Below are 138,179 nucleotides of genomic sequence, written 5' to 3' on the forward strand. Positions count from 1 at the left end.
GGAATCCCAAGCAGATAGTGCAGAGCCCTATACAGAGCTCAATCTCATGAACCATGAGACCATGACCTGAGCCGAGATCGAGTCGATGCTCAACTGACCGAGCCATCCAGGCGCTAGACTTTCTATTTTTCTTAGTCATTTTGTATGATATTTTGGAATTACTCTTTTGTTATATCAGATGCACATGTTTTTCTGTCCTTTTGATTCACTTTTGTTTTATACAAATTAAAATGTTTATGCTTAGTAGTCAGATTGGTCACGGTTTCTTTGTTAACTATTTGCTTCAGATAGTTATTGCTACCATGCTGAACTAACAAGTAATCCTGGAGTTTTACTGCTATTTGTTTTTCCATCTGTCAGCAACATGCACCTGGGAACTAAAGAACATACAGACACCCATGTTAGTAGTACCTACTACCCAGGATGCTGAGGATACCAGTTGGGCTCTCTCTAGGACAGGAAGTTGGAGATGTAAGTCAACCCTGGGGGACTGCATATCCAATCAGATATTTCTGATACCAGTTGGCTAGCTCTGCAGAAACAACAAACTTTGAGCTAGAGGTGGCATGACTGGGATGCCTGCCTAGGACTATCCTTTCCCATCTGTAAATGTCCCTGTTTCTGCTTGTGGCTTTGGGGCATCATTTGTTTTTCTTCTTCGCTCTTTTAGGGGTGAACTTGTGGTGTGTTTTAAGCAGTTTCTTCTGAACCCAGGTAGGTAGTTGGTGCCCTGTGTCTCCTGGAGACCCCTCTAGACCTCATGGTCCCCACTCATCCAGGCCTAGCCCCATCCTGGTGGTTGGGGTCAAGTTGGAAAAGCTTTTCTCTAGTCTTACAGAAAACTATTTTTATTTAATTTGACTAGGTAAAAATTTTTAAACTTCTGATTATTGAAGAAAATCAGAAGATTAAGTGAAAAAGGGAGGGAAGTGTAATTTATGTGATGGACAAAAGTCTAATGTTTCTAACATACGAAGTTTTTGAAAATCAATAGAAATGTGGAAAAAATCAGAAGACTCAAAATGGAGAGATGTAAACAGTAAAGTTCATTTCAACTTCACTGATAATTCTTAAAAATGAAAATAAGTTGACTTTCTGTTATATGATTTGTGCATATCAGATTAGTAAAGAGTCAGAAAACATTGGCAATACCAGTCCTCTCTATTCCTTGAACGTGCCAAACTTGTTCCCTGCACTGCTTTTGCTTTCAGTCCTTTGCCTGGAGTGCTCTTCTTTCTCATCATTTAGTTCTTGGCTTAAAGATTACATCCTCAGGTGTTCCTGGTACTAGCCAAAGTAGCATTCTCCTGCACCCTGCCCAGCCCTGTCCCTCTACCCTGCAGTAATCTTGGTTACTTGTTTTTTGAACATCTTTTCGCCAGAATGTGAGCTCCCTGAGGGCAAGGACCTTATCAGTTGTGGTCAGTGGTATATTCAGCTCTTCTCTTGACCTGCTACAGATCTTTGGGCAAAACTCTTCTTTCTGAATCTCCATTTCCTCATTGTAAAATGAAGATCATACTAACCACGAAAGGTTCAGATGAGAGAGGTGTCTGAAAACATTTATCCCAGTATCTGACCTACTGAGCAGGTCAATGCATAATTGGTGTGTTTACTTTTTAAGAAGCCAGATCCCAGTGGCAGGTTCTCATTAAACTTAGGACCACCTAAACCCTAGCTCTTGTTTACCTTGGGTACTGTAAGGCCATGTCTCCCCTCCTATACTTAAAAAGGTTGATTTTTGTAAAACGTAGTTGTAGAAGTGATTTTTATTTGCTCATTAAGTATTTATTGAGTCTTTATGGTGCTGAATGTGGGATTATAAAGTCTAGGTCCCTGTTCCTGGGGTGCTTTGGGTTTAGCACACAGATAGTTACATCCCATTGTGGTAAGTGCTGTGAAGGTGGGGTGCCAAGGGTGCCCAGAAGAGGGGCAGGAGGCTCATGAGTTGAGTCCAGAGAGCTGGGAGTTAGTTACATCAAGCAGTGAGTCAGGGAGAAAAGGTTGCTTCCTTCAGAGAGAGCAGCACAGGCCAGGGCCCAGACAGGCCGTGCTTGCCCCCTGCAGTCTTTTCTCCACATAGCAACCGGAGCCATTCTTTTGAAACAGATCTTGTCATTCCTCATGTCAGAGCCTGCTAGTGGCTCCCCATGTCATCCTCATTAAAAACCATTCATTGCTGTGGTCTACCAAGCCCACTGAAATCTAATCTGACCATGGCTACCTCTCTGATCTCTCTCATCTGGTCACCTGCCGCTCACTGCACTTCAGCCACACTGGTTCCTTTGAGCCCTGGAACATGCTATCTCAGGGCTCTTGTATTTGCTCTTCACATTGCCTGGAACACTCTCCCTAGAAATCCACATTAGCTCCCTCATTTTCTTCAGATCTCAACTATCACCTTAGTGAGGACTTTGCTGACACTTATTTAAAATTGCCATCAGTCCTTGCATTCCAGATGCCCCTTCCCTACTATATCTGACATTTATACTTCACTTATTTCTTTGTTTAATGTCTGCTCTTCCCTCCATGTCAGCTTCATGAAGGCTTGGGTTTTTTGTTAGATTTTGTTCACTACAGCATCCCCAGACCTAAAACAATGTCATATAGAAGGTACCCATATACCTGAGGTGGGGCTGAAGTATAACAGTCATGAAATAATTCATCTTTTTCATTTCAGCCCCACTTTGTAGTCTCCAGGGGATATTTCAGACCTCTATTCTGACATCTTTGATTTTAAATTTCTTTCCGTTCTCTAGGTTGATTGAAGATTGGCTGGGCTGTCAATGTTGAGTATGTCAGAGCCCTGTGGTCTCCATGTTAGAGATCTCTTTCTTGGATGCACGGAGAAGGGTTAAAAACTGTTTTTAAGTAGAAACAACATATTAGAAGAAAAAGAGTCTGTTTTGAAAAAAAAAAAAGAAGAAAGAAAGAAAACCTTATCTATAATTTCCTGCTCTCAATGTGGCTCTTATTTTTTTCAAAGTCCTAACTCTCTGATTTTTTTTAATGTTTTTGTTTATTTTTGAGAGAAAGAGAACAAGCTAGGGAGGGGCAGAGAGAGAGAGGGAGACACAGAATCCAAAGCAGGCTCCAGGCTCTGAGCTGTCAGCACAGAGCCCAACGTGGGGCTTGAACTCACGAATGGTGAGATGACAACTTGAGCCGAAGTCAGACGTTTAACCAACTGAGCCACCCAGGCGCCCCCTAACTCTCTTATTTTCATATGGTTGCCATCATCAAGCACTTCATTTTTGCATTTTAGCTGCTTTCACTTAATGTTATGTCATACTTTTGTGGTGGTATAAATATTCTGATCACCATTGTTATTTTTGTGTGTTAAATTCGTATGAATGGACATTCCATTGTTTATTTGGCTTTTTTTCCTAATGATTGGGCATTTCTGGCTCTTTCTACTTTTTGCTACTGCAAGGTGTCACTGCAGTATTGTTGTATTCTTCCTTTAAGTTATTTCCTTAGGATGAATTTCAGGAAAGTTACCAGGTCAGGTTGAGTACTGTGTAATATTTACCACTATCACACTTTACCCCTCCTCTCCAGAATAGCACTTAATAGGAGCTCAGTGAAAGTCTGTTGAATGAATTATGACCTCATACATGCATGACCCATTACATTGTACTCAAATCCACAGAGCTAGCCCTGTCCTTTTACCCAGGCTCCAGATTTATGAGGCTTCAGGCTATTTGCCATTTTGTAGGAAGAACTTGTTTGCCCTTCTCTCCAGCATTTGAGTATTCTTATATCATTGGGGAGTGGGTGGTAGTGACTGGATTGTCAGTCTTATGCCTACTAGAAAAACAATACTTCATTGTGCTATGTCCATCTACTGTTTAGAAGCTCCTCTCTTCAGGCCAACCCATTAGCCCTTGGGGGTGGGGAACCACTTTTTTTAGGCGGATGGAGCCTCTGTTTTCAACATAGTCCCAACTCAGCCTTTGAGTAGCTTCTGACTGGATTCTGGACCTGTCTGGAAGGAGCCTCCTAAAAACAAGCACACTTGAAGGCCAGTTTCCATCCACAGAAACAGGCGCAGTTCAGTTAAGCAGCTGTTTATTGAGCACCTAACTCTGCAGAGCATTGTAGAAACTCTAAGTAAACCAGTACCTAATGCATTTCTAGTCAAGAGCTTGGGGAGTCAGAAATGGGCAGACTCCCCTGAGTTGAGGATCAGTAAAAGCTTCATGGATGAGGTGATGTCTTAAATGGCCTAGAAGAATTCGTTGGATTTCTTTGTTAGGGTAAAAAAGATGTAGAGATAGGTATGGGAATGGAGATGGAGAGTTGAAAGAAGGGTAAAAGAGATAGGAGTGATCATATAGAAGGCCTGGCATGGCAGGGTGAAGACCCAAATGCCATGTGCTAGTTTCTGGAGAATCAGGATTAATGAGCCCCTTCCCCAGGCTGTGTGCCATGTGTTACACTCTCAGATGCTAGCTTATTAAGTCACTGAATTTATCCTCATGGTGTTAGAGCAAATACTTGGTGCCCTGGAAGAGACAAGCGACATGCGCTCAGGGAATCAGAAAAGACTGTTTATTTCGCACCGGTGCCAGCCCAGCAGAGTCACCTCCAAAGCCTGAGCCCTGAACTTTGGCATCGGCCTTCTTTTATGGTTGGGATGGTAGGAGGTTGAGAGACAAAAGAAAAAGGGGAGGGGGCACTTATCAGTGGTGCTCTGCAGGCAGTTGGTGGAGGCAGAAGGCAAGTAAGATCATGGAAGCCAAAAGCATGCAAAGGGAGTATCCAGCCACAGACATCTGACTGGCCCTTTGTATCTTGTTTTTACTAGCTTTTCTTCTCAATGGAGTCACTTTTCTTCTTTAGAATGTTTTCAGTTGTGCTGTTTGGGCCACAAGTGACAACTTAGTCCTCTTCCTGTTAAGACACCACTGTTTGGGTTTTTTTTCAAATCATCAGAGTCCTTTCCTAAGGTGTACCAAATATGTGAGTCATGGATGTCTCTATACTCCAAGAATGGTATTTATATTCTGCTCCCAAACAGCTAAGCAGGGAGGGAAAATAGTGCCTGGTAGGCAAAGGGCCTGGAGTAGCCCCGCCCCATGCTGGGGTTTAAGTGCTGGAAATGGCCTAGGGACCACTCCGAACAAGCCTGAGGGCTTTGAGGAGGTGCCTAGTGCCTGGGTGTTGTTTGTTATTGGAAGACAAATATATGATTCATTTGCCAGGAGTGTGAGGGAATTAATCCAGTCTTACTGGCCCTTCTTAACTTTGGTCTTGTTCTCTCTGGCAGGCAGAGGTGGAAGAGACACTGAAGCGACTTCAGAGCCAGAAGGGAGTACAGGGAATCATCGTGGTGAACACAGAAGGTACCCCCTCCCTTTGGCTATGACCTGCACGCAGGCAGACCCCCAGAAAACAGCCCAAATAACAGCCTGACACTGTTTACTAAGCCCCTTCATATATGGGATCTAATTTTTACCCTTTTTAAAACATTTCCAGTGTCCCAGCACTATAGTTGGAATTCCAAAGTTTAAAAAAGTAAAAATTCACTTAGTCCCACTGCCCTAACAGATCATACTTTTTAATGTGCCATGCCTTTTTTTAGCCCTTGTACAGGTATGTCTTCTCTTACTCTTTTGCATGTTTATTCATGAGGTTGTTTTTTGGCTTTTTTCCTTCATGATTTACATGACCAAATTTTTTAACTACCAGTTCAATGTTTATCAGATATCCCCCATTTATATTGTTTCTACTTTTTAAAAAAGTTTTTTATTTATTTTGTGTGTGAGAGAGAAAAAAAACACAAGTTGAGGAGGGGCAGAGAGGGAGAGAGAGAATCCCAAGCAGTCTCTGCACCATCAGCACAGAGATAGATGTGGGGCTCGAACCCACAAAAACTGTGAGATCATGACCTGAGCCGAAATCAAGAGTCGGATGCTCAACCAACTGAGCCATTTAAGTGCCAGGCACCCCACTACTTTTTTTTTTTTTTTTTTTTTTAAGTAAACTCTACCCATAGTGTGGGGCTCAAACTCATGACCCAGAGATCAAGGGTCACATGCTCTACCGACTGAGCCAGCCAGGCACCCCTGTTTCTGCTTTTTTGCTAGATAATACTCTGGCCTATAGCTTTTCCCTCCTCTTCTATAGCATTTTTTTTTAAACATCCCAAAGAGTACAGTTACTAATTTTCCCAAGCTACGATGGACTAACATTTATCACACACTTGTTTTATCAGGCCACAGGCTGGTGCTTTATAAACATATTGTTTCATTTGTTCCGTAAGGCAGCCCTGTTGTCTCCATTTTGTAGTGGAGAACATGGAGTCTAGACATTTAATTGATTTGCCTGCCATTACAGAGCCAAGGTTTCATTCCAAGTCTGTCTGAATGTACTTGCATTCTCACACACTGTACTGTGAAGGATCAGAGTAGCTGCTGGTCTGTGGCCCAGGCCATGCCCAGGGTCAGCCCAGCTGGGCTCCCCCGATCAGCGTTTAGTCAACTCTGATTTGTTTGGGACTTCTTGAGAGCCCTGCGTGGATACGTTATCATTCTAGGCCTTGTTTTTACAAAGGGGAGAATTCTCAATAATGCCTACGTAATAGAGCAAAATGAAAGTCATCAAGAATGAAAAAGTGAAAGTGGCATGTCCTCAGTTAGAATATTGTTTTCCAGGGGTGTCTGGGTGGCTCAGTTGGTTAGGTGTCCAACTTCGGCTCAGGTCATGGTCTCGTGATTTGTGGGTTCGAGCCCTACATGAGGCTCTGTGCTGACAGTTCAGAGCCTGGAGCCTGCTTTGGATATTCTCTCTCTCTCTCTCTCTCTCTCTCTCTCTCTCTCTCAAAAATTAATAAACACTAAAAATTAAAAAAAGAAAATAAAAGAATATTGTTTTCCAGGGTACCTGGGTGGCTCAGTCGGTTGAGCATCTGACTCTTGATTTCGGCTCAGGTCATGATCCCAGGGTTGTCGTATCGAGCCCCGCCTCATGCTCCATGCTGCTCGTGGAGCCTGCTTTGGGGTTCTCTCTCTCCCTCTGCCCCTCTCCCCCACTCACACTCAGGCTTCTGTGTTCTTTTTCTCTAAAATAAAAGTTAAAAAAAAAAAAAAAAGAATGTTGTTTTCCAAGTTGTCAGACCCTGGCCAGCCTAGAACTAGGCATTACATGCTCTCCAGCTTTGTCAGATTCTAATTACACCCTGCAATCGAAGCAGGCAGCATGGTGGGAGCCCTCAGGACATTGTGGAAGCAGGTGCAGGTCCCAGTTCAAGTTTGCCACTGATCAGCTGGAGGACCTGGCACTTCCTCTTCCCCTCTTCAGACCTCAACTGCCATAAGTGGAATGGTTGATCCAGGTAGTTTCTTCTGGGTGTTTCTTACTCTAAGACCTAAAAGACCATTTGTGTATCACCCAGAGAGAGACTTTCTTCTTTCTTGGACTGGACATTTTTTTTAAGTTTACTTATTTTTGCGAAAGAGAGCGAGAGCGAGCATGCACGCTCAGTGGCAGGGCAGAGGGAGGAGACAGAGGATCCAAAGCAGGCTCCATGCTGACAGCAGAGATCCCAATTCAGGGCTCAAACTCACGAACCATGAGATCATGACCTGAGCCAAAGGCAGACACTTAACTGACTGAGCCTCCCAGGTGCCCCTTGGACTGGACATTTTTGACCCCAAATGGGTAGGGAACAGCTCCCGGGGTTGTTCCCCAAATGGGGAGGGAACAGGCCTCCATCAGTATTTGCAAACCACAACCTTCATTCTTACCTTAAAATGGTCTCAAAACTTGAGCTTTTTCATTGGGAAAATAGAGCCTCAACTGCTTACCTTTTGGATACTAATGAGCACTTCTTTTTCATAAACGAATGTGGCAGTATTGCCTAGTGAGTAAGAATATAGAACATAGAACCAGACTGCCTAGGTTTGAATCCTGACTCTACTTATCAGATGTGTGATCTTGGGCTAGTCATTTAACCTTTCTGTTCCAGTTTCCTCATCTGTAAAATGTGGATAATTATACTACCTTCCAGGGAAGCTTTTAGAACAGTACCTGATGTATAGTAAATGCCATATAAATGTTAAAATTATCATGTGTATGTATTTATTTATTTTTAATTTGTGTCCCATTCACAGAGCTCCCACTTTAGTCCTCATTTACATTTCACACAGTGCCCCTGCCAGGCAGGGGTATTGCCCATTTTTCATATGAGAAACCCAGAGCTGATGACCTGCCCAAGGTCAGCCAACTGTGAATGGAGATGGTCAGAACTCACTGCTCTATAGAGCCTTTAAGCTTTCTGGAAGCTTCCATTAAGGATGATTAGTTAGGGGGGTGTCTGGGTAGCTCAGTCAGTTGAGCATCTGACTTCAGCTCAGGTCATGATCTCGCTGATCCCAAGTTCGAGCCCCGCGTTGGGCTCTGTGCTGACAGCTCAGAGCCTGGAGCCTGTTTCGGATTTTGTCTCTCTCTCTCTCTCTCAAAAATAAACAGTTAAAAAAAAAAAAAAAAAAAAGGATGATTAGTTAGGGATTCCTATTATCCCCTGTAGGGTTTTCCTACCCCCATAATTCAACTCAGGGGCCTCTTGCAGGATGCCTTCCTGATCACTCCAGTCCAGACTGATTGCTTTTGGCCCTGAACTCATGACACACCCTTATCCTAGTCACTTGCCAAACACCTGCCACTACCTTTTGACTTCTCTGAGTTGGCCATATTTAACTGTTTCACAATAAAAGTGTGAATTTAAGCAAAATTGCCAAGAACTTAAGGAATATTTCATTCCCTTTGTACCTGGTCAGACCACCTGCCATCTTCTGCTGCTACCCACACGGGGCAACATAAAAGACTCAAATGTGTAAGCTTCATGAGGTTAGAAATTTGTCTCTTGTGTTCACTACTGTATCCCCAGCACCTAGAACAATGTTGACATGTAGTTGGTGCTTAATAAATAGTAGTCCCCCCACACACCTTGTCTGTGGTTGGGGGGGGGGGTACATTCCAAAACCCCCAGTGGATGCCTGAAACCAGGATAGTACCCAACCCTATGTACACTGTGGTTTTTTCCTACATGTACACACTTGTGATAAAGTTAAATTAGTAAATTAGGCACAGTAAGAGGTTAACAATAACTAATAGTAAACAACTATAACACTATACTGTAATAAAAGTTAGGTGAATATGGTCTCTCTCAAAATATCGTATTATACTGTATTCACCCTTCTTGGGATGATGTCAGATGATAAAATTGCCTACGTGATGAAGTGAAGTCAGGTGAATGACATACAGGCATTGTGACGTAGTGGTAGGCCACTGTTGACCTGATCAGGAGAATCATCTGCTTTCAGGCCAGAGTTGATGCAGGTAACCAAAACCATGGAAAGTGATACCGCAGATAAGGTGAGGGGCTACTGCCTCTGTTAAATATTGTTAATGTTCTTTATTGTTGATTGATGAGGCTGGGTTTGGTGGGAATATCTGGTTATACAACTTTGGTCTTGACAGATCTGAGCCCCAGGTTAGAAATCCTGCTCCCTTGAGAGCCAAAGCATTAGAGACTGTTAAAAACTGAGAACAAACTGAGGGTTGATGGGGGGTGGGAGGGAGGGCAGGGTGGGAGGGAGGACAGGGTGGGTGATGGGTATTGAGGAGGGCACCTTTTGGGATGAGCACTGGGTGTTGTATGGAAACCAATTTGACAGTAAATTTCATATATTAAAAAATAAAAAAAAAAAAAAAAAAAAGAAATCCTGCTCCCTTGTGACCAGCTACTTCTGCAGAGTGCACAGTCCCAATTTGTAAAGGAAGAAGCTTGAAGCAGGCGACCTAATCATTAGGCTATCTTTGAGATGTCTGCAGTTCTGACACTGTCTGAATCTGGACTTAATCTCTTATCCTTATTTGAAATTCTCCCCAGTTTTGGTCCCTGTTCTGCCCCCTCACCACCTCTAATGTTTTCTTTTGTTTTTAAAGTGAGCCATCAAGTAGTTAGTTTCTTGTCTCCTTCATACACCTCTCACTTAGTAGAAATGTGATAAAAATCATGACTAGAAATGTGATAAAAATCATGACGGTATTTGAATTGCTGAAAGAAGCCCTTGAGAGCACTCATTTGTCACCAGCAATAAATGCTTAATGGAGTCTCTTTAAGGACAATGGTGAGTGTAGCAGACCTGGTCCTGACCCCCAGGAAGCTTATAGTCATAATGATCACTTCCATAATGGTGAGGTGTCAAACTCCAAAGAAAACTGCTCCAAAGGAAAATCATGTGGGATGGTAAAATGGGGGCATTGACCACATCTGGGGCTGGGTAGATACACCAGAAAATGGAAACCTGAGGAATCAGTGGGAATCACAAAAGAATGAGGAAGGAAGGAAAGTTCCAGGCAGAGAAACCTGAAAGAAGGTGGCCTTGTGGTATATAAGAAGAGAAGGATAAGAGGTTTGATCATGCAGACTTTGCCAGGCCTTGATACAGGCCCTTCAAGTACCCTGGGTGGGGATGGGATTTATTGTGTGGTGATGTTGATAACAAATCAGCATTTATTACATTCATACTCTCTTTCCTAAATATTCTTAAATGAATTAGCCATATTTAATCCTCACAGCACAAGTATCATTTTACAAATGAAGAAATAGAGGTTTAGGTTAAGTCACATGTCTGAGGCCACATAGCTATGAAGAGACAGAGCCCAGGGTATTTGTCCAGGTCAGAGTTTCTACTCAGTCATCACCGTAGCTGCTCATAGGCCATCCTCGGGAAAGTCTGCTATGAAGTGAGGTCTCCAGGTGCCCTGGGGCACATTGTTGTCATCCAGGATCCAGTAGCAGCTCTAGTGATCTAGTCCTCTTGTCCCTTAGCATACGTGCTGCTGAAGCAAGCACCCTCTCATCCCTTAAAGGCAAGTGATCACTATGGTCTGTCTTCATGATTTCACTTCGCTCAAAGCAGTCTCTCTGACTCAGCTGCCTCTCTTGCCACTATGTCCTCTTCTGCCCAATCTCGTGTTCCTGCTCCCTAAGAAGAAAAGATTGGGCCAGTTTCTTGCCACCTGTGAGAAGGCCTGAGGGTGATTGCCTTTGGCCAGTCTTTAAGCTGGTCACTTGTGGGCCAGATCAGCAGGGTTGTCAGCCCCCAAATCTAGCCACTTACATGTGAGGAGCCACTTGTGCCATATTCCCCACAAGTGCCTGTCAGCTGTGGGCACATAAGGCCTCTTCATTGGAACCTGCTAATATGTCACGGTGATTCACAGATACCTGATGATTTAGTTGTGTCCTGAGGTGGCTCAGGCTGAGCCCGATTCTTCACCTCCATGACAATAGGCACTGTCTAGTAAGAGAGGTCCATTTAATAGTTCATTGCAAGGAAACAATCCTTAAAACAGAAAAGGCTTCGTACACAATGGTGTTCGCTGCTTAGTAATTAAGTAAAAAAATCCAGCCTGCGTACCAACAATAGAGGAATGATTAACTCTGTGGAAGGTCCATTTGTGGGCTCTTTGAAAGCAATAGCAATGCTGTTTTACAAGTGTATATGCAGACAGAGAAACAGGCTTAAATTTGAGGGGCACAATCATGTGTATAGACAATGTGTTTACAACTGGGCCCAAAGCCTCCATTGGTGGGAACTGGATCAAAACACTAGAGATGGTAATGTCTTGGCACAAGCTGACCTTTTTCTTCTTCCTACTTTTCAATATTTACCAATTTGTAAGAGCTGCCCTCCTTGTTCAGGTTCTAAATGTTCTGAATGATAGTCTCTCCTTTTATTGCTAGAAGCCAGTCAAGACAGTGCCAAGAAAAGAGGAACCCAGCAGCAGAGCCCACAGGCCTACATTTGAATCCTAGCCCCACTGCTTATCTGCTGTGTGACCGCTCAAAGCTTCTGTTGCTTCATTGGCGAGTGAAGATGGTGATACCACCCCCAGAGTAGTTCTGGGGACTGGCACTGCCATAGTTAAAGTGCTCAGCACTGTGCCTGTCAAGCCCTCAGTAAATAGTGGCATTGATTGTTAACTGTCAGTCCAGTACTCTTGAATTAAGGGTGCAGTGTTGGGAGCTGGGCAGAAAAGGGCTTCAACATCCTGTTCAGTCTCTGCTCTCCCTCAGGCATTCCCATCAAGAGCACCATGGACAATCCCACCACCACACAGTATGCCAACCTCATGCACAACTTCATCTTGAAGGCCCGGAGCACCGTTCGTGAAATCGACCCCCAGAATGACCTCACCTTTCTTCGAATTCGCTCCAAGAAAAATGAAATTATGGTTGCACCAGGTGAGAGGTCTTCCGTATTCCCACTTGGGAGCAGACTGTCACAGCATATTCTGTGCCGCTTATCAGGAAGGCTTGGCACATTGGTGTCTCCACAGGTGCCATGGAAAGGACTGAAGAGTTGAAGGTTCAGAGGTAATATGCCTCACTGCCTGGCCAGTCTCTAGTTGGCATCCCCAACAAATACTTATTCACTGTGACTCTAGACCAGACCCTGTACTAGATTCTAGGACACAGAGGGGAATCGTGATCTCATGAAACATAGAGGAAGGTATGATTAGGTCTTCCCAGAAGAGGGAACATTCGAGCTAAATCTAGAAGGCACAAGAAAGAGTGTAAGCAAGTTGGAGGGGTGGGAAAGCTGTGTTTGAAGGAAAAAGAATTTAGTGATTTAAAATTCAAAGCATAAGGTAAAAATACGTACAGTCATTTTATCCTTGAAAAAAAGTTAAATTGCCCACTTCTAAAGTATAGTCCTAGGATGCCAGGGTAGCTCAGTAGGTTAAGCATCGACTTTGGCTCAGGTCATGATCTCACGGTTCATGAGTTCAAGCCCTGCATCGTGCTCCCTGCTGTCAGCACAGAGCCTGCTTTGGATCCTCTGTCTCCCTCTCTTTCTGCCCCTCCCCCTCTCTTGCTCACTCTTTCTCAAAAATAAACATTAAATAAAGTCAGTCCATCCGTCAGTCCTGTCTCTCTGGGCCCCGTATGGTCAGCTTTTCCTCCAGCATTGGAACAGATTGCTGCTTTTGTTTCTCATGCAGTGCTTGGTCTGCATTTAGGAGCTGTGCGTACAAACAGTACCTGTGCCTTGAGGATCATTTGCACATGATGAGATGCTCCTCCTGGGAGAAGCCCACAAGGCCTGGGACCGCAGGAGGGAATATCAGGGCCACCTGTCCTGGCCTACATCACCTCACTCACATTTACAGACTGGGGTGGTAGACAGATTGATTTTCCAGAACTATTTTTATATTGTTTCTTCTCTCCCTCCCTCTGTCTTTTTTGGGTGAGCCACATAGTTGTGAGTGTGCAGGAGTTAGGTGTGCACGTGATGATGCTTGTATAGCTCATCTAGGTCATCAGTATATGTGTAGGAAGAAAGAGAGGTAGGACATTTGGTCAAGAGGTGTCAAACACCAAACTCAGCTGTGTGGACTTGACCCTGTGAGAGTTCTAAAGGCAAGAAGGTGGTATGATTGTGACTGGGTTCTAGATGAAAGAGGAAAATAGGGAGGCTAGGGATGCTGAAGGTCCTTGGGCTTGGCTTGGCAACACAGGTGGCAGGGAGGCTGGCTGCAGAATTCTGGAGTAACTTGATGTGGGGTCAGCCACCCAAGTAGTAGAGCAATGTTGGTTCTGTTCCCAAGCCTGTTCTGGCCCAGTTCTGCTACTTGAAAGGATACAAAGGAGAGAACCATTGACCGAATCACAGGGGCCCACAGTCTCCCTGGGACACTCCCTAGAGGGGTGGGGACAGAGCTGGTTGATAACAGAGAACATAAGATCACTTCAGTGGCATTTATTCCAAAAACATGCCATACACTGTGTATCAGTTTAATCAGTGTCTAATGCATCACTTGCCAACCTATTATGATGCTCTGGTTCTGTGAGGAAAACCAGATTGCAGCAGACAGAAGCTATTTCCCCTTGAGTGTGACTTTACATCAACCAAAGTCTGAACCCCGATTTCCACATCTGTAAAGCATCAAGTAGAGTATTATACTGCTCTCGTCCCCTGAGACACCCCATTGATTGAGGGGTCGGCTTTGGGTGAGGCAGAAAGGCTCAGAAATATTTGAACTCAGATCCGTCCCAAGATTTCATGTTGTATGGCTACACAAACCTCCACATCCCTAAAAGTTAGGCTAGGAATGGTCTCTGTTGACCCTGTGTGTCAGAGGAGACTTTGTGCCCACATGAGGGCACACGTTGTGAGGCAAAGACAAATGATGTGGTTTCCAAATTCGATTCTCCATGGACAATTTCTCTTGACTTAAAGCTTCTGAGAATGTCTCCTCTGGACCCACAGAGTCATCTGGAAGCTCCTGACTGTCTATTCTCAGCTTGGCTGCAAAGGCATCTTCAACTTGCCCTTAAGGACCCAAAGGCATTCAGAGTTAACGGGTGTAGTTGCTACTTGAGTCCAGGGTTGGCAACTCGCACGTTGCTAGAGGTTCTTCTTGGGGTTCACAGGCCCAGAAGCCTCTCAGCCCTGTCAGTAGAGGTGAGGATGGAGTGGCTGGACCCTTCCTAAGCGACACACAGAGGCCTGCAGGGAGGATGCGCACACCCTCTCACTCTCACTTGCTCGCTCACTCTGTCTGACACTCACACTCTGACAGTGCCTCACATTCCTTTATCCTGGAGAGGTGTGTGACTTCTTGAGGTTGCCTTAAACACAGTGAAAGTTCCTTCTGAACACCCTCACCACCTCTCCAGCCGTCCTGCTGCTACCAGTGCTCCATCTTGCCTTTTCATTTAGCCAACCAGCCTGCTTATCTGTATTTTAAGTCTGTCTCCCCGCCTACACAGTTCCAAGAGGACAGAGATTTGTAAGCACATAGTATCCATTTAACACATATTTGATTAATAAATATATGAATGACTCCCTAGATCTCCCTCCATTGTTGACATCCCACTGTGGGAGTAAGAGGTGGGGTCACCAGTGGGGGATGAGGGTCAGGAATGTCTGTGGGACATGGTATTTAGGATGAAAACCAATGATTTGATACCTTGACACACCCACTTTGATATGGCAAAAATACGTGGGGGGGAGGGCAGGGCAGGAGCCTCTAAAGCATTAGGGCCAGATTGCCTTAGGATTTCCGCAGAGCACGAGCCCCACAGGGACAGCCCCCAGCCTAGAACAGGCCTAGTTGCCGCATGTTTGAGGTGGGTCCTTCTGAGACTGTAATTAGCACCCCACCCCACACCTTGGGAACAACTTAGAGGAGCACTGCCCAGGAAGGAAGTCCACTATCCCCTTCTTCCACCTCATCTTTCTCATTGATCAGTCTGAGAAGCTGCCTCCCAGACCACAAATAGCAAAGATAGTTGCAGACCGTCTGGCCCTCCATATGTGTACCAAATTTCATCCCATCCTGGCCAAGAATAGCCCATGTGAAAAGACTAAAAAAACAGACTTTGGTTTTCATTTATTAACCTCACTAATATAAAGCCAAGTTAATGCAGCATAATCAAGCTTTAACACTCTGCTTCCCACAAAGCTCTTATAGTGATAGTATTGAATTTAGAGTTTGATTATTTGGAAAAAAGACTCTAGTATTGCTAATTGTGTCTCTTTCTCTTGGTGACTTGTTAATTATTTCTGTTTATATTTTAAGTGATTTAACTTATACAGATTACTTAGACATGAAATTATTAATCTTGTAAAATCTGTTTCCTCCTATCTGCAACAGTCTGTTGTCATGGGAAGAAGCAAACTTTAGGCTTGAATCAGCACACACAAAGCAAACAAGGCCAAGGTCCTGCCATTTCTCCCTTGTTCAGCAGAGGGCAGATCAGAAGCGTTCAGTGTTATCTGGGTCAAACCCAGCTAGCTACCTAGCTACCCAGCTCTGCATTTTTGCCTTGGCTTGGGCAAGTCATTTCACTCTCTGAGCCTCAATGAAATGGAAAACACTAGTATCTGTCTCACAGAGTGATTTACTGAGGTACCATATGAGAAGGGGTTGGCCCGGGGCTAGGCACATGGAAGCCTTAGTAAATGTTTGTGGTTTGGTTAAGTGGGCAATGTTGAAACACCCTGCTTCTCCAATTTTTGTTTCTATGATACGAAGAGCAGTCAGGCTCACCCCTGAGAGCTTGGACTAGCTGTGATTTCATGTGGACATTCTTCCTTGCCGGGCTGGATCCCCAGAACTAGAATTGAGATACCTTTGGCTCCATTTGACCTGGTGCCCTTGAAATCTTCCTCATCCAGAAGACTCTTGAAGGCCAGCAGCTGAGCTTGTGACAGAACTGACATTAACCCAAAACCAGTAGGGTTGAGTTTGGAATTCCATTTTTGACACTAACTAGCTGGGTATTCTTAAACCAGTGGTTGTCCCAGAACTTGCGGCATCAGCATCACCTGGGAACTTGTTAAAAATGCAAATTATTTTAACCATCCTGTAATTAAAATTAAAAACCTAATTAAAATTAAAAACCTAATTAAAAATGCAAATTCTTGGGCTCCACTCCAGATCTACTGAATCCAAAGGGCTAGGGATGGGGCCCAGCCCTGCCAGTGATTCAGATGCCCTTTCTTTTGAGAACCACTGCCATAAGCAATTCATTTAAAGTCTTTGAACCTGAGTTTTCCTACCCAGAAAACAGAGGTGATAATCCTACCTCCCTGTCAGTACTGTGAAGATTAGAAAAGAGAATACACTGCAAGGCCCTGCTGCCAGGTAGGAGGAGGGGCTTGCTCTCCAGCAGCCACACCTACCGGAGCCCTACCCCCACCCTCAGGGAAACTTGCAAGTTCATCTTCTGTTTTCCCAGCAGTTGGAAGTAGCCTGAGCATTGATGCTTTTTATTGTTCCCCTCCCCTTTTATGGTTGGTGATTGGATGATTTCCTTTCTAGTGTGTTTTCTCCCATTTTACATTTAGTGACTTATTTTTTCATTTTTCTCTTTTGCAGATAAAGACTATTTCCTGATTGTGATTCAGAATCCAACTGAATAAGCCACTCTCTTGGCTCCGTGCATCATTCCTTAATTTAATAGCCCCCAAGAATAATAATGTTAAGCATGTCAACCAACTGGCAGGTGGAAATCACCTTCGAGCCTACTTAGACCAGTCCAGTGACCAAAGTCATCAAAGTCGTCCCTCTGCTGGCCAGTCACCCTTGAGTTCTTGGGTGGGCCTTCTTTCCTCATCTCCAGATTTTGGAGCAAGAGCTTTGAGCAGTCCACACCCTGCTTCCTTCTGACCTTCAGCTCACTTTGTCACCCTTGGAAAAGGCTGTTTTTCTTTAACTAAAAATAACTGAAATGCTTACCCTGCTGTGTGTCTTTAAACACTGGGTTGAAAAGGCCTCTCTGCCTCTCTCTTCCTGTGTAATCACGTGGTCTAATTGCTGAGCCCCAGTGCTGCCTCTAGCCTCGATGGCAGATTGTGCCCATGGTTCAGAGAAACCTGCTCCTTACTGCACCTGTGGCCACACATGCTGAACTGAGTCTTGTTTATAACTGGTACCCTGGTTTCTGGGCCTCTTGTCCCTAGCCATCCCTCTCAACATTTCCCACTGCCACCAATGTTTTAAAAGATTATTTTTTTCTACTATACTGGGGATAGGAAAGGAGTGATATTTGTTGAGTACCCAGAATGCACCAGGTATGTTACATACCTTGGCTTATATCATCCTCACAAAACGCTACAGACAGTGTGAAAGCCATATTAAAGATGAGGAAATTGGGGTCTAGAGAATGACTTGCCTTAGGTCTCACAACTGTGACAGAGTCTCAGACTCCAGAAACTGTTTTTTCTGCACCTTCTTCCCAGAAATCCCCACTGGTCCTGTTTACCTGAGTGACCACATCCTGGGTAGATGTGTGCCTTCCCTCAGACTCGTGTGTGGGTCCCAGAACATGCCTGCTACTCTGTGAGGCTCTGGGCCCCATCATCCAGTAGCACTCTGGGATTTTTCCCCCCAGAAACCACATGTATTTATTTTTTATTAGGTTTTTTTTTTTTTTTTGTCTTTTTTGTTACCTTGGAAACAAGAGGGAAAAGATTGATAACTGTGTAGTATAAACTTTGAAATCCCCCTTCATTGTCCTTCATTCACCAAAAGTAACCTTTGTCTACAGTGGGTTCTTCCATCTAGCAAAAATATCTCTCTGAATTTTCCAGTGAAGTTTCCTTAATGGTGTCAGGGGAGTAAAAGAGGTACCCTTGGGAGCCCAGGGGTGTAGTTCATAAGGGTTCAGCAAAATTTCTTCAGACACTCCCTTTTTAGTGAAAGATAACAGGGATTTTCCACTCCATAATATATCCATATTTGTCTTAATACGGCAGTAATCCTTTCAGATAGTTTTCCCCAAATCTCCAAGGAAAACTGATTTTCTAGGAAACCACCGCATGTTTGCCCTGTCCCTGTGGACTCAGGAAGAACACCTGAGGAGAGGGTGATTATAGGACCAGAGCAAAATGACCTTGGATCAGTGTTGATTGATTTAAAGAAAGTGAGGTATAGTCACTGGTATCTTCTCTTTGTTCTCAGGCTTTTTTAGGCTGGAACTTAAGTCTAAGTTTCCTGTGTCCTGGCTTGAGTTTCTCCAAAAAGGATAATGGGGAAGACGGTCTGGTCAACTTAGATTATCCAGTGGCACAGTCTGATTTCTAGAAGAGGGAAGGGGCCCTGTCCCTAGGGAAGGAGGTGGTCTGGCTCCAGAGCAGGTCTTGAAGACCTCCTCCTCCTTTCTTCCCTTAGTCCTTCTCACACACCCTCTTGTTTGCCTTAAAGGATCCCCCAAGATCCTAAGGAAGGTTTAGGCTCAGTCTGGCTTTAGGGAAAACAAGATGACTCATGAACATAAAGATACTCTGCCTCTGAGTCCCCTCGGCAATGGGGACTTTCTTTACACATGGGAAGCCTGCATTGGATGCACTCCAGTTTGTGATAACAATGTGTAGAACTCCCTGAACTCATCTTAGGATGTAAAAACTCTGATTTTTAATTAAAAATTTAAATGATGGTGGGGGCGCCTGGGTGGCTCAGTCGGTTAAGCATCTGACTCGGTTTCAGCTCAGGTCACGATCTCATGGTTCATGGTTTTGAGCCCCTCGTCAGGCTCTGCACTGATGGTATGGAGCCTACTTGGGATTCTCTCTCCCTCTCTCCCTCCCCCTCCCCCTCCCCCACCCATGCTAAATAAATAAACAAACTTAAGAAAAAAATTTTTTTTAATGATGGTAGAACATATGTAAATAGCCTGGAATTTCTGTACTTAAAGTAGCAAGTGTATGGGAATATAATACCTACTAAGGTTGGAAGCTGACAACTACCCTGGGTGTGGAGGGAAGAACATCACTTCTGGGTTTCAGAAGTACATTGGCCAGTATAATATATGGATGTGCCCACTGCTAGCATTATGATTTTCAAAGATACAGAGAAGTTGAAATAATTATATACCTCCATTTAATTCTACAATTAACATTCTGCTACATTTCTATTATAACTACCCATTCCTTTATTCATCCTATTTTTTGATGCATTTCAAAGGACAGCGGCAGACAGTACACACTCCTAAACACTTCAGCATGTGTGCCAGTAACCAGTTTACCTTTTCTGGAGGGGGGGTAAGATTTACTTACAGTAAACGGCATATGACAAGGGCTTACACCAGCCAGCTGAGCCCCCTATTCGAGATCACCTCACCCTGAATGCTGTCCTGCTTCCCAGCCAGTCTCCACCCCTACTCCCCAGAGGCAACCCCTGTTCAGACTCCTTCAGGTATGATCTTCACGCTCCAAGGTGCAGCTCCATCCATCATTCAACCATCCACCTCAGCACTTGGCACTGTGCCTGGAAATTCTGATGTTCCTCTGTGAGCCGGTATTGCCTTTCTCCAAAAATGTGTTTTTAAAGCACTGCAGGAATTACAGGCTTTCTCCTGTTAACGTATGTTGGACTCAAACCAACTACTTTTGTACATTTTTTCACTGAGAATCCCAAACCATCTTTCCACACCAAATTCAGTTTCCGGTGAATTACCAGGGGGTGAAAAGAGAAATGCAGATCTCATAAATTCAATCATTACGGCAGGTAGAAATCATGAAGTTGCCAAACATGTCAAATCAGTAGAGCCACAATCCAGTGTCCATGAACTTAAACTGGTCAATCATATTCAACTGAGAAGGAAAGTAACACCAAACACAAAGTGCTAGTTTGTTCAACCGTTGTGTTAAACAAGCTCAGTTGGATCAAAAGGCAACTTTATTATGGTCTCCCACTGTCTTTACATTGATTCTCTGGGGCTTGTGCTTCCCTTGCCCCTGGATGGGATGTCAGGCAAGTCTCGAGGCTTCTCCTCATTCCCAGGGCCTTGAAGGCCCACTGGAGATGATGTGCCCAGTCTGGTGTGACGACAAAATTTTGAACCGAATATGGAGATGGAGACTGCCCCTCACCTACCAGGTGCTTGACCCTGTTTCCCCACTTGATGCTGTCCCCTCTTTGGCCCCATGTTGCCATAAGGAGAGTGAGATGGAAAGTGTGTACTTTACCAGGACTGTTGTGAACGAGTTCTGGCTCTCTAAGCCTGGCGTGTGTTTAAAGCTGAAATTTGTCCTTCTGGCTCATCTGTCGTTAGTTTTCAAGACCTGTCTTGTCCTACCTGCCACTCCCTTACTTTGGACGATGCGCTCTCCCTGGCTGGCCCCTCATAACTGTGCTTTTGGCCTCTGGTTCTCAGGATCCCCTCTACACACTTTCCATCTGTCGACTCAAGATGAAGCAGAAGCTTCCACCTCTTTTACAGGCAGAAGTCTGGACTCACTTTGGGGCCCCTTGTTTTGCAGTCCTGCACTGGTCCTGCTCCTCTCCTCAGCATAGGCCACTATTGCCTTGGGGCTTCAGCAGAAACAGATGAAAATTATTAGACTTTAACTTCCTAGTTCACAAGAAATATGTTATTAAAAACTTGTCTAAAAGGCAAGAAGAAATAGGAATTTCATGATTTTTTAAAACCTCTGGATTTCAAATACTTTTTTTGTCCTACAAGACTTGTTTGGTTTTCATGTATTATTAGGTTTTCAAATATATTTAGAGAAAACATTATAGACAAAGTAGCATATTGCCTGGAATTTGTTCTTATTTTACAATCTTCCTTTACAAAGCAGTACTTTGTTCATTCATTCAGCAGTTATTTAGTGGTGCCTACTATGCGCCAGGCCCGTCTAGACGTAAAGGAATAGTAACAGCTTATTTCTAGTGGAGATGAGACAACAGTTAAAAAAAATAAAACAAAATTGTGTTTGGGATCCATCTTTGGATCAATTAAAGTGTAATCCCTGAACATCATTAGTTTGTAAAAGCTTCCCAGGTTTTTTGACATGCACCTAGAGTGGAAAAACACCGACCTATACAGCCTTACACATACATACCAGGGTTGTGAGTTCAAGAGGCTATAACAATATCCAGAGACAAGGAAAAACTCTTGAAAGATTAAAAATATGAGGGGAATAATTTCAACAGAAGAGTTGCAAGATAAAGTTGAGGAAATCTCCCTAAAAGTGGAAAAAAGGAAGAGAAAATGGAAAAGTTAAGAAAATTAAGGGATTGGTCTGGGATATTCAACATCTGATTAACAGTTCCAGAAAGAGAAAACAGAGGGTTGAAAATACCAGCAAGAGACTGTAAGAAAAGTTTCCAAGACTAAGGACCTAAGTTTCCAGATCAAAAGATCTGAATGTCCAGAGTAATTAATTTTATTTTTTTTTAATTTTTTTAATTTATTTTTTATTTTTTCATAGTGCTTTTATTTTTTAAATTTTTTTTAACGTTTAATTATTTTTGAGACAGAGAGAGACAGAGCATGAACGGGGGAGGATCAGAGAGAGGGAGACACAGAATCGGAAGCAGGCTTCAGGCTCTGAGCCATCAGCCCAGAGCCCGACGCGGGGCTCGAACTCACGGACCGAACTCACGGACAGTGAGATCGTGACCCGAGCTGAAGTCGGACGCTTAACCGACTGAGCCACCCAGGCGCCCCCAGAGTAATTAATTTTAAAAAGACCCACGCCAGGCCCCATCATCATGAGATCTCAGAACATTTTGGACAGACACAATCCAGAGAGAGAAGAAACCATGTACGAAGGATTAGAAATTACAACAGCATTGGACCCATAGCATCACTAGAAACAAAGAGAGTGCAGCAATGCCTTTAAAATTCTGCTTAAAAAAATTGTTTACAACCTAAAGTCCTATTCCAGCCAAACTATTAGTTAAGTGTGAGAGTAAGGTAAATATTTTCTGACATATAAGGTCACATATTTTTCCACCACGCACCCTTCCTCAGGAAGCTATGGAAGAATATACATCAAAACAAGGGCATGGAGCAAAGAAAGTAAGATATGGGGTTCGGGCAACTTGAGACTCCAACACAAGAAAGACAAAAGGGATATCTCAGGATAATGGTGAAGGGCCTGGGGCAGTAAACCTAGAGAGAAGTCCTAAACAGGAGAAGGATGTTTCCAAAAAGAAAAGAACTGCTAGAGTATTATATGTATTTGAATGGATTCAGAGAGATTTTTAGTTGTGCAAAAAAATTTAGGGATAATTTAATATTAGGGCACGAAAAACAAAATGAAAACTTAAGCCCAAACCCCAGAAAATAAAAAAATTGTACAATAAAAAGCAAATCTAGGACATATCGTGTGGCTCAGCTATGCATAGTTTTGTAGGCAAAATACAATACACCCTAAATGGTGCTATAGCTGCTGGACGTTGGGAAGGGTGAGGGAGGCAAGAGTCAAATCCCCTTCTGTGGTAAGAACTACAGAAATAACAGGACAACTATAGTGTTTAGAAACATGAAGGCAGGGGCACCCAGGTGGCTCAGTCGGCTGAACATCCAACTTTGGCTCAGATCATGATTTCATGGTTCATGAGTTCATGTGGTCCAGGATGGAATGGTGGCTCCACAAAGTCATCAGGGACCCAGGCTCTTGAAACTTTCTGCCCCACCATTCCCAGGGTGTAGCCCTTGTCCTTATGATCCAAGATTAGCTACTAGAGCCCCAGCTGTCACAAGTTTCAGGCACCTGATGGAGGGCGGGGCTGCAGAAGGATGTCCTCTTTCCCTTTAAGGAGATTTCCCACAAGTCCCATTGAGCACTTTCCACTTTTTTTCCCCCCTCAGAGCAGCCTGTGCCTTTATAACAGCTAAGCAGGCTACTTGAGGGGGATGAACTCGCCCAGGTGGCGACTGAGCATCTCAGACTTGATTTCCACCCGGTTGAAGGTCTTGCTGTTTTCGACACCCACCGTGTCCTGTAGGATGATCTTGTCCCATAACACTTATGTTTTACTGACAAAAGTGTAGTCGTCTTGCCACTTTTAGCTGGAGTGGAAGCTGGGAAATCAAGCTGGGTGCAGGGCTGCCCTAAGAGACATTCAGGGTTCTGTTCCACGGGGGGAGAGCACAATTGTTGCTGAAGGTAACAACAGTCTCCACCACAGAAGGCAAGAGAAGAAAGAATTTCAAGGAGAAAGTGGTCATAGCAGGTGGGCTGTGAAGGAAGAAGTTGGGTGGGAGATGGAGGGGGGTGCGAGTTATCAGAACGTGACTGTTTGCTGGTGAGAGACGAGGGGCCTCCTGGAGGAGCAAACAAGGGGAAGGGTGGCCCGGGGCACAGAGTGAAGGGCTGGCTGAGGCTAGAGCAGGGCCCGCTGGTCCACTGCACCTGAGGGAAGGCGGGGTGAGGGCCCAGAGGACGACGAGGGAAGGCGAGCCGGAGCTGCCCGGAGAGGAGGACTGGAGCTTGCCAGGTAAGTGACTCGGGATGGGTGGGCAGGGCCCAGCTGAGCTGTGTTGCAATCAGCAATTTTGCATCATATTTGCAGCCAGGGGCGCAGCTGCGTAACAAGCTGTCAGCTGGCTTTAACCAGGACTGGGATGTTCCCAGGTTAATTCAGCAGAATGAGGGAGTTCTGCACTTTGGGAAGAATTGTGGTGGGCTGTGGAATGTGTGCTGGGCAAGAGGAAGTGGAGACAGGTAGGGACTGGCAACCGAAGAGGGCGAAGCAGAAACCTTGTCTTGTTAGAAGGGTGGTGGTGAAGCGTGGTCTAGGCTGAGACCTGGGAAGTGGGAGGCAAAGCTGGCCTGGTGGAGTGACAGAGGGAGGGTTGGGAGAGGACAGATGGGTCTGAGAGCGACTTGGGGTGGACCTGAGAGGACTCAGACAGTGACTGGATCGGTAGCAAAGGGGAGAGCCCAGCTGAAGCCTGGGTCAGGCTGGAGTGATGGGACGTGAGGGGAGAAGCTGGAGCTGCAGGTATTAGGGAAGATGGGGCTTCACTTGCACGTGTTGAGTTTGAGAAGCCTAAACATTGAGGCAAACTGTTCAGGAGGCAGGACTCAGACCTGAGGCTGATGTTGAAGGCACTGATGGATGTGAACGGGCCGAGCAGGCTGAGGAGAGCTGGGGCCCATGGCAGGATGAGATCTCTTAGGCACAGCCAGAGGCTGGAAAGGCCAAGGGGAGGCAACCTCGCCAGGTGACTGGCCAGCTCTGAGGGCCAGGGTCTAGGAGGGCAGGGACCGTGAGGACATAGGAGGGAGGGTAAGAGGGTAGCAACCTGGGCCTTGTCATTCAGGGAGGCGGGTGGTTAGGGGTGAGCATGCCCCTGGTTAGAGGGAAAGGAGGGAACAGAGGGAGTGAGGCCCCATATGGGCAGTGGGTTTGATGGTCATGGCCTATACTTCCCAGTGAAGCCAGAGAGACTTTGAAGAGCGAGGGTGGGGTGCCCCAGCCAGAGGCTAGGGGACCCCTGGGAAGATTTCAGTCCTTCCAGTCTTTGGGAAAATTCCAATTGGAGTCTATAAACAGGAACAACCAATCCTTACTCAGAGATAATGACCCTGACTCAGACTGCATTCCTCCTGGGTCCTCCCAAAGTGAGGCCCATTTTACAAGTGAGCTCATTGCCTTAAATAAGATGGGTGCTGAATGAAGTTCCAGGCCCTGTTCCCCCAGAACTCCATGCCCTCCTGGTCATTCACTGATGCTGATCCTTGACCTCAGAGGTAGGTTCTGTTACTGGCTCCAGGGGGAAAGAATTTGTTCAAAGGTATCCAGTAAGTAGTAAAGCTACTTTAAAATTTTTTATAATATTTATTTATTTTTGAGAGAGAGACAGACTGCGAGCAGGGGAGGGGCAGAGAGAGAGGAAGACACAGAATCCGAAGCAGCTCCAGGCTCTGAGCTGTCAGCACAGAGCCCGATGCGGGGCTCGAACTTGGGATCGGCGGGATCATGACCTGAGCCGAAGTCGGACATTTAACCAACCGAGCCACCCAGGCACCCCATTAGTAAAGCTACTTTGGACCCAACATCTGTCTGCCACTGTGTAAGGGAGCAGACAGAGGCTCCGAGAAGGAACCTGCCGTGGTCACACAGCAATTGGTGGCCATTCAGGCAGGGTTGCTCCACTTTGGTGTGATGGGCCAGTCAAGGCCAGTTCTCTGCCTTTTCTGAGGCCTATGAGTCCTAGTCAGAAGAGGGGAGACAGACCCTCAGATGGGCAGTCCACACGTTCCAGAGAAATGACACTGTGAAGGTCCAGAGGACAGGTCCTCATCCAGCAAATATTTACTGAGCACCTGCCATGTGCCACACTCTATCTAGGTGCTGGGATAGAGAAATAAAATAATTTTTATAACAATTATATATCATATTAAATTTAAACCCACAATTAGATCCCACTGCATACCCACCAGAGTGGCTAAAATTAAAATTTGGCATCACCAAATACTGGCAAGGATACAGAGCTACAGGAGCTCCCACACACAGATGTGTGTACAGCGTTGACAGGAATCTAAAATGGAACCACTACTTTAGAAAAAGATCCAGGGTGTCTGGGTGGCTCAGTCAGTTAAGCACGCGACCTAATTTCAGCTCCGGTCACGATCTCACAGTTTGTGAGTTCAAGCCCCACATCAGGCTCCTCACACTGACAGTGCGGAGCCTGCTTGGGATTCTTGCTCTCTGCCTCTCTCTTTGCCCCTCCTGCACACACACTCTCTCTCAAAATAACTAAACTTAAAGGAGAAAAAAACTCAGTAATTTCTTCTAAAACCAAACACACATCTACTCTATAAGCCAGCAATTCCACTCCTAGGTATTTGTCCAAGTGAAATAAAATGAGTGTGTCCACACAAAGACTGTTACAGGAATATTCATGGCATCTTTATTTACAATCGCCAAAACCTGGACCACCCAGGTGTCCATCAGTAGAAGAATGGATAACCAAACTGTGGTTCACCCATCCAATGGAAGCTCTCTACAATATAAAGAAATGGTCTACTGATATCTGCAAGAACGTGAACTTCAAAATGCTTATACTGAAGTAAAGAAGCCAGAAACAAAAGCATGTACTGTGTGTGGTTCTATTTATAGGACGTTCTAGATGAGCTCATATTAATCTATGGTGAAAATCTCAGAATGGTGGTTGCCTCTGGAGGTGAGGGTGGATATGGACTGAGAAGGGGCAAGAGGGAACTTTCTAAAGAGGTGATGGTAGTGTTCTGTATCTTGGTAGGAGTTTGGATTACACAGGTGTGTGTACTTGTGAAAATTCATCAGACACACGCTTAACATCTATGCTTAGTTATATGTAAATTTTATCCCTGTAAAAAAATTAAAAACAAATATTGATATGGATATAAAGGGTTTGAGGATAAAGTGAATTGATGTCTGCAACTTACTGTTTTTTTTTCCTCTTTTTATTGAGACATAATTGACATATAACATGTTAGTTTTGGGTGTACAACATAATGATTCAATATTTGTATATATTGTGAAATGATCGCCGCAATAAGTCTGATTAAAAACCATCAGCATACATAGTTACAAAATTTTTTTTCTTTTAAGATCTACTCTTTAGCAACATTTAAATATATACTACAACATTACTAATCATAGTCACCATGCTGTACATTACATCCCCTTGACTTATTTATAACTGAAACTTTGTGATTTTTAACCCCTTTCACTCATTTTGCCCCACCCCACTCTCTAGCCTATGGCAACCATCAATCTGTTCTCTGTATCTCTGAGCTTGTTTGTTTTTTAGATTCCACATATCAGTGAGATCATGGCCCATCCATGTTGTCACAAATGGCAAGATTCCATTCTTTATGGACTAATAATATTCCATATCGTGTGTGTGTGCATGCACATGTGTGTGTGTGTGTGACATTTTCTTTATCCATTCATTTACCAGTGGTCACTTAGATTGTTTCCATATCTTGGCTATTGTAAATAATGCTGCAATAAACATAGGGGTACATATATCTTTTCTAGAGATTTCGTTTCCTTCAAATAAATATTCAGAGGTGGAATTGCTAGATTTCTATCTTTAATTTTTGGAGGAACCTCCATACTGTTTTCCACAGCAGCAGAACAAATTCACATTACCACTGTTAGTGGGTTCCCTTTTCTCCACATCCTTGTCAATACTTGTTATTTCTTGTCATGCTGGTGATAGATAGCCAGGTGTGAGGTGATATCTCATTGTGGTTTTGATTTATATTTCCCTGATGATTAGTAATGTTGAGCATCTTTTCATTTGTCTGTTGGCCATCTGTACATCTTCTATCTTCTATGGAAAAATGTCTGTTCAGGTCTTCTAATGATTTTTTAATCAGATTGGTTGGGTTTTTTTGTTTGTTTGTTTTGTTTGCTATTGAGTTGTAGGAGTTCTTTATATACTTTGGATATTAACCCCTTATCAAATATATGACTTGCAAATATTTTAATTCATTGTCTTTTCATCGTGCCGGTGGTTTCCTTTGTTGTGCAGAAGCTTTTTAGTTCAATGTGGTCCCACTTGTTTGTTTTTACTGTTGTTGTCTTTGCTTTTGGTATCAAATCCCCAAATCATCACCAACACCAATGTCAAGGAGCTTACCACATATGCTTTCCTATAGGAGTTTTATGGTTTCGGGTCTTGCATTCAGTCTTCAATCCATTTTGAATTAGTTTTCATTATGGTATAAGTCATGGTCCAGTTTCCCCAAAATCATTTACTGAAGAGACTGTCCTTTCTGCCACTGTGTATTCTTGGCTTCTTGATTATAAATTAATTGATCATATATGCATGGGTTTATTTCTGGGATCTCTATTCTCCACTGATTTTTTTTTAAGTTTATTTATTCTGAGAGAGCAAGCACGTGCATGGGAGGGCAGAGAGAGAGAGTGGGAGAGAGAATCTCAAGTAGGCTCCACACTGGCAGTGTGGAGCCCAATGCAGGGCTTGAACCCACTGAGCCACCCAGGCACCCATGATCTTTGTGTTTTTATGCTAATGCCATACTATTTTGATTACTATAACTTTGTGATATAGTTTGCCTCCAGCTTTGTTCTTTCTCAAGGCTGCTTTGGCTTTTCCAGATAATTTGTGGTGCCATACAAATTTTAGGATCATTTGTTCTATTTCTGTGAAAAATGCCATTGGAATTTTAATAGGGATTGCATTGAATCTGTAGATTGCTTTGGGTATAGAGACATTTTAACAATATTAATTCTTCCAGTTCATGAGTACAGAATATCCATTTATTCGTGTCTTCAATTTCTTTCATCAATGTCTTACGGTTTTAGTATACAAGACTTTCCCCTCCTTTGTTAAATGTATTCCTAGGTATCTTATTCATTTTGATGCAATTTTTTTTTTTTTTTTTTTTTTTTTTTTTTTTTTTTTTTTTTTTTTTAGAGAGTAGGGCAGGGGCAGAGGGAGAGAGAGAATCTCAAGCAGGCTCCATGATATCAGGGCACAGCCTAATTTGGGGCTCGATCCCATGACCTTGATCATGACCTGAGCTGAAATCAAGAGTCAGATTCAACCAACTAAGCCACACAGGTGCCCCTTATTTTTTATTTTTATTTATTTTTTTAGAGAGTGCAGGGGAGTGATGCAATTTTAAATGGTATTTTAATTGCTTTTTTAAAATAATTTTTTAAGCTCATTTATTTATTTTTGAGAGAGAGAGAGAGTGAGTGGGGGAGCAGCAGAGAGAGAATCCCCATTGTCAGCACAGAGCCCAATGTGGGGCTCAAGCCCACAAAACTGTGAGATCATGACCTGAGCTGAAACCGAGTGAGACACTTAACCAACTGAGCCACCCAGGCGTCCCTTAATTTCTCTTTCTGATAGTTCATTATTAGCATATAGAAACACAACAGATTTGGGGCACCTGGGTGCCTCAGTCAGTTTAGTGTGCCACTATCTTGATCTCAATTCAGGTCTTAATCTCAGCTCAGGTCTTCATCTCAAGGTCATGAATTCAAGCCCTGTGTTGGGCCCCACACTGGGCATGGAGCCTACTTAAAAAAAACAAAACAAAACAAAAAAAAACAGGGTGCTCAGGTGGCTCAGTCAGTTAAGCATCAGACCCTTGACTTTGGCTCACATCATGATCTCAAGGTTCGTGAGATTGAGCCCTGCATCAGAATCTGCGCTGAGTGTGGAGCCTGCTTGGGATTCTCCCTCTCTCTGTCCCTCCCCTGCTTGCTCGCTCACTCTCAAAAATAAATTAATTGAAAAAAAAAAACCCAGACTTTTGTATATTGATTTTGTATCTTGCAACTTTACCGAATTTATGAGTTCTAACAGTTTTTTGGTGGAGTCTTTAGGGTTTCTATAATATCCTGTCATCTGCAAACAGCGACAGTTTTACTTCTTCCTTTCCAATTAAATTTTTTTTTTAACGTTTATTTATTATTGAGAGACAGAGAGAAACAGAGATGAGCATGGGAGGGGCAGAGAGAGGAGGAGACACAGAATCTGAAGGAGGCTCCAGGCTCTGAGCTGTTAGCACAGAGCCCAACGCGGGGCTCGAACTCACAAACCCAGCGAGATCCTGACCTGAGCGGAAGTCAGACGCTTAACCGACTGAGCCACCTTCATCTTCCTTTCCAATTTAGATGCCTTTTATTTCTTGCCTAATTGCTCTGGCTAGAATTTCCAAGATGGTGTTGAATAAAAATGGCAAGAGGGGGCATCTTTGTCTTGTTCCTGATCTTAAAGGAAAAGCTTTCAACTTTTTATTATTGAGTATGTTAGCTGTCGGCTTGTCATACATGTGGCCTTTATTATGTTGGGATAGGTTTCCTCTATACCCACTTTGTTGAGAGTTTTTATCACAAATGGATATTGGAGGGGCAACTGGGTGGCTCATTTGGTTGAGCATCTCTGACTTCTCCTCACGTCATGATCTTGTGGTTTGTGAGTTCAAGCCCCACATGGGGGCTTACTGCTGTCAGCCTGTCAGCGCAAAGCCTACTTCAGATCCTCTGTTCCCCTCTCTCTGCCCAAGCCCTGCTTGCACTCTCCCAAAATAAACATTTTTTTAAGTTAATAAAAATAAATGCATATTGGATTGCAATTGAAATGTATAAAAAAGATTGGGTGGGTGGATGTACAGATGATAAAGCAAATAGGGCAAGCATTAAGTATAGAATGTAACTGGTGTGTATATTGGTGATTGCTGAACAATCATTTCAAGTGTTCTGTATGCCTGAAGATTTTTGTAATGCTTAGAAAAATTATATAGTATATTAGAAGGGGCTAACTATTCTGTCAAAAAAATAAGGCATTGGAGGGAGGATAGGGAGTAACCGGGGTGGGGACTGCAACATTAAATAAGATCATTCAGGAAAGCCTCCCTGAGGAGACCTGAGAGCCACACAGAGATCTTGAGGAAGAACGCTCCAGGCAAAGGGGAGAGTAAGTACTGAAAGGCCCTGGGGCACAAGTGTGTCTGATTCTGGAAGAGTGAGAAGATCAGTGTAGCTGAAGCCTAGGGGGCAAGGAGTAGATGAGGCCAGGAGAGAGAGTAGGAGAGAGTAAGAAGCAAGATCTCACAAGCCTCTTGGGCCACTGTTCAGCCTTTGACTTTTGCTCTGAACGTGTGGGGTACAGAATCAGCTGACCCGACTTCCGTGCACAGGAAAGCTGCTGTCAGCGTAGTGGGACCCAAATGAGGCGGGCAAAGCCAAAGCGAGGAGACCAGATGGGAGATGCTGACAGTAGTCAGGCAAGAGATGATGGCAGCTCTGGCCCGAGGGCAGTGGTGGAAGTGGTAAGAATTGGTTAGATTGTCGAGGTATTTTGAAATGTGAACCAGCAGGGTTTGGGCATGGACTGGATATGTGGGTGGTGAAGGAAAGAAAGGGGTCCAAGATGACACGGATGGAGACAGGGAAGATTACAACTGGTGCACATTTTAGGGAAAGAGCATGGGTTGATTTGGGGGAAGGTAAATTTCAAATGTCTGCTAGGCTTTCAAGTAGAGACACGGAGTAGACCGGGCCTTGGATTCTGTGGAGATGAGGGAAAGGAGGAACAGTGGGAGAGAAACCAGAGCTGGAGGTGGAGTGTCAGTCCTGCTGACTGGTCAGGTAAGAGCAAGAGTGAGCACAGACCTTGGGATTTGGGGGATGGGCCCTCCCCCACCATAGCCTCAGCCTAGGGCTTAGTGGAGCAAGGAGAGGTGTAACAACTTCCCCCAAGGCCTTGGCCGACCTAGTTCTTTCAGCTGCACTTAATGGCTCTGATTATACTCTGCTGCAACTTTGTGAGATTTGTCCATTTTGACACAGCTCTAGATCAAGAGTCAGCAAATTAAAGCCTCAGGCCAAATCTGTTTTAGCAAATAAAGTTTTATTGGGATACAACCATGCCCTTTCGGGGTAAGGGCTGCTTCCACAAGCCAACAGCAACAAAGGAGTAGTTGCAGAGAGCCATATGGCCTGGAAAGCCAAACCTATTTACTGTCTGGCCTTTTAAAGGGAAAGTTTGCTGAGCCCTTCTCTCACCATGTGTTGCTATGTTATAGGAATACCCAACATCTTCAGTAGGACATATAGGTGGTCCCAATTTTTTGCTGTTAGGAAAATGCTCCAATGAACATACTTAACTGTGTTCCCTTGAGCTCACATGGGACACAGCAAGTGGGATTCCTGGTTTGTAGGATATGGGCATCTTCAGTTTGGGTAGATTCTGCCAAATCACTCTTCAGTATGGCTGAAAGGCTTTACACTCCCTTCAGCAGTGTAGAGAGTTCCCATTTCCCATTTCCCATTTCCCATCTTCCTCTAAAACATGGTATGCTGTGTTGTCAGACTTCATGTTAGTTAGCAGTCTTCTATTGTTTGTGGATTCCTCTGCATCTTCTTGCTGTGAGTGGTAGTTATGCTCCTGCTGCTTCTTGGCCTGGTGTTCTGGCTGGGACCTCAATACAATGTTGCATTATATTCAGTGAATTCATTTCACTGAAATGGATATACCATAGAATTCACCATACCATAGAGTATGGTGTTTTACCATTAAGTACGATGTTTGTTGCAGGTTTGTTTTCGTTTGTTTGGTTGGTCTTGGGGTGGCAGGGAGAACTCCCCTCAAAAACCCTCTGGATCAATTTTTTGAGGTATATTGCTACTCACTTTGTCTATTTCTTTTTGAAATAGTTTTGGCAAATTTCTTTTTCTAGAAAATTGTCCATCTTATCTAAGTTTTAAATTTACTGGCATAAAGTTTATAACATTCTTATTTTTATCATTTCTGCTAGAAATGATAGCAGGTCTATTTGGCACATTAATGTTTATTCTGTGTGTCTTTTCAAAGATCCAGCTTTGCTTTGTGGTCTATCTTAGTATTTTTGTTTTCTATTTCATCAATTTCTGCTCTTCTTTCCACTTTCTTTGGGTTGACCCTGTTACTTTTTTATAATTCTTTAATACTCTGCTTGTAGATTTTCTGTACTTCTTACCTACTATAATTAATAAGGCTATAAATCTTCTATAGGCTGCTTTAGTTGTATTCCCCCAACCCTGAGTTTTTAAGTGTATTCTCATTTTTTTGATCTAAATAGTTTTCATTTCAATAGGATTTCATCTTTGAGTAAAATGTTTTTTAGATGTTTATGTGTCCAAACATTTAGAATTTATTTGGGTCTGGTCTGTGGTCACAGAATATGGTCTTTATGAAACTATTCGATACCTGTTGAGATTCAAGTTGGGGCCATTTTTTATGTCATTTTTTGGTAAATGTTTCTTGTGTGCTTGAAAGTAGCAATACTGGGTTCAGGGTTCCATCAGGGTTATTAATATCTTTCTATATCTTTTTTTGGCTGTTGGGTCTATCAGTTACTGAAAGAAGTCTTAAATCTCTCACTATGATGGAAGATCTGGCCATTTCTCCTTGTATCCTATCACTTTTGTTTTATACATTCAGCCTTTTAGACCTCTAACTTGTATGTTTTATAAGAATTGTTGTCTTCCTACAAGTTGTACTTTTCATCATTTATTGGTCATCCTCTGGATCTCTAATGATGTTTTTTACCTTAAGGCCTTTTCTGTCTGATTTTGCTATAGCTATACCTTCTGGTTAGCTTTTCTCTAGTATACCTTTTCCCATCATTTTACTTTTGGTGCCCTTAAGTTTTAAATGTCCTCTTGTAAACAGCATATAGAGCTGCATTTATTTTTCTTGGCCAGTCTGATCATGTTTTATTTATTTATTTTTAATTTTTTTAATGTTCTTTATTTTTTTAATGTTTTTATTTATTTTTGAGACAGAGACAGAGCATGAGCAGGGGAGGGGCAGAGAGAGAGGGAGACACAGAATCCAAAGCAGGCTCCAGGCTCTGAGCTGTCAGCACAGAGCCTGATGCAGGGCTTGAACTCACGGACTGTGAGATCATGACCTGAGCTGAAGCCGGACACTTAACCAACTGAGCCACCCAGGCGCCCCAATGTTATTTATTTTTGAGACAGAGAGCATGAGCCAGGAGACAGGCAGAGAGAGGGGAAGACACGGAATCTGAAGCGGGCTCCAGGCTCTGAGCTGTCAGCACAGAGCCCGAGGTGGGGCTCGTGTATGAGTATGAGATCATGACCTGAGCTGAAGTCAGACGCTCAACCGACTGAGCCACCCAGGTGCCCCTGATCATGTTTTTAATAAGTGAATGTAAAACATTTTTACTCATGTTTTACATTTACTCTGGTTTTGCATCATTTATATACCATTCTTTTTACTTTTTTTCCTCCTTTTCTCTATTGGCAGTTACACTTGCTATTCTTTTAGTGATCCCTTGTAAGTGTCTGAAATACACACTTCCTGAATTCACAATGCTTTGTAAATTATCAGTATCTTTATCCTGTGCCCCTCAAATATATCAAGCCTCTTAGAACACTTGAACTCATTACTCTCTCCAGTCTTCCGGTTGTGTCCTGTGCTCCTTTTGTAACTCCCCAGATTAATCATCACTGTTCATGTTCCACTGTTTATTTACCTACATGTTTACCAGCTTAGTTGCTCACCATTTTTCTTCTTCTCTTTAGAGTTCTGCAAACTCATTACAAAGTGCCACGATGCTACTTTTATTTATCCTGCTCTGGATTTTATGTAAGGATCCTGGTCTTTAATCAAGTCTGGAAGCTCTTCAAGAACTGCCTCTCCCACTTCTTTTCTCTCCTTTTGGAATTCTGACTGGACCTGTGGGTCTTCTCACTTCCCTATTCCTATCACCTCCCCTTTTAGAAGGTCTATCACCTTGTTTCTCTGGTTGCTTCCTTTCAATCCTCCAGTTGCGTGACTTATCTTCTGCTGTGTCCCATCTACTTTCTTGCCTGATCCTTTCAGACTTGAATTTCAAATAGCTTTTTCAATTCTAGAAATTCCTTTGAAAACCTGTGTTCCTTTTTAGCATCTTGTTTTCAAGTTGTAATCCCCCCGACCCTAGCTTTCTTTCTCTAACCACGAGCTCCATGGAGGCGAGGTTTTTGGGTTTACTGCCATCGTCACCTCCAGCGCCTCACACCATCGCTTGAAGGGAACGGCCTCCCAGTGTGCTGTGGGATGACTTAGCACCAGGGGGAACGGAAAATGCTGAGCCCCGGACTGGCCCGCGCGCTCTCCCGCTGTCAGAGCTGCGAGTCAGCTCTCTCAACTCCCGGCAGGCTTGCCAGTCTCTCAGCCCCTGCCTCGGGGAGATGGGCCGGCAGCTCATGACGTCACAGGACTGTGACGCGACCTGGGAGCCCCGCCCCACCCCTCCGCGGTGCTGGCTTGGAGTCCAGCTCTCTGCGCCATGACGTCACAGGCCCAGGCGGGCGGGTTTTGCGTCGGCCCAATGGGAGCAGGGCGCCGGCCTCCCCTTTAAGGAATGTTGTGACCTGACGTCACCCGGGCGAGTTACCTCCCCGAGCCACCGCCGCCAGGCTCAGCTCGAGAACCGGAGCCCTTGAGCGCGAGGCGCGGAGCCCCCGAATCTCAGTCAGAGCCCCCAAGCCGCGCGTCCCGGAGCCCCGGCCTGCGCGCCCCGCCGGGCCCGCGCGATGCCCTCAGACCGGCCTTTCAAGCAGCGGCGGACCTTCGGTGAGGCCCGGCGGGCAGTCTGCGGGTGTGGAGCGGGGACACGGGGTGGGGGGGGGAGGTGGGAACCACGACTGACCCTGACTGCCGCAGGCGACGTCAGCCCCGTGACGTCAGACTCAGGCTGGACCCCCCGGGCCGGGAGGCAGGTTCTGGCCTGGGCCGGGGCCTCGCCTCCCAGTCCAGCCGGTGCCAGGCCCTGGGGCCTGACGGCCCCGGGGGCGGGAGCCTGGGGGGCGGGGCCGGCGACGGGCGGGGCAAGCGGGACCTCTTGGCCTTACTGCCTGTCTCCTGTCCGCAGCCGACCGCTGTAAGGAGGTGCAGCAGATCCGCGACCAGCACCCCAGCAAGATCCCGGTGAGTCCCACCGCCCCCTCCCATCCTTGTGGCTCCAGGCCCCGCCCATCTCACGCATCCCCTGCCCCACCCCTAGGTGATCATCGAGCGCTACAAGGGTGAGAAGCAGCTGCCAGTCCTGGACAAGACCAAGTTCCTGGTGCCAGACCATGTCAACATGAGCGAGTTGGTCAAGATCATCCGGTGCGTGGGCAGCAGCAGTCGGAAGGGGCTTGGGGCCTTCTGGGGGAGGGTGGGACTTGGGCCTGGGCTTTGGATCCCAGTCCTAGGTAGGTTGGGAAAGGTCAGGGCTGGGGTCTGTGTTAGGTCAGAGGTGAGTGCCTCCAGAAAGGGCTGGGATGGGGGTGGTCTCAGAATCATTGGGGATGGGGCGGGGGGTGTGGTCAGGGCACCACCCACCCAGGAGCCTGGCCCCTCACAGTTGACATGCCCTTCTGCCACCCCAGGCGCCGCCTGCAGCTGAACCCTACGCAGGCCTTCTTCCTGCTGGTGAACCAGCACAGCATGGTGAGCGTGTCTACACCCATCGCCGACATCTACGAGCAGGAGAAGGATGACGATGGCTTCCTCTACATGGTCTACGCCTCCCAGGAAACCTTCGGCTTCTGAAGCAGCAGTAGGGGGGGGGAAGGGTTGGCCTGGGAATGGGGGGGGGGGGCCCTGTCAGGCTCTACCCAGGGAGCTCCTGGCTCCTGAACTTAACGGTCTCTGCCCTGGGTGGGCTGGGCAGGGATGCCGCCTCCTAACCAGGGCGCACCAACCACACCTCCTCTGCCCTTGGGTGGGTCCTGGGCCAGTCATTGTTAGGGTTACCCCTCTGGGTGCTGGCTGGGATGCGGGAGGATAGGGAAGAGCTCCCAGCACCCCTGCTCCGTGTGGTTTGTCTTTTTCTTTTTTTAGGCCCCTGCCCATCTGCCCCTCCCTCACCTGAGGCGCTGCCCCCCTGCCTGGACCTGCCCACCCCTGAAAGACTGGCCCCTGGCTCACCTGGTCTTGACAAGGTGTACGGATCTGTGGTCATTGTCCCTCTGCAGAATAAAGATTGCTCAGGCCTGCCTGGCCCTTTGCCTCCAGCTGCTTGGGGAATGGGGGGGGGGGGGTGGGAGCTGCTGGCGGGTGGGGTGGGAGTAGGCTGCCCTACAGCAGTCTCAGCTGGCCAGGGCACAAACTTGTGTGTTGTGGACTTGGGGCTCATTCTAGAAACCCACACCAGTATGTAGTATACCTGTAGTATACCACGGTGGTGTTAGGGGCCAAGCCCACCCCTTCCAGGAGTGCAGTGTGGGCCCAGGATCGATTTCTTTGTAACAAAAAACCATTTATTAAGTAGTCACAACCTAACAAACCCTGCTCACCTGCTTCTTCCCCTTTCGAGCCTCGGAGGGGGCTCCCCGGTGTGCAGAACCACAAAGTGGGGGTCCAAGTTTCCCCATTGGCCTTGCTGCCAGCCATGGCTCCTCTCTGGTGCCAGAGATTTGTAACCCTGGACTCGAACCTCATCTGCCGGAGGCCTCCTCTGCTGGCAACTCTGGCTAGGGGGCTTGGCCCAGCTTCTGGCCCTTCCACCCCCTGAAGTCCATGCAGCCCTGTGCCCAGCCAGGCCTACTTGAGCACAAGCATGGCCTCCGTGCCGTCCTTGGCAGTCAAGTAGAGACCATGTGTGAGGTAGTACTCCCGCCGCAGGAAGGCATAGAAGTAATCGGAGATGAGCAGGATCTGGGGGGAGAGAGAAGGTGTGAGAAGCTCTGAGGAACCTACCCCTGAACCTTGGGTCTCTGAGAGGGTAGGCGGGTGTTGGGGTGACCCTGCCCAGGGACTCCTACCTCAGGGCCTAAACTGACCCCACAAGGTCTTGCATTGCCCCTCTCCACCCCTGTGCCCCTGTATTGCCCCTCTCCACCCCTGTGCCCCTGTATTGCCCCTCTCCACCCCTGTGCCCCTGTATTGCCCCTCTCCACCCCTGTGGGGTTCACGCCACCTTCCCAGGCCCTGGCCTCTGCACTCCAGAATGTACCTCTGCAGCCAGTGGCCCTTCCAACCTCACCTCTTGGGTGCCCACAGGCTCCTCCATGGTACAGCTGAGCCCCCGGTCAAAGCTGCTGCTCCCATGGTGAACCCATGCCCCCATCTTCCCTCCAGGTTCTTAGGCCACTTCTCCTGGACACAAGGCCACTAAGTCCTGGCAGTTTTATCTCCCAAACTCTCAGATCCACCCATTTCTACCTGTTCTTACAGCTACCACCCTGGACGAAGCCACTGTCATCGAAACAACAGCAATCTCTGCTCTGGGCTCCTTGGTCTCAGGCCTCCCGCACCCTTGACCCCACCAATCCATTCTCCCTCGCAGCCAGAGGTTGCTTTTCAAAATAAATCTAGGCCTATTACTTCCCAGCTAAAAGTCCTCCAAAGGCTTCCTAGGGCTCCTAGGATGAAGATCAGACTCTTTTGGGGCTCTGAGGCCTTGTACCTGGTCCCTGCCCCATGTGCATGCCTCACCCTCTCACCTGCTCCACCTCACTCAGCTCCAGCCACACTGGCTTCTTTCCTTTTGCTGCAGGATCTCTGCTGTTTCCTCTGCCTGCAATGTTCTCTTCCCTTTCATCCAGCCAACATCTGCTTACCCTTCAGGTCTCAGGAAAGATCACTTCCTTAGAGAAGCCCTCCCACACCCCCAGATTGGGTCTTGGCCCCATTAACCTCTACTTGGTAACACAAACTCATCCAAATTGCAGTTTTTCTTTCATCTGTGTGACTGCCTGATGATTGTGCCTCCTCCCCTGGACTGGGCAGGGTCCCCGAGGCGTTCTACCACCATGGTATCCGTGACCAGCTCAGTCGGCCTTTCCTGGATAGGCCACAGAATCCAAAGGGCCCCAGAAGCTCAGTACTATCCCCCTCACAGAAGCCCAGAGAGGAATAAGGACTTGTGCTGTTTTACAATCCCATTCATCCCAAGACTCCCAGTGCCCGGGGCAGGAGGAGCAGAGCCCTGCTGCATGGCAGGATGTGGGGAAAGGGGCTCACAGCCCCATTTCTCAGCCACTTAGAGGCCTCTTAGACCATTAGTATCAACCACCTTGTTGGCATAGATGGGAAGATGGAAGCCCAGTGGAGGAGTGGAGGGGGAACACCCAGCTAGGGTCTTAGAACAGGTCAGAGGTTGAGCTGAGCCTGGGATCTTGGCCTCTGACCTCCGGAGACCCCTGTCCTGGACAGCTTCATACTGTGGGCAGGAAGGAGAACACAGAGGGGCCTGAAGGAAAAGCTGAGGACCTACACCAGAGGAAACTGAGGCACAAAAGGTTCAATAGTTGGCCTGAGACTACACATGAGAGCTGGCCTAGTGGCCGTGACGCTGCAGCAAGGTGATCTACCTGGGGCCCAGTCTGCCACAGGGCAGAGAACTCGCAGCTGAGGGTATCCGTGGAGCTAACAGTCCAGGGAGCCCCCAAGGCTTTGCTCCACAGCTGCCCGTGGCGGGCAGTTACCACAGCAAAGGCTGACCTCACATCCTGCAGCCCCTTTCTCACCTAGGCCCAAGGTGTCTGGTCTGGAGCTGTGGCTAAGCTGGGAGCCAGATGTGATGAGGATCAAATGCAAAGTCACAATTCACAATAAAACAAATGAACCAACTCCAGTGTCACACAAAATCAGCAGTACAAGGATTAGAAAGTCAAAATACAAGGTATTAGGTTGAACCATATGAAATGGCCATTTTTGCAGATCAAAAATGGTTGCATATTGGAAAGTTCATATAGTTCAATTTAATATAAAATGGGGGAAAAAACCAGAGTATGTATGTTATTTACAAGTAACAAAACAAATAACTAAGCCCTTAGGGAACCATTCTTTTTCCTTATAATCCTTAACATTGTAAATTATGTATATGTATTATATTGATTAAAGAAATAAATTAAAAGCAACCAGCTCATACATGACTGAATAAATGAGAGAGAATTGCTTTTGGAACCGTTACAGAAGAATTCCAAATAACATACCTCACCCAGGAGGTGCAGCTTAGTTCTTCCTACTCCCCACCCTCTGCCCCCAAGGGTGGGCTAGGAGAGGTAACTTACTTCCAAAGAACAGAGCAGGGAAAGAGAAAATAGTAATTCTATCCTGAAGAAGCCCTGCAAACACTGTCTTGAACAAATGAAGGGTAACATCATTATGAAATCAGGTGGCTAGCATGTACCGACTGAGCATTCCAAAAATCCAAACCCCCAACTTATGAAAAGAAAAGCGTAAGAAGTCCAAAATGGGGACACTCTATAAGATACTTGGCCAGCGCTCCTCAAGACTGTCCAGGTCATGAGAAATTAGGAAAGATTGAGAAAGCAGGCAGAGGACATGGGGAAGACAGGACACTTAAATGTAATGTAGTTCCCTGGCTTAGATCATGGGTGTGGAGCATATGGGAACTTTCTATATCTAAAGTTATTCTGGAATTTAAAAGTTTATTTTAAAAAAGCAATATGTTATTATCTGCAGCTATATAAGTGAATCTCAAAAATATTTTGCTGCTGGGGTACCTGGGTGGCTGAATCAGTTAAGTGTCCAACTCTTGATTTCAGCTCAGGTCATGATCTCACAGTTCATGGGACTGAGCCCCACATTGGGCTCTGAGCTGACAGCATGGAACCTGCTTAGGATTTTCTCTCCCCCTTCTCTCTCTTTCTTTTCCCCACTCACGCTTGTGTGTGCATGTTCTCTCTCAAAATAAATAAATTAAAAATTTTTGCTGAATGAAAGGCAGCTTCAGAAAGTGTACATGTTATGGGTATTGAGGAGGGCACCTTTTGGGATGAGCACTGGGTGCTGTATGGAAACCAATTTGACAATAAACTTCATATATTGAAAAAATAAAAAAAATTATAAAAAAAGAAAATGTACATGTTAAGATTTGTGTTTTTCACCTTAAATAAATTTCATATAAGAAAAACATAAGTAAGTATTGAGCTCTGGTTAATAATATACATGCTAAGATATTTAGCAGGAAATATAGTGATATCTATACTTTGTGGGGTTTTTTTAAATTTTATTTAAATCCAGGGGCGCCTGGGTGGTTCAGTCGGTTAAGCGTCCGACTTCGGCTCAGGTCACGATCTCACGGTCCGTGAGTTCGAGCCCCGCGTCGGGCTCTCTGCTGACAGCTCAGAGCCTGGAGCCTGTTTCAGATTCTGTGTCTCCCTCTCTCTGACCCTCCCCCATTCATGCTCTGTCTCTCTCTGTCTCAAAAATAAATAAACATTAAAAAAAAATTTTTAATTTTATTTAAATCCAAATTAGTTAACATATAGTGTAATAATGATTAAAATAAGGGATTGAGGGATAGATAATTTGTGATCACAAAAGTATAGTAAAATGTTAACGGTAGAGTCTAGGTGGTAGGTATATGGGAGTTCAATGTTAAATCTTTCAACTTTGCTGTGTCTGTGAAAATTTTCATGATAAAGTGTAAGGGGAGGGTGGTATGGAGGGAAGAGTCCTGTGTGCCGGCTTGATCTGTCTGGAACCAAAGGTCAGTGTTCCCGATTGGGTGACCTGACCCTGGCCTATGGGGAAGGCATCTTGGGGACACCAGGCTGGCCTGGAGGCTTGGCTCTTTGAGACACCCCTAGCTAGTAACAGGCTGGCCAAGACAACCTCCCTCTTCTGACCTTGGGGCTTTCCATTTGGGCTAAGGAGCAGGGATTTCAGGCCCTGGGATTCAAGCTATACAGCAGCTACAGATCCAGAGCCCCTCTGCCCAGTCTAGGTGGGGGAAGTTGGGCAAGGAGCAATGGAAAGAGCATGGACAAGTTAGTGGTTGTGTGACCCTATGTAAGTCACTTTCCCAAATCTAAGCTGCATTTTCCTCATCTGTAAAGTGAGTGATAAAACTAGTTTACTCACAATGGTGGCTCCCCCAGTCTTTGCTCTGTCCCTGTGTGTTTTCAGAGACCTGAAGAACAGCCCATTCTTTATTTTTATTTATTTTTTATTTTAAGAAGATTCCATGCCCAATGTGGGGCTCGAACACATGACCCTGAGATCTAGGGTCACATGCTGTACTGACTGAGCTGGCCAGAAGCCTGAGAAGCCCATTCTTTTTTTTTTTTTTTTAATTTTTTTTTTAACGTTTATTTATTTTTGAGACAGAGAGAGACAGAGCATGAACGGGGGAGGGTCAGAGAGAGAGGGAGACACAGAATCGGAAACAGGCTCCAGGCTCTGAGCCATCAGCCCAGAGCCTGACGCGGGGCTCGAACTCATGGACCGCGAGATCGTGACCTGAGCTGAAGTCGGACGCTTAACCGACTGAGCCACCCAGGCGCCCCAAGAAGCCCATTCTTTAAAGTGGCCCTTAAGAGCTGTGGCTGGACTCCTTAGCTTCTCTCTTGCCATCAACCAAGTCCTGCCAATCCCCTTCCTCAGACTTCCACCTCAGCCTCCTTTTATCCCTCCCACTGCCACCTCTTTCCAGAAGGCCTCCTGCATCCTCCTGGCCCCTGAGGGATCTCTCTCAGGTTCTCAGTGTCTATCTGTCTGTCTGTCTCTCTCCCTCTCACACACACACACACACACACACACACGAACGAACCCTTCACTTGTCTGCTCAGAAGCCCCCAGTGCCCCACTCTGCCCCGCACCACACCCACATGCCCAAGGAGCCCTGAACACAGCCTGGTCCTGAAAACACTTTGTGGCCACACCTCACTGCCTCAGCTGGAATGGCTCTTCCCACAAAGGGCTCCTGCTTATCCCTAGAGAGGAATCATCTGCATCTCCTGCCCCAGATTCTTCCCTAACCCCATGCTCAGTTATGTGATCCCTGGGATGAAGTCACTTCCTGTTGGCCTCCCAACCAGATGGGATGGCATCTGCTCCAGCTCTGTGACCCCAGACCCAGGAAAGGGCTGGCACTCTGGGAGTGCTTTGCTGGTCCCCTCCCCCTTTTGAGGGCTCAGTCAGACCACATTTCTCTCGCTGGCAGCCATGACGGTTCCAGCACTATCTTTTGGGCCACGATGAAGATTTAATGAGGTAGCTGATAAAAGGATGGCCAGTGACAGGGAGAGGCACTTCACAAGTGGAATAAAATGGTTAGAACATGCTCCATTACAGGGTGGGGAAGTGGAGAGACAGGGAAACCAACAACTTCTGGGTAGCTGCTCCGGACCAGGCTCTTTAATTTAAAAAATCATTAGAGGGTTGGGGGATGGGCAAAATGGGTGAAGGGGAGTGGGAAGTACAGGCTTCCCATCATGGAATGAAAAGTCACAGGAATGAAAGGTACAGCACAGGGACCAGTCAATGGCACTGTAATAGCGCTGCATGGGGACAGATGGCAGTTACACTTCTAGGCACAGCATAAGTGAGCTGTCCAATCACTAGGCTGTACACCTGAAACCAATGTAACATTGTGTGTCAACTGGACTTGAATTTAAAAAAAGCACATCACTGAATTTTCACAACATTCCGGGGTAGGGTTTATAAGCCCCACTCAGAGATGAGCAAACTCCAAGCTCAAGGGTCTTGCCCAGGGTCACATGGGAGTAAGGGAAGCATTTGGGCTGCAATGCCAGTCCTGCCTGAGGCCCAAGCCCTACTTCTTCCCATCCTCCCCACAGCCCCTCCCAGTTAAGGATTCTGGGGAGCGAAAGGTCTGTAACCACACATGTGGGTCCTGTTATGGGCCCATGCTGGCCCTTGGTCTACACTAACACCCCTGATGAGGCTGTGCTCCCAGGTCCCAGTCCTGACACTTAGCCAGGAAGAGAGTTTTTTGGGAAAAGGCAAAATAAGTATCAGAGACATCCGAGCCAGTGAAGGCTGTTACCTCGGTGCGTCTAGAAGCTGTGGGGCTCACAAGAGCAGCCTCGGCCAACACTGGCACCTAGGCTGCCAACTTCCCAGAGAAGCAGCTGCTGTCACCCCAGGCATGTCGCAGTTCCCCAGGTCTACTGCTTGGGCTGGAGATGCTGACACTGGACAGCTAACCTGCACCTGCGGGAGCTCACGTGGTTGTTACCATCAACAATCAAAGCACAGCATCCTCTGCCCACGCTGCCTGGGGTCCAGGAACGTGGGAGCCAGAGGGGCCGACGGCTGACTCGTGGAGCTGGACGGGGCTTTGGCGTGACCCAACCCAGGCCTGAGTGGACACATGTGGGAGATGATGGCGGAGAACCGAGCTCCACCCTCTATCTCTAAAGATGCAAAGTAACGGGAAAGTCACTATACCTCCGTCTTGGGGTCTGGAAGGCCACAATGTAAGACCAAAGCCGGTATGATGGCAATTGTCATCCAGGTGGCTCTTTTCAATTCACAAAAGCTTTCCTCACCCAACTCTGTACGAGTCCTCACAGCCACCCTTCTTGTAGGCAGAGAAACGGAGGCCGCTATCACCTCTCACCAGATTTAAACAGCCTCCCTGGGCTCCAGATTCCAGCTCACACCCCTCACCTCTACCCCTCCTGGCATGGTGAGGTTTTCCAACCAAAGATGGGATCACAGTTATCCTCAGCCTAAAACCACAGACTCAGCCCAGTACTCAGCATGCTAGGGCTCCCACCCTCTGGCAGGGCACGCCAGCCCCGCAGAACTGCCTTCCACACTCCCTCACTCATGCTCTCTTCCTCCCAGGTCTCACCACCCAGAGCCAGGTTTGCATCTACCCGCCCCGGGGATGCCACGTACAGGCTGCCTCCCCACAGAAGCTTCCTTACCCGCCTCAGCTCTGAGCTCCCCAGCCTCTTTAACCCATCCACAGCACCACCCGGCTGCCCTGACCCTGACCGGTTCCTTTTCTTTCTCTCCCACAGACCTTGGGCTCCGAGGAAGCAGGGCTGTGTCTCATTCACACTCTGCTAGCAGAGTGCCTGGCACATAACAAATGCCCAATATATACAAATAAATTAATTAGGCCCAAGAATTTATGTGACTTGCCTAAGGCCAGCGAGCCATGACAGAGGGGCTGGGAGTCACCATCGAGGCTAGACCTCCAAACCCAGGCTTTCTGCTGGCCTTGCCCCCCTATATTTAGCTCAGGCTTTTCCTGTCACTCTGGCTATAGGAGGAGAGAAGGCAGGGAAGGGCCTGTGAGAGCCACGCTTGGGATGCTGAGCACAGAGTTTGAAGACAGGAGGGATGAAGGAATGAATGAAGACCTGGCAAAATGCCACCTGGAAGGAAAGCAAAGTAAACACACACACTGAGCTGGACGACAGCAAGGGCTCCAGCCTGGGCCACAGGCCCCTCGTGTCAGGAGGAAGACCTCTTCCCCCACCGCCCCACACACATACCCTGGATCTTGCAGTCAGGACCACACACAAAGCACGGATTAAATCTGAAATGGGCCCTGGCTGTCCACAAATGGGGGCTATGCACCACCCAAACACTGATGATCTGCCCAACATGTCCCCAGACATTTATTTCCTCATTGTCCCATTCCCCAGAATGACACGCCAGACCAACTGAAAGGTAATTCCAGGAGACAGGACTGTGGTTTCATTTGTGCTGGAGCAAATAAGCCAGTCCTGAGCAGGACCCAACATGTCAGAGGGCTTGTGGCAGGACCCCAGGGCTCCAGGCTTCCTTGAAGACAGCAGAATGGCCAAGGCAGGGCCAGCCTAGGATCTACAGGTTCTATACTACAAGGAGAAGGGATCAGAGCCGACAGCCCATGGTGAGGAGGCAGCAGTTCATGGACCTGCAGGGACACTCTCTGGACACTGGGGATCCATTTTGGACACGGACACAGAACAGGAGCGGGGCTTTCAGGGTCAGCCACGTGGGGTCTGGCTCTGACCCCCTAGGAATCCAGCAGGACCTGCCACAGGCCCAGCTTTGTCCTAAACAGATACTAGGACTGGGAGGTTAGGGTACACAGGATTATACGGGATCACTGGTCATAAAATGTGGTTTCGGATTCCAGCTCATTCCATTTATTTATCAATAAACAGTCACTGAATATTCCTGGTGCTGGTGTTACACTTGTGAAGAAGACAGACCTGGAGCTGCCCTCATGGAACCTCCAGTGTAAGAAGAGGACACGATAAATGAGCATAAATAAACACACCCCTCAGAGCTTGGGGACTTCCAGGCCTCCACTTGGTCATTTGTACTGGTGCCTCCCTCAAAAGGCAGTTATAAGGGGACTAAGTGTATTCCTTATTATACAAGAACAAAGAAAAACAGCTTAAGAAGCTATCAGGAGGGGAGCAGCTCCATCAACTGTGATGAGGCACTTCCCTCTTATACAAACAAGAAAAGATCACCAAGATGTTTTATTGAAAGGAAAAAAGTCATACTTCATCATGTTGCCAATAATAAAACCCACACACACAAATAAAGCTCTTCTCCAGGAGCACACAAGTACATGGGAACGTACAAGGAAAGGTCCAGAAGGCCACACAAGCACATGATCCAGAAGATTAAAGGGATCATATGGGCCTGGTTCCTAGTAGGCACTCTTTAAACATGAGCCACTATTAATTATAATTTTAGGGGGAGATTTCCTTATGTTTCCTGTTTTTAAGCTGAATTAGGGTGAGTCAGATGTTTTATCTTACTCCTTTAAAAAAGCTAAATTTAAACACGTTACTTTTTGTTTATATATAATCTTTGATAACTATTTTTCTTCTGCTGGTTGCTGACCTGCAGAAGAAAAGAGTTTTGTTTTTTTGTTTAAAAAAAAAAAAAAGGGAAGAAGTTTGTTTTGTCCGAATGTTTCCCTGGGAATTTGCTCTGGGTATCTGAATAGCAGGTCACTGGTGCTATTTCTCATGTTAACATATGATAATAGCAACAGGACCTACACATGCCCAAATCCAGGGAGGCTGGGTTGTCATCCCTGGTTTTAAGAACACTACAACCCAATAAGTCAGTCAGAGAAAGACAAATATCATAATTATGACTTCACTCATATGTGGAATTTAAGATACAAAACAGATGAACAAAAGGGAAGGGAAGCAAAAATAATATAAAAACAGAGAGGGAGACAAATCATAAGAGATTCTTCAATACAGAGAACAAACTGAGGGTTGCTGGCGGGGTGGGGGGGGATAGGCTAAATGGGCGAGGGGCATTAAGGAGGGCACTTGTTGGGATAAGCACTGGGTGTTATATGTAAGTGATGAATCACTAAATTCTACTCCTGAGACCATTATTACACTATATATTAACTAACTTGGATTTAAATTAAAAAAACAGTAAGTTTAAAAAAATTTTTTTAAAAAATCAAAAAGTTTTCTGCCCATAAAAAAAAACAACACTGCAAATCAAAGAAGTCAAGTTACTTGCTGAAGTGAGGAAGTAGAAGAGGACCTCAACCAACCAATCTACCTCAATCTCTCCTCCTCCCCCACCTTTCTTACACATGTGCATGAGCGTGCATGCACACACACCCTATGGATGTTTTACTGTTGTCATTTCCTGGTTACTGACTCTGAGGCACAATTATAATTAACAAATGATCCATGCCACATGCTGAAAAATACTTAATGGCCCCAAGGGGAAAGGATGGAGCCTAAGTCACTGGTTTATCTGCCAGTGTAACTAAGAATTTACCAACACAGATTGTTGTATAACAGAGTGTGGCACTGACCAACTCAAACAGAGCAGGACTTAAAATCTGTGGGTCAAGGTGCTCTCTGCATTCAGCAATGATGGACTGGGCTCCTGATGCCTGCTGAAAATCCAGCTCTTCCCAGGACAGCTTGATCAGTCTTGCCCAGGGAGGGGAGAGGGAGGACCAAGAACTCTAAGACGTCATTCCAGCTAGAAGAGCTGAAAACAGCCAGCTGTGGGATTGAAGGTGTGTCCCCAAATGCCATACATCTCAATGGCAGCACTGACTGTAGGTCAGATGGAAGTGGACCTGGCTTGAGCTGTGGAGGACATGTAGGGGCTTCATCAGCCACAGAGACCAGGTTTTGGCAGAAGCTGGAGAAGGGTTAAGGACAGAGCTGCTAGCCACTAACCTCTGCCAGAGGGGTGCCCTGGCCCCCAACCTGCCCACTACCCAGACCTTTCACTCTCCAAGTGTAAAAGGCCCAGCTGCTACTCCTTGCTCCCCAGGGCATTCCCTGACCACTCACAACAGGAAAGGTTCCCTCTAGATTCCTCCACCGGTTACTCTCCCCACTTGGCCATTAATCACACAATGTTCTCCCTGGCTATCTTTGTTTCATTCATTCATTCAACAAGTGTTTGCTAAACACCTGCCCTCTGCCAAACCCAAAGCTGCCTGCAGTGGGAAGGACAGGCAGATCTCTGTTGGCAAGAAGCTTACAAGCAGGTCTGGTCTGGGAGGCAGAGAGAGAAACAAGTAATGTAAAGTTACAAACTGGGATAAGTGCTTGGAAGAAACAAACAGGGGGCTAAGAAGAGACAGTGAGGCAGGGGAATCTTGTGGAAGGCCTTTTTAAGGAGCAGATACTCAACAATTTACTAAAATTCTAAATGTCTCATATTTGTCCTCTGTTGCTCCCAAACAGCCTGAAGGCAGGTGTGTATAACCCTCATGAGGGGCACTCTTCTACCTCAGTCAATGCTCCAGGACAGGGACAGGACTTGAGTGACTGCCTTGGTGAATAAGTGCCCCATGTGATATGTCCCTTTAGTGATCTGGCAGCAGCAGCCACAAAGCCCAAACAAAGCCAGCAGTCCCAGAAAACACTCGACCTGACAAAGTTGTCTGACTCAGAGCCACAGAGTCCAGACCCAAGGTGGCCGATGACAAAGGTGTGCCAATGTCTGCACAACTGCCAGTTTATAAGCACTACAGACCACAGCTAAGAGCCACGGAGGTTGGTATGACCTGTCTGAAGGGCAACATGGCAATATCTGCCAAAAATGCACAATGCACATGTCCTCTGATCCAGTAAATCCCACCACCTGGAGTTTACCTTAAGAAAATGGTATATGAGGGGCACCTGGGTGGGTCTGTTGGTTAAGCATCCGACTTTGGCTGAGGCCATGATCTCACGGTTCATGAGTTTGAGTCCCACATCGGGCTCTGTGGAGACAGTGCCAAGCCTGTTTGGGATTTTCGCTCTTACCTCTCTCTCTGCCCCTCCCCTGCTGGAGCTTTCTCACTCTCTCTCAAAATAAATAAATAAAAATCTTAGAAAAGAAAAAGAAAAAGAGGAGAGGAGAGGAAACGAGGAGAGGAGAAGAGAGGAAACGAGGAGAGGAGAGGAGAGGAAACGAGGAGAGGAGAGGAGAGGAAACGAGGAGAGGAGAGGAGAGGAAACGAGGAGAGGAGAGGAGAGGAAACGAGGAGAGGAGAGGAGAGGAAACGAGGAGAGGAGAGGAGAGGAAACGAGGAGAGGAGAGGAGAGGAAACGAGGAGAGGAGAGGAGAGGAAACGAGGAGAGGAGAGGAGAGGAAACGAGGAGAGGAGAGGAGAGGAAACGAGGAGAGGAGAGGAGAGGAAACGAGGAGAGGAGAGGAGAGGAGAGGAAACGAGGAGAGGAGAGGAGAGGAAACGAGGAGAGGAGAGGAGAGGAAACGAGGAGAGGAGAGGAGAGGAAACGAGGAGAGGAGAGGAGAGGAAACGAGGAGAGGAGAGGAGAGGAAACGAGGAGAGGAGAGGAAACGAGGAGAGGAGAGGAGAGGAAACGAGGAGATGAGAGGAGAGGAAACGAGGAGAGGAGAGGAGAGGAAACGAGGAGAGGAGAGGAGAGGAAACGAGGAGAGGAGAGGAGAGGAAACGAGGAGAGGAGAGGAGAGGAAACGAGGAGAGGAGAGGAAACGAGGAGAGGAGAGGAGAGGAAACGAGGAGAGGAGAGGAGAGGAAACGAGGAGAGGAAACGAGGAGAGGAGAGGAAACGAGGAAAAGAAAAAAGAAAAAGAAAGAAAAGAGAAAGAGAAAGAAAAAGAAAACACTATATGAGATTCAATGGAGGGATGCCCAAGGCATTTATAGCATTTATTCTGTTTATAGCAGAACCACCAGAAGAAACCTCAACGTCCATCAGTAGGGGCTTACCTAGTCAAATAAATCAAGCTCCTCCTACCCACAGGCTCTCAGAACCATTATCAAGAGGAGATCACGAAGTGAAAAACTGCAAGCCAAAGAGCAGCACCTAGAGTAGGAGGCCATTTCTTTATATAAACAAGAAAGCTCTGTATGTGTGCATACGTACTGAGAGTCCGTAAAGGCACAGAGAATGTCTGCAAAGATGCATCAAACTGATCCTGATCATGATATATGCCCTGGGATGGGAAGACATGGACCTTTTTGTTCCATATGCTTCTATTTTGTTTGCTTTCTCATCCCAGCAATGAATTCAGGTATTACTTGTGTGACTAAAAGTACATTTTAAAAAGATTAAAAGACAAAGGTAAAAGACAATGCCAAGAGCTCAGCCTGAATTTTCTCCATAGCTCAGCCACTAGCACACTCCTTTTGTTCCCAACCCCAGCCCTATTTTCCAACAATTCAGTCTCTCCTGCCTTAGAAGTCACCTGAGCACTTGCAAACACCTCCCATGCCATTTACAGAGACCCTCCCTCCTAATGGCAACCACAGGGGGGAAAAGCTGTTATCTGGCAAGTTCCACAAATACTTCATAATCACTGCAACTGTATTTCTGACCCACACCTGACACTTATGACCTGATGACAAGCTGTGGACTATTTCAGTGGAGATTGCCAAGCCCCACAGAGGCCCAGGGCAGGTCCAATGCCCTCACATGCCAGCCATCACTTTCAAAGGATAATTAAGGGATTTCAGCAAGACACAAGGGCCAGAACAACCTTTTGGATTTTCTCGAGGTGTTAAGTTGAATTCTGCAGATTTCTGTTGGCACAGGACACAGGAGGTGCCGAGCATCTACCATGAACAGCCTGTGTGCGACAGGCCGAGCAGACCCTCCGGCACAGTCCCACCCAGGCTACAGGGCCCTCTGTCTCTCTTCCTGCTGTTCACAAACCAAGATAAATAGCTGGGCTGGACGTTAATTGTCCAGAAATGTCCGTGCAGGAAATACCAGACCCATCACTCACTGCAAAAGCCCAAACTCCTCCCTCCTTCTTTCCCAGCAGCTAACCTTGGAGGGAAAGATCTCCTCCGGGGACTCTTCACTGGCATCATTAGTCTCTCCAGCTAGCCTGGCTTCCCATCCAGCCCATAACGCACAGGAAATGCCTGGCTGCACCAACAGCCATTGAAATGGTAAATGGTACAACTGATTCTCATAAGACCGCACAAGGAGGACAGAGCTGACCTAAGGGAACTTCAGAAAAGTTTGCTAGACCACCTGCAACAGAGTCTCTGAGAAAGCTTATTAAAAATACAAACTCCCGACACTGTTTTCCACATCTATTGACTCAACATTCTTGGGAATAGGGTCAGAGAATGTTTTGTGTTTGTTTTTTTAACAATCAAAGCCATGTAATTGTGACAGTCACAACATAACCATAGGATTTAAAACACTAACAGGGAATCTGCATTCTTAACAACCACCCTCTCACTCTGAGAACCACTGCTCTATGGCACCAAGGGAGGGGCTTCCCCTGGGTCAGGGGGAGATCAGAACTCCTAGCTGGTACCTCTGACCCCTACAGCCTCCTCACCCACTATTCCCAGCCCCACCATCTGTGCTCCAGACTTACCCAACAGCTAGACCGAACTATTTTCTCATCTTGCTGCCTTTGCCCCTGCTCTCCCAGAGTCTGAAAAGTCTCTCCTCCTCCTGCCTCTGCCCTCCGCCCACCACACACACTGCACTCAGTACAGTGACACACAGCCCAGGCACTGTTATAGAAAGAGGGTGGCCTCAGAAATGGAGCCTTCCCTGAATTTGGTTCTTGGCTCCTCCGATGACCTTGGGCAAGAGACAACCTGTGTGAGGCTCTGTTACTATTTGTAAACTAGTGATAACACTATCTCACAGACTTGCTGTGAGAATCAATGGGGTGATAGCTCAGCATGGTGCCCAGTAAATGCTGGCTGAATTCACCTTTCCTTTGCTCTCTTTAATCCTCTCTACTGGACCATGAGCTACTTCAGGCAAACTGTCCCCTCGCTCACACCCAAACCCCTAGTTTGCAGAACCCAGGGCCTCTGCTGAATGTCTGAGGCTACAAAATGAATCCCCGTGCAGTGCTCTTACCTGCCCAACGTTGAAGGTCAATGTGATGGCATAAAAGAAATTAGAGTTGGCACTTCCTGCATAAATCCAGAGGTGCCACAGGACAGGGAAGAGCAGGGAGCAGACGATAATGATGCAGGCGAGGACAAAGATGTTTCTCAGGACTGCAAAGACAGACACTCACAATTAACCAAATGCTGATTCTCCTTGAAACCCTTTCTTATGGGCACGGCTCCACAGGACAAAGAAGCCCAGGGAGAGCCTGGGTAGCTCAAAGGCAGAAACCCTCCCCCAGATTCAGAGACTCTGGGGTGCCAAGAGGCAAGCCTCAAACCCTTGAGTCAATGGCTCCCCATGCCCAAAGCTGGTGTGAAGTCCTAGGTTTGGACTCTGCACCTCCCACTGTGGGCCTGGCTAGTTACAGGTGGCAATGCTGTGAATGCCTCTGGGCACCACAAAGGGGGCGTTTTAGCAAGACAATTCACTCTGCCCCACAATCTAGGGGTGTCCAAGGGTAATTTCTCCCATCCCCAAGCAGGGTGCTCCCATCCCTGTCCACATGGGATCATGGACAGGAAGGGCAGTGTGAACCTATGGAGATTAGAGTCACGGTGAGTCTCTATGGTGCCACAGCCCTGGGTCTTAGGAAATGCTTTCCATTTTCCTTAACTCACGTCTTAGGTTGTCTGCCTTGCTCTTCAAATGTCCTTCACTCTTCCTTGGAGGATTTGAAGAGCTCTTCTGACACCCTCCCTCTAACATCACCGCCCCACACTCCCAGAAGGATTGAAGAATCCCACCAGGGAGAGGCCCTCCCCAAAGCCCCAGGGAGGACCTGCTACACACGGGGGTATGGGCAGGCAGGCAGGCAGAGTGCAGCTGGAGGGAAGGAGCAGGACAGTGCAGCCCAAACTTGGCCTCAGAAAGACAAAGACCTTGGTTAAAATCCCCGCTCTGCCAGCAAATTTCTCTGTCTCAGCTTTCCTATCTCTAAAACAGGGCTAGAATAGGGGCTACTTCATAGGAGGGTTACATGAATTAAACAAGATATGTGAAAAACCCGGCACAGATATATTACTGACTACTTTCTAAGGCTGCTGTAACAAATCACCACAAACTTGGTGGTTTAAACAATACAGCTTATATTACAGTTCTGGGTCTCACAGGCTAAAATCAAGGTACCTGCGTGCCCGCTGGAAACTCTAGGGCAGAAGCCATCCGTTTGCCTTTGCAGCGAGGCAGCGGCCTGAGTTCACCTCACAACCCCCTTCCTACTCCACCCAGCAACGCCAAATAAGTCCTTGCTACCCTGCATCACTCAGACCTCCTCTTTTGCTTCCCTCTTCCACTTTTTTTTTTTTTTTAGAAAAATAGACCTTAGTTTTTAGAGCAGCCTCAGGTTCACAGCAAAACCATATGGAAGAGATTTCCCACCTCCAGCTCTTCCACTTTCTAAGGGCCCTTGCAGATTACACTGGGCCCACCTGGATAATCCAGGCTAATTTCCCCATCTGAAAAGCCTTAACTTTAAGTCCTTTTGCCACATAAAGTAATATATTCACAGGTTCTGGGGATTATGTGGACATCTTTGTGGGGAGGGAGCATTTTCTGGCTATCACACTGTGCTCCTCCCACCTTTTAACTCAATTAGGGGTATGTGACAGTAGGATTATGTGCTATTTTTATTTCTTTCTTTACACTTTATTGTATTTTAAAGAAAGTAATAAGTATTACTTAAAATAAACTAATTAAGAGAGCACCTTTAAAAAAACAACTTACCACTGGGTCTGGGTCCCAGCAGGCACTTAATGAACAGAAGTTCCCTTCCCCTCTCTGATCCTGACCTTTAGGAAATCCCTTCCTCCAAATCAGAGTCTGGGGAGACTTAAGAGATGGGAGCCTCCCAAACATTGAGGTCGTTTGTCCTGGCTGTACGGACACTTGGTAGAACTGCTATACCAGGGTTTCATGCATCAGAAGGGGGACTGGATTACACATGTGATTCTCAATTCTGGCTGCAAAATAAAATCACCGGGGGAGCCCTACCTGGACTAAGTATATCAGAGTGTCTCGGGGTGGGGCCTAGATATCCGTATTAGTTTGTAACTGCTTCTCTGGTGAGTCCAATATGCAGCCAGCACTTCCAACCAAAGGATGACAGCTGCAGACCCCTGGCAAATAAGACATCCAGACCAGTCTGTGACAGATTTCACTGGTCTTGTCACAGTCACAATCATCAGAACAAGGTAGTTCAGAGTTCTTGTTAAAGGCGAATGTTTTGAATTTAAGATTCATGAGAAGTGACAGGTGTCTCTTTGTTCCTGATTGTTGTTGTTAAAAAGTCCTTTCTCAGGGTGCTTGGGGGGCTCAGTCCGTTAAGCATCTGACTTTTGATTTCGGCTCAGGTCATGATTTCATGGTTTGTGAGATCAAGCCTGGCATCCGGCTCTGTGCTGACAGCATGGAGCCTGTTTGAGATTCTCTCTCTGTCTCTCTCTCTCTGTCTCTCTCTGTCTCTGTCTCTCTCCTCTCTCTCTCCTCTCTCTCTCTCTCTGCCCCTTCCCCACTCTCACTCTATGTCTCTCTCTCAAAATAAACATTTTTTCAATAAGTCCTTTTATGGGGGCACCTGGGTGGCTCAGTCAGTTAGGCGTCCGACTTCGGCTCAGGTCATGATCTCATGTTCTGTGAGTTCGATCCCCACATCGGGCTCTGTGCTGACAGCTCAGAACCTGGAGCCTACTTTGGATTCTGTGTCTCCCTCTCTCTCTCTGCCTCTCCCCCACTCATGCTCTTTCTCATTCTTAAAAAATAAATAAACATTAAAAAAAATTTTTTTTAAAGTCCTTTTATGAAATGGTGATGAATGGCTGGCAGTTGACTGTTTTAATGTTGTCAGCAAAATAAGTTGGCAACCCTGTCACCAGAGTTTAAAAAAAATGTTAGCAGTCTGTGAACTCCCATACTTTGGAAACACTGGCATGGAGAGCTTGCGGGGTCCTTTTTTCCTGACCTGAAAGTTCCATGATTCTGGGTTTTCAAAGCTGGGAGGGTAAAGCCCTGACTCAAGCCTTCCCGAGACTGTAGGGAAAGCCTCCTCCTTGCTCCCAGAACAAGAAGTCTGGGAAAGGGTTATGTGCATGGAGAATTACTATTATTAAACAATGTTACAACGTCAAGAAAGGAGAACAAACCTTTGCCATTCCTCCACTCCCACATCACTATTTACATTTCTCAGTGGTTCTTTCTGATCCCCTGGGCTGAAAAAAATCTATGCTATTCCTAAAACAAATCCTGTGGCCTGAGAGCCCAGGTAGCCCTTTGTTCCCTGCCTCTAGCCACTCTGGATTTCAGACAGGGTGACAAGAAGGTAACAAAGTGCACAGAGACTGGGAAGGCTCCCATGCAGCTCCTGGCTGCAATTACAAACAGCTGCAAAGATACATTCCCATGTGCCTGGAGGAACTGTCACCAGCATCCAGTTGGCTTCAGGCCTGTGGTGACCTTTGCAAGAACTGGGAGCTGCTACTCACTCTTGCTGGCTGACAGGCCAGAGGATTAAAGCTATACGCCAGAACACACAGAGCTGGGACCTGGGGCACAGGACAGCTTGTTCCAGGCACCAGGTGTCAGAGATGACCAGGACCTAATGAGACGAAAGGCTCACACTTCCTTAGACTTACTGGGTCAGATGGAATCAGATTCCCTACTACACCCACGGTGGCTTATCCAGTCTCTGCCTCGGTTGCTGACAAGCTGAAACTTCAGGCAAGTCACCTTCCCTCTCTGAGCCTCAGTCACTCAGAAATAAAATTCCACTTGAAGAATCCAGTCCAACTGGCAGGAGTGCAGGGGGGGAACTGGGAGCTTCAAAGGTACTTATTATGTTATTATTCTCTTTAATTTGTCTGGTTTTTAAATCCCTAGTCTCTTATATTTATACAATAGTTAATAAAAACAACACACACACACATACAAATACAGCCTTTGGTAACTGGATCTTTCAGCTGGACCACTGTAGGCTAGCACCAGCTCTGCCAGCAGGCTGTTCCCTAACACCACAATTGTGTGTCTGTATGACTCATCCTGGTCCCAAGCACCACAGAGTCCCAGCGTCTGGGGCCTATACTTGGGGCAGGGCCGACATACCTCGTCTCCTCCCCACTGGCCAGGACAGGAAAACAAAAAGGTGAATGTGTGAGCAGGCATGTTAGCACTGGCAACTAATGTTTAAATTGAATTCTTAGCCACATTACAAGTCTGAGTACCTTCACCCTAGACTCACAGACTTCTCAGTCTCCACTCATGGGTCCAAAGGACTAGGCTGGAGATGCTCCTGGCTGAATGTAACGACTCACAGCTGTCATGACCCAAACAGATACCGAGCATGAATATTCTCTGCCACAGTTGCTGGCCACTGGGGCGGGGGGCTGAGGGGGGGCGGGGGTGGTGGCAGAGGCCAGCCCACATTCTGTGCAGAGTCTTCAGTCAAGCTGAACTGTAAACTATTCGCCCAGACAGCCAGCAACAGCATCTATTAGATCATCTAGGTTTCTGGGAACCCCATCCTTAATTTCTCTGCGTCAACCCCAGAGGGCATAAAATAGCTTATTTCAAGCTTTGAAAAGTACATTCATTCCAATGACCCTGAATGACTCTACCAAGCCTGAAGCTTTGATCACGGAATTATGTAGGAACCCCCCCACCCGCATGATTCTTACTAATGGTAACTGCAGTGCTATTTATATACATTATTTCTCAAACTTAAAACACCCCTGGAAGATATTCTCCCCATTTTACAGATTAAAAACCAAGTGACTCAGAAAGGTTAGATGAATTTCCTAAAAAGAGAGAGCTGGTAATGGGAAAGCCAGGATCCAGATTCAAGTCTTTCTGGCTCCAGACTGTGTTCAGCAATATGGGATGAAATATTTTTTTTTAATTTTTTTTTGAATGTTTATTTTTGAGAGAGAGAGAGAGAGAGAGAGAGAGAGAGAGAGAATGAGCAGGGGAGGGGCAGAGAGAGAGGGAGACACAGAATCCAAACCATGCCCCAGGTTCCGAGCTGTCAGCACAGAGCCCGACGTGGGGCTCGAACTCACGAGCCGTGAGATCATGACCTGAACCGAAGTCAGATGAATGCTCAACCAACTGAGCCACACAGGCGCCCCGGGATGAAAGATTATTAAGGGCAAGAGACAGCTAAGAAAAAAATGACTCTACTTCTGAGGAAAGAGGATCAATGTCCCCAAGACCCACACTGTCACAAACTGGGGCATGTCCACATGTTTGGTGGCCTCATGATTTGTCACTGGCCACTCTGCTGGGGGGGGGTGGGGGCACCAGACTGACTCTGAGCCTGCTGGACTGGGTGATTCTTATCTGTGCAATGAGGACGTCATAGGCAGAAAACGCCACTTACTCCTCCCAGTCAGGCAGGACTGGTCACTGCCCCACAGGCCACCACCTGCGAGAGTAGTGTGCCTTGCCCGCCCACTCTGCTGTTTACCTTAGCTCAGAGGCCCAGTCTTACAGGTAGGTTTCCTTCTGGCAGCTGGTCAGTTTCACTTCCTGGTTGACACCCAGGCATCCCCAAACAATAACAAAGATTTCCTTCCTCTGAAGCCTGTCCTCCCCAAGTTCACTCTTGATACCTGGCTGTGCACTCCACTGTTATGGAAAATTCCATAGCTCCCTTCCCATTTTAGATTAGAGAATCGAGTATTGGGCACTTACACTGCCTGTTTATTACAGGGCTTAAAAACTCATCCAAAAACATGTGCTGAGTTGTGTGGGTCAGGTCTGATCCTGGGTGCTGGGAACACAGAGGTGAGTGAATCATAAGTCTGCCCCCAGGGAGCCCACAAACACTGAAGAGAACCCATGCAGAGGGCTAAAAGCCCAACTGAGGAAAATACTGGCAGTCTCGGAAGCATAACTAGCTCACTGTATGCCATCTTCTGAGGGGGGACATGGTTAGAGCTGCAGGGGTCTTCAGAGCAGGCAGATGTCCAGTGTTCTATAAACATTTAGGTGCAGTGCTGGGAAATGGTTCAAAGACCAAGGTCTAGTGTTCCACTGTCCAATGCGGTGGCTACCAGCCATGTGTGACTTTTTAAATTTAACTACATTTCAGTTAAAAATTCAGTTTCTCTACAAGCTCCTGGCTGGCTCAGTCGTTAGAGCTTGCAACTCTTTTTTTTTTTTTTTAATTTTTTTTAACGTTTATTTATCTTTGAGACAGAGAGAGAGACAGAGCATGAACGGGGGAGGGTCAGAGAGAGGGAGACACAGAATCTGAAACAGGCTCCAGGCTCTGAGCTGTCAGCACAGAGCCCGACGCGGGGCTCGAACTCACAGACCATGAGATCATGACCTGAGCTGAAGTCAGACGCTCAACCGACTGAGCCACCCAGGCGCCCCTAGAGCTTGCAACTCTTGATCTCAGAGCTGTGAGTTTGAGCTCTACACACTGAGATTATTTAAAAAATAATAATAAAATAAAATCTTCAGGGGCACCTGGGTAGCTCAGTTCGTTAAGCGTCTGACTTTGGCTCAGGTCATGATCTCATGGTTCGTGAGTGTGAGCCCCACATCAGGCTCTGTGCTGACACCTCAGAGCCTGGAGCATTCTTCAGATTCTGTGTCTCCCTCTCTCTCTGCCCCTCCCCTGCTCACACTTGCTCTCTCTCTCTCTCTCAAAAATGAACATTAAATTTTTTTTAAATAAAATCTTCAAAAAAAATTCAGTTTCTTAGTCATACTAGTGGCTATCCTATTGTACTGTGCAGATATAGAACATTTCTATCACCACAGAAAATCCTACTGGATAGCACTAGCTACAGGCTCACAGCAAGCCCTTCCACTTACCTGTCATATAATCTTGAACAAGTGGCTCTACCTTTCTGTACCTCAGTTTTTTAATCTGCAAAATGGTGTTATTTTTCCCTCCGAGACTGGTGTGAAGATAAAATGACCTAATGCATGTAACACTCCTAAAACCACAGTGGCCAGGTAGGTACTTAGTGACCAAAATATGGTAGTTATTTTTATTACCATCACTAGTCTGTAGTACCCAGCAGGCGGACACTGCCTCGTGTCATTCCCCCTCTCCCGGTGCTGCCAGCACACCAGATGCCAGGCAAATGCCTATCAATCTCTTTTTCCGTGTCTGTCTTATCCAGGGACCAGGCTGACACAAATCTGCCACCACAGGGTTAGAGGTGGGAGTACTCACATCTGTAGAGATGGTTCCACACAGGGAAGAAGGCCATGTAGAGGGCCACGTCCCCCACTGTTGGGTAGGACTTGAAGATGGAGATGATGGCAATCTGAATGAACATGAAGAAGACAGGGTGCTCCCTGGGGTGGGGTGGGGCAGGCAGAGAGGGAGAGATCAGTCAGGGACCAGGCACACCCGAGACTCCTGACCCCATCCCTCAAACCCCAAAATACTCTCAAGTGGACTTCAGGTAGGGTCTGGCTCTGCTACCCATAAGACATGGGGCCAGACCAAGCAGCAAAGCAGAAAACTGCAGGGACCCAGAGTTGCCCAGAGGTGGTGAGGAGGGCCCAGCAAACACTAGAGCAACAGCCCATTGCCCCCCACACCCCAGTTCTGAGCCTTCCCCGGCAAGAGTCACTAAGGAAGAAAACAAATGAAGTCAGCTTCATTACTGGGCTTTCATAGCTGCTGTCAGAGTAATCAGGCAGCCTCCCTTGCCAGAGGCCCCTCTGACACCCAGACCCCAGGGCAGGAAGTGCCTCCTTGCTGATGCTCTTTTTCTCTGACAGTAAGGCCAGTGGAGTCTATACACACTTAGCTATGATGAGCTCCTTTCCAGAAGGAGAAGTGAGAGCTGCAGGCAGCTTTTCAGCGCTTTTGGGCTGGAACTGGAGTTTTGTTACCTTAAACAACAATAACAGCTAGCATTTCCTAAACCCTCATGCTGTGACAAGTTCCGTCCTAGGCCCTCTCCTTGTGCTGTCACATGGGATCCTCACTATACCTCACCTACTCCTTGAGGTAGGCAATATCATCACCCATACTTTGCAGATGAGGAAAGAGGTTCAGATAAGGTAGATGAGTTTGTAAGCAGTGGAACTGTTTATCTCCAGAACTCCTGAGCAGCACCAAGACTGTTCTCCTGAGTGCCTAGCGTGATCACAGCTCTGGTCAGGAAGGGTGGGGACAGAGCTCAATCTCCAGTGTTCCTCCGAGGGCTGACCAAGTGCTACAAGGAAGCCAACAGAGAGAGGCCAGATCTACACCCTCCCCAGCTGTACCTAAACAACATGCATGTGGCCTACTTCTGCACACTACCTGGATGCCCAGCTCATAAAGGCTTTCTTCAGAGATTAATGGCAGTTATGTCTTGCAGGTCAAAGGTCAGGGTGACTCAATGGGTGTAAGTCTGAGATGTGGAGACAAACATGTACACACCCCAAACACTCCAGCAGTTTTACACAACAAATGCTTCAGACTCAGCCTGGCAAGTTTCAGTGCTATAGGCTCTCGAAGGGTCCAGCTAGCCCAGTGAGCATCTTCCTAAAAACAATCCAAATCACTGGCTGTGGGCTTTTTAGGTAGCTGGTAAGAGCTGCATGAAGAGCTTCATGGCCTATGAAAAGGCCAGTGAAAATCCAGTGACAAGAAACATGAAGACTAGAATCCCCTGCAATACTGTCTGGGGAGAGTTGGTCAGAAGGGCCCTGTTCCCACAAAGCTAGCACTGGAAGCAAACACTTGCAGGGGCTGGAGAGTCAGTGGAGCTTCAGATCCAGCCACAGGAAGGCAGCAGTGGAGAAAGTCACTTCATATAGTCTGTCCCCACAACCTTGAGGCCCTGGCCTGGGGTGGGTGGAGGTGGGGGGGGGTCACATGATGGTGCTGCTGTAGTCTACCCAGAAGCACCTGTGGCCTTTCACATGCAGACAATGAAAGGTGCTACAGAGTGAGGAAAGGTGTTCCAGGCTCCCAGCTTCTCTCAGCCCAGTGGCTAGGCCTGACCAGATCAAGGGCAGAGACTGGGCGTGACAGATAGCTGGAGAGCTTGGCTGGGCAACGCTGCCAGAGTTCCAGAGACTGCCAGGCCAAGGAAAGTTTTCTGTCAGATGCCAGGCCAAGGCTCTGTCATGGGAAGGAGGCATGAGCTCTGAGCTTTTACAGAATGGGAACCATGTGCATTGGTACACTGGCCATGAAGACTGGCAGGAAGGTTAGAACAGAGAACTCAGGTTCTTGAAATTTAAACCAAACTCTCTTCTAGGTTCCCTGGACTATCAATGCATATCTGTATGATTCAGTGCCTCTTTTCCCTGCTCTGATAATAGAACATTTTCCAGGGACCACTACAAGTGATCTCTCTCAGGAGTTTGGCATGGTGCCAGGGGATGAGTATAGATGTTGGAGACAAACTTTGGTCTGAATCTCAGCTCCACTACTTACTAGCTGTGTGACTCTGGGAAAATCACTCCACTTCTCTGAATGTCCATTTCCTCAACTATAAAATGGGCGTAATGATAATAAAATGATGCCTACTTCCAAGAGATGCCAGAAAGGTTAGGTATAAATACATTTCAGAAAACCTAAAAAGGGCTGGGATGGAGCCAGGCTCAATACATGTTAGTTTTCTTATGCTGCAGAAGAGACAAGCCTTAAAGGAAATTGATCAGAAGATTAAACAGAGCTGCAGGTGGCCAACCTCCCAACTAACACATCCTGAGTCTCCATTGTCACTGGGCTACTCATGGAGGACGCCCAATAAGATGCACTTTTTCTAAAGACCCTTTATAACTCCAAACCCTTCCTCTATCCAAAATAGCGAGTGGGTTCAGTAGCACTGTGGGCTCAAAGTGAAGCTAGGGAAAATATCAGGGTGCTCCCTGCAGCCTGCACTCATGTGTGACTCTATTGCTGGCTATGGCTACTGGCACCTGAGGCCAGTAAAGGTAGGGTTCCCTGGAGAAAGATGGCATAAACCTGAGAGAGGATACTCCTAGTTTGAAAGGTGCCTGTAAGACTACAAATGGCTCTGCAGACAAAGAAACAGCAGGTCCAACCACTTACTTTAGCTTTATGGCTAAGGGAATGGTGTAGAAGAAGACGTTGATCTGAAACACACATACAAAGAAGAGGCTGAAGTGCTCAAACATCTCCGCGAAGAAGTACCAAAAAAGACCGATGTTTGGAGTGAGATCTGGAACAGAAAGTCTGGAATGAAGAAAACAAAGAGGGAGAAAAAAAGAGAGCCAAATTTTAAATGGTCTGCCTTGACCTGGTTTTCTCCTAAAGAATTTGGTCACTACTGGGCAGCCAAAGATGACTTTGTCCCCACAGTTATCAGGATGTGAGGGGCCCTACAGGCACCCTGGATATAGGTAATTAATAAAAACAAGAGGCAGAGAAACAGAGAATGATAACCCATAACAAATATCAACTAAACCAAATTCTGGCATGCATCAAAGATCTGAAATGAGGCAGGATTTGGGCTAGAAGTCAAAAGACCAGCCCCTCTTTTACTGCCTAAAATATATATGTTTAAATTTAGGAGATACCCAGGATATACAAGAGAGGAATGGGTTTTAAACAGACAGTATCTATTTGGGGCATTACAAAGACTTGCCCAGAGGAGCGAGCTCAAAGATCCTGCTGCTCCCCATTCTTGCTCCACATCCTGACAACAGGAGCCAGAGACTGAGTGCCTGACACTGCAGTGACTTCTGGGGTCTTGAGGAAGCACTGGCAGGTTCCAGCTAGGATCCCGGATCTCATTTGAGAAATAAGGGTTTCACTGGAAAACTTTTCGTCTAGTTCTATTAGATAAAGATTGGTTGCAAATCTGGCTCTTCTAAAAATTTACATTATATGTCTTATTTTCAAAAACACAGATTTGGAACTGATGTCAATTCACGATTTTAAAAGGGCAGTAAGTGGAGCATGAAGAAGGAAGAAATAGGCAATGGCTCATGGTCAGAGTGCACTGACCAAGGCCTCCACCCAGGGCATTTCTTTGCCTCCTGCTGTGACTACATTTCCTTTTCTGTGAAATGAGGTAAAGAACACAATCCTGTGGGCCAGCAAAAACCAGGAAAAGCTTTTCACCGGCATTACAAACTCTTACTTAAAGCTCAGCATGAAGAGCTACAAGTTATGCATAGCCAGGATTTAACACAAATTAGCAGTCCAGAATTCCAAAGGGGAGTCTGCCCCTCCAGATCCCCTCCCCACCCTGACAGATTTAACTGTCTATCACCTCAATGGGCTGTGAGGTCCCTGAGGCTTGAGCAGCGACCTTCCCGTCCTCCTCAGCATACCACACAGAGAGTATTGGGAAACGTCTGCAGAATTCATACTCCATTTTTATTTTCTCTAAAAGTTTGACACGTGGGAGGTGGCTTTATTTTAAAACTGTCAGAGACCCTCTTGCAGTAGAGGAATATATCCATTCCTGTTTGGGACTGAGCCAAACCCTTCCAGGCAGAGGCTGGTAGTTGCTTCAGATGTTCCTAGAGAGTGCTCTTTAATCTCACAGGATCAAAGGTACGCACTAGACCTGTGGTTCTCAAAGTCTGCTCTTCCCTGGATCAGCAGCATCAGCATCACCTGAAAACTTGTTAGAAATGTAAATTCTTGGTTCCTATCCCAAATTTACTTAATCAAAACCTCTAGGGGCGGGGCCCAGAAATCTGGGTGTTAATAAGCCCTGCAGGTGTTTCTGGTGCACACTGAAGTTTAAGGACCCCTGTATCTTGATGCTCCCTGTGGTTGCGCACCCTCTGATTCCACCTGGAGTTGTGAAAAACAAATTAGCTTCCAGAGTTTTCTAATGAAGTCATTACTTACATGAAGCCATACACTGCAGGGATGAAGTCCCAGGAGCTGAGAAGGAAGAAGGAGAGGCAAATGATTACCACTAGGCTTCCCACGTACATCATGGCATACTCCCAAGAGAAGATCCAGAAAGCTTTGCTCTTCACTTTCACAGGTATATACTGCCGCTAGGAGAGAGGGCAAAATGGTACATTTAGGGATGTCAAGGACAGAAAGAAGTTATCAGCTTAAACTTCAAGATCCCTTCTGCAAAGCACAGGACACAGAAAAATGGAAAATCAAAGGACTGAAAAGGATTTCCTTGTGTTAAACCCTAACCAAAAGAAAACAAGTTTAATTATACTATTACCAGATAAAATAAACTCTGATGTAAAAAGTATTACAGAAATTAAGATGTTTCATAATGATAAAAGGTGCAATTCATCAGAAAGATGTAACAGCTTTAAACCTGTATGTACCTAATAACACAGTCTCAAATATATAAAACAAACATGGACAGGGCTACAAAGGAAAAACGGACATAACCATCATCAGTAGATAACAGACAGATCACAGAGACAACAATCAGGAACCAAGTAGGAAATATGAATAACACATTTTCTTTTTAAAGGTTTAAAAAAGTTTATTTATTTATTGGGCTGGGCGGGGGGGGGGGGGGGGGAGGGAAGGTGCAGAGAGAAAGAGAATCCCAAGTAGGCTTCACTGCAGCACTGAGCCTGACACAGGGCTCAATCCCACAAACCATGAGATCATGACCTGAGCCAATTCAAGGGTTGGACACTTAACCAACTGAGCCACCCAGGTGCCCCTGAAGAGCACACTTTTAATAAATTTGTAACTTCTTTGAGAATGAGTCAGGGAAAAAAAAAAAAAAAAAAAATCTGTATATCCAGAGAGATACAGAAAATGTGGCAAAATGGTAACTGGGTAATCTAAATAAAAGGTACTTATTATACTAGTCTTTCAACTTTTCTAAAGCATGAAAAAATTAGGGAAAAACTAATTCAAGAAGAAACAAAATTGAATGGTCCTATAAGCATTTAAGAAACTGAATTAGTAATGAAAAATTTTCCCATAAAGAGTAGGCCCTAAGCAAAATAAGTCAGGCAGAGAAAGACAAATACCATATGATTTTACTCATATGTGGAATTTAAGAAACAAAACAGATGAACACAGGGAAAGGGAAGGAAAAATAAAACAAGGTAAAAACAGAGGGAGGCAAACCATGAGAGACCCTCAACTATAGAGAACAAACTGAGGGTTGCTGGAAGGAAACTGGGTGAGGTGATGAGCTAAATGGGTGATGGGCATTAAGGAGGGCACTTGTGATGAACACTGGGTGTTATATGTAATTGATGAATCACTAAATTCTACTCCTGAAACCAATACTGCACTATATGATAATTAACTTGAATTTAAATAAAAACTTGGAAGGAAAAAAAAAAAAAAAAAAAAAAGAGCAGGCCCAGCCAGTTTTACAGGAAAGTTCTACCAACATTCAAGGTGATTCTAATCTTACATTAATTCTTTCACAGCAAATATCATAAACTTGATACCAAAACCATTTACCAACACGAATACAAAAATACTAAATGAAGTATTACCTAATATAATTCAGCAATATATGATAAAATTGGGTTATAACTAGGTTGGACATATTCAAAAATCAAGGTTAATGCAACGTAAGAAAAGCTATTAATATATGTATCACAAACAGTTTAAAAATAAATCATATTACTCAGCCATCAAAAAGAATGAAGTCTTGCCATATGCAATGACGTGAATGGATCTAGAGTGTATTATGCTAAGCAAAATAAGTGAGTCAGAGAAAGACAAATACCATATGATTTCACTCATGTGTGGAATTTAAGAAATAAAACAAGATGAACATAGGGGAAGGAAGAAAAAAGAGGCGGGAGGCAAACCATAAGAGACTCCTTTTTTTTTTTTTAATGTTTATTTATTTTTGAGAGAGAGAGACAGAGCATGAGCGAGGGAGAGGCAGAGAGAGGAGACAGAATCTGAAGCAGGCTCCAGATGTCAGCACAGAGCCCGATATGAGGCTCCAACTCACGAGCCATGAGATCATGACCTGAGCCAAAGTTGGATGCTTAAATGAGCCACCGAGGCGCCCCAAGAGACTCTTAACTATAGAGAACAAACTAAGAGTTGCTGGAGGAGAGGTGGGTGGCGGATAGGCTAAATGGATGATGGGTATTAAGGAGGGTACTTGTTGTGATGAGCACTGGTGTTTCATGTATGTGATGAATCACTAAATTCTACTCCTGAAATCAATATTATACTATATGTTAACTATGTTGTTAACTAAAAATGCCAACAAGCTATTTTATGGAATTATACAAGATTAAAGTTTATATGGAAATATAAACATGCAAGGAATAAAGTACTAATACATGCCACAACAGAGATGAACCTCGAAAACATCATGCTAAGTGAAATAAATCAGTCACAAAAGACCACATATTGTATGATTCTATTTATATGAAATGTCCAGGACAGCATATAAAGGCAAAAAGCGGAATACTGGTTGCTTAGAGCTAGAGGGGAAAGGGGAACTGGGGAAAAACAGAGTGACTTAATGGGCATAGGGTTTCTTTCTGGGTTATAAAAATGTTGTAGAATTGATTGTGGTAATGGCTGCACAACTCTGTGAATATACTAAAAATCACTGAATTGTATACTTTAAATAGGTCAATTGTTTGCTATGTAAACTATATCTTGATAAACAATAAAAGCTGTTAAAAGAAAAACACCATAAATAAGTCAAAAGATAAATGAAAAACTAGAAGAAAATATTTGCAGACAAAGGGTTAATAATACTTCTAATATATAAAGGATTCTTCAAAATGGAGAGAAAATAGATCAAAATGCAAGAGAAAAATGAGCAGAAAAAATGAATAGACAATCCACAAATATGAAAAAATGTTCAAACTCACTCATATTTTTAAAAATGCAAATTAAAACAACACTGAGATACCATTTCTCAGAATCAGACTGGCAAAGATTTTTTAATGTGACAACACATTCTATTAGCAAGGCTGTGGAAAAATAGGCAATGTCATACATTCTTATGTCATACATAAGAATACAAAAATTGTACAATCCTTATGGAGGGAAATTTAAAAAGACCTAAAAAAAAAAAACTACATATATACTTACCTTTGGATCCAGTAATTCTATTTCTAGAAATCTACCTTGAAGATATCCCTCCAACAACACGAAAATACATATATGCAAGGTTACTCATTAAAGCATTAACTATGATAGCAAAATACTGGAAACAATCTAAATTCCCATACAAAGGAGAAAAGTTGAACAAACTATGGTACGTCCATACAATGAAGTCCTATGCGGCTGTAAAAAAGAAGATCTCTATGTATCAATATACAGTGACTTCCAGGAAATAATAGTAAAAAAAGCAAAGCACAAAAGAGTACCTAGAGTATGCTATCCTTCATATGAGAAAGAAGGAAATACACATGTGTCTGCTCATTTGTGCAAAAGAAATACAAGAAGGATAAACCAGAAACTAAAAACAGTTACTTGGGGTGACAGAGGAAGAAGGAAAAAGAAAAGAACAAGATAGCAGGGATGAGGGCAGGGTAATACTTCTCTGAATATGTTTTTTGTATAGCTGATTCTTAGAACCACAGCAGTATTTCTTAGTCTCTTCACATACCCCCAAAAAACCAAAAAATTAAAATCGACCAAGGTGTAGGGGAAATCCAAAATTAATACAAGCAGTAATAAATGAGTCTAACTATATGTCAAATTAATAAGATACCTACATTGAAGGGTTACATGGGAGAAGAAAACTAACCTGAGTGACTTTGAGAAACAGTAACCTGACAGAATTCTGTAATGCTAAAGACAAAAAGAACTACACATATGTGTTATAATCAAGTCAGTAGATATATTTCTTTTTTAAAAAAAGATTTATTTATTTATTTAAGTAATGTCTACATCCAAAGTCGGGCTCGAACTCATCACTCCAAGATCAAGAGTCACATGCTCCACCGACAGAGCCAGCCAGGCGACCCAGTACATATATTTCTGACCTGGGTATTTCTCACAGAAATTCTAGAACCACTTTATGTTGATTTTAGAACTGAACATATTAGCAAATATACTGCAGATAATGCAAGTTGGGCTTCCAACCATTAGAGAAAAATTATACACAAGGAAAAGGGAAAGACTAAAGTGAACCCTTTGGTGTCAGACTGGACTCACTGGTATCAGTATAAACAGGTATCAGTATGAAGAGATAGGGAGAAAAAGAATTACAGACATAGGGGCGGGGTTAGTATACATACATATATTTCACAGCTGTCTGTTAGAAGCAATGCCGCCCAGATAACAATAAGCAGACCTATAATCCTCGGTTTCTCAATGATTTTCACCAATAAAAGCAACCAAGAGTCCTTGAAGAATTGATTCCAGGGCTGGAGCAGGGAAAATACAAGATGAACCTGGAACATCTTGTGGCACCAGAAAGAAAGGAAAGAAAGGCTCAAGAAGACAAGGCTAGTCAAAAAAACACAAAAGCCAATCTAAAAGAGCCCCCAATGGTCAAAGCTAGAAAAATTGTAGCAAAAAGCTAATATTAGTATTAGATTTTTCTTTTTTGAAGTGAAATTCACACACCACATGTTTAACTATTTTAAAGTATGCAATTCGGGTTCTTCAACAGTTGCCTTGAAAGAAGTCTGAGGTGGATGAAGGCTAGCTCCCACTCTACAATCTTGCTGCAAAGAAAACAAGTTCCAGACCAGATTCTGGCATACTTAACATTTATTAAACAAATATTCACTAGCAAGCAAGCACAGAGCAGTTCACACAAATCATTCTAGAAGGTCCATTAGTTGTTTCAATCACAGATTGTAAAAAAAGCTTCACTGGGGCACCTAGGTGGCTCAGCTGGTTGAGTATCCAACTTTTGATTTTGGCTCCAGTCATGATCCCAAGGCTGTGGAATTGAGCCCACATGGTTGTATCCATTTCTCCTAGTGCTCAGACTTTCTAAAGAATGAACTGAGGGGCGCCTGGGTGGCTCAGTCGGTTAAGCGTCCGACTTCAGCTCAGGTCACGATCTCACCGTCCGTGAGTTCGAGCCCCGCGTCGGGCTCTGGGCTGATGGCTCAGAGCCTGGAGCCTGCTTCTGATTCTGTGTCTCCCTCTCTCTCTGCCCCTCCCCCGTTCATGCTCTGTCTCTCTCAGTCTCAAAAATAAATAAATGTTAAAAAAAAAAAAGAATGAACTGTAAGTATGAAGTAATAAAGGAAACGCAAACAACATACTATTATGTGGAAAAATTCTTGGATTCAACAAGAATCTAGAAAGAGAATCAAAGCAAAATAACTTCACAGTGCAATGATACATCTATTAGACTAGCAACCATAACTCAAATTTGAAAAGCCAGTGCTGGCAGCCTGGGAGGAAATGGTTCACTATACTTTATTTTATTTTATTGTTTTTAAAGATTTTATTTTCAAGTGTTCTCTACATGCAACATGGGGCTCAAACTTCCAACCTCAAGATCAAGAGTTGAATGCTCTACGAACTGAGCCAGCAAGGCGCCCGTGGTTCACTCTAGACACTTTTGGTGGCACTACAAATGGGCTCAAGCTTTTTGGTGAACACTCTGGTCTTGCATAATAAGGACTATGAAAATTCTCACACCTTTGGGTCCAGTGAGTTACCTGGAGGTACATACTTTAAGGAAATAACTTAAAGAAAACTAACTTTCTATACTATTTATATCAATGACAACCAGGGCATATCTCAAATTTCCTAAACAGGATGAAGACCAAGCTAATCATGAATCACTGTGTACATCAAGACAAAGACATATTATGAAGTCACTTAAAATGACAAACATATAGCCTATTCCAATAAATGGAGGTATATACTGTTTTAGCAACACTGCTTTTTTTTTTTTTTTTTAAGTTGATTTATTTATTTTGAGAGAGAGAGGGTGTGAGGCAGAAAGAGAGGAGGAGAGAGAATCCCAAGCAGGCTTTGCACCATCAGCACAGAGCCCAATATGGGGCTCAAACTCATGAACCATAAGATCATCATGACTTGAGCTGAAATCAAGAATAGGACACTTAACTGACTGAGCCACCTAGGCACCCCAGCAACAGTGTTTATAATTAAGAACAAAGGCTCTGAAATCAGATATTTCTTGGTTTGAATTGTGGCACTGTCCTCTGTACATTTTCAAGAAATGTTTCTCTTCTAAAAATGGATTTGGACCATGCAGGACCTGAAAATGGTTACTTGCTCTTGAGGAAATATGTGTATTCTCATTGGTGTGGAAAAGGCAGACAGTCAGAGGGCAAGTTCTTGCATCAGGATGCTTGAGTTCATATCTCAGCACTGTCACTTGCTGGCCATGTCACCTTAGGCAAGTAACTGTGCCGGCCAATATTCCAGCTGCAATTCATGGATGTATTATGGCTAATAATAGACTAATACATAGCTAATACTATGACCTACCTCAAAAGTTCTTATGAGGTTGAAATGAAACGATGCCTGCAGAGTGCTCAGTATAGTGTCAGACATAGTAAGTTCTCAGTAAATGTCAGCAATCTGTATTCTTCAATTAATATTTATTGATCACTCACCATGGTCCCAGGATTGCATTACGTACACCCACAACGTTTAATTCCTACAAGAACCTTACATGATGAGTGCTGTTATACAGAAAAGTTTTTTAAAAATGAGCTTAGAGAGGGGTCTATGAATATTAGATGAGAGAAGGAAAATGCAAGATGGTTGGTAGATTCCAACTACACACACATAAAATGAAATACACTTAAACATTTGCAATGTTATGCATAATTAGAACTTAATGGTCACTACGCCCATTTTGTTTAAAGTTAGTCAAGTTTCTTTGTTTGTGTTTTCAAGTAGAAGCAAGTAGATGTGAGACAGGGACCCGGTCCCATTGCCTTTATTGAGCCATGCCCTTCATTGCCCCAGGCAGTGACTGGGCCATGTATTAAATGTCACTTGAGTGTTGGCTTCTGACCAGCAAGTGCTTACCTGGAGGAGATAGAGGAGTCCTGGAACAAACAAGGTGAGTGGGTACAGAGACTGGTATGTTGCTAAGGCAAGAAAAATAGCACTGAGGAAGGCACTACCTGTAAAAGGAAAAAAAAAAAAAAAAAAAAAAAAAAAAGAAAAAAGAAAGAAATAATCCAGCTTTATCAATCAGGATTAGACTCAGCAAGTCCCAAAAGCAAGAAACTTTCTGTAACTGGTCAAATAAGCTCTTGTCAAATATCTCCTGGTGCACAAGGTGCTATGCAAACTCACAGATTGATTTCCCATGAAAGGAAACCTAAGAACTCAAAACCATTTACCTTTAGCAACCTGAGACCCCTCAAGTATGTTTCCTGTAAAATTTTCAGACCGAATAAAGGGATCAAGTCTATTAATATCTATGTCCAATTTAACTTATCAACTAAGTCCACAATTATTGCTTAAGCAATTCAGAGCTATGAAGCCTATCCCTATTTTACAATACCCTTTCCTTATGGACTATCTTCAGGTCATGTGTTTATCATTAAAGTATATTAATTTTTATTAATAATTTCCCCATTTCCTACATAAAATGGCCCACTATGGAATTATTAAACATGATGTTACAACAAATTTGCAATGACATGGAAAGATATTTATAACATCCTATTAATTGAAAGTTATAAAAGAGATATATACTATGATCTCATTTAAAAGAAAACATGCAGGGGCGCCTGGGTGGCTCGGTAGGTTGAGCGTCCGACTTCGGCTCAGGTCATGATCTCACGGTCCGTGAGTTCGAGCCCCGCGTCGGGCTCTGGGCTGATGGCTCAGAGCCTGGAGCCTGCTTCCGATTCTGTGTCTCCCTCTCTCTCTGCCCCTCCCCCGTTCATGCTCTGTCTCTCTCTGTCTCAAAAATAAATAAGTGTTAAAAAAAAAAAAATTTAAAAAAAAAAAAGAAAAAAGAAAACATGCAGGGTATGCCTGAGTGGCTCAGTCAGTTAAGTGTCTGACTCTTGATTTTGGCTCAGGTCATGATCTCTCAATTCATGGGTTCAAGCCCTGTGTCAGGCTCTGCATGAATAGCACGGGGCCTGCTTGGGATTCTCTCTCTCCCTCTCTCTCTGCCCCTCCCTTGTGTGCACTCTCTCTCTCAAAATAAATAAATAAACTTAAAAAAAAAAAACCATGCATAAGTAAATTAAAAAAAAAAAGACTAAAAGACGAGGCCCAAAGTTCACAGTGGTTTTTTTTCTCAGTGGTTGGATTACTAATTTTTTTTTTATTTTTGCTTCTCTGTATTTTCTAAGTTTTCTTTTTTTGAAAATTTTTTAATGTTTCATTTATTTTTGAGAGATAGAGACAGAACATGAGTGGGGGAGGGGCAGAGAGAGAGAGAGAGAGACACAGACTCTGTCAGCACAGAGCCCAACGTGGGGCTCAAACCCATGAACTGTGAGATCATGAGCTGAGCCGTAGTTGGACATTTAACCGACTGAGCCACCCAGGCATCCCTCTAAGTTTTCTATAATGAACATCCTTTGTTTATGTCATAAGAAAAAATTGATTTCTTTTTTAAAAAACCAAATAGCTATTCTCTTTCAGATGTTTTAGACAACAGAGTACCCTAAAACCAAAGCTAGAGAACACAAATTAGCAACAGAGGTTTCAAAGTGGCCCAGAAATCAGGAGAGTGATTGACAGTTCAAGGCTGTTATCTTGTGATGATAATGTTTCATAACTGACAGGTCTTGTGGTCACTCTCATTAGTGTGGGTCAACTGTTTACTGGAAATAAGATATCCTCTCAATGGTGTTTCATTAAAGGAGTAACCAGTAACTCCACTCAGGAGTTTTACCCTCTCCCAACCCAGCTCCAGAAACAAACAGAAGGAGATGATCCATAGGATTTTTTGCCCACCAAAGTAGTCTATTTCCTTGATCTAAGAGCCACTTTGGAAGAGGAGGGTTACAAATGTGACTACTTTACAGGAGAGTGAGTGGAGAGAAGAGAACTTTGAGGGCTTCATACCTCAAACCAAAGAAACTCATCAGCTAGGAACAATTCCTGGTTGAAATAAAGTGGAAGGAAGGCAGAAAAAGGAGGAAGCTGGAAATAAAAGACCAAGGACAGAATTCTAAGGGCTGGGCTGTTTTGCATTGCTGATCAGTGCCAGGCATGATGTCCTGTGTCCAGGGTGCTTGTAAACATGACTGAGCAGGGACAGGATCATGCCCAGCCAAGCTGTGCCACCGCCAAAGGCCCCCACATTCCCGCTGAGCCACAGACACCTAGAACCAGAACCAGGTCAATTCTGAGATAGGGAGATGGCAGCGGTGGAGAAGGGGCTGTTCTGGAGTCTGACAGCTAAACTGGGCTCAAGATTCCCTGACTTGGCCAAAATCTGAATGACACTGTGTGGGAAACCAGCTAAGGGAGGAAAAAAAAATGGAAAGAACTTTTAAATTTAACATGGCTTTCTATAGAGACTAGGGTGCAAGAGAAACAGGCTCTTACCAGAGGAGGGAGGCTAATGCTCCAACTCCATCCGTTCTTATAAAAGTGGTGAAAACAAACATGTGACTTTCACCCCTCTCTCTCCCAGAAGACACCAGGGAGTGAAATAAACACAGTCACCTCCTGTCCTAATTGCCTGAGCTCAGTAATTACTTGTCTGGAGCAGCTGACTATCTATAAGGGCCAATAGAGAAGAAAGCGCTCATAGCATTATAGAATGGACTCATGAGTTTCAGAGACTTGGTCCCTGGATTGGGAAGAAGCACTCTTCCTTCCTTAGACGTAATCAATAGTTAGGAAAAATCTGTTCCTTCTGCTATTCTCTACCAGTGAGTGGCAGCAACATCTCCTTGCTTACTGCAGTGACCCTTCACCCCTCCACGCCCACACTCCTTCTACCAGTCATGTCCTGTTGATCGACCCCTGGAACATCCACCACTGCAGTTCCTGCTCTCATCATCTGTTGCCACACGTTTTCAGCAGCCTCTTCCTTCTCCCCAGTGGTGTCCCCAATCTCCTCCCATGTAATCCTCCAGAGAAGTACCAGAAGGGTCCTTCTAAAACAGATTAGATTGTGACAGGCCTCTCTTTAAACATTTCTGATGATTCTGTTTCATCTACTGGATTAAGTCCAAACTCCAACGGCAAACAAGGCCCTTCACTATCTGGGTCTTATTTTATTTCTCCAGCTTTACCACCTCTCACTGTTCTCCTACACCCACCCCATCCTCCAGCTACTCTGGACCATTCCCTAATTTCTGAAACACCATGCCTTTTCATTCCTGTGTCTGTTCTCAGCCTATTCCTTCTGCCCAAGCTATCCTTCCCTGCCCTCCTTCTAGTGCAGACCCATTCCCAGTGGACAATTAAAATGTCACTTTCTCTAATGAGGCCTAAGCAGAGATGATAACAATAGTGATTACAGCTAACAGTGGTCACTTACTAGGTGTCAGGCACCTCTCCTCTGTATTCAGAACAGTGCTGGACTCAAACAACAACAACAACAACAACAACAACAACAACAACAACATAAAAGCCTTCAGTAAACATCACAATAACCTTGTGAAAGCTCTGTTTTCACAGGTAAAGAAATCAAGATACAGAAACAGAAGGTTAAGTAACATATCATTTTAAGTACTCAGATGATTCCAGTGTCCATTCTCTAAATTCATTCAATACCCTCATTCAATACTGATACCGTCTTTATAATAATTTGCTAATGTTGTTCTCTCTCCCCATTTGTCTATGAGTTTCTCAAGGGCAATAAACCCCTCTTCACTTTGAATCTCCAACACCTAGCACAGTGCCTGGCACACCTGATGAATGAATGAATGAGTATCATTCAGTGACACATATGAATCCCTTTGAAAATCCAAGCACATTAAAGAAAACCAATGTTTCTTTTTTATTGAGATATAACTGACATACAACATTGTATAAGTTTCAGGTGTACAGCATAATGATTTGATACTTGTATATATTGCTAAACGAGCACCCCTATAAGTCTAGTTGAAACCAATGTTCTTGAGGAAGGAGAACTTAGGAAGTGTAAAACACAGGTAATGAAACGTGGGCAAGGCACAAAAGAAATCTGACACTTGAAAACAACAGAGCCTACTGAATAGAAGTTGAGGACTTGGGGAAGGAGGCTGGGCACAGAGAATGCTCTCTGTGGAGTAAACTATTGGACGGTGGAGGCCTGTGGTCCGGGGGCAGAAACATGGCATTACAACAGTCAGAAGCCTGATGTGTGGGATGTTGGGGCAGGTATGGATGGAGCAAATACATAGTCTGAGCAAAAGTGAGGGGGAGTATGAAGACACACAAGAGACTCAGGGCTGATGTGTTTTGAAAAAAGCTAGAAGGGGCATGGTGGGTGGATTAGGAAAGCAGAAGGATGATGATATGTACTTGGGGCAAAGTCAGGAAAGATGAAGAAAAGTAAAAGGTGGGGTGCCTGGCTGGCTCAGTCAGTAGAGCATACATTTTTTTTTTTAAAGCTCATTTATTTATTTTGAGAGAGAGGGAGAGAATGAGCAGGGGAGGGGCAGAAAGAAAAAATCCCAAGCAGGCTCTGAGCTGTCAGCACAGAGCCCAACGTGGGGCTTGGTCCCATGAACCATGAGATCATGACCTGAGTTGAAATCAAAATGGGACGCTTAACCGACTGAACCACCCAGGTGCTCCAGAGCATGCAATTCTTAATCTCAGGGTAGTGAGTTCAAGCTCCATGCTGAGTGTTGAACCTACTAAAAGAGGAAAGAAAGAAAAGAAAAAAAAAAGAAAAGAAGGAAGGAAGGAAGGAAGGAAGGAAGGAAGGAAGGAGAAAGAGAAAGAGGAAGAGAAAGAGAAAGAGAAAGAGAAAGAAAGAAAGAAAGAAAGAAAGAAAGAAAGAAAGAAAGAAAGAGGTAACTTCAAGTATTTTAGACAAACTATTCAATATGCAAACATTTTGAAGTGCCTGCTCTATGCCAAGCCTGTGCTGGGTGTCAGGGAAACTGGCGACTGAGACAGTCTCTGTCCTTGGGGAGATCCCAGTAACCAGTGGCAAAATATGGAGGGAGAAAAGTATGAAGCTAGCCCATCAGGGGAATGACACCTAAGTTTTGAACAATGTTTAGGTAAGGCCCAGCAGTCCAAGGGAACAGCATGTGCACAGGCAGGAGGGCGACAGATGACAGAAGGGTGCACTGAGCATGGATGGGACTGTCATTAGCCTGATGGGCAAAAACAGGGTGAGAGTTGGGAGGAATGTCTGGAAGAGGGCACAAAAGGGGCTCTTATGGATGTTGATAATATTGTTTCTTTTTTTTTTTTTAATGTTTATTTATTTATGAGAGAGAGAGAGAGAGAGAGAGAGAGAGAGAGACAGAGACAGAGAAAATTTCAAGGAGGCTCCACCCTGTCAGCGCAGAGCCCGATGTGGAGCTCGAACCCATGAAACCACAAGATTATGACCTGAGCCAAAATCAAGAGTTGGATATGCAACCGACTGAACCAGCCAGGCGCCCCAACATTCTGTTTCTTTCTTTTTTCTTTTAATGTTTTATTTTTGAGAGAGAGAGAGAGAGAGAGAGAGCGAGCGGGGGAGGGGCAGAGAGAGAGGGAGACACAGAATTGGGAGCAGGCTCCAGGCTCTGAGCTGTCAGTACAGAGCCCAAGGCAGGGCTCGAACCCACGAACTGCGAGATCATGACCTAAGCCTAAGTTGAATGCTTAACTGAGCCACCCAGGTCCCCCACAACACTGTTTCTTAAAAAAAAATTTTTTTTTAATGTTTATTTATTTTTAAGAGTGAGAGAGACAGAGCGTGAGTGGGGGAGGGGCAGAGAGAGAGAGAGAGAGAGAGAGAGAGAGAGAATCTGAAGCAGGCTCCAGGCTCTCAGCTGAAAGCAACAAGCCCAACATGGGGCTCGAACTCACAAACTGTGAGATCATGACCTGAGCCAAAGTCAGACACTTAACCAACTGAGCCACCCAGGTGCCCCCAACATTCTGTTTCTTAATTGGAGTGTGGATTATTCATCATTTTGTGAGAATTCATGGAACTGCACATTAATGATTTATGCACTTTCTGTATTTATGTTATACTTCAATAAACAGTTAATCTACAAAGTCTCAGCAAGCAGGTAGGTAGGGGTCAGATGACAGCAGACTTAGATTGCACAATCACCCCAAAGCATCCAGCTACAGGCCTAGACATGACATTTCACATAACGTCTGAAACTGCAGCCTTATCTGGACAAGACCTAGGGTATCTTGTTCATCTAACCAGGAGGAACTATTCCAAGAGGACTATGGGTTTTGCCAAAAAAAGATAATCTACTGTTTATCTGCTGGTACAGCTCAGATACTAGGTTTTCTGTCCCAGGCCCAGTCTCCGGGCTTAGGATGGGAGTATTAAAGTAAATCAGTCAAATGTGCATGTACACTGGCTATAGTATTCAGGGAATTTCATTACCTACCCTATAGCTTTGAGTGTGTTTTCCAACTCTCTACCTGTGTCAGGGTGGGGGACAAGACAAGCCTTGGCAAGACGTGGGGTAACAATGCCTCCAGGGATTGCGTCTTGAAGCAATCTGGGCCTGGATAGGTAGCAGAGCTACAGGATAGCACAGGAATGTAGACAGGGTGGGGCTCTGGGGCTGGTTCAAGATACGGACTACAAGTGGAATGAGCAGAGAGGGGTCATGGACAGTGACCTATACCAGGACAGGCAGTGGGACAGACTGAAATGTGGTGAAAAGGTCCCATGGGACATCTTCCCTCAGAAGAGGAAATTGCACTAGGGCCTAACCAATGAGCAAGATTGCTGGGAAGGAGGAGCCGATGCTGGGGCCTGGTCTGCTATACCAAATTCGTTGCCAAGCACTCTTTTAATGGGGCAGGCTGTCTCGGAGTAGTCCATCCATATCAGTGATGATAATAATTTATTGAGCACATTCTCCTGCCATAACTGCAAGCAGTTTACACATATTAAGTTATTTAGTCCCTCTAATAACTCTATGAAGTGGGTACTACTACTATTCCCATTTTATAGAAAAGGATACTGAAGGACAGAAAGGTTGTTTGCCCAGGGTCACAAAACAAGTGAATAATAATAACAGGATTTGAAACCAGACAGTCTCACTCCAAACCCCACTCGCTTTAACTGCATCACTAGGTTACTTTCTTGATCTCAATCTACACCCATATCATAAAAATCATAATAAGCCAAGCAACTATTTGTTGAATGGGCTCTGCTAAGGCAGTATGCTAAGTGTTTTATATTTCTTGTTTATTCTTCCACTTATCTATGAGGCAGACATTATCTATATGATCAAACTGAAGCTCTTGAAGCTTTGTGATTTGCCCAAGGCTACAGAACTGGTAACTAGAAACTAGCAGTTTTTGAAACTGGGTTGATCTGACACAAACAAAACAAAACAAAACAAACAAAAAACCCAGACTGCTTTATCCTAGGGTCCTGTCCTCTAGGACTTTCTTCATGGGCAGAGCTTTACCCTAGAGGGACCCCATATGGATGGGTTCTGGACTAAGGATCATCACTCTCCAACTGTTCTTCCAGGGCTGAGCTCCAGGAAGAGAATCTCTCATTTAAAACTCCAAGTTCTCCCCAGAAGGCTCAGGGAGCCCCTGTCAATCCTGAGGGATCTTTTCAAAAAGAGGATATTATAAAGAGTAGCAACCAGCATCATCATTCACTGAGCTCTTAGTACATCCCCCATCCCATGCTATATTTGACATGCACCATTTCATTCATTCTTTACATTTGCTCTACGCCATAGGAACTGTTTCAATTCCCATGCTACAGATAAGAAAATTGAGGCCCAGAACAGTTCACTGACTTGGTCAAGGTGGCACAGCCAGTAAGTGGAGGAGCTGGAATTAGCTACCGGATCGGTCTGCCATCAGATCAGCCTGAGCTTGGGGCGCCTGGGTGGCGCAGTCGGTTAAGCGTCCGACTTCAGCCAGGTCACGATCTCGCGGTCCGTGAGTTCGAGCCCCGCGTCAGGCTCTGGGCTGATGGCTCAGAGCCTGGAGCCTGTTTCCGATTCTGTGTCTCCCTCTCTCTCTGCCCCTCCCCCGTTCATGCTCTGTCTCTCTCTGTCCCAAAAATAAATAAAAAACGTTGAAAAAAAAATTAAAAAAAAAAAAAAAAAAAAGATCAGCCTGAGCTCTTAATCACCAAGCACTACCTCTGATAGTACTGATCCTTCTTTTTCCTCCAGAAGCGAGTCCTGTCACACACACCTCTTTTGGTGGGACAAGGAGAGCTGGAAGGGTCCTTGGGCTGCAAACCTCAGGAATTCCTAGTCTGAAACATCTCAGGACTACCTATTAACATCTGGTTTTTTTCCTTTTTAAAGCCCAATAAAGACTACTTCACAGGGATGGAATATTTTAATTAGCTCACTGAAAGGCAGAGTAGCCCTTGACCAAAAGCCCCAACCTTTGAAATGAAACCCAGACTGCTCCACTAAAATAACATCAACCCTGCCCTTAGGCCTGCTTGCTAGCCAACACCCCAAAAAGCACGTTGTAATACAATGGCTGGGCCCTGTCCTGGCCTGTAGCTCTCGATGTGTCCCAGCTAACCCTGGACTGTCACAAAGGAGGCCAGAGAAGAGCAAGTAGGAGAAGGGGACAGAGCCAATGAGGCCACTCTGTTCTGTGGGACACTAGCTCCATGGAAGTCTGGGAAGAGAGTTGCCAAGTTTTCTTCCACTGTCCCTAACTTCTTTTTTTTTTTTTAATTCTATTTTTTACAATTTATATCCAAATTAGTTAGCATATAGTGCAACAATGATTTCAGGAGTAGATTCCCTAATGCCCCTTACCCATTTAGCCCATCCCCCCTCCCACACTCCCTCCAGCAACCCTCTGTTCGTTCTCCACATTTATGAGTCTCTTATGCTTTGTCCCCCTCCCTGATTTTATATTATTTTTGTTTCCCTTCCCTTATGTTCATCTGTTTTGTCTCTTAAAGTCCTCATATGAGTAAAGTCATATGATTTTTGTCTTTCTCTGACTGACTAATTTCACTTAGCATAATACCCTCCAGTTCCATCCACGTAGTTGCAAATGGCAAGACTTCATTCTTTTTGATTATGTAATTTCATTCTTTTTGATTGCCGAGTAATCCTCCATTGTATATATATACCATATCTTCTTTATCCATTCATCCATCGATGGACATTTGGGCTCTTTCCATACTTTGGCTATTGTTGATAGTGCTGCTATAAACATGGGGGTGCATGTGTCCCTTCGAAACAGCACACCTGTATCCCGTGGGTAAATGCCTAGCAGTGCAATTGCTGGGTCGTAGGGTAGTTCTATTTTTAGTCTTTTGAGGAACCTCCATACTGTTTTCCAGAGTGGCTGCATCAGCTTGCATTCCCACACTGTCCCTAAGTTCTTATCAGTCAGGTAAAATTAATTTTAATTATGTGCTCACTGAAGAAACTTTGGGGAAAAAAAACAGGTATAAAAAGGAAATAGAAACATGAGCTTACTCTCCAGAAACAAGCATCACTCTTTTGGAAACTATTTTTGTTGTTGTTTTAACATAGTTGAGATTATATTTTATTAAAATATACAATCTTGTGGGGCGCCTGGGTGGCTCAGTCGGTTATGCGTCCGACTTCGGCTCAGGTCATGATCTCACAGTTTGTGAGCTGGAGACCCGCATCAGGCTTTGTGCTGACAGCTCACAGCCTGGAGCCTGGTTCAGATTCTGTGTCTCCCTCTCTCTCTCTGCCCCTCCCCAGCTCGCACTCTCTCTCAAAAATAATAAACATTAAAAATTTTTAAAATATACAATTTTGTATTCTGCCTTAAAAAATAAGTATTCTCACATAATCTACAATTATTTTTAAGCACCATGTGCATGGCCAAACGGTATGGGATTGAACTACATGGGTAAACCATGTTTTACGTAGCCATTTCTCTATTTTGAAGTATTTTCCATTTTTTCCAGTCATTATAAATCATCCTGCATTAATGACTTTGTATCATAAAGCTTTACCTGTATTTCTGCATTGCTTTCAGATAGGTTCTCATAAGCAGAATAAATCAAAAGTACAAACATTTTAAGACTACTGCCAAACTGTTTCCCAAGAGGCCTGTACTAATTTCTAAGTCAACTTGCCATGTGGGAGAATGTCTGTTTGATAGCACCTTTGTCAGCACTGAGAATTATCTTCCAAAATCTTTGCCAGTTTGAAAGGGGGAAAAAAATAAGCCTGTGTTATTTCAATTTGCTTTTATTAATTACCTATGGACTTGAGTATTTTTCCATATTTTTTAGTCATTTATATTCTTTTGTGAATTCTCCTGTTTTCTTCTCTAAATGAAATTCCTTTCCTAATTTCATTAAAATTTAATTACGTGGTGCAAATGTGCAATGTAGAAAAGTGACTTACAGATTTTACAAGTGAACCAACTTTACTGTATATTGTTAGTAGAGATTATTAATACACTCAAAGAGTTAGGATGGGTCAGAGACCCAACTAAAATAGAATTCTTTGAATATTTTAACAGATTTTAACAGACTATTATTTATAGTCTGTTTATAGCTGCCAACAATGGAAGAGGTCTGGTACTCCATGACGAACATACTAAGAAATGGAAGAGGAGGTGGGGTGGGCTGATGAAAGACTTTTACATCTCATTTTATACATTTGAATTTCTTTTATTCTTTTTAAAAATCTTTTTAATGTTTATTTATTTTTTAAGGAGAGAGAGAAAGAACATGAGCAGGGGACGGGGCAGAGAGAGAGGGAGACACAGAATCCTAAATGGGCTCCAGGCTCTGAGCTGTCACCACAGAGCCCAACACGGGGCTTGAACTCACAAATCATGAGATCATGACCTCAGCTGAAGTCAGACGCTTAACTGACTGAGCCGCCCAGGCACCTCCAATGAATTTGTTTTATTCTTACCAAGTACTTCAACTACTTAGGTGAACAACTAAAATTAAAACAAAACAAAAAAAACCCCAAAAACAAACAAACAAAAAACAACTAAATTTAGATTTAAAGAAACTGACAAATATGTGACCAACGCTACAAAATTCACATGAAATAAGTGATAAAAGTAAAACAAAATTGTGTGTATAACATTATAAAAATGTCTATGAATTCATACAACAGAAATATGGATATAATATAAAGATTTTTGTTCTGTGGAACCAAAAACAATGTGGCTATAAGAGATACATATAACTTTTTCACATGTTTTTCCCCCAAAACAAAACCTTTCCATTGATTTAAAAAAACATACAAAAGACATTTTTTAAAACAGCATATTTCACATTTTTGTGTGAGATTCCTATTACACGTAACTTCAGAGGCTATGTCTTCAGTCTTTCCATCGTTGTACTTGGCTATTCTGAAGGTGGCATTTCCAAAGGCGAGTGCTCAGTCCCTTCTGCCAGGCTGCAGCACAAGGTCTTTATTTATTTATTGGGGGGGGGGGGGCAGTAGGGGCAGAGGAAGAGGGAGAGAGAGAATCCTAAGCAAGCTCCATGCCCAGCGTGGAGCCCGACACAGGGCTCAATCCCACGACTCTGGGACCGTGACCTGAGCCAAAATCAAGAGTCGGACGTTTAACTGATTGAGCCACCCAGGGGCCCCTAGAGTCCTTATTTTAATGGACGCCAGATACCTTGATCAATGAATCTACCTGAGCCCAACACTCTGGAAACAGGGACTGAGGCAGGCAGTATTCACAGATAGCAAAGAGTCTTCACTATTTCAGAGTTATTTCTGACAAAATGACCACAATTTTCATAACAAGAAAATATCTAGTCATGGATAATAAGTTAAACTAAACAGCCTACAGAAAGACTACCCACAACCACTGCAAAGAGAAACAATGTCTTATGATGACCTAAGTCATTCTCATGCCACCCTAGAAAGGGTATGTAAACTCTAAGTAAAAAGTTCTATGTACACCTTTTGATTCTTTATTTCCTGTGTGCAAACTAGTCAGCAACAAGGTGGTGAAATAAGGACTCTCATATACTTAAGAGAATATAAATTGGTGAAACTCTTGAAGGCAATTTAGCAATAAATTTCAGAAATCCTAAAGAAGATATACATTCAGTGACACAATAATTCTATTTCCAAGACTTCATTATAAGAAAATAACTGTACATGGTGTGGAAATTACTATACAATAGAAAATCAATTGCAGTGTTATTTAAACAGCTGAAAAGTAAAAAATTACCTATTTAATAGAAGTTGGTTAAAGAATTTCTACACATTGCATCCATAAAATGGAATAGTATGCAGCCATTAAAAATGACAGATGGGGCAGGGTGGCCTGGGTGGCTCAGTCAGTTAAATGTCTGACTTCGGCTGAGGTCATGGGCTCAGGTCGTGATCTCATGATTCATGAGTTCCAGCCCCATATCAGGCTCTGTGCTGATAGCTTGGAACCTGGAGCCTGTTTCAAATTATGTCTCCCTCTCTCTCTGCCCCTCCCCAGCTCACACTCTCTTTCTCAAAAATAAATAGTAAAAAAAAAAGTAAAAAAAAAAAGACAGACTAGATGTTTACCGCCATACATAGTAGATTACACTATTGACCTCAATTCTCTACCCCCTCTGTGTTCAGGCTCTTTGTCATAGAACTTTGCAGTGCCCTTCCATTGTGGACAAGATGGAAGTCTCCACTCCTAAGCTCAGCCAGGTGTTGTTTTGATCAATGGGATGTTAGCACATGTGGTATAACCAGAAACTTAAAACTGCATGCCTGATTGGGCTTGCTCACAGTTGTGCCTCTGCCCTCACTATGAAAAGAACATGCCTAATTCAGTTCCCTGGTCCAGCAGGATGACAGACATGTGGAGAAGGGTCCGGCCTAGATTAGCAAACTATAGCCAGCCACTGGTACACGAATGAGTCCCAATGAAACCAACAAACTGCCTAGCCAAGTGTAACCTAGATCAACCGACCCCTGACTGACTTACAGATATATGAGTCAAGTAAAAGTTTATTGTTGTTCTAAGCCACTGAGTTTTGGAGTAATTTGTTAAACAACAATTTTTATAGCATCAGTTGATTGATAACAGTAATATTTAAAAGTCTGAAAGAAAAATGAGGGAAAAAGTCTGGAAATATATACCCCAAATGCTAAAAGAATTCCAGTTAAAAGTGGTAGAATGATCACATGCATATCCTCCCTCCAAAAACCTCACTAAAATGACAATAAAGGAATAAAACTAGTCTTAAACAACAAAAGAGAGGGGATTAGAGCAAAATGAAGTTTAATACAATAGTGGAAACAGGTGAAAGAGGGATAAATGACTGAGCCACATGGAAGAAATTATAGTTTAATGGCCTAGAGACAGGAACAGCAATAAAAATCAGGCTAACTCACCCCCTAGAACTTCCAAGAAACTCAGCACCTTGAAGGCATCAGGTACTATGGAAAGTGGGGGTACAGAGATGAAAATCAAGCTGAAACAGACGTCAGAACCCCAGGTCACATCTCATCTATGTGCAGTCCGATGACTACCCCTACATACCCCATCTTTCTATCTTCTACTCCACCCCCAGAAACTACAGTTTCAGAGAACACTAAAGAGACACAGGTCTAGAGGATACTATTCATAGTAATGGGCTGAGAGGAAGTGTGGGCTGAAAAGTAATGAGATTACACAAAGTCTCTATATTGCAGTCAGTTGTGGCCCCTGTTCCTGCTCTTTCAACTCTAGCAATTGGTCACATAAGCCCCCCACCCCACCAAAACTTCATCTTGGTTACCCTTAGGCAAAAAATTGGAAGATTCTTCTTTGGAAAAATTAAAGTATTCCAGAGGAAAAGAAAACCTATTATAAGTGAAGACATTTAGGGATACCTCCAAGAAAAAAGGTCAGCCCACTGCCAGATCTCCTTACAGTAAGCCTGATTCCTGCCCATTCACAAGAGTCTTGAATGAACGTGTTAGTGCCTCAGTTTTAAATAATAGACAAACAGCCAAGGATCAACAAAAATAAGAGAAAATCCTCCCATGTGAAAGACAGAGACCAAAACAAAAAGGAAAAGAAAAAGGGCAGGTGGGGAGTGGGGGTCCAGGAAGACAAAGGGACTGTGCTTAGAACTGATGTAAACTAAAAACAAAACAAAACAAAACAAAAAAAACAACAACCAAAACTCAAAGGGAGAAGAGAGGATACTTATCTCCCTTATGATAAAATAATAATAGGATGCTTCAAAGAAACAACTGGATACAAAGAAAGAACTTTAAAATAAAAAAATAGGGGCATCTGGCTGGCTTAGTCGGTAGAGCATGTGAGTCTTGATCTCAGCGTAATGAGTTTGAGCCCCACATTGGGCATAGAGTTTAACTTAAAAATAGGCATAAAAAATAAAAACAGATTAAAAAAAAATATATATATATATATGCAATTTAAAAATTCAGACACCTGGGTGGCTCAGTTGGTTAAGCATTCAACTTCTGCTTAGGTCATGACCTCACGATTCATGGGTTCAAGCCCTGCATCTGGCTCTATGCTGACAGTGCAGAGCCTACTTGGGATTCTCTCTCTCTCTGCCTCTCTCTCACTCATGCTCTCTCTCTCAAAATAAATAAACAAACTTTAAAAAAATTAAAAATTCAATAGTAGAGTTAGAAGATAAAAACACAGCAGTGGGCTACTTGGGTAGCTCAGTCAGTTGAGCATATGACTCTTGATTTCAGCTCAGGTCATAATCCCAGGATCATGGGATTGAGCCTCACATCAGGCTCTGTGCTGAGTGTGGAGCCTGATTAAGAGTCAGTCTCTGTCTCTCTTTCTCAAATAAAAAAAAATAAAAAATAAACAGAAACACAGTAGTATCCCAGCAAAAGTAAGAGGAAGTAAATAAGCAAAAAAAGATGGAAAAGTCCACTGAAAATAATATATGCAAATTAGACCAATCAAGAAAGGCCAATATCCAATACATGTCCCAAACAAGAGGACAGAGAAAACAGAGAGGAAAGAATTTGAAAAATAGTACAAGAACACCTTCTAGAACTAAAGGACACTGGTGTCCATACTGAAAGAGTCTCCCAAGTACCAAGCATAATAAATTAAAAAAGACCCATGTCAAGACATAGCATCATAAAATTTCAAAACACTGAGGACAAAAAGGAGATCCTAAATCTTTCAGAAAAAAATAGGTTACATATAATGGCATCAAACTGCTGAATAGCAACCAGGATGAGAGAAGACAGTGAAGCAATACCTCCAAATTCTGAAGGAAAAGTTTTTCTGGTCTAGAATTCTATACTTTGCCCCAACTATTAATTTGGTGCTAAACTAGAATAAAGACTGTGTTCAGACGAAGAATGACTCAAAATATGTACCTCTTACACCCTTTCTTAGGAAACTACTAGAGGAAACACTTTAGCAAAACAGAGGAAAAAAAATCAATGAAGGAGAGAAGGAATCCAGGAAAGAAGGGAAATGACACAGGAGAATTGTAAAGAGGAGTCCCAGTATGACAGCTTTGCACCAGGCCCAGAAAAAAACAGGGAAGATTGGGGCAGGATGCAGGATGTGTGAGAGAAGTCTTCAGATAAAAAATGGAACTGATAGAATATTTGATGCATTTAAACATTTTTTTAGGGGCGCCTAGGTGACTCAGTCCGTTAGGCATCCCATTCTTGATTTCAGCTCAGGTCATGGTCTCACCGTTTGTGAGATCAAGCCCCACATTGGGCTCTGTGCTGACAACAAGGGAGCCTGCTTGGGATTCTCTTTCTCCTCTCTCTCTGCCTGTCCCCCACTCACACACTCTGTCTCTCTCTCTCTCTCTCAAGCAAATTTTTTTTTTTTTTTTTTTTTTTTTTACTATATGAAATTTACTGTCAAATTGGTTTCCATACAACACCCAGTGCTCATCCCAAAAGGTGCCCTCCTCAATACCCTCTCTCAAGCAAATTTTAAAACTCTAAACATAAATAAATAAGCATTTTTTAAAAACTATTGTTAGGCACTTGATAGATCTAGCGGAACAACTGGGGGAAAATAGGGATTGGGACAAAAAGACTAAGCAAAAACAAGCAAAAAAAATTATTATTATTATTATTATTATTATTTTAATGTTTATTTATTTTGAGAGAGAGAGAGGGAGGGAGACCCTGCACATAGGTGGGGGAGGGGCAGAGAGAAAGGGAGAGAGAGGGAATCCCAAGCAGGCTCTGTCAGCACAGAGCCCGATGTGGGACTTGATCTCATGAACTGAGCCAAAACCAAGAGTCAGATGCTTAACCTTTTGAGCCACCCAGGTGCCCCCCCAAAAGATAATTATTAACCCCAGGAAGAAGAAAAGGTTATACAAGAAAGAAAAAGTAATCATAGTTACTACTTTGCCCAACAATGAATAATACATACTGTGTCATAAAATATAGGTACCAATTACTGATTTAATCAAGACTGTGATATAACTTCTCTTAGGTAAAAGGGAAGTGAAGACATGATACAAAAGAGCTGAATCTTTATCTCCCATACGGGAATGCAATAGATAATGTCTAAAATATATAATTCATGAAATAGCAATATGAGATCTTAGAAACATGGAAGTAGGGCACCTGGGTGGCTCAGCTGGTTAGGCCTCCGACTCCTGGTTTCAGCTCAGGTCATGATCTCACAGTTCGTGGGTTCGAGCCCTGCATCAGGCTCTGTGCTGGCAGCATGGGGCCTGCTTAGTATTCTCTATTTCTCCCTTTCTCTGCCCTTTCCCTGCTTTCTCTTTCTCTCTCAAAATAAATAAGTAAACATTAAAAATTTTTTGAAAAAAATAAAAGAAATATGGAAGTAAATACCAGCAAAAGCCAGAAAGTAGTTCTTTTGAAGTTGAACTAGGGATGGGAAGAGAGGCAAAGGACTGCTCTTCTCATTATAAGCTTTTTCTCAGTTTTTTGTTTGTTTTTTAAAGTTTATTTGCTTATTTTTTAAAGTAATCTCTACGTAGACCCAACATGGGGCTCAAACTCAGGACCCCAAGATCAAGAGTCCCATGCTCTTCCAACTGACCCAGGCAGGTGCCCCATTGTTTGTTTTTTTCCAACTCTGTTAACAGTAACTCTCTTGAGTAGTAGAATTTCAGCATCTTCTAATTTTTTTTCTCTTAGCTTACTTAAATTTCCTATAATAATCCTGTATTATTTGTGTAATTAAAAAATATGTTCTTAAGTGTTGGATTTTTTTTTTTTTTTTAATCCACAGAAGAAGTATTACAAAACCCTACACAAATCAAGTCAGGGACCGAGCTTTGGGCTTTCCTTTGGGGCCTTACCTTTTATCGTGGTCAAAATGAAGAAGGCAATGAGGGTGTTATTGATGGCACAGGTAGACTTGGCAACACAAGACAAGACCGTGTAGGGATTTAAGAGATAGCTGGGGGAAAAAACATACAAAATTGGCATCAGTAATCCCAGTCAAAGGACCAGGGAGTCCTGGCCACCACAGGTAGGCAAGTCAAGGGACTTACTAAAACCATACTCAAGGGAAGGCAATTCTTAGAAATGAGTTCTCTTAAGTAAAGAGAATGAAATGGTGTTGGCACCAATTAATATAAGACACCGAACATTCACTGCCTAGTCTGTGCTGTGTGGTAAATCATCACAGAGATCCAGTAAACTAGCGATACCATTATTCCTCCGATGAGGAAACTGAGACTCAGTGGTTAAGTAATTTGCCCAAGGCTTCACAAGTTAATAAATACATTCAAAATCAGTACCTCCTGGCTCTAAAGCCTATGTTGTTTCTAGTACTTCAGATCTCATAAGTGATAAAATTTTACCAACTCCCACAGAGCCATATATTTTAGGAATGGCTACAGTTGTCTTTGAAAACCAGGAGGTAATTTGTCCTCAGTTGGGCTCCTAAGCTCTGACACAGGATACCCCCCGTTCCTCTGAGAGGTCAGAGTAGCTTTGGTTTAGCCCTCTTGGTAGTCAAGCTGTATCCACCAAGCTAGATCCCAAGTACAGGGTAAGAATCTACTGAATTCAATGAGCTGGTTGTCATGGAACTTCACAGGACATCTTGAACTTCTACTGGAAGGAATTAAGCTCACAAACCTAGTCTTTTCTTGAGGTGGGAAGGAATGGACTGAGCAATGAATTTAAAATGCTGATTAGGGAAATCTTGTGTAGTCAAAATAGATTATTATTTTATTTATTTCTATCCTCTTCTTCAGAAGATTTGAGGCAGCTCAAATGAGAACAGGTAATAAAAAATAATAGGAAAATAAAAATAGAAACAAAAAAAATCAAGACCAGGAAAAACATAAAAAAAAAAAAAAAAAAAAAAAGGCCAGGGAAAAAAGACCAAATGGGTTTTCTACAGCACTGTAATAATCAGCTTCAAATCTGGTTCTGAGTTTCCTGGCAGACAAAGTGAAAAGGGAAACCAGTTACATAATTCTGATTATTAGATAGGAAGAAACATACCAGTATCTCAGGGAGAGATTATAATTATTATTCACCAGTAAAGACCTTAAATCCAATACCTCCCAAGGCTGTAAGAGTAGCAGTTCTAAAAACCAAAGGCCCAGAAATTGTTGGTGTTTTTTTTCAAGAATTACAGACAGGCTTGTTATACAACCTTTAAAGAAATGGCTGCTGCTATTATAAAAGTATCCCCAGGAGATAAATGAGTCCATAAGGGATTCATAATGTTGCTAAACCTCTGGTTCTAATTAGGTAGTTCTTGCTAGTATTTCTGAAATACATAGAAATGAAAGCTGTTTGGTGGGAGAGGGGAAGAAAGCCATTTCTAAATAGCAGGTGATGTTCAAAAAGCAGCTGCACTCCACCTAATACTGAACAGGAGATTCACATATAAAGCAGAGGGTTGAATAAACTGTCCTCACAAGCCCCTTCTAATTCTGAAGTTCTAAGGTCATGTTTTTCCATGAGGAAATTTGCCCATCTTGTTTACACTATATCCCTAGAAGCTAGTATATTATTCATATTCAATGACTATGAGCTGACTGAATAATTATTCACATTTGCCTATCTCTATATAAACAAGAATAACCTGAAAGAATTAAACTTACAGGCAGCACTGAGTACTCCTAGAGAATTCTTTTAAAGAGCTTCAGTAAGTTCCACTCTCCCATACTGGTCACCCAGCTGGGATGGGTCTATCTGGCTATAGTTTTCTAAACTACAAATGGGGGACTAACTGTATATGAAACATAGGAGATGCTCAAAATAATGGCCATATAAAGATTGGAATTTTATTCAATCCATATATACAATTAAAGAACTTTGGGGTTTTTTTGTTTGTTTTTTTTTTTAAAGAAACATGGGTTACAAGTAGGCTGGAGCCCAGATCAGCGTGGAGTGAAAAAGCATTTGTGAAGGGCTGATTGTGCATGTCCCTGTGTGAAGCTTTGTCCCAAAAGAGACAGAATGGCTCTGTCTCTTTTGCTGGCCAGAACCCCAGTTGTGCAACAGAACCACAGCAAGTACTTGATGACTAAGACCGCAGATCTCCAAAAATACAACAAACAACATGAGAAAGTCTCATCAGATTTTCCTCGCATTCACTGGCACCGAGCCCTGTTTTGTCAAATAATACTTACAACAGGGCCACTTTCAGAGGGATGTAACGCATTTCCATAGGGGTTCGGATGAGTTCGGCCACATCTGGGGCATACTGGTCTAGTTCTAGGAGGAGTTTCTGCTTTTTAAACTGGAAAAAAAAAAAAAATGACAAAACACATTATTTCCCATTGCTTTTAGAATGAAGACAGTAGTCCTTCCATGGCCCACATGGCCCCACCTGGTCTGGCCCTACCTCTCCAGGCTCATCTCATACCCACCTCTCGCCTCACCTCTCATTTTCTGGGTTCTGGCACATGCCATACCCCTCCTGCTCCCAGGCCTTTGCATTTGAATTGGAACAACCTCTTCTTCTCTTTCCTTATTAGCTCCCACATAGTCTTTAGATCTGTTAAATCATTTCTTCTTCAGGAAGGCACGCTAACCCCCTTCAAGTAGGTAAAATGTCCCTATTAATACACATTCTTTCATAGCGCTGTTCACAGTTATGACTTTTTTATTTATGTGACTAATATCTGTCTCCCTCACTAGACTATGAGTTCCATGAGGACAGGGACCATGTTTTTGCCAATAATTTCCAATACCTGGCACAGTGAGCAAACAATAAATATCTATTGAATGACTGAATGAATAAATGGCAAAGCAATGTTCCCAGCCCTGTTGAAGAGTTACCATGACTGGCCTAAGAACTCCAAAGTTCCATCAGCAAAGTGAAATATTTTCATGCAAAGTAAAATGATCCCCTGAATGTCACAGTATCCCAGGTTTTCTTCCATGTTCTCCTGTTTCAAGTTTTTGACTCCCACAGAGGAAGTGGGGAATGGCCATGATGAAGAAAAGGAGGAGAGCTGGGTGTGGCTGGGCAGCTGGAGAGTCAGGAGGGAATGAGACGGGGGTGGAAAGCTCTTGCCTTCCCCTGGTATGTCCCAACAAGTTCATGGGTGTGCTCCAGAATGAAAAAAAGTTAGGCAACCCTATAAGCAAACATGGGTCAGACTATAGATGGAAAAAGCCTCTGAACCCCAAATGGGTAGCCTTGCTGATTTAATGGCCCAAGAATCTTTTTTCGACAGGATAAATTCAAGGCTGCAACTGATTATAAAAGAGAGTAGTGCAGAGATGTCACAGTAGCAAGTGTGCAGGATTAAAGATTTAATGATAAAAAAATGCATGTACAGAACATTGCACTATACCATTTACACAAAGTTAAAAGCATGCAAAATAATACTACGTGTTATTTAGGTATATATGCAAAAGTAGTAGAAGTTAAGGCCCTGTGTGGGGACAATAAACACTAAATTCACAACAGTGGTAACTGGTGAGAGGAAGAATAAGGAGATGAAAGTCTCAGAGGCAACTTTATGTGTAATGTTTTATTTTTTAAGTTGAAGTAAGTTCACAGTACATATTATTCTTTACATATTTTTGTATGTCTTAGGTATTTCAGAATTTTTTTAAATGGAAAATTAAAAAAAAATTTAAAGATCCATTTTTCAATTCAAAAGAAAGTATAGAAGTTATCACAGGAACACAGGTAAGCCCAGATTTCTTGCACAAATTTAGTAGTAAAGAGTTAATCAGAAAACCAGAACAACCTTCAAAAACCTCCTTTGATCATCTCTGAGAGTTCAGGTTAAACAGTGGGAATTATCATCAGTAAAAGTTAGGCTACCATGCACATCTGGGATTGTTTAATTAAAAAGACAATATATAAACTACAGTGCTTTTATCAGAGAGGAGGGGGCTGGCTCAGCAGACAGAGCACTTAGTGAGGACAGCTGCAGCAGTGGTAGAGGAAGGAGGCCCTGCTAGCTAAGGGTCCCTGAGTTCCTGCAAAAAGAAGGCCATCTGGCTGGGGGGAGATGCTCAAAGAAGCCTGTTGAAGGGAAGCAGGGAGTCAATCCAGGAGCAGCCGGAGATACAGGTGGGAATGCAGACCCAGTCCCCAGGCTGGAAGCCTGCCATCAGGACTATAGGAAGGGATGGGGACAGCTAAACAGGCATGTGCAGATCCTGGGCAGAGGTGACCCTATGCCAACAACTAAAGAAAAGTACTTCCTAATAACCCCAATCTTCCAAAATACTTTGAAACAGAAAGAGTTATAAAAGGAGAGCCTGCAGGAGAGAAAGGCAATCAGGTCAGCAGTCCCCAGATTCTCTGCTATCTCTTTTTGTCTCCCCCCAAGCTCACCAGCAAAGCCCCCATGATGCCTGGCCTCATGGTCCCAATTATTGACTCAGCTCCCCCGAAGAACAGCCAAACTCCCTTTTAAAAATCCCCACTGGATCCAGTCAGAGACAGGAAAATGGCTACAAGTCAAAGGAAAAGCAAATACACACACACTAAGAAAATGTTAAAGTATAAAAATAAGTGAGGTTAAGGAGTACAAGTTAAAATCCAAAGATAAATATTTCTATATATTCAGCAGCCTTGACAATGATGAGATTTAAAACTATCATAAGAGAGATTAAAAGTGGCCTAAAAGGAAATCACCTGACTGATCATTACCTCTGTGATCATTAATCACCTCATACACAGATGCCTGTGCACTTTTCCATATGTGTGTTGTATTTCAATAGACATTTTTAATTAAAAAATAAATCTCCAGGGTGGAGTTTTCTTTCCCTTCTATCCACTTCTCTATGCAGCCTTTCCTTGTCCTTACAAGATTTGGTTTTACAAGGACATTATTCCCCTGCTTCAAATAAACAGCTTTTTCTAATAATTGAATCTGTGTCTATACCAATTTGCAACCTCCAAAACTAGGGTGTCCAGAGGTGGAGTAGTGAATACTCCTCCCCCCCCCCCCACATCTCTGTTAGCTTCACCACATTCCAAGTTCAGGAGTCTATGCTCCAAATTTACAACCCTCTAATCACATTAAGGGAAGACACATTTTTATCACTCTCTCTCAAACTACAAGCAACTTTCTAACACAAATTCTGAGTCCCAAATAGAAAGTACAATCTCAGCAAAGGACAGACTAGATTAACAACAATGCTTTTGTCAAGTAAGGTAGATGTAAAATGTGAGAATCCACTGGTCACAATCAATCAGCATTCATATTCCATAGGCTAACAGCTGGAGAAGGGCTAGGAATGGAACCCACCTTTGCACCATAGTTTTCCAGAACACGTTTGAGTATAGACACAGCTTTGTTACCATGGATCTGGTCTTAAATCCCAGCAAGACTAAAATTCTTCCATATGCTATGGGCCCATTCTGACAAAGTGGGGAAGATTTGGGGGAAGATATGTGCTGATACTCTATCCACATCATCAAAAATCTGCCATTCAGAATGAGTTAATTTTTGACACAGTGTAAATAAAACTCTTGTTCTGACCAAGAAACCTAATGTTCCAATAGGCTGAATTCTGAGGATGGAGAAACAAAACTATTCCAAATTTCAATTCAGTCTTGGTGACAACAGAATGTTTTGGTGTGTTAAAAAACAGGGTATCAACAACAGCTCATTTGGTTTTCTCTCAACCTCTTTAAATCACACAAAGAAAAAAAATTCTCTGTATGTTTCCATATAAACTCAAATAATAAACAAATGAATTAAAATTATCATTGCTCTAAATTAAAGGGATCTCTTCTACTGACACTGATGTCTAACTTTGTTAGGAAATTAAATGAAACCTAGCTTCATTACTTACCCTTAAGCTTCCCCCACCATTAAAAAATTGTTTTAATTAGGGTGTATGCGTGGTATGTTTATGACAGTTGAACAGGAAAAAAAGGAGTACATATGATGTTGGCATCTCTAATCAACTTTCACTAAAACACATTTCAGTTTTACATTTTGGTTGAAAAGATCTAGCCGTGTTCTTAAATGAAAGCTACCAACCCTCCCTTGGATATTCACATATATCACATCTATACCGTGTGTGTGTATGTATGTGTGTATGTATGTATGTATGTATGTATGTATGTATGTGTGTGTGCGCGCGCGCGCGCGCGTGCACATGCACGTGTATACACATACACTGGTGGGTACAGACACAGATCTACTTTTTTCCTAGTGTTTTTTATTCAAAATTTATAAACTATAGAAAAGTTTATAAATAAAACACCTAAATCCACTAATTGTTAACATTTTGCCACATTTCCTTTATCTCTACACATACATATGCAAACATGCAAATTCTTTTTCTGAACTATTTGAAAGTAAGCTGTGGATGTCATGACATTTCACCCCTAAATATTTTAGCATATAACTTCAAAGAACAAAGACTATGGTCTACATACACAATCTATCTTGGGGAAGAAAATAACCACTGCTAATTTATCTCTGCATTCCTCAGCTTATGAATTTCACAACCAATTATTTCATCTCTAGCCCTCAAAGGAATCCTGTTGAAGCATTTCACCTCAGTCCCTAAAATTTTCTTTTCTTTTCCAATCCTACTGAAATACAACTGACATATGATATTGTGTAAGTTTAAATGTACAATAAGATTTAAAACATGCACATATTGTAAAATGATTACTGCAATAAGGTTAGTTAACACACCCATCACCTCACATAATTCCTGTGTGTGTGTGTGTGTGTGTGTGTGTGTGTGTGTGGTAAGAGCATTTAAGATATACTCCTTTAGCAACTTTCAAGTATATAATACTGTTAACTATAGTCACCATGCTATACATTAGATCTCCAGAACTTACTCATCTTACAACCAAAGTTTGTACCCTTTGACCAATACCCTCCCATTTCCCCTATCTCCAAACCCACCCCCTGTCAACCACCAATCTATTCTGTTTCTAGGAGTTTGACTTTTTATTTATTTGTTTAAAGTAAGCTCTATGCTCAATGTGGAGCTTGAACTCACGACTTTGAGATCAAGAGTCACATGTTCTACTGCCTAAGCCAATCAGGCTTCCCAGTTTTACTTTTTTAGATTCCACATATAAATAAGGTCATACAAGATTTGTCTTTGTTGACTTATTTTAGTTAGCATAATGCCCTCAGGTTTGTTTATGTCCCAAATGCTCCACTGGTTTAAGATGTACACTCTCTGGTCTTATAGGGCTATTAAGCCTATAAACGGACCCCGATTTAAGAACTCACAATTCAGATATTTTGTACATCTCTTTGAGGTCCATAATTGTAGAATTCACTAGCTTTGTTACTAATGACCAGTGCCACAGAAAGGCAGACTGCTACTTCTGGTTCTATTACTTGGTAACAGACGTGAAAATAAACCACAGACAACACCAGTGGGATGCAGCCTTTTCTCTTCCCAGTTAATCTCAGTGGCTCCTAGCCAGTCAAGGAGGACTGCAGCCAATTTTTAAAATAACTACATGGATAGTACACATGGTTAATCTGTTAACTCTCTTAGAACCCAGGAAAATGAAAATGGTCACGATATACCACTCCCTTTGGCTATTACATACGGATTAAGACTAAAGTTTACATCAATACTTCATCAATACTTTCTACAGGCGGGGTGCTGGGTGGCTCAGTAGGTTAAGTGTCTGGCTTCAGCCCAGGTCACGATCTCACAGTTCATGAGTTCAAGCCTCCACATCGGGCTCTCTGCTGTCAGCACAGAGCCCACTTCGGATCCTCTCTACCTCTCTCTGTCTTTCCCTCCCCGTTCCCTGTTCACATGCTTTCTCTCTTTCTCTCTCAAAAATAATTTTAAAAAAGGGGGCACCTGGGTGGCTCAGTCAGTTAAATGTCTGACTCTTGATTTCAGCTCAGGTTATGATCTCATAGTTTGTAGATTCGAGCCCCATGTCGGGCTCCGCACCGGCAGCATGGAGCCTGCGTGGAATTCTCTCTCTCTCTCTCTCTCTCTCTCTCTCTCTCTCTCTCTCTCTCTCTCTCTCCTTCTCTCTCTGCCACTCCCCTGCTTGCTCACTATCTCTCAAAATAAATAAATAAACTTAAAAAAAAAAAAGAAAAGATTACACCTGATTAAAAAAAAAAAAAAAAAAAAAACAACTTTCTACAGGCATTTACTACATGCCAAATTTTCCAAAGAAGATTGTTCTCTGTAGGGAAACAGAAACTACACTGGGAATCCAATTTTACCTCAGATAGGCATAACACAGTGAGTTAAAAGCTATACTCATGAAAGGAAGATTATTAAGGGTCCTCATTACTATAACTGTAGTTCAACTCTGCTCCAGAAAGTCTAAAGTTGCACAGGTGAATGGATATTAAGCTACAGAGATTAAACTGACCTTTCTGTATCTATTAGTGAAGCTGTCTTGTTGGTTTAGGTTTGGCCATTGCAGAGCTGGCTTAACAGGCCAGAAGCTTCATTCCTATTTCTTAGTATTTTTAAACAGTTGGATCCTTACGTACACGACCTTTGATTTTTTGTAATAACAGAGATCAGAAGGCTACCAAAAAATTCCACCAGTTTTGTTTCACCCACTGACTACTTACCACAACTTTATTGAAGTCTTGGATTGCAAAATACAGGGCAATGGCAGTGAGTGCATCAGTTACCTGTCAAAAGAAAGAGAAACAATAGTATAAGAGTGAGGAAATGCTGCCAGGGCCTAGAGATTTTGGATGGTGGTGGTCTATTTGGTAATGAATTCGTCCAGTCAGGCAGAACCTCAACCCTCACTTTGACTACCCAAAGATAAAGCCTTTCAGGGAGATTTGACTGGACAACCTTGAGGATAAGGATGCATCAAGGCTTATGTTAGCCTTGTGTACCACATCTGTTCTTTAATTGCAAGTTACTCAAGTTTTCTATAAAGTAGGAATAATACCCAATACTTTGCAGGCCTGATGTACGTCAAGTGCCCAGCACTAAATAAGTCCTCAATAAACAAGAGCCATTATAATTATTAAGGAAGACCTCAGTGGATCTCCTACTTGACCCAGATTTTCAACTCTACATTAGGCAAGTGTTTCAAATTACTATCTCTCAAAACAGCCCTGTCATCTCAACTTTGAAGGTTATTGCTCCTAAGAGTCTCATCAGGCCTATGTCCACTGCACAGAATCTTTTGGCAGAATGCTTAGGAACTTCAGGATGCCCTCTACACTGGCACCACAATTAAAGTCAATCATAGAATTTTGGCACTAGAAAGTTTGAGACTACATAGTCCAGAAACCAAATTTTAAAAGTATAAGGAATTAGAACTGGTCAGATGTCAGAGACTACTCCCCATACTTCCATAATATATCACAGTTCCTTGAATTCAATTAAGGATAGGTTTTTGCTTTCACACTCTGAGCAACTCCTAAGTTCCTAAAAGATAATTTTTCTTAAAAACAACAAGATAAAAGACTATAAAGATATATACATGTTGATTTCATGTGGAAGGTTACTTACCATAAATACCAATTCAGCATAGTCAATCAGGAAATGAAAGAGGTATATTATTAATGGAGTCTGTAGGAGAAAAACAAACAAACAAATTAACTTAAATCTTACTATTATCAGTTTCAAGAGTAGTAAAGGTATGAGGTAAACTTTAATTCTAAGGCATACAGAATAGCCAAGGGGAACTCCACAGTGGACCAAGATTGCTGAACTCATAAAATAAACTGGGAAATGTTTTCCCTTCTTCTGTCTTCTGAGATGTTTTATATCTCATTGATCTCTTTTTTTTTTTCTGTTTTCTATCCTTTTCTCTCCAAGCTTTAGTCTAGATATTTTCTACAGATCTATCTTCCAGATCATGAGTCATCCCTCTTTTTTTCTCAAAGATTTATTTTTTTATTTTTTGTTTATTTATTTTTGAGAGAGCAAGAGTAAGCATGCATGCATGGGGGAGGGGCAGAGAGAGAGGGAGACAGAGAATCCCAAGCAGGCCTCGAACTCATGAACAGTGAGATCATGACGTGAGCCGAAATCAAGAGTCGGGCACCTAACCACCCAAATGTCCCAAGATTTTATTTATTTTTCAAGTAAACTCTACACCCAATGTGGGGCTGGAACACACAACCCTAAGATCACGAGTCACATGCTTTACTGACTGAGCCAGTCAGGTGCCCCATGAATCTTTAGCTTTGTGTAATTGGCTGTTAACTGTGCCTATTGCATTCTTAATTTGCTATTATGTTTTCCAGTTCTAGAATTTCCATTTGATTCATTATTATATATTCCAGTTCCCTGGAGAAATTCTCTACCTCGTCACTTATTTTGTGTGCATATTAATCACTGACCACAGTTATCTTACAGTCTAAGTTTGACAGCTCCAATATCTGAATCGCCTGTGAATCCGTAGTGTCTATTTATTTTTCTCTTTTATTATGCTTGGTAACTTTTGGTTGAATGATGGATATTATAGATATGAAAAATTTTAGAGGTTCTGGACAAGGCTATTTTCTTCCAGAAGGGATTTCTTTAAATTTCTGGCAAGCAATTAGAATAGAATAGCATCACCTTAATCTAATTAGTTTAGCTAATTAAGCTAGATGTGTGTGTGTGTGTGTGTGTGTGTCTGTGTGAGAGAGTGAGAGAGAGAGACAGAGAGCATGCACAACTTGGAAAAAGGGGCAGAGGGAGGCTCCACTCTCAGCATGGAGCCCTATGCAGGGCTCAATCCCACAACCCTGAAATCACGGCCCAAGCCGAAAACAGGAGTCGGATGCTTAACGGACTGAGCCACCCAGCGCCCCTTTATTTTTTTGTAATATCTATATGTCATTTACCCTTATTCCTTCCTTCAGTGTAGTCCTTCGGAGGACCCAACTGGAAGCGAAGATGTTTACCAGAGCCCTGCCACCTTGGTTGGCCATGCATTTGATTTTGTTATTTCTCCAGCACTGTGAGACTTCCAATAGCTCTACTTAGCTCCTTAGCCTCTTAACAGCCAATTTCTGTTCTCTTTCTCTGCCCTCAGCCTATGCCACTTACAAATTGATAAATACATCAAAGAGAAAGCAGCTCAGACTGTCAGTCTCACATTTTGTATTTTCCTCTCTGGGATCTCAGCCCCTCAATAATCCTGGCTATCTTGATACTTTCCAATACCATCAAAGAGATATTTTTTTCTATTCATCCTCCTTTCCTAGTTTTTCTTTGCAGGAGGGTTGATCTGCTACTATAAGCCAGTTCACCAATCCACCAGAACCAGAAAGATAGTGCATGACTTGGTTTTAGTGAGTTTTTGCTGGTGACTCAGGAGCACCTCTTTCCAACTCCCAATCACTTGCAAAAATATATCCTGTAATATTGCAAAGGTCACTAACAGGCTTTTTAGCTAGTGTAGTAGAAAGAACAAGGCTTTGGGGTCAAACTCAGGTTTAAATCCAGGTTCCACCTGTGTACTTTTCCCTTCCAAGCCTTAGTTTCCTCAGCTATAAAATAAGAATAGCCACCTATTTCAGGGTACCTGGGTGGCTCAGACGGTTAAGTGTCCAACTTTGGCTCAGGTCATGATCTCGCAGTTTGTGGGTTCGAGGCCCACGTCGGGCTCTGTGCTAACAGCTCAGAGCCTGGAGCCTGCTTTGGATTCTGTGTCTCTTTCTCTCTCAAAAATAAACATAAAAAAAAAGAAGAAGAATAGTGACCTTTCACAGGGTTCTTGGGAGGAGTAACTGGTAATGGGCACAAGTGCTTAGCACAGTGCCTAACATACAGTAAAACCTCAATATGTTAGCTACCTGAGATCAACTTTTTACCTCCTTTTGAAAACAAGGGCATCAACTTTGCCTTCCAAAGTTCTAAAAGAACCAAACGTTTTACAACTGTCTACTAATGGATTCTTTTTTGCATTTATCTTTGTCAGTAAGAAGTAGTAACTTGATATTTATATTACCAATAGCCTGCTTTCAAAGTGCTTTGATGCTTTAGATAGTTTAAGTGGCACTAAGTAGGTCTCAGAAATGACAGAACAAATAGTTCTCAAAAAGCCTATCAGCAAATGGGCTGGTTTCCATAATGAACTAACATGTCCACAGTAGTTTAACTGTATATCATATTATTATAGAGAAGTATACAGTGAATATAATTTGTCTTCATGCTACATTTCCATGTGAGTGACCATTCCCAGTCAGGGTAGGGTAAATTTTGAATGAACTCACAATTTTATGATCATTACTTGGCTAAACACAAAATAGAAACATTTGTTGAAGGTAGTCATAAAATCTAATGTGGTTGCCACAATTCTCTTTTTCTCTCCTGTGCAGATTTTTCTTCTCCCCTTTAACATATTCTTACTTTTCCCTAAGAACTAGATGGTAAAATCAGCTGAAGATTAAAAAAAAAGGCAAAGGAATGATGAACTTTCTCTTCCAAAGTACTCTTTTCACTTGGCTTGATATAATTTTTTTCTTTTTCTTTTATTTCGGAGAGAGAGAGAGAGCACAAGTGGGGGAGAGGGGCAGAGGGGCAGATTGAGAGAGAGAGAGAGAGAGAGAGAGAGAGAATCTTAAACAGGCTCCACACTCAGCACAGAGCCCAATGCAGGCTCAACCCCATGACCCTGGGATCATGACCTGAGTCAAAATCAAGTTGGATGCTCAACCGACTAAGCTACCCAGGCACCCTTAATTTTTTTTTTTTTATGTTTATTTATTTTTGAGACAGAGAGAGACAGAGTGTGAACAGGGTAGGGGCAGAGAGAGAGGGAGACACAGAATCCAAAACAGGCTCCAGGCTCTGAGCTGTAAGCACAGAGCCTGACGCGGGGCTCAAACTCACAGACCGTGAGATCATGACCTGAGCCGAAGTCAGCCGCTTAACCGACTGAGCCACCCAGGCGCCCCCAGGCACCCTCAATTTTATTTCTTTATGCTTTATTATTTAAAGAAACTATATTGAAACACAGGTAGCTCTTGATTTAAGAACATTGAGCTTACAAGCAAATTAACCCATATTCAGGAAAGAGGAGCAAGGGACTCCGAGTTTGAGGTCATCCCCACTACGTTTGGGGGAAGCAACTGTTCACTCCCCAAGAGGTTATCTTACACAAGTATAGAGAGTTAACATGGCTTCTTATAGCAGGAAATTACTATCTCATACCATTATCCCCTTTTACTTATATGCGTGCGCGCGCGCGCGCGCGCACACACACACACACACACACACACACACACACACACCCCAGTAAGGAGTAAGAATATGTTCTAGACTCCCTCACTATAGCTAAGAACGCATTTTCCCAGAGAAACATTTTAAATAATGGTTAAATGGCTAGATACAGCTCTTCCATTCATTCATTTGACATATTCTTTCTGACAAGACTATTTCACATCTTCCCCTGTCCTCAACCTCCAACTTCCCTCCCCACTCCTCACTGTCATCTGACAACTTCATTTCTTATTTCACTGAGAAAAGAAACAATTAAATGAGAACCACCTTATTTTCCCACTACCCACTGACCAACATCCTTTATCTATACCTATATTCTCTCTTATTAACAAAAGATGAACTTCCTTTCTTCTTACCTAAAGTCAAATCCTCCCCTTATGAACTGCATCCCATTCCTTCCTGCCTCCTCAAAGACAATGCTCATTCAATTATTCTCTTCCCTACATCACCAACTTCTCTATCCACAGGATTATTCCCATCAGCAACCATATACACAGATTCTCAATTTTTTTTTGCTATTTTATTATTTTATTTTAGTAAGTTTTGAGAGTTTTTACATGTTTTTTTAAAACAGATTCTACACCCAATGTGGGGCTTGAACTCCCAACCCTGAGATTAAGAGTCACATGCTCTACTGACTGAGCCACATGTTTCTTTTTTTTTTTTTCACTGAAGTATAGTTGACACACAATGCTACATTAGTTTCAGGTGTACAACATGGTGATTCAACAAGTTTATATATTATGTTATGCACCCCACAAGTGTGGCTATCATCTGTCACCATACAATGCTATTATGATACCTCTGACTACATGCCCTATGCTGTCCCTTTTATTCCATAATTGAAAGCCTGTATCACTCCTCTTCACCCATTTTGCCCATCTCCCCCACCCCACTCCACTCCACTCTGGCAACCATCAGTTTGTTCTGTATATTTATGGGTCTGTTTCTGCTTTTTGTTAGTTTATTCATTTGTTTGGGTTTTTTAGGCTCCACATGTAAGTGAAATCATATGGTATTTGTCTTTGTCTGACTTATTTCACTTAGCACAATACCCTCTAGGTCCAACCGTGTTGCTGCAAATGCCAAGATCCCATTCTTTTTTATGGCTAAATAATATTCCAGTGTGTGTGTGTGTGTGTGTGTGTGTGTGTGTGTGTGTGTGCGCGCGCGCGCGCACATGCATGCACGCGTGCTTCCACATCTTGGCCATTGTAAACAGTGCCACAATAAATATAGGGCAGATTCTTTAAAACTTCATGAGGTATCTGCCTTCAGCGGATATCTGCCATACCATTTGTCTGCCCTCCTTTAGAGCAAATTCCTTAACAAGATTGTCTATTGTCTATCTTCTCAAGAGAAAGTCCAAGATGTAAGCCACAGTGTCTTTTATAACCTAATTTAGGAAGTGACATACCATTATTTCTGCATATTTTTTTTTTCAGTCATACAAGCCAACTCTGGTATGATGTGGGAGAGGACCACAAGTGTGAATATCAGAGGTAGAAATCTTTGGGGGTCATCATGGAGGCTGGCTATCACACAAGGTGATTACATCAAGTTCCATGTTTGTTTTTTCAGTTGTTAGTTTCTTTCGTAATATGAAATTTATTGTCAAATTGGTTTCCAAGTCCCATGTTTTCAAATACCATCTGTAGGCTGACAGATCCCAATTTTAAACCTCCAGTCAGAACCTCTCTTCTTGAGTTTCACATTTGTATAGCCTGTTGCCTTACCATTGTCATTTGGATGTCTTCAAACTTAATATGGTGAAATCTGAACTCTTACTTCTTACCCTCCTAAAAATGCTCCTCCCTCAGTATGCCTCATCTCATTAAATAACCTCAGTTATTCAGTTGCTCAGGACAAAAAACCTGCTATTCTTGAATCATATCCTTGAATCTTCTCTTGCCTTCGTATCTCATATCAAATCTATTAACAAGTCTACTTCTAAAAGTATAACCAGAATTTAATTACTTTTTTAAAGAATCTAATCACTTTTCACCATCTTCATTGTTACTACACTAGTCCCAAGCCACCATCATCCTGCTTAGACTACTGCATAGGCATCCTTCCTAATCATTTTCCTGCTTCACCTCTTATCCCTAGAGTCAATTCCCCTTACAGTATCTACAGCAATATTTATCAAATGTAAAATAAATATGATCACTCCTCTCCTGGCTTAAAAGTCTCCATGTCTTCCCAGCATAGTAAAAACAAAATCTAGTTGCTACCGTGGGCCACCAAGATTAGTGAAGGATCTCAAGATGGCTGGGCAAAAACTTTCTCTAATAGGCATTTACTGAGTAGCCCTTGGAAAGATCATACCCTGAGACCAAAAGACCACTGTTAATTCCCTAAAGTCTTGGAATGAGACCCTTATAACCACACTGGCTACTCTACCTAAGAATCCACCTGCTATCAACTGGGCTTATACAAGGCCAATGTGGTAAAGGCTGACTTGGCAAATGACTTTGAGAAGTTTAATGCCCTGAAGGCTCGTGTGCCAGGATGCTAAGAAAAAAGATGTGAAAAGTTGTGCTGAGTTTTTACCTCTCTCCAAGGCCAGGATTGAGAAATACGAGAGAGCTAGAGAAGATGAAGAACATAATTCCATTTGAGCAAATGACCACTGAGGACTTGAATGAATTCTTCCTAGAAACCACATTAGATAAGAAGTATCTCAATTTATAAGAATTTATAAATTTGAGTCTAGGAGGAAGCTCTGGTCTTCATATTATAAATTTTGGACATTAAAAATAATTACACTAAAAAAATAATAACACTAAAGATAGATAGGTAGGTAGAGAGAGAGAGCGAGAGGGAGAGAGAGAGAAGAACCAAACTCCTAACCATGTGTATAAAAAGTGCTACATAATCTGATTCCTAACTTTGCATAATTTGTCTCTATTATTCTCCTCTTTGTTCATTCTGCCTTAACACTTGCCTTCTTTATCCACTCACAAATGCCAAGTGCATTCCCAAATCAGGGCCATCATAGATGCTATGATATGCTGGCTTCATTTAGATCTCTTACTCAAATTTCACTTCTTCAGAGTGCCTTCCCTGAACACACTATCTAAAATAGTGACACATACATGACTTTCACTCTCTTTTTTTTAACATTTATTTTTGAGAGACAGAGAGAGACTGAGTGTGAACAGGGGAGGGGCAGAGAGAGAGAGGGAGACACAAAATCCGAAGTAGGCTCCAGGTTCTGAGCTGTCAACCCACGAACCACAAGATGATGACCTAAGCCCAAGTCAGACACTTGACTGACTTAGCCACCCAGGCGCCCCAACTGTCACTCTTTTTTTTATTATTGAGTTTATTTTGAAAGAGTGAGTGAGTGCAGGAGAGGGGGAGAGAGAGAGGGAGAGAGAGAATCCCAAACAGTTTCTATTGTGTCAGCATGGAGCCTGATGTGGAGCTTGATCTCACGAACCATGACATCATGAACTGAGCTGAAACCAAGAGTCAGACACTTAACCAACTGAGCCACCCAGGCAGCCCTGACTGTCACTCTTTATCCCTGTACCCAGTTTTATTCTTCTACATGTACTTACTTACCATTTAACTGAAATCTCACTTTTTTTTTTAACTTTAGTTTTATGGAAATATAATTAGTATAAAATAAACTATATATATTTAAAGTATACTTTTTTAATGTTTATTTATGTTTTGAGAGACAGAAAATGTGAGCAGGGGAGGAGCAGAGAGAGAGTGAGACAGAGGACATGAAGTGGGCTCTGTGCTGACAGCGCAGAGCCCAACATGGGGCTCAAACTCACAAACCATGAGATCATGACCTGAGCTGAAGTCAGACGTTTAACCAACTGAGCCACCCAGGAGCCCCTAAAGTATACAATTTGATAAGTTTTGGCCTATGTATACACCCATGAAACCATTACCACAACCAAGATATTGAATATATCCCAATTCCCAAAAGTTTATCAATTTGACTGTTCATCCCAAAGAACCAACTTTGTTTCAGTGATTTTCAATATTGTTTTCCTCTTTCATTTGTTTTCACTTAGATCTTATTTCTTTTATTCTGCTTACTTTGAGGTTAATTTATCTTCTTTTCCTAATTTATTTTTTTTTAAGAACAAGGCAATTTTATTTTTTTAATTTTAATGTCATTTTTAAAATTTATATCCAAATTAGTTAGCATATAATGTAACAATGATTTCAGAAGTAGACTCCTTAATGCCCCTTACCCATTTAGCCCATCCCCCCTCCCACACCCCCTCCAGGAACCCTGTTTGTTCTCCATATTTATGAGTCTCTTACGTTTTGTCCCCCTCCCTGTTTTTATATTATTTTTGCTTCCCTTCCCTTGTGTTCATCTGTTCTGTGTCTTAAAGTCATCATATGAGTGAAGTCATATGATATTTGTCTTTCTCTGACTAATTTCACTTAGCATAATACCCTCTAGTTCCATCCACGCAGTTGCAAATGGCAAGATTTCATTCTGTTTGATTGCTGAGTAATACTCCATTGTCTATATATACCACATCTTCTTTATCCATTCATCCATCAATGGACATTTGGGCTCTTTCCATACTTTGGCTACTGTTGATAGTGCTGCTATAAACATGGGGGTGCATGTGCCCCTTCGAAACAGCATACCTATATCCTTTGGATAAATACCTAGTAGTGCAATTGCTGGGTCGTAGGGTAGTTCTATTTTTAGTCTTTTGAGGAACCTCCATACTATTTTCCAGAGTGGCTGCACCAGCTTGCATTCTCACCAACAATGCGAAAGAGATCCTCTTTCTCCGCATCCTCACCAACATCTGTTGTTGCCTGAGTTGTTAATGTTAGCCATTCTAACAGGTGTGAGGTGGTATCTCATGGTGGTTTTGATTTGTATTTCCCTGATGATGAGTGATGTTGAGCATTTTTCCATGTGTCGGTTGGCCATTTGGATGTCTTCTTTGGAGAAGTGTCTATTCACGTCTTTTGCCCATTTCTTCACTGGATTATTTGGTTTTTGGGTGTTGCATTTGATAAGCTCTTTCTAGATTTTGGATACTAACCTTTTATCTGATATGTCATTTGCAAATATCTTCTCCCATTCTGTCAGTTGCCTTTTAGTTTTGCTGATTGTTTCCTGAGCTGTGCAGAAGCTTTTTATTTTGATGAGGTCCCAGTAGTTCATTTTTGCTTTTGTGTCCCTTGACTCCAGAGACATGTTGAGGAAGAAGTTGCTGTGGCCAAGGTCAAAGAGGTTGTTGCCTGCTTTCTCCTCGAGGATTTTGATGGTTTCTTGTCTTACATTTAGGTCTTTCATCCATTTTGAGTTTATTTTTGTGTATGGTGTAAGAAAGTAGTCCAGGTTCATTCTTCTGATTGTTGCTGTCCAGTTTTCCCAGCACCACTTGCTGAAGAGACTGTCTTTATTCCATTGGATATTCTTTCCTGCTTTGTCAGAGATTAGTTGGCCATACGTTTGTGGGTCCATTTCTGGGTTCTCTATTCTGTTCCATTGATCTGTCTGTTTTTGTGCCCATCTTTTCCTAGTTTCTTAAGGTAGAAACAGAGGTCATCAGTTTGAGACCTTTCTTCTTTTCCAATATAGGCATTTAGCACTATATATTTCCCCCGAGTACTGCTTACTGACATCCCACATATTTCAATAGGTTGTGCTTTCATTTTCATTCAGTTCTAATACTTTCTAATTTCCCTTCTGATTTCTTCTTTGATCCATGGGTTATTGAGGAGAATACTTAGTTTCCAAATATTTGGGGACTTTCCAGACATCTTTCTGGTATTAGTTTTTTATTTAATTCTATTGTGGTCAAAGAATATACTTTCTATGACTTCATTCCTTTTAAATTCATTAAGCCTTGTTTTATGACCCAGAATATGGTCTATCCTGCAGATGTTCCATGTACACTTGAAAAGATTATGTGTTTTGCTGTTGTTGGACAGAATGTTCTATAAATGTCAATGAGGTCAAGTTGGTTGACATGCTATTCAAGGCTTCTACAGCCTTGTTGATTTTGTCTGCTTGTCCTATGAATCCCTGAGAGAAGGATATTGAAACCTCTGACTATAATTGTGGATTTGTCTATTTCTCCTTGCAGTTCTGTCAGTTTCCATGTATTTTGAAACTCTGTTATTAGGTGCATACACATTAGGATTGTTATGTTCTCTTGAGAATTGGCCCCCTTATCATTATGCAATAAACTTCTTTACTTCTGGTAATATTCTTTGCTCTGAAATCTGTTTTCTTTTTACTAACTTTTTTTTTTTTCTTTGTGCTCTCAGAAATAAGTACCATGAGGCCAAGGACCGTGTCTTGTTTCGCATCCCTAACACCTACCAGGGTAGCTGGCATTTGGTATGTACTTAACAAATCTTTATTAAAAGACAGAAGGAAGGGAGGGATTGGAATACATCTGTAGATACAGGACTAGGTACTAGGAATACTTAATGAAAAGGTGCCAGTACCTGTTCTGAGGAACATATATCATACTAGGTAAAACAAGTACAGAGGCAATTTCAAGAGTATGACATGAGCCATTAAAAGTATAAGCACAAGATGCTTTGGAAGATGTTCAGGAAGAACGGTTTCTAGAAGGAGGTAAACTCTAAGCTAATACCTAAATAGTAAAGCTAATCACAAAAAGAGGGAAGAATAGCCTTCCATAAGGAGACAAGAGTATGAGCAAAGAAACACAGGTAAGAGAGAATACAGTGCTGGAGCATTATGAATGTATGTGAGAACTCTCTCAGGGAGTTCCTATTCTGTCTAGAAAACATACTGCCCAAGGCCTCCTCCACACTGGGCCCTTGTGGCTAGTGGGCTATGCTTTTATATGCCCACACATATCTGTTCCCAATAACTGAATTGTGTGCTTATTAAGAGTCTTAAATTGTCCCTGTTTCTGCTAGCTGCTCTTATTATTGTGGCTCAGTTAGACAGTAATACAAGCTAACTAATATGAATGCAAAAGCCTGTTGTTATTTCCATGAGAACCAAGCTGAATGCTTTCAAAATACTAGACAGAAAAAACAAACAAACAAACAAACAAATTTGTTCTCAAAGTATGTATGAGGGAGACAACTGTAAAACTGAGGGGTTAAAATTTCAAATTAGAAGACTTGTACTTGAAAACGATGTAACCAATAATAATGGGGAGGTGAGAGTGGAAAGAAATGTGGTTAATGTGGTAAGCAGGGCCCACAGGGCTTTGTATACTCCCTAAGGTGTTTGGATTTTATCCTGAGTTCAGTGGTGAGCTGACAAAATCAGATTCACATTTCAGAAAGATGACTCTGACTGCAGAATTAAAAGTAAAGGAGCAAGACCGAATGGAGCAAGACTCGTCAGGAAGCTGTTGCAGGAGCCCACGCAAGGATGATGGTGACCTAACAATGACTTTAGCATTCTTAAGAACTAATTTTATGGGTTAAACAGGCTTTTGTGACTTTCTAAGAAACCAGCATTGCTAACACAGTTTTCATGGAAAAGCATGTTTCAAAGAACCAATTACAGGCCAATTAGCATACAACTTATTTGTGCACTGGGAACCGTTTACAATTTATTTGCCAATAGAAATGGTAACTTCTACAGAAGTCTCATCTGCTTCCGCAAATCACAATCTTGATCTGGATCATTTCCACTGCAATTGTGAAACCTCCTTCTTATGCAGAGGACATCTAAAAAAGGTCTGTTTCTAAATATGATTTTCAAAAATAGATTTTTTCAAATGTTTGTACAAAATGGAGGTTAGGCTTTGGTATTTGTGACTATAAACTACTCTTAATACCCAGAAAAGAAAACAAGAACACTTACTTCATGAAATACTGCTCCAGAATACGGAGACACTCCCAAGTCCAACAGTGAAAGGCCTTCAACCACTGAAAAGTAAGACATCCAAGTTCACTTCACTTCATCCAAGTTCAGAGACATATGCAGATGGCCAGAGACCAATGTATTAGATACTCCCAGGAACAAGAAGGGCCTCACAGTTTGTCCAACCCCCTTTACCTCAATCCCAGCAAGTGGCTTTAAATCTTGATTTGAGCATTTCAGATGACATGAAACTTTTTTCCATACAGAGCATCTATTTTCACTGTGGGGCAGCTCTCAGGAGAAAATTTTGTTAAACTATGAGCTTTCTTTGATCTCACTGTAGTTTCCACCCACTCTAAAAAGTGTTTCCTTTATGTATATTTTGCCACATTCCCCAAAATAATAAGACAACATATTAGAAGTTGAGAAATGTTGTCCCTAGTGTGGGGAAATGGGCACTTTCATATGTTGCTTGAGTGACATTTGTATTAAATTTTCTACAGGGAAATATGTACTTTTTAAGTACTTTTGACACTGAAATGATTGTTCTTAGGGCAATTTATCTAAGGGAAATAACTGTATGTTCATTATGGTGCTCAGAGCATTAAAAAAATAAAAATAATTCCTTGGGACGCCTGGGTAGCTCAGTCAGTTAAGCGGACAACTTTGCCTCAGGTCATGACCAGCCCCACATTCAGCTCCGTGCTAACAGTGGAGAGCCTGCTTGGGATCCTCTCTGTTCTCTCTCTCTCTCTCTCTCTCTCTCTCTCTCTCAATCTCTCTCTGCCCCTCCCCCACTTGTGCATTAGCTCTCTTTCTCAAAATAAAAAAACTTAAAAAAATAATCCCAGGGGTGCCTGGGTGGCTCAACTGGTTAAGCATCTGACTTTGACTCAGGTCATGATCTTGCTGTTAGTGAGTTCGAGCCCAGCCCACCTCGGGCCCTGTGCTGACAGCTCAGAGCCTGGAGCCTGCTTCGGATTCTGTGTCTCCCTCTCTCTCTGCCCCTCTCCACTCTCACTCTGTCTCTCTCTCAAAAATAAGTAAATATTAAAATAATAATCATCATCTCAATGTCCATTAATAGAGATTTATCTAAATAAATTATGATATGTATATATGTGGATGTGTGGATAGATACATAGAAACATTTCATAGTTAAAAATCATACTATGATATAAATGAATATAAATAAGTGGATGAGCAAAGAAAGCTCTTCCTTACAGAGAACTATAAGTATCAAATGTAGAAGGAAAGATGGAAATAGAAAATCACCATTTGGGAGACCTCACAGTAATAATTGTGAAAGGCAAGATCATCAAGGGATACTAAAATCAGGGAGAAAAAATATGATGAGAATGCATATTTGCAAGGGGGGAAATAATTTTATATGGACAAACTTGGCACTCACTACCTTAATTGTGTGACCAAAGTTAACATCACCAGTAATAACGTTGGGACAGTTCACACTATCAACATCAAGTACCTCCTGAAATGATTCACTGAGATGGGGATAAACACTTCTGTAGTCCGTATGCCAAAAATGTGGTACCCTTGCCAAAAATGTGGTACCCTGGCCAAAAAAGCATAATTTCAATCTAATCATGAGAAAACATCAGGAAAACCCAAATTGAGAGACAAAATAGCCGGCCAGTGCACTTCAAAAATGTTAAGACTGAGGGGTGCCCTGGGGGCACAGTCAGCTAAGCATCTGACTCTTGATTTCCGCTCAGGTCATGATCTCATGGTTCATGAGATTTGAGCCCCATGTCAGGATCTGCACTGACAGCTCAGAGCCTGCTTGGGATTCTCTGTCTCCCTCTCTCTCTCAAAATAAATGAACTTAAAAAAAATTAAGACTGAGGAAGTGTCCCAGATTGGAAGAGACTAAGGATACATAATAACTCAATGCAGTGTGGGATTGTGGACTGAATCTTGGACCATAAAAATGACATTACTGGTATAATTGATAAAATTCTAATAACAGATTAGTTATTAGTATTGTATGAATAATAATTTTCTGGGCTAGGTCAGTGTACTATGGTTATGAAGGATGTTAACATTAGAAGAAGTTGAGTACCGGGTAAACAGGAATTCTGTACCATTTTTGCAACTTTTTGAAATCTAAAATTATTTCAAAATTAAGAGTTAAAATAAAAAAGCACATTACAGATATGCATTTACTAAAAGAAAGATGGCCATGAAATACTCTTAAATGAAAAGCAGGTCATAACACAGTATGTCAGTATGATCAAATTTTATTTTAAATACTTATTTTAAATATTTATTTTAAATAAATATTTTAAATATTTATAAGCCTTGATCCATTTAATTATTTGAGAGAAAATGAATATGTATTCAATGAGAAATGCCTCAAATTAAACATAAACCTTAGGCATTAAACAAAATAAATAAAAATTTAAAATACAGCAACTATCTCTGCTGATAAGATTACAGAAGATGTTTAGTTTCTTTTACCTTTTCTTCATTTTCTGAATCTTTAGCAATGAGCACTATTTCATAATTATTAGAAAGAAACAGGAAACAGAAACAGAAACAGGGGGCGCCTGGGTGGCGCAGTCGGTTAAGCGTCCGACTTCAGCCAGGTCACGATCTCGCGGTCTGTGAGTTCGAGCCCCGCGTCAGGCTCTGGGCTGATGGCTCGGAGCCTGGAGCCTGTTTCCGATTCTGTGTCTCCCTCTCTCTCTGCCCCTCCCCCGTTCATGCTCTGTCTCTCTCTGTCCCAAAAATAAATAAAAAACGTTGAAAAAAAAAAAAAAAAAAAAAAAAAAAAAAAAAAAGAAAGAAACAGGAAATTTAATTTTAAAAGAATGAGTGAAGAATAAGAAAAAACATAAACGGACACACAAAAAACTATAAAAGGTATGAGCTTATATATGCCTAAAATCTCAGAAGTACATGTAAGAAACTGATATACGTAAGAATCTGGTCCCTCCAGGGAACACAAGTGGGTGGTTATAGGAAAGTGGTATGGAAAGGTGCCTTTTAATCATATAGCCTTTTGCACCACTGGTTTCTCAATCCTGTGATAGAATTACCTATTCAAAGATAAATAAAACAAAATCAAAGTTACAAAGCCTGTTCCAAAAATATATATTTATAATGAGTGGGCCTTAAATGGACCCACCCTAGAAGGAAACTTAATCAGTTACAGAGTTCATACTGGCTGTTAAAATAAAAAAAGCTATTGCTCAAGACAGCTATAACTGGTCCTTATACTAGGACCAGAAAGAAATTTGCCCCACGGAGCCACATAAAGAGGTTGCTGTGTAACACAACTATTCAACCCTTCACTAACAGCTTAACTGGAGACCCCAGGAGATGATTCATCAGGCCACTTCACAGGGCAACTCCCCACCTAAGTCAATGGCATCCTACCACAGAGCAGTAAAAGCAATTCAACAGAGGACCAGTAAGATGCTGTCCATAGACATCACTCTCCACTGGTTTAATCCAGAGGGAGATTGCATACTTTTTAGGCAATTGTCTAAAATGTAATTTCTCTCAGATATGCTTTTGCTAGGATATTGTACACCTCAAAATTTGTTAATGTGTTTTCTGGCAAGTGCTTAGAATGTGGCACTGCTATCATGATGATTAAATATGACCTCATATTACTTAATAAATAATTGATCTAAGGAAATAGTTAACCTCATGGAAACTTTAAAAAACAAACAAACTATCATTTACTCCCACCATCTATAACATTAAAAAGTGTAGGAAGAGCATCAACTCAAAATATTTTTACTTGAATACATTGATATTTATGATGAACTTATAATGTCATTACTCTGGTGCACATGATTGAAAACTTTGGCATGGTCTGCAGTACATTTGGGAACATCTGAATTACAGAGTAACAAAATCCTCTAGAATGTGATGGTGAATTTACTCCATGTATAAAAGAAAAACCAGGGCCCCAAATTCTAACATATATAACTATGTTCCAATAATATTTTGCTGGGAACATTTTAACATAGGTTTCATAAAATGTCTGTTTGGGGAGAAAAACAAAATACTCAAAACAATACAAAGAACTCATAGCTTTAAGCCATTCTTTTTCCTAGAGTACCCCCCAAAATAACACCTGTAAAAAGTACACCAGATAAATTGAATAAAATTTCAGCTTCATGGGATTATTATCCAACAACTAATGCTTCAGAATAGTTGACCATAAAAACTAATTAATTATTGCTGACTATTCTAAAATACAAGGGTTTTTTTTATAGGGTCTCAACTCTTTTTTTTTTTTTAAGATTTTATTTTTAAGTAATGTCTATACCCAACATGAGACTTGAACTTACAACCCCAAGATCAAGAGACATACTCTACCAACTGAGCCAGCCAGGCACCCCAATAAAGTATCTCAACTCTTTTTTTTTTTTAATGTGTATTTATTTTTGAAGGAGAGAGAGACAGAGCATGAGCGGGGGAAGAGCAGAGAGAGAGGGAGACACAGAATCTGAAGCAGACTCCAGGCTCTGAGCTGTCAGCACAGACCCCAACGTGGGGCTTGAACTCACAAACTGCGAGATCATGACCTGAGCTGAAGTAGGACGCTTAACCAAATAAGCCACCCAGGTACCCCAAGTGTCTCAACTCTTAACTGATAAATCCCATGAAGTAAAAATTCTTATTTAGTTACCTTTACATATTTTTCTTATGAGTGATAATAAAAACATATTATGTAGCATAAGACAAACATTGTCTGGGGCGCCTGTCGGTTAAGCTTCTGACTTCAGCTCCGGTCATGATCTCGGGGTTCATGCGTTTGAGCCTTGTGTCGGGCTCTGTGCTGACAGCTCAGTGCCTGAAGTCTGTATCACATTCTGTGTCTCCCTCTCTCTCTATGCCCCTCCCCCACTCACGCTCACTCACTCGCGCTTTCTCTCTCTCAAAAATAATCATTAAAAAAAAAAAAAAAAAAAAAGGCAAACATGGTCTTTGAGCTTCCCATATCAAGAAGGGCATGCATTAAGCTTGTTCAAAATAAGTAGTATCTATATTTCTAGCCCAGAAGACCCAAGAGACAGTGTCATTCCCATAGCAATGAACACACCTAGCATCCAGAACTTGCTTTCTAAATAACTTTTTTCAATAAAAGAAACCAGGATTCCTTGGAGAAGTGGTCAATTCCAGGGCTAGACCAAGAGAAAAATAAGGTAAGACTAAAGCATCTTGTGGTTCCAGAAAGTAATGAAGTATTAAAAACACCAGAACAAAACAAAACAAACAAACAAACAAAATAGTGAGGAAAGTATGTCCAAGGACAAAGGAGTCAACCTGAAAGAGGTTGCAATGGCCAAAGATTTTGAGCATCAAAATAAAGATAATATGGATTATAATCCAGAGAATAAAATAAATACCTATAAGTCCATACAGATGTTAAATAAATAAGGAAGAAGGGACAACTCTTCCTTACAGAAGATTCCAATTCATAATGAAGAAGGAATGAGGGCAATAGAAAAGTCATCATTAGAACACCATAGTAATGACTGCTGCAGGCAAGATCATCAACCCATAAGTGCAAAAAGTAGTGAGTAAAAACTTTAGAGAGACACAAGATATATACAGAGCCCCTACATATATCCCCCCAAATGTTTATAAATTAAAAAGGGAAAATAGTAACTTTACAGTGGAGAAACCAGGCAGATACTATCATAACCAAGGGATTAAGGTTAACACCATCAGTAATAAGCCATTTCAATATGAGGTACCTCGATCCAATACATTGAGAAGATCACATCATTTCAGTGGGACTTTTCCCCAAAATCCACGATCTCAATCTTACTATGAGAAACATTAGACAAACCCAAATTGGGAGACATTGTTTGTACAATACTTGACCAGTATGTTTCAAAAGTGTCACAGTCATAAAAGACAAGGCAAAGCTGAGGAACTCTCACCAATAGAAAAAGAATGAGGGCCCACCACCAAATGCAATATATGATCCTAAATCAGATGCTGGAACAGGAAAAGAATAGTGGGAAAATGGTAAACTCTGAGCAACTACAATTTGTTTAATGGTATTATATGGACATTATTGTCTTAGTAGTGTCTTAGTTCTGACCAATGTACTCTAATTATGCAGGATGTAAACATGAAGGGAAGCTGGATGAAGGGTATACATGGCATCTCTGTACTATCTTTGCAAATGTTTTGTAAATATAAAATTATTTCAAGTAAAAAGCTAAAAAACAAAAAAAGTAGTGGTATCCAGTCTCTGGATCCCACTGCCAATTTGCAGGAAACACAATGAACACACAAATATGTTAAACTGAACCATGAATATACAATCAGTAAAGTCCAAACTATGGGAAACACTAGAGGTCAAATGGTCTGGGTTCTTCAACAGATAAGAAAAGGATGGTATGGATGGGGACCTTAAAGATTAGGGGAGACTTAAACCACATATAAAAACGTTTAAGGGCAACACTAAGCTATAGCAACTAGGGACACTCATTAGAGCAATAAAACAAAGAGGATGTAAAAATGTCATAAGTATAGGGATGCCTGGATGGTTCAGATGGTTAAGCATCCAACTCCTGATTTCAGCTCAGGTCATGATCTCATGGTTCATGAGTTCAAGTCCCATGTCGGGGGCTGTGCTGACAGTGTGGAGCCTGCTTGGGATTCTCACACTCTCCTTCTCTCTACCCCTCCCCGGCTTGTTCTCTCTCTCTCTCTAAATAAACAAACAAACAAACAAACAAACTTAAAAAAAAAAAAAAAAAAGATGTCATGGGGGCACCTGGGTGGCTCAATCAAACATCTGACTCTTGGTTTCAGCTCAGGTTATGATCTCACAGTTTCATAAGTTCAAGCCCCACGTCAGGCTCCAAGCAGACAGTACAGAGCCTGCTTGGGATTCTCTGTCTCTCTCTCTGTACCTCCCCAACTTGCACTGTCTCTCTCTCAAAATAAATAAATTAAAAAAAAAAAAAAAAAGATGTCATGACTATAAAAGTCAGGATAATGGTTATTTAATGAAGGCGCTGAGGGGCTGTGCCTAAAATGGGGCATACATAAGGGCTTCTGGAATAAGTGACAAAGTTCTGATTCTTGATTTGGATGATGCCTACAAATGTGTTTTGCTTATAATAATTCACTGTGCAATACATTGTTGTGTGTGGTTTATTAATTCTCCATTTTGTTTAACAATAAAAGTTCTGGTTTTTTTAAAGTAGTGCTATCAGAAGTGTTCTTCCTGACCCTGACCCTCATAGCTGCATTGGAGGTGGGTTTCTAAATAAGCACTTATAGCTTGGGCTCTACCCTAAACTCAAGAAGCTAAGCCCATATTGATTCCTAATCATTAGAGCAAAGGCTGAGGAATATATATGATTAAAAAATATATATGATATATTTGATTAAAATATATGATTAAAAAATATATGATTAAAAAAAAAAGTTCCAAAATTATTTCTGACAGATTTCTATGCAAGATGGTATAGAGTGCACTCTGGCGGAACAGCAACGCCTAAAGACTGCCAGCTATTCACACAAAACATTATGTATGTGACTTAATCTCTCTGTGCTTCCATTTTCTCATCTATAAAATGGGGTATTTACACATAAAACTATTTACATCTTAGGGCCATTGTGGTGATTAAATTAGTTCTTAGACATATCTAAAATGCTTAGAACAGTGCCTGTCATATAGAAAGCACTATATTAGTGTTAGTTACTGTCTGAGAAGCACATGCTTGCATTTTTGTCAAGTAGAATATTTATATAAATTTTAGTTGGACTACCAAATAAACTGATGGGTCTGTAGAAATGAATGACATAGAAAAAATGTCTTTCCTATTATAATGGGTATCCGTTATTTTCACCTACCCAGGATCAATTTCCCCCTCTTCTGGTAATAGCACTCTGGTCTTCCTATAGGATGCCCCCTCTTCCATAGTTTGGAAGGTTGTCCCCTCTCCAAAGACGTAGATAGACAGATATTATTTTTAAGGTTTTATTAAGTAATCTCTACACCCAACATGGAGCACAAACCCACAATCCCAAGATCCAGAGTCACACGCTCCACCAACTGAGCCAGCCAGTAGGATACATATAATATGTATATGGATACATGACTTAGGCTGACCACAGTAATTGGCTTAAGAATTGGCATATAACCCAAATAAATTCAATGTGACTCAATTCCAAGGCTTTCGTTATGTTTGTTGAAGAAAAGTCACTCTCCTTCCACTGGATCTGACACTGTGAGGATATAAAAGTCAGAGACTATTGGGGCCAATCTTGCCAATACCCAAGAAGAGCCCTCCTGAATGCAGTCAATGCCAAGACAGAGAAAGAGTTAGTCATGATGAGATCATTGAGTCTCTGTATCTAGCTAGATTTGAAGTCACCATCTACCCTGCCTGAATTGTTCTGTTATGTAGGCCAATAAGTTCACTTTTTATTATAATTTGCGCAGTTTGAGTTTGGATTCTGTCATCTGCACATGAAAGAACTGACAACATGCCAAGTTAAAACCCTTCAGATATTTGAAGAAAAGAATCATCTCCTCCAAGTTTACAACTTCTCATTTATTCCCATTAAAAATCACTCTATGGTTACAGTCAAGCAAAATCTATTTGGATTCACAGTCCTTCACCCAAACAACTGGTCACTCAAAAAACTCATGTGGAATGAATGAATGTCATGTGAAACCAGAGGGGCTCCTACTTCAATATTTTTAAATGCCTGCCTTTTAGGGTTAAATACAATCACTTGCTTTTTAAAATATCCCGTCTTAAAGTATACTCTGAAGACAAGTGATACAGATGTACCAACCCCGCTTAAAACAGGACAAATAATTATCCTGACCCCATCAGATTCAGATAGGTGATTAGCAAATCTCCCTCTAGCTCTGACACTGGCCCCAAGCTCCAGACCTAAACCTCTGAATATCATACTATCACCCTATACATACATCAAACACTTAACTGCTATCCTTTCTAACTCACCTATTTTAGCCAATATCACAATTGTTCTCCTGATTATTTAGATTCAAAATCCTAGAATTAGCTGTTTTGGCTTTCGTTATTGTGCTAAGAGCTTAAACATGGATTATCTCATTTAATGGGGTACATATTATAACTTCCTATTTTACAGATGAGAAAAATTATGTTGGAGATCATACAGATATATGTAGAGAAGCAAAAGAAGACTCAAACCCTTTTAAAGATCCCAGACCCTGTGCTCTTAATCATCATATTATATTGCCTCATCTTAGGATCCTTCACCCTGCCCTTCCTATATGTAATCAGATCTTATGTTTTCTTTTCTTCAACATTTATTTAATAGTAACAATGTAACTAATTACTCTATGCAAGGCACAAAGGATTCAGTAATGAGTAAAACAGTTTTGGCCTCCAAGGAACTCATAGTACAATGGAGAAACCAGATATAAACAAATAATTATAATAAAAAGTGAAACATACTCTTAATAGAAGTATGTATAAAGTGCTAAGAGAACAGAGGAAGGAGGGCCTAATACTGCCTTGGGGCTTTTGGTAGCCAGAAGAAAGCAGGAACCAAGTGGCTTCAACCCAAACAATTCAGTTTGTTCAACAAATAACTATATGCAAATATTATATGCAAGGATTATCAAGTGTAAGCTCTCACCATCACACATAAGAATTACTACTACCTTTATCACCATTTGTCAACTGGGAAACCTGGGCATATTACTTAACTTCTCTAAATTTTGGTTTCCTCATCTGTAAAATGGGGGAAATAACACCATCTAACACACGGAATAACTTGGGGATCAGAGGCTTACCATAGTCTTTCATATATAGTATTTTTAGAAACCTAAGCTTGAATTATTCATAAAACAACCATTCATTATGCCATTCCCCATTCCAGAATGTCTATGGGATAACATCAAAACTCTAGCATTTAAAGTTCAGGGACACAAAGAGAATTTCTGGGGTGCTGTTACTCCTGTAATGTTTTGTTTTATGATCTGGGTGCTGGCTAGGGGTGCTGGCTACATGTGTATACAGTTTATAAAAATTCACTGAGTTCAACACTTATTATACGTGCATTGATGTACACTGTACTTAAAGTAAAGAAAGTTTTTTTATAAGTCTTAAATTCTGGCCCTAACCTAACCCCTACCCCATTTCTCCTTCACTTTGTACATTTTGCACCCTTCAACATTTTCTTGGTCCTGTTTACCTTCTGCTACCAGGAATTCTTTCTCTAATCTCCCTTTCCAAATTCTACATCCCTCAACAGTTAGCTCACAGCCCACATCCTTGGGAAACTGGAAAAAGAGAGGACACTTCCTTCAGGGTTGAAACTCCAAGAAAGGAACTGGATGTACACGGGAAGAACATTTTCCAAAAAGGATTATAACTATCTGTCTCTCCCAGTAGCCTGTGGATCCTTCAGCACAAATTCTCACTGTAGGCACTGGTATAAAATAGTGGATGAAGAATTTAAGAAACAGTAGGAAATGCTGTAGTACAAGTCCCAGACCGAGAACACGCGTCTAAGCACACCCACTCACTCTACTGGCTTAGGCAAGATAGGTCCCCACACTCAGGGAACCCCTCACACACTATCCCATACCCCAGGGAGCACCACCTACAATCCCTCACCAAAACCGAATCACCTCTGCAAATCCCAATCCACCCAGCACGCCCTTTTCTTATATGTATCCTTTCTCAGGCCACGCCCCTCTGCTCAGGACCCGAGGGGGACACACCCCCTCAGCTCCCCACGCCTCAGGTGAGTAGGCCCCTGGGGCCCAAACCTGGCCCCACAGTCCTACGCCCCCTCCCCTCGGCAGCCCCGCCCTCAGGCTCCGCCCTCCCACCCTCCCCGAGGGCGCCAGAGCGGGTCAATTCCCTCAGAATCTCGTGCTTGAGGCCACTGCCCCCGCCTCCCATTCACTGAGGCCAGGAGAGCACAGGCGGGGCCTGGCCACCTACTCCACCCAGTGGCCTCACCTCTCTTCCAAGAACTCAGTGGGGACACCACCTCCACCCGTTCGGAAATGAATTCAGCCAGACTGGAGCGGAACAAGGCCGCCCGCACGGTCACGGCCACTACCAGCACCAGAGCCAAGGGAGCCGCCATGATAGCTGGGGTGGGCGCGCAGGCGGGGAGGGAAACGTGAGGCGGAAAAGCCTCGCGACCTGTGCGCCACCCTCTGTAGTTCCGCGGCCAGGCGCGCCTTGCTGCTGCCACCGGAGCACCCATACTGGGGACTACCACTCCCAGGAAGCCTTGCGGTGAGATGGGGCGGGGCGACGTAGAGCGGGGCTTCTCAAGCTTGTAGTAAAGGGTTGGGCGACGTCTCTTAAGAGAGCAGGTGTTTCGTAAAAGCGCTCGGCGCTGCTAAGTAAGCAGGTGAAGGCGTGTCTTACTAGAATAATGAGCAAGTTTTGAGGAGTTGTTAATTTCACTCTTTTGTGTACGTTTTAAATGTTAGGATGTTTCCCTTTTATGTTTTAAAAATAATATTAAATATGTACTCATTTATGTATTCTGCAATTGTTTATTGAACACCAAGTATACGCCAGGCACTATATTGGGTTTTGAGGACACTTTTTGGAGTGCTCTGTTTGCTCTGCAGCCTTGAACAAGTTGCTTAATCTTTCTGTGCCTCAGGTACCTCATGTGGAAAATAACGCTGCATGTTAGCCGGTCCTTATGAGCTAGCCAGAAAGGATTGAGGAATGTTTAGAAATTTTGCTGGTCGCTTTTAAAACACAGCCATTATCAAAAATTAAATTATATAAACTTACAATTAAATAAGTTATATTAAAACAAGTTAATAAATACTCAAAACTTATTACTTACTTTTTTACTACACTTTTGTTTTATCTGTGCTTTTTTTTAATTTAAATTTTTTTTAATTTACATCCAAATTAGTTAGCATATAGTGCAACAATAATTTCAGGGGTAGATTCCTTAGTGCGCCTTACCCATTTAGCCCATCCCTGTTTTTATATTATTTTTGTTTCCTTTCCCTTATGTTCATCTGTTTTGTCTCTTAAGGTCATCATATGAGTGAAGTCATATGATATTTGTCTTTCTCTGACTGACGAATTTCACCTAGCATGATACCCTCCAGTTCCATCCATGTAGTTGCAAATGACAAGATTTCATTCTGTTTGATTGCTGAGTAATACTCCATTGTATATATATACCACATCTTCTTTATCCATTCATCCATCGATGGACATTTGGGCTCTTTCCATACTTTGGCTATTGTTGATAGTGCTGCTGTAAACACTGGGGTGCACGTGCCCCTTCGAAACAGCATACCTATATCCTTTGGGTAAATACCTAGTAGTGCAATTGCTGGGTGTAGGGTAGTTCTATTTTTAGTCTTTTGAGGAACCTCCATACTGTTTTCCAGAGTGGCTGCACCAGCTTGCATTCCCATCAACAATGCAAAAGAGATCCTCTTTCTCCGCATCCTCGCCAACATCTGTTGTTGCCTGAGTTGTTAATGTTAGCCATTCTGACAGGTGTGAGGTGGTATCTCATGGTGGTTTTGATTTGTATTTCCCTGATGATGAGTGATGTTGAGCATTTTTCCATGTGTTGTTTGGCCATTTGGATGTCTTCTTTGGAGAAATGTCTATTCATGTCTTTTGCCCATTTCTTCACTGGATTATTTGGTTTTTGGGTGTTGCATTTGATAAGCTCTTTCTAGATTTTGGATACTAACCTTTTATCTGATATGTCATTTGCAAATATCTTCTCCCATTCTGTCAGTTGCCTTTTAGTTTTGCTGATTGTTTCCTGAGCTGTGCAGAAGCTTTTTATTTTGATGAGGTCCCAGTAGTTCATTTTTGCTTTTGTTTCCCTTGACTCCAGAGACATGTTGAGTAAGAAGTTGCTGTGGCCAAGGTCAAAAAGGTTGTTGCCTGCTTTCTCCTTGAGGATTTTGACGATTTCTTGTCTTACATTTAGGTCTTTCATCCATTTTGAGTTTATTTTTGTGTATGGTGTAAGAAAGTGGTCCAGGTTCATTCTTCTGATTGTTGCTGTCCAGTTTTCCCAGCACCACTTGCTGAAGAGACTGTCTTTATTCCATTGGCTATTCTTTCCTGCTTTGTCAGAGATTAGTTGGCCATACATTTGTGGGTCCATTTCTGGGTTCTCTATTCTGTTCCACTGATCTGAGTGTCTGTCCTTGTGCCAGTACCATACTGTCTTGATGATTACAGCTTTGTAGTATAGCTTGAAGTGCAGGATTGTGATGCCTCCTGCTTTGGCTTTCTTTTTCAAGATTGCTTTGGCTATTCGGAGTCTTTTCTGGTTCCATACAAATTTTAGGATTATTTGTTCTAGCTCTGTGAAGAATGCTGGTGTTATTTTGACAGGGATTGCATTGAATATGTAGATTGCTTTGGGTAGTATCAACATTTTAACAATATTTGTTCTTCCTATCCAGGAGCATGGAATCTTTTCCCATTTTTTTGTGTCTTCTTCAATTTCTTTCATAAGCTTTCTGTAGCTTTCAGTGTGTAGATTTTTCACTTCTTTGGTTAGATTTATTCCTAGATATTTTATGGTTTTTTGGTGCAATTGTAAATGGGATCGATTCCTTGATTTCTCTTTCTGTTACTTCATTGTTGGTGTATAGGAATGCAACTGATTTCTGTGCATTGATTTTTATATCCTGCAACTTTGCTGAATTCATGAATCAGTTCTAGCAGTTTTTTGGTGGAATCTTTAGAGTTTTCCATATAGAGTATCATGTCATCTGCGAAGAGTGAAAGTTTGACCTCCTCCTGGATGATTTGGATGTCTTTTATTTCTTTGTGCTGTCTGAATTCAGAGGCTAATGTTTCCAATACTATGTTGAATAACAGTGGCAAGAGTGGACATCCCTGTCTTGTTCCTGACCTTAGGGGAAAAGCTCTCAGTTTTTCCCCATTAAGGATGATATTAGCATTGGGTCGTTCATATATGGCTTTTATGATCTTGAGGTATGCTCCTTCTATCCCTACTTTCTTGAGGGTTTTTATCAAGAAAGGATGCTGTATTTTGTCAAATGCTTTCTCTGCATCTATTGAGAGGATCATACGGTTCTTGTTTTTGAGGTTATTTATCACTACTGTATCACTATGGCAAATATTGTATAATGGCGTGCCACTGCCCATCAATTCCTATACTGGTGTTGTCAGGTTAGTATCTTGAAATCCCTCCCAATGAGCGTGTTTACACACAGAAATCAGCAGGCACTACAAATCAGAGTTTTGGACTTTGGAGAACCCATTGATAAGCATTAAGTAGCACACTACTTCGTTAATTAATGTATGAAAAGTGCTTATTTGAGTGCTTAAATGTTAGCTACAATAATTAATATTAAATAAATACATAAGAAAATTTCAGGGCTGTAGATAAGATGAAACAGCTGGTATGATCAAGAATAACTTGGTGGGGGAAAAAAGAATAACTTGGTGGAAGTGTGGTGGTAGCACTGGACAGGGCAGTCAGGGAAGTCTCTGGGAAGAGGACATTTGAGCTGACACATAAAGGATGAGAAACTAATCAGAGCTGACAAGTGGAGGAAACAGACTCTGAGTCAGGAAACAGTAAATGTGTTTGAGAGAGAAAACAAGTGTGTTCCAAGTGGAGAGAGTAATAGAAGGTACGGGGGAGAGGCAGACAGTGGCCAATTAGGTAGGGACTTGTTTGCCATAGTTGGGAATTTGGGAATTTATTCAAAGGGTAATCCATGCGCCATTGGAGGATTTTAGACCAAAAAGTGATGTAGTCAGGTGTATATATATTTTTAATTTCTTTCTTTCTTTATTTTGAGAGAGAGAGAGATTGAGCAGGGGAGGGGCTGAGAGAGAAAGAGAGAGAATCCCAAGCAGGCTCCACACTGACAGCGTGGAGCCCAATGCAGGGCTCCAACTCACAAACCATGAGATCGTGGTCTGAGCTGAAATCAAGAGTTGGTCTCTTAACCGACTGAGCCACCCAGGTGCCCCAGTCAGCTATATATTTTTAAAAGATCACTATATCCCCAGGCTCTATATGGGGTATTGGGGAATATTCCAGTGGCAAAATTGCACCTTCTGCCTTTTTGGAAGTTGGAGAGTAGCTGAAGAGATGTGATAATCTTAAGAGTAACACAAAAGTAAAATCACAAATCATAATGAGTAAAGGGAGAAAACGGAGCAGGATGCTAGGAGAATACAAAAATCAGCCCTGGAGCTGATAGCTTTCTTGACCAATGGGAGGGGTAGGTCTTCAGTGGGAGAGGCAATTAGAAAGGAATAGAAAGAGGCATTCTCATCCTTTGAGCCCTGTTCTGCCAAGCACTGTGCCATACTTTTAACACAAATGAGCTTATTTAATCTGTATAACCTCCCTTCCTGAAGATACAAGTGTTGGTATCCTCTTTGACATAAAAGGAGGAGATATATGTATTACATCATCATAGAGTGAAGTGTATTACATCATGAAAAGTGGAGGTGATTATAACACAAACCTCATGGTGAAGATTGAACAAGATTATGTAATGTAAAATGGTTAGTCCATACCATTTGCTTGGTATATATTAGTTAGCTGTTTTATTTTTGTTTACATCATCCTACAGATGACTTAAAAGTTCTTCTTAGGGTGAGGATTGTCTTTGGGAAAAAACATTTTAGGTAGACCCAAACTAGTGGTTCTTAAACATGAGTTTGCATGGATCATAGACCTAAATATTAGAACTAGAACTGTAAGACACCTAGAAGAAAACATAGGAGTAAACCTTCATGACCTTGAGTTAGGCAATGGTTTTTTAGATACCAAAAGCACAGGCAACAAAAGAAGAAATAAATAAATTGAATTTCACAAAATTAAAAACTTGTGCCTCAAAGGGAACTATCAAGAAATAAAAAGACAACTCACAGAATGGAAGAAGATATCTGCAAATCATATATCTGATTAGGGACTTTTATTCAGAATATATGAAGAACTCTCATAACTCAATAATGGAAAATAAATAACCCAATTAAAAATGGGCAAGGATGGGGTGCCTGGCTGGCTCAGTTGGTGGAGCATGTGACTCTTGATCTTGGAATTGTAAATTTGAGCCCCAGGTTGGGTGTAGAGATTACTTAAAATCTGTAAAAAAAAAAAAAAAAAAAAAAATGGGCAACGGATTGGACTAGACATATCTCCAAAAGAGACGCAAATGGCCAATAAGCATGTGAAAAGATGCTCAACATCATTAGTTACTAGGGAAATACAAGTCAAAGCCTCAATGAGATATTACCTCTCACCGATGAAGGTGGCTACAATAAAAGGCAGATAATAACAAGTATTGGCAAGGAAGTGGAGAAATTGGAACCCTCATGTATTGGTGGTGGGAATATAAAATGCTGCCCCCACTTTGGAAAACAGTTTGGCAGTTCCTCAAAATGTTAAACATAGAATTGCCATATGAACTAAAAATTAAACTCCTAGCTAATATCCAAGAGAAATGAAACATATCCATACAAAAATTGTACATGAATGTTCACAGCTTGTTCATAGTTATTATTCATAATACCCAAAAAGTGGAAACAAGGAAAATATTCATTTTGTTTGTTATGAATGGATGAACAAAATGTGGTATATCTATCCAATAGACTATCATTGAGTAAAAAAAAAAAAAAAAAAAAAAAAAAGGTACTGATACATGCTACATAGATGAACATAGATGAACCTTGACAACATGCTAAGTAAAATAAGCCAAACACAAAAGACCACATATTGTATATAATTCCATTTATGTGAAATGTCCAGAATAGGCAAATCTATAGAGATCAAACACAGATTAGTGGTTGTCTAAAGGTGGTAGAGAGGTGGTTGGCGGGGTAGAGAATAGGAAATGACTGCTAATGAGTACAGGATTTCTCTTGGGAATGATAAAAATGTTCTAAAATCAGATTGTGGTGATGGTTGTACAACTCTGTGAATATACCAAAACCACCGAGCTATATACTTTAAATGGGTGAATTTTAGGGGCACCTGGGTGGCTCAGTCAGTTAAGTGGCCGATTTTAGCTCAGGTCAGGATCTCACGGTACGTGAGTTTGAGCCCCGCATCGGGCTCTGTGCTGATAGCTCAGAGCCTGGAACCTGCCTCACATTTGTCTTCCTCTCTCTCTACCCCTCCCCTGCTTGTGCTCTGTCTGTCTGTCTGTCTCTCTCTCTCAAAAATGAATAAACATTAAAAAATTTTTAATGGGTGAATTTATTGCATGTATGTTATGTCTCTATATCTTTTAAAAAATGAGCAATCAGGGGCGCCTGGGTGGCTCAGTCGGTTGAGCGTCCGACTTCGGCTCGGGTCATGATCTCACGGTCCGTGAGTTCGAGCTCCGCGTCGGGCTCTGTGCTGACAGCTCAGAGCCTGGAGCCTGCTTCAGAGTCTGTGTCTCCCTCTCTCTCTGACCCTCCCCCATTCATGCTCTGTCTCTCTCTGTCTCAAAAATAAATAAACATTAAAAAAAATTTTTTTAATAAATAAAAAATAAAAAATGAACAATCATTTGGGAGATATATTTTTCAAATGTAAATTTCCTAGCTCTGCCCTAGAAACTGTGATTCACTAGGTCTGGGAAGGAACCCAGGAACCTGCACTCTTAATCTCTCCAGTTTATTCTGATATTGGTGGTTCAGGTGCCATACTTTGAAGAACATTACCCTGAAGGTGTAGGTATCCAGTTTCTTATGCAACAAAAAGATGAAAATAGTAATAATAGCTATCATTATTGAGTGCTTACTATGTGTTAAGCATTATTTTAAGTGCTTCACATGTTTTATCTCAGTATACATGTATATAATATATATATATGTATCTGTAGTATATACTATTATTTATTATATATATTCTATATTACTATATATTACATATTATATATATGATATATATTCTATATTACTCTTATATATCAGCATATGTATTATATACTATTACAACTACTATAATTTCCCTATCACCACCTGCGCATGAGGAAACTGAAGAACAAAGAAGTTTAGTAATTTGTTTAAGGTCACACAACTTGTAAACAGCATAACCAGTATCTGAATGTTAGGTCCAGACATTGTGGTTAAGCTGCTCTTCCTGAGAAAATGAGAGGAATTTGGGTTGAGTTGGGTTAAGTTGTTCTGTAGCTGAGAAGGGAGGGTAGAGAACTGAAAGAAGGGAGATAATAAAGGAGGAAGCAAGATGATTTCTGTCCTGAGAAACCAGAGATCCCAGATGGTATGTGGGTTGCCCAGGAGGAAGAAATTGAGGCTCTAAGATATTAAGTAACCAGCTTGAGGCCATACACCTGGCTAATTGTTCCTTTAGCATTTATTGGACACCTACCTTTGCTGAGGCCTATGCTAGTCTGTAGAGATACAATCTATCCAGTACATTTCTTGTATTCCAAACAGCAAACTGATTCTGGCCACCTTTAACATAAAGGAAGTTGACTAGGAGGTGGTGCAGGAGTTCACAGGGCTAAAGGGAAGACTGAGTAAACCAGACTTGGAACAATCAGGGCCCAAATAAACAATACATGGCCTGGGAAGCAGGAGGCACCTGCCGCATCAACTAGGCACCGCCAGTGGAATGAGTGAACATTAACCAGTTTTTCATGGCCTTGTATCTTGTCTTTCAAGATCCAAGGTTCTTGGAAAGAGCATGAGATTGATTGAGATTAGGTCCCATGCCTGCCTCATGGCTGTGTGAAAACAGCAAGAGAAAAGAATTTGTGAGAAGTCAGATGATGAATTTACTATTTGTCTTAGGACAGCACACCCTGAAGGCAGCTGGGTGAAATCATATGAGTGAAGGCAAGGGGTGATTGGACACTGAATGGGAAGAAAAAGGCAAATATCCACTAATAACGGTGGTGAGAAAGATAGACACAGTCCCTCTCATATTGGAGTATATAGTCTAGCAGGGAGTCATACAAAATGGAAGTAATCAGACAAAATAATTAGAGTTTATGATTAGACCTGTGAGGGCAACAGACCAGGAGCAATGACAATGAATGACAGAGGACCTACTATTGACTAGATTGGGTAGTCAATGGAAGCCTGTTTGAGGAAGTGATATTTAAGCTGATACCTAAAGATTGAGAGGGAACCATGGATATAAAGAATTGGCAATGGTCAATGGGGTGTGTGGGGAGGAAGGCATTGATTTGCAATGAGGGAGGCCAATGTGGGGTGAAATGAGCAAGAGGTGAGACTGGAGGAATTATCCTTGTCTTCAACTTTGAACCCACTTTAGCAATGGCCAAACAGACTTTGATAAAATTTACAATTCCTTGGATTATGCAAAGAGAAATTAACCCACACATAGACTTGCAAGATATGACCTGGATGAGAAAGAATGAACTCAAGAAAATCAGCAAAAGACACATAAGAATAGAGTGGGGGGAAGAAAACAGGGTTGTTATAAAAACAAAAGAAGAATTAAAGATACAGCATTGGCTTGATCTATGTGTAGCTTTTTCATCAAAAAACAAACTATATAAAAACTTAAAAATTAACAGTAACAACTCAATAAATAGGATGAGAGGAAGGCAATGGCATGTAGGGAAAAATCATTGAAGGCATCCTTAAGACTGATAAGGTAGGAAAGACCTGATCTAGTTCATGGTACAGATTAGGAAACTAAGTCTCAGAGAAATCAGGATTCTCCAGAAACCAGGATTCTCACCGTCTGTCTCCTATACTAGCTGCCTCTTTTTCCTGGGTTGGGTGTCTGGTGAGACCAAGTAGGAGACCCACACCAGCTCCCTCCTCAACCCTTGCACCCAAGTGTTGTAAGGGCCCAAAAGGAAACAGAAACCTGGCCTTACGTAATGCCCTGAAGACAGATTTCTGGGACTCTGTGCCTCCAGCCCTCTCAATTTTCTTCCTGTCTCCTACCCACAAATGCTCACCATTGCAAAAGCCATTCTGTTAGGAAAACAAGACCAAGATATAAACTAGAACTACAACCTGAAAAGACTGGCTTCCTGTAGCTCAGCCTCCTGTCTCTGAACCCCTCTCCTCAGGAACCATACCCTCCACAAACTATGCATTCAGACCCTTCATGCCCTTTCCCCCAATACACACAGACTTCCCTGCTCTGGAAAAAGAGACAGGTACAGTGGGCTTTGCTTGTTGCTTCCTAGCATCCATTCCACCTTTCCCTTCCCTTTTCCAAATAGGACCCTGAATTCTCAGCTATGTAATTTGAGTGGGATTGACCTCAACCCATTTCCAGGAATGGGCCTAAATAGCTTAAACTAACCAACACACTCCAAATCCCTGCCACAGTGATTAGTTCAGGAATAAGCATATGACCCAAATCAGGTCAACAGAGCTAAAACCAAACCAAAACAAAACAAAACACCTCAATTCTGGAATTTTGGATTGAGCCATTTGGGGAAATGGGTCTTTTCTTTTCTGCTGGGTTTGAATTTGGAAGCACCAGACCTAGAAGCAGCTGGCAATTTATATGTACAAGACAAGATAAGGCAAGGCCAAGGCCAAAGCCTAATTCAACTGGTAAAGGTATAATGAGCCATGTTCAATGTAAGCAGTTTATTACTTACATACACAACAAGAATAAGCCAGCTCCCTGTGATCCTTGTACCCCACACCAAAAAGGATGACACTGAAACAAAAAGGGCTGGGCAATTGCAACATGAGTTGTAGGCACCTTGTTGCTAAGGAGCCAATTCTAGGCTGCAGGTAACAGGTTTTCTATTCTGTAGCTCCATTCTTAGTAGGATGGGGTAGAAAGTCCCATTAGCTCCTCAGAACCTGGGAAGAAGTAAGAAAACTCTCATTACAACTTCCCAGGGGAGATAGGGAGGCCCGGATAACATGGCATCAGAGTCTTACAAGCCTCCCATCCTCTCATGTTCTGGGAGGGTCATGAGGCAGTCTGCCAAGACTCAGATTAAGTTTTTCAAACCTTTGCCCATGTGGCTTATATGAATGAATACGTGTAAGGTCACCAGGTGACAAGGCAGAGCCATTCCCCTACACTAGCATGTGGTCACAAAGAGACTCTGTCAAGAATTAAGCCAACTCCTAGGAAGTGTTTTGGAAAAATTAGAAAAGACTGGACCTTAGTTCCATTATTTGAGACACTGGATCAAACCTTGCCTGAGGGCAATTAGTGCTAAACATTTCAACCAAATTTCTTTTCTAGTTTAATCCCGTCTGAGTTGGGTCTTTAGCCACCTGCTACCAAAAGTTCCTAACCAATACAACAGGAGATGGAAATCAGCCTCTGGATTTCTTCCCTGGCTTTAATTACCATTTATATTTTGGTGATTCTCATGTCTTTATTTCCAGCCCAGGTTTCACTTATTGATATTCAGACGTGTATCAAACTAAACATTGACACTTTAAATTCCAAATATCTAAATTTTTTAATGTTTATTTATTTTTGAGAGGGGATGGGGAAGAGAGAGAGGGAGGCACAGAATCTGAAGCAGGCTCCAGGCTCTGAGCTGTCAGCACAGAGTTGACATGAGGCTCTCAAAGTCATGAACTGTGAAATCATGACCTGAGCCGAAGTTGGACGCTTAACTGAGTCACCCAGACGCCCCTAAATTCCAAATATCTAAAACCGAGCTCATGATCTTCCTTTCAACAACTCACTCTTCCTCCTTAATTCCTTATCTCTGTGAATGGCACCACCAGTCTTTCAGTTGTTCAACTAAAAACCTGAGAATTAGCCTTGACCTCTCCCAATGGCCATCCTTGTACATAATCCACCTTCAAGCTTTGGCCTAAAGATTAGTCAAATCAACCTACTCCTCTCCATCTTCACTGCCACTGCCCTGGTCTAAGCCACTAGCATTCCTCCCCTAGATGTCTACTATACTCTCCTAACAGGTCTCCTGTTGCCATTCTCCATCCTACAACCACTTTTTATGTTTGATACCCATTGGTTGAATGAATGAATAAACGAACAAATGAGTATCATTAACCCTTCACCTAAAACCCTTCACTTAAAACTCTTCACTGGCTTTCCTTTGCACTTAGTTTAAGAATTGAAGTCCTTTAGGATGGCTCACAAGGGCCATCATGATCTACCCCCCCTACCTACCTCCCTTGACTCATCCCCCACTTTTGTGCCCTATTTGCACCTGAGAAAATAAACTATGAATTGTCATTTCCTTGGTACATTCTACTGTGTACACCCCACTGGCTATCCAACAGCACTTGTCCTCACTTGGCAAAGTCCTACTTATCTTTCAAGGCACATTCTTCAAGTTTCCATCTCTATGAAGACTTTGGTTCCACCTGAGAGTTGGTTCTTTCTCCATACTCCGAAAGAAAGCACTAAGCAGCTGTCTCTAAACAGCACTTGGTAATCACTATCTGATAATTCTAGTATCTGAAGTTTTTGGCAGTCTGATTCCTTGTGTCTACTGAATCTTGCTCATGGTGGATTGTTTCCTTGTGTATTTCATCAATTGTTTGCTTGTGGATTATTAAATAATGTTTGGAAGGGCTTTATACATAGGAATTCTGCATAGCCTGAAACTGGGGTGGAGGACATCCAGAGAAGATTTGCATTTGTTTCTCCTAGGCATCTGAGAGTTAGTTTGGGAGTACATCTCCTTTTGTGTGAATTTCTCAGCCTTGAAGTTTACCAGCCATTCAGGTGATATAAATTTGAACTCCAGACTCATCGAGGACAGGAGTGTGGTTTCAGATTCTCAGATCATTTCTTTCCTGCACCCAAATGCCAGGTCAAGATGGACATATATCCTTTTTGTTTCCTTTGCTAGTAGTCAGAAGTTTGTTTTCTTCTAATCTATCACTGTGGGTATAGCTCTTCAAGGGTCTCAGTTCGAATCCCAAACTTCATGTAAACCCAAGTCTTCATCTCCCCAAACATCTGTTAAAAACCCCAAACTGTTGAAGGTTCAGTTGTGCATTTAAAGGATGTTTGAGGGCACCTGGGTGGCTTAGTCGGCTAAGCTTCCAACTCTCTCTTTTCTTTTTTTTTTTTTTAGAGATTGAGAGAGAGAGAGAGAGAGAGAGAGAGAGAGAATCTTAAGCAGGCTCCACACTCAGCATGGAGCCCGATGTGGGGTGAGATCCCATGATTATCAAGCTCTGGGAGGGCAGGAAATGGATATGACACATTTCTGAGTCAAGACACTGAGCCCAAGATCTGGCACCGAGCACATGCTGAGAACATTTGTTGATACCAAACTTCCATTCAGACACTTCTAGTGATGGGGAGCTCACTCTTTCCCAAAGTAGCCTTGCCTTTTCTTTGGAGAGGGCTATGTTACCTAGGTGACCATCTGCCTAATGGGGGACAGACTATCCCTAGCCTATGCTCCTCCTTCCCAACACTCAGCTTGTCCACTCACATTCTGCAGAGAGAGGCTCAGGGCCTAGATGATCCCAGTGATAACTGGGACTTTGAGCTTTGATTCTGGGTGAAACACATAGGCTGCTTCTAGATGTAAACCTAAAGCTTTCATGCACCATTGGTGGAAGTCTAACCTGGCACATTTTGGGAGAGCATTTTTTGAAATTTAAAATATAGGGGCCCCAGGGTGGCTCAGTTGGTTACACATCCGACTTCGGCTCAGGTCATGACCTCACGGTTGGTGAGTTCGGTCCCCCTGTCGGGCTCTGTGCTGACAGCTCAGAGCCTGGAGCCTGCTTCACATTCTGTGTCTCCCTCTGTCTCTGCCCCTCCCCCACTCACACTCTGTTTCTCTCTCTCAAAAATAAATAAACATTAAAAAAATTTAAAAAAAGAAATTTAAAATATGTATACCTATCAGTCTTGTAAGTGATTTCTCTGAATCTATTCTATTCACACAAAAATAGTAATTGTAGTGTTGTTTGTGGCAGCAAAAAATTGAAAACTACCCAAATGTCCCTCAATAAACTATCTACAGTTAAATAGGCTATCTACAGCCACACAATGGGAAACTGGAAGGCAGTTTTTTTATGAGGTAGGTAGGTCTATGTGTCTATGTGTATTGACATAGGTCGAACTCAAGTCATATTGCTGAGTGGAAAATGTGAGTGTTCAGGACAGAGTATATAATATGATATATTTATGTAAAAACAAACTTATAAGCAGTAAAAATCGGTACATCCTAAAGCCTATTTGGTAATATCAATCAACATTTAAAATGCTATTTAAACTTTTCACATAACCTCACCTGACTAATCCCCACTAATAAATGTTCATCTTATGAATAAATATGCAAAGTAATGGATGCAAATATTAATTGCAGCATTATCTGTAATAATAAAATATTGAGAACAACCTTTCTTTCCACAGGGGAATTGACACACATTGTGCATAAATACAATGGGATACTATGCACGTGTAAGAAAAAAGTGAGGCTACTGATAAGGAAAGGTCTGCAAAATACACTGTAAAGTGAAAAAAAAAACTAGGTGCAGAACAGTGTCTCTATTTGTGTGAAAAATACATATAAGTATATATGCACTGGATTTTAACTGCCTAGAATACTTCTGGAAGGAATAACAGGAAACTAGAATTAGTGTTTGCCTCCAGGGAGGAGACTGGATGGTGGGAACAGGGGAGGGAGGGGCACCTGGCTTTTACTATATTCCCTATTGAACCTTTGGAATTCTGAACTATGTCCCTGTAATTAAGTAAATAAAAAAATGTAAAGCATAATTCTAAAACTAGAAGCAAAAGCAAAACAAGCCTAATGAAACAAAACACTCCATACACACACACACACACACACACACATGTATATATATAGTAGAAAAAGGGAAGGAGGGGCACATGAGTGGCTCAATTGGTTGAGCATCTGACTCTTGATTTCGGCTCAGGTCATGATCCCGGAGTTGCGGGATCAAGCCCCACATCAGGATCTGCACTCAGCGCAGAGCCTGCTTAAGTGAGCCTGGGTGGCTCAGTCAATTAAGCATCTGACTCCTGGTTTCAGCTCAGGTTGTGATCTCATGGTTTGTGGGTTCAAGCCCCACATTAAGCCCCACATCAAGCCCCACATCGAGCCCTGCATTGAGCTCCGTGCTGGCAGTGTGGAGCCTGCTTGGGATTTTCTCCCTTCCTTACTTGCTTGTGTGCTCTCTCTCTCTCAAAGTAAATAAACTTAAGAAAAATATTCTCCCTCTCTCGCCCTCCCTCTGCCCACTCTCTTGCTTGCCTTCTCCCTCTGTCTAAAAAAAAAAAAAAAAAAAAAAAAGGAAAAGATACACTCCCAATCAGGGGCAGTGGTGGAAAGTCTCTTGAATTGGATGACGGATGGTCAAGGGACTTTAACTTTATCTTGTTTGAATTTTATACTTACAACGTTTTTAATTACAAAATTTGTTTGTTTCAATTTACGTAAATTGTTGCATCATTTAAAATACATTTTAAATTTTTTTTAACGTTTATTTATTTTTGAGACAGAGAGAGACAGAGCATGAACAGGGGAGGGGCAGAGAGAGGGGGAGACACAGAATCTGAAACAGGCTCCAGGCTCTGAGCTGTCAGCACAGAGCCCGATGCAGGGCTCGAACTCACGGACCTTGAGATCATGACCTGAGCCAAAGTCGGCCGCCCAACCGACTGAGCCACCCAGGCGCCCCTAAAATACATTTTAATTTTAAAAAGTAGAATTCAAATGGATAGAATTCAACTACCCCAAGGCAAAAGAGTGAGGCTGAAGCTGACTCTCCTTCTTCTGAGAGAAGGATTCATATCATGCCCTTTGTCCCACCTGCCCTCCCCCAAGGAATACCTTGGCTCAGAAAGAGGCTGAGCTACTCCCAGCATCATTCCAAAGAGCCTCTCCTGTCACCTCTCATGCACTTGACTCCCTGTTCCCAGAGTTCTGGGCTGAGAACAAGAGCCAATTAGCTATAGGGTCATATTTCCAGAGTCCCCGTCGATGTGAGGTTGAACAGGGCCAGTCTAGGAAAATTGGGACATCTGGCTCCCACCTTTTACCTCTCTGTTCATTCCCTTCAATGCCCTGCTGCCCTGTTCCCACCTCCCAGTCTGTGTTTCTCAGTCCATTCAGTGGAGAGTGCAGTGAAAAAACCCAGTCAACTAGAAGTGTAGGGATTTAGTGTTCCTAATCTCTTAACTAGTTGTATTTTAGGAGGCATCTAAATAGGGAAATGCTTAACTGTGAGGGAGGAAGCTATAATGGTGGAATTTCTGGTACAGTGAGGAAGGGATCCTAAGGTAAAAGGGCTTCCCTATCACTCTTGAGTCATGTTGGTTGTCAATACCATATAGTGCTTAACAGCTAGATGGGCTCTAGAGCCAGGCTAATAAGATTCATATCCCAGTCTATCACTTAGTAGCTGTCAAGCCTTGGGCAGATAATTCAAGCTCTCTGTGCCTCATTTTCCAAGCCTACAAGACGGGGATAATAAGAGTAGCTCCCTTATGTGATTGTTCTGAAGCTGTAATGAAATATTACATGAAAACCATTGAGAATACCTCCTGGAACATAGAAAACAATCAATTAACATTAGCCATGGTTGTTATTACTTGTACAAATAATTTTTCTTTCTTAAGGACAGAACTGAAACACTTTGAAGACCTCTGCAGTAGAAAAATTAAATCTGTCAAGCTAATAAATCACTCTGATATAGAGCAAAGAGGTAGTAGTCAGTAGCTTTTTAATCCAACCTAAGTCAGGAATGATTTTGAGACAGAGGAAATTCTTGAACAAAAGCCCAAGGAAAATGATGTTATGATCAAAATCTGTGACAACTTCATTTCAAAGATGGAAAACATCTTATCTGAGGGTTATGAACTGCTAAACTTCCCCTTCTCAAATGAGTTGGTCAATGTTGGTTTTGTACATGTAGGTCAGTGGTAACATTGTAATTTCTTAAATAAATTGAGTAAGTATATTTCCATGTTGCTTCTTTTTTTCCTTTTTAAGCCACCTTTGCTGAGGTGTAATGAATTTTGACACCATGTAACCACTCCCACAGTCAAATTATAGAGCACTCCATCACTCCAGAAAATTCCTTTGCTCCCCTTTGTACTCAGTCGGTCCTTCCACCCATCACAGGCAGCTATTGACCTGCTCTCTGTCAGTATACATAACTCCTTTTGCCTGTTCTAGAAGTTCATACTAATGGTATCATATGATATGTACTCTTTAGCATCTGGTTTCTTCTGTTCAGCATCGTATTTTGAGGTTCATCCATATTTTTACAGGTATTATAGTTCATTCCTTTTTATTGCTAAGTAGTCATCCATCATAGGAATAATACTGCAATTCTGTTACCTTTATATACTAGAGTTTGAAAATAAAGGTTGACTGAGTTTGAACTCTTGGAGAAGAGAGTGAAGGGGTAAGATCTGGAAATGAAAGCTTCCTGTGTCTTTCCTGTCCCTTTCACTCACTCATTCGATTATCGTGGGTAAGCCCTTCCCCCTCATCCACACTTCAGTTTCCTCATCTGTAAATTTAGCGCACTAGATTATCTGTAAATAACCATTCCATGCAATCCCATTACAGGTAGAAGGGTTTCTTCTCCCACAAGAAGGTACATTTTAAGAAATGCTTATTTATTTATTTTGAGAGAGAGAACACGTGCACGAGAGAGTGCGTGCATACACAAGTAGGGGGAGGGGTTGAGGGAGAGGGAGAGAGAATCTTAGGCAGGCTCCAAGCTCAGCTGGGAACCTGACTCAGAGCCTCAACGCAGGATCACGACTTGAGCCGAAATCAAGAGTCAGACACGTGAAGGACTGAGCCACCCAGGCACCCCAGGAAGACACATTTTTTTTAAGACCCACAAGTAAGGTCCTACCCCCGACAGAGACCCAGAGAATTCCTCTGGAAGACAGGGAGAATAAAATCCATACAAAACCAGACAAGTAGATGGAGAACAAGCAGGAAGGCCCAGGTAAGTTCAGGAATTGATCAATAAATATTTACAACCTATTCAGGGTCTCTATCCCTAGCTTTTCTACCCAAAGATCCCATTGGTAGACTCATGGCTTGAATCAAGGGAATCAGGCCAGGAGGGTTTTATGGAGTAGAAGGAGTTCTGAGGACCTCAGAGAACAGGTCATGGTAAAGGGCTGAGGCTGCCATTCTGGGCCTAGAGGTTGAGTGAGTAGAAAATCAAGGGAAAGGGTGGTAGGAAGAGCTTGGTCAGAGAATGAGTCAGTATCTTTCAAAGATCCCATACTCCATAATCCAAATACTCCCATAAGCCAAATAAATCCCAGGGCCCCACATGGCCCAGGCTTAGCCTCCAATGTCACATTCAAGAACTGCCATGTAAAGAATAAATTGTTGAAAACAAAGCAAATGATCAGCTACAGGGAACTGATTGGACAACTTCAGTCTATCCATACTATGATATAATGTAATACTATGTGGTTATTAACAAAGAATGAAGAAGTACTATGTACTATTAGGGACTGATCTCCATGTTATATTGTTAAGTTAAAAAAAGCAAATTTCAGGACGTCTGGGTGGCTCAGTCGGTTGAGCGTCTGACTTCGGCTCAGGTCATGACCTCGCAGTTCGTGAGTTCAAGCCTCGCGTCAGGCTCTGTGCTGACAGCTCACAGCCTGGAGCCTGCTTCAGATTCTGCGCCTCCCTCTCTCTCTGCTCCTTCCCTGCTCATGCTCTGTCTCTCTCTGTCTCTCAAAAATGAATAAACATTAAACATTTTTTTTTATAAAAAGCAAATTTCAGGGGTGCCTGGGTAGCTCAGTCGGTTAAGTGTCCAGCTTTGGCTCAAGTCATGATCTCACAGTTCATGAGTTTGAGCCTGCATTGGGCTCTGTGCTGACAGCCCAGACCTGGAGCCTGCTTCAGATTCTGTGTCTCCCTCTCTCTCTGCCCCTGCCCCACTCACACCCTGTCTGTCTCTCTCAAAAATAAATAAACATTAAAATAAATTTTAAAAAAAGAAAATTTCAGAACAGTATGCACAGCTCTCGTTTGTGTTCAAAATGGGGTGATCACATATACATATACGTACATACATATCCGTATGTATATGTAAAGAATATTTCCAACACTTCACTCAAGAAGCTGGGTAACAGCAGTCACCCCTAAGGAGCAGAAGTTGATTGGAGGGTG

General features: G+C 42.7%; 3 protein-coding genes and 1 pseudogene across 4 annotated transcripts; 3 read left to right on the top strand and 1 right to left on the bottom strand.

Moving 5' to 3' along the window:
• Positions 1 to 360: 360 nt before the first annotated feature.
• On the top strand, positions 361 to 17,267 carry DYNLRB1 (dynein light chain roadblock-type 1). Its single transcript, XM_060616072.2, has 4 exons — positions 361 to 471; positions 5,273 to 5,348; positions 12,095 to 12,262; positions 16,909 to 17,267. The coding sequence occupies exons 1-4, from the start codon at positions 424 to 426 to the stop codon at positions 16,950 to 16,952; spliced, it is 336 nt and encodes a 111-aa protein (XP_060472055.1). The 5' UTR covers positions 361 to 423; the 3' UTR covers positions 16,953 to 17,267.
• Positions 17,268 to 35,208: 17,941 nt separating this feature from the next.
• Positions 35,209 to 36,789, top strand: MAP1LC3A (microtubule associated protein 1 light chain 3 alpha). The gene is made up of 5 exons (XM_060616061.2): positions 35,209 to 35,374; positions 35,673 to 35,728; positions 35,805 to 35,911; positions 36,175 to 36,344; positions 36,629 to 36,789. Exons 1-4 carry the CDS (start codon positions 35,335 to 35,337, stop codon positions 36,335 to 36,337), a joined length of 366 nt encoding a protein of 121 aa, XP_060472044.1. The 5' UTR covers positions 35,209 to 35,334; the 3' UTR covers positions 36,338 to 36,344; positions 36,629 to 36,789.
• Positions 36,790 to 37,021: 232 nt separating this feature from the next.
• On the bottom strand, positions 37,022 to 120,249 carry PIGU (phosphatidylinositol glycan anchor biosynthesis class U). Of its 2 annotated transcripts, XM_060616026.3 has the most exons (12): positions 120,082 to 120,249; positions 109,103 to 109,167; positions 97,588 to 97,647; positions 96,684 to 96,746; positions 90,300 to 90,409; positions 88,002 to 88,102; positions 70,715 to 70,812; positions 63,659 to 63,813; positions 61,883 to 62,026; positions 59,051 to 59,175; positions 51,835 to 51,977; positions 37,022 to 37,444 (listed from the first exon to the last, which is right to left on the bottom strand). In XM_060616026.3, the coding sequence occupies exons 1-12, from the start codon at positions 120,209 to 120,211 to the stop codon at positions 37,331 to 37,333; spliced, it is 1,308 nt and encodes a 435-aa protein (XP_060472009.1). In that variant the 5' UTR covers positions 120,212 to 120,249; the 3' UTR covers positions 37,022 to 37,330. The 2 variants fall into 2 exon arrangements, with proteins under 2 accessions (XP_060472009.1, XP_078300265.1); XM_078444139.1 differs by lacking the exon at positions 109,103 to 109,167 and having other exon boundaries at positions 120,082 to 120,190.
• On the top strand, positions 102,941 to 103,989 carry LOC132667328 (ATP synthase peripheral stalk subunit d, mitochondrial pseudogene; annotated as a pseudogene).
• Positions 120,250 to 138,179: the final 17,930 nt, after the last annotated feature.

The sequence above is a fragment of the Panthera onca genome, chromosome A3 (genome assembly GCF_046562875.1).
Source record: "Panthera onca isolate mPanOnc1 chromosome A3, mPanOnc1 haplotype 2, whole genome shotgun sequence".
In the NCBI taxonomy this organism is placed as follows: domain Eukaryota; kingdom Metazoa; phylum Chordata; class Mammalia; order Carnivora; family Felidae; genus Panthera; species Panthera onca.

Bases quoted from the DNA above. Each gene is read 5' to 3' on its own strand.
- DYNLRB1 (XM_060616072.2), top strand. From the start codon at position 424: ATGCTGAGGATACCAGTTGGGCTCTCTCTAGGACAGGAAGTTGGAGAT. The intron at 472-5,272 runs GTAAGTCAACCC...TCTCTCTGGCAG, and splicing joins TAGGACAGGAAGTTGGAGAT to GCAGAGGTGGAAGAGACACT. The intron at 12,263-16,908 runs GTGAGAGGTCTT...TCTCTTTTGCAG, and splicing joins TGAAATTATGGTTGCACCAG to ATAAAGACTATTTCCTGATT.
- MAP1LC3A (XM_060616061.2), top strand. From the start codon at position 35,335: ATGCCCTCAGACCGGCCTTTCAAGCAGCGGCGGACCTTCG. The intron at 35,729-35,804 runs GTGAGTCCCACC...CCCCACCCCTAG, and splicing joins AGCACCCCAGCAAGATCCCG to GTGATCATCGAGCGCTACAA. The intron at 35,912-36,174 runs GTGCGTGGGCAG...CTGCCACCCCAG, and splicing joins GAGTTGGTCAAGATCATCCG to GCGCCGCCTGCAGCTGAACC.
- PIGU (XM_060616026.3), bottom strand. From the start codon at position 120,211: ATGGCGGCTCCCTTGGCTCTGGTGCTGGTAGTGGCCGTGACCGTGCGG. The intron at 63,814-70,714 runs GTAAGCACTTGC...CCTCTCTCCTAG, and splicing joins GACTCCTCTATCTCCTCCAG to CGGCAGTATATACCTGTGAA. The intron at 51,978-59,050 runs GTGAGTACTCCC...CTGTCTTTGCAG, and splicing joins GTGGAACCATCTCTACAGAT to TCCTGAGAAACATCTTTGTC.